At 46.3% G+C, this 139,156-nt stretch overlaps 9 protein-coding genes and 1 long non-coding RNA gene across 19 annotated transcripts; 7 read left to right on the top strand and 3 right to left on the bottom strand.

The window, feature by feature from the left end:
• The first annotated feature begins 598 nt into the window (after positions 1-598).
• On the top strand, positions 599-11,481 carry LOC136048523 (zinc finger matrin-type protein 1-like). Its single transcript, XM_065736173.1, has 8 exons — positions 599-732; positions 5,262-5,275; positions 7,069-7,184; positions 8,407-8,517; positions 8,604-8,775; positions 9,290-9,484; positions 9,724-9,838; positions 10,743-11,481. Exons 1-8 carry the CDS (start codon positions 599-601, stop codon positions 11,479-11,481), a joined length of 1,596 nt encoding a protein of 531 aa, XP_065592245.1.
• A 17,049-nt stretch (positions 11,482-28,530) lies between these two features.
• On the top strand, positions 28,531-32,575 carry CD8B (CD8 subunit beta). Its single transcript, XM_065735964.1, has 4 exons — positions 28,531-28,667; positions 30,248-30,598; positions 31,850-31,942; positions 32,321-32,575. The coding sequence occupies exons 1-4, from the start codon at positions 28,601-28,603 to the stop codon at positions 32,497-32,499; spliced, it is 690 nt and encodes a 229-aa protein (XP_065592036.1). The 5' UTR covers positions 28,531-28,600; the 3' UTR covers positions 32,500-32,575.
• Positions 32,576-38,040: 5,465 nt separating this feature from the next.
• On the top strand, positions 38,041-45,335 carry LOC136048331 (T-cell surface glycoprotein CD8 alpha chain-like). Its single transcript, XM_065735961.1, has 5 exons — positions 38,041-38,154; positions 38,473-38,841; positions 39,423-39,515; positions 44,884-44,999; positions 45,305-45,335. Exons 1-5 carry the CDS (start codon positions 38,109-38,111, stop codon positions 45,320-45,322), a joined length of 642 nt encoding a protein of 213 aa, XP_065592033.1. The 5' UTR covers positions 38,041-38,108; the 3' UTR covers positions 45,323-45,335.
• LOC136048380 (uncharacterized) lies at positions 42,730-43,789 on the top strand. The gene is made up of 2 exons (XM_065736031.1): positions 42,730-42,859; positions 43,182-43,789. The coding sequence occupies exons 1-2, from the start codon at positions 42,814-42,816 to the stop codon at positions 43,787-43,789; spliced, it is 654 nt and encodes a 217-aa protein (XP_065592103.1). The 5' UTR covers positions 42,730-42,813.
• A 2,722-nt stretch (positions 45,336-48,057) lies between the features above and the next one.
• LOC136048329 (T-cell surface glycoprotein CD8 alpha chain-like) lies at positions 48,058-52,339 on the top strand. The gene is made up of 5 exons (XM_065735958.1): positions 48,058-48,492; positions 49,066-49,434; positions 50,016-50,111; positions 50,269-50,384; positions 51,823-52,339. Exons 1-5 carry the CDS (start codon positions 48,447-48,449, stop codon positions 51,910-51,912), a joined length of 717 nt encoding a protein of 238 aa, XP_065592030.1. The 5' UTR covers positions 48,058-48,446; the 3' UTR covers positions 51,913-52,339.
• Positions 52,340-53,010: 671 nt separating this feature from the next.
• Positions 53,011-54,069, bottom strand: LOC136048336 (uncharacterized). Its single transcript, XR_010622166.1, has 3 exons — positions 53,994-54,069; positions 53,329-53,416; positions 53,011-53,210 (listed from the first exon to the last, which is right to left on the bottom strand). It is a non-coding gene; the product is annotated as an uncharacterized LOC136048336 (long non-coding RNA).
• Positions 54,070-54,113: 44 nt separating this feature from the next.
• LOC136048330 (T-cell surface glycoprotein CD8 alpha chain-like) lies at positions 54,114-58,771 on the top strand. Of its 2 annotated transcripts, none has more exons than XM_065735959.1 (6): positions 54,114-54,169; positions 54,626-54,994; positions 55,460-55,552; positions 56,217-56,333; positions 57,067-57,097; positions 58,060-58,771. In XM_065735959.1, exons 1-6 carry the CDS (start codon positions 54,124-54,126, stop codon positions 58,112-58,114), a joined length of 711 nt encoding a protein of 236 aa, XP_065592031.1. In that variant the 5' UTR covers positions 54,114-54,123; the 3' UTR covers positions 58,115-58,771. The 2 variants fall into 2 exon arrangements, with proteins under 2 accessions (XP_065592031.1, XP_065592032.1); XM_065735960.1 differs by having other exon boundaries at positions 54,118-54,169; positions 54,520-54,994.
• A 4,389-nt stretch (positions 58,772-63,160) lies between these two features.
• Positions 63,161-84,860, bottom strand: RMND5A (required for meiotic nuclear division 5 homolog A). The gene is made up of 9 exons (XM_065735933.1): positions 84,655-84,860; positions 80,503-80,645; positions 74,083-74,217; positions 73,817-73,917; positions 70,453-70,619; positions 69,995-70,160; positions 66,835-66,937; positions 65,378-65,532; positions 63,161-63,994 (listed from the first exon to the last, which is right to left on the bottom strand). The coding sequence occupies exons 1-9, from the start codon at positions 84,794-84,796 to the stop codon at positions 63,931-63,933; spliced, it is 1,176 nt and encodes a 391-aa protein (XP_065592005.1). The 5' UTR covers positions 84,797-84,860; the 3' UTR covers positions 63,161-63,930.
• A 4,542-nt stretch (positions 84,861-89,402) lies between these two features.
• Positions 89,403-107,034, top strand: LOC136048323 (charged multivesicular body protein 3). 8 transcript variants are annotated; one of them, XM_065735950.1, is made up of 7 exons: positions 89,409-89,673; positions 91,443-91,582; positions 104,659-104,719; positions 105,244-105,423; positions 105,996-106,117; positions 106,526-106,640; positions 106,845-107,034. In XM_065735950.1, exons 1-7 carry the CDS (start codon positions 89,448-89,450, stop codon positions 106,976-106,978), a joined length of 978 nt encoding a protein of 325 aa, XP_065592022.1. In that variant the 5' UTR covers positions 89,409-89,447; the 3' UTR covers positions 106,979-107,034. The 8 variants fall into 8 exon arrangements, 6 of the variants coding, with proteins under 6 accessions (XP_065592018.1, XP_065592017.1, XP_065592022.1 ...); XM_065735949.1 differs by lacking the exons at positions 89,409-89,673; positions 91,443-91,582 and adding an exon at positions 104,396-104,476; XM_065735946.1 differs by lacking the exons at positions 104,659-104,719; positions 105,244-105,423; positions 105,996-106,117; positions 106,526-106,640; positions 106,845-107,034 and adding exons at positions 100,379-100,494; positions 101,970-102,380; positions 102,672-103,735 and having other exon boundaries at positions 89,403-89,673.
• Positions 107,035-108,839: 1,805 nt separating this feature from the next.
• KDM3A (lysine demethylase 3A) lies at positions 108,840-135,854 on the bottom strand. 2 transcript variants are annotated; one of them, XM_065735938.1, is made up of 25 exons: positions 135,764-135,854; positions 135,241-135,433; positions 132,729-132,884; positions 130,533-130,643; positions 128,939-129,041; positions 127,942-128,066; positions 127,376-127,448; positions 127,204-127,292; positions 124,778-124,929; positions 123,143-123,705; positions 121,814-122,015; positions 120,034-120,248; positions 117,679-117,831; positions 117,473-117,568; positions 117,007-117,134; positions 115,116-115,302; positions 114,690-114,859; positions 113,784-114,020; positions 113,193-113,364; positions 112,228-112,318; positions 111,957-112,087; positions 111,353-111,472; positions 111,097-111,236; positions 109,730-110,119; positions 108,840-109,580 (listed from the first exon to the last, which is right to left on the bottom strand). In XM_065735938.1, exons 2-25 carry the CDS (start codon positions 135,409-135,411, stop codon positions 109,500-109,502), a joined length of 4,056 nt encoding a protein of 1,351 aa, XP_065592010.1. In that variant the 5' UTR covers positions 135,412-135,433; positions 135,764-135,854; the 3' UTR covers positions 108,840-109,499. The 2 variants fall into 2 exon arrangements, with proteins under 2 accessions (XP_065592010.1, XP_065592011.1); XM_065735939.1 differs by lacking the exons at positions 130,533-130,643; positions 135,764-135,854 and having other exon boundaries at positions 135,241-135,700.
• Between the last annotated feature and the right edge of the window lie 3,302 nt (positions 135,855-139,156).

The raw sequence follows: 139,156 nt of genomic DNA, 5'->3' as shown, positions 1-139,156 counted from the left end.
CTTCTGGCAATTTTCCTTTCCTGCAAATGAAGTACCACACTTCAGTTTAAACATCCTGCATTACAGTCTGAGCATGCCTAGCACAAACAACATCAATCCAGGACTTTATAAACTCAGAGTGATCCAGGTGTTCATGAGATTATTAGCAATGTCATAAAACCACACGATTCCAACTCCCACGGTGGCTGGCAAAGCTGGCAGCACAAAGCTCCTTGTATTTATTCTGTGCAGTGTATAAAAGTCAGTAGAAACTGGCTTGACACAGTTTGACTTTTAATTGCAATGGTGCCACAGATCTGCTGCTTCATACCCAGCTACGGGTCATAGCCGTACCAGATACAGTACCACCAGATACGGTGGTGAAACTGCAAAATAAAAAATCGCTGGGAAAGCGATTTTGGCGACTCCTGTTTCAACCCCTTGATAACAGGGACGTTTCAAAGACAGCACATTTCGGAGGGCTGAGGACAAGCGGAGCACTGAGTCTGAGGGCGGCCGAAGATGCGCGGGGATGCGGGAGCTCCGGGCGGGGCTGCGCGCCCTGAGGGGAGGGGGGAGGGCGGCGCGGGAACTGCGGAGGATTAACTGGCTCCTCAGGATGAAGCCGCGCTGGGCTGCTGCTCCCTGGGAGGACACTGCGGAGGTGTACTGGCCGCCAGGGCTCTGTCATAGTCAGCCCTGGCCCGTGAAAAGGCTCCGAGGGCGGCAGCCCCAACGGCGAGCTAAGCGGTGGTGGCGGGGTGAGCGCAAACGCGGTTCTCGAGCGGCAACGGAGGGTGAGGAGCTCTGTGTGGAAAGGGCGATGCCCGGCTCTGACCCGCATGGAGGTTCTCTCACGAGTTGGGGCATCTCTCGGTGTGTTACCCCTTAATTTCCAGCCTCTAATCTCTGCCCTGTATAAGGTAATTGGGCAAAACGTCGCTCTGTCGACCGCCTGCTGGAGGAGAAGTGGCTGTTTCGTGTCCTCCCTGTGTTAACAGGTGCACTGCCATTGTGGAAGTGGCAGGAATGGGATAGTGCTGTTCCCTCTGTGAAATAGTTTTGTGTGATGTAGCAAAAAGTAATGAGAATTTGAACCCAAAGCAGAAATTAATGAGCGAAGTGCAGGCAGACGCTTGTGTGCGTCCCAGGTGAGTAAGGAGCTGACAAGTCCAAAGTGACTCTGAGCTCTTAGAGGGCCTTACATTCAGCTCTTCAGAAAGCTTCTTTGAGTTTCATAAGCCAACGTCGTACTTCTGGGAGAGCAAGCTGTCCAACAAGTTTCTTTCATACACCTTGTCTGGGACACAAAGCTCTGAAAGTCAAGTGGGAAAGTTCCTATCACCTCTCACTTCCATGTCCTCTCCTTCTCAGATAATCTGTGGGATGTTGTCCTGCTGAAGATCTAGCAGTGGGGTGAAAACAGTGCTGAGCTTCCAGGAATGTCAAGTCATTCATAATGGGTGTTTTGTAAGGCTTTGGTTCAGGCTTTATAAGCACTGACTGTTCAGTTCACAGCATTATTTGAGTTGGGAAGGATTCTTTAAGTCATCTAGTTCAACTCCCCTGCAGTGGACAGGGACACCTACAGCTAGATCACAGTGCTCAGACCCATCCAGCCTGACCTTGAGGATCTCCAAGCATCACCACCTATGCCAGTGCCTCACCACCCTTACAATAAAGAATATTTTCCTCATCTCCAATCTGAATCTCCACTCTTTTAGTATGAAACCGTTTCCCCTTGTTCTGCCACAACAGACCCTGCTAAAGATCTGTCCCCTTCTTTCTGATAGCACCCACCCCCCCCCACCACTTTAGATACTGAAAAAAAACAAGCCAGCCGCACATAACAACACATAAACGTGGCCTTTTGTGAAATATTTGAAACATCCATGTGCAGCAGATTTCCCCATTGTCAGTTAAATTTAGTAGTACTCTGTTGAACAGAAATAACTTCAGAGGAATTCATCACTCTTAGCTGTTAAAAACTGACAGCTATTTTAAGCAGTCGGCTTTTTGGGGAAGAAAAAACCCACCACAAGTATATATACTCAAAGGGACAAGTTATGAAGTTATGAACACACTCTTGTTAGATTTAAATTCATTTTTTCACTTACCCTTTCTGAACTTCAGAATGTCGTGAGCCAGCCACAGCAAGGATTGCTCGTTATGTGGATGTCACTTCATTGCTGGGCCAAACAGAGTGAAGGAGTGGACATCAGTGAAAATGTCTGGATAGACAGCTTGTTAGGAGAAGGAGGATGTATCTTTTTCTTAAATACAAAACTAGAAATCATTTTTGGCCTTGAAAGTGTTGCATGGCAAAAATTTTTCTTGCACACACATGATTTTAATACAGATACATATTTATTTTTTGGGGGGAGGGAATTGGTTTTATTTAAGGGATTTCTTTTGGTTCACTGACAAGAAGTTAAAAACACTTGATATCTTTAAGTGTGTAGTTAATCTGTATTTTGCAACCATGCTTTTACAAGACTAGATACATAGCACATGCGCCTACTACAAACTAAGTTTCCTGTCTCCCTCCTTTTGTATTCTGCAAATCTTCATTCTCCACATACAAGAGGGGAGAAAGGGAATTAGGTACCAATTCACATCATGTTTCTCAGCCAGCAGTCCACAGACTGCAATACCTCTGTCAGAAGAGAATCTGGCTGCAGGGCAAGGAACTTTTCTGAACCTGCCTTTTCTGAGCCCCTACAAATGGGGAGCTGGGGGTGTATTTCTTAGGGGACCCGAGGAGCAAACAGGGAATTGGCTCTGTTATCTTGAGGAAATAAGTTCATGCCTGGCAAGGAAGCTAACAGCTGATCCTGCAGTAGTTAATTAGCCTAATGCTTATGTTACTTTAAAAGAAACCAGCCTCTCCACATAGACTTCAATCAGCTTTCTGTTGTGCCCTACTAAGATTTTGACTGCCTTTCAACAAGTGCAGCTAGATTTAAGTACACCCATGGAAATTTTAAAAAATAATAGTAGCATTAATAAGTTTTCTGAAACCTCAAGGTGTTTTTGGTTTTGACACATCAGCTCACTTTTACTGCAGTAAGTTGCAGGCTAAAAGCAGAATGGCTGATTTCAGTCTGCTTCAGCTGTGCTGATCTGGCCCTGCTGGGTGTGCTGGGATGTAGGGAGCAGAAGTCTGTGGTGGTCTGCAGAGAGAGGGTGGTAGGAGTAGGAGGCTGTGGGTCAGCAGGGAGAAAAAGGAAGAGAAGCAAGAAACTGTTTTGCAGGAAGTGAGTGTTTTCAGTTTATTAGTAGGGTTGGATTTATTGCATTTCTATCCTAATGCTGTCAAACAGTTTCTGTTCCATCCACAACGCTACCTAAGGGAGCCAGTGAAGTGTCTTGTTCCAGTTCATCTTGGGCAAAAGGGTGAGTGCTGTGTTTTCCATCAATTGTAAGCTCCTCTTGCTGTGTGTCAGGGCAGGTCATGTGTCTCTCCAGCACTAAAAGGTGGGTAGCACCGTTCTGATTTTTGTTTTGCAGTGCTTGAGCAATGCTACATTTAACCCTTGTTTGGATGGTGTAGTTGTGTGCTCCAGAGGCCTGTGCTTGTGTGCAGGCTTAGGCACGTGTCCTAGTCAGAATGTGGCATTTGAAGATGCCTGTGAATGTTTTCAGGTTATCTTGTTATATTATTCTTTGGAAAAAAAAACCAAACTACTAGTTCTTGAAATGTGCTGGCAGTTGAGTTTTTTCAGTATTTGTTTTCAGAGAGCAGAGTCCAGTTTGGTATTCGTTTGTTTTATAAACACCTGAGCTTTGACAGGGGAAAAAATAATAATACAAATACAGCACAGTGCTACTATATAGTTTCATGCCTTTCACCCAGCTGCAGAAATGGAAATTCATCTGGTTCAGCCTCCTTTTCTCATCTGAAAGTTCAGTTCTGTGATACCACACTTCAGTGGGGTTGATGAGGGTTTTAAAGTCTGTTACATTTGTCTACCCTTTGCGAGCTGGATATCTGTGGATATCTGTTTCAGTGTATTTCCAAGGTTGCTTTCTTTGTTTCAGTGTATTCCCGAGGTTGCAGCATCTGCCTGCTGTACTGTGACCAAAAGGAACTGGATTGCAGCAATGCTGTCTGTTTCCAGTTTTGCTCAGCTGCTACTCTGAGTATTCAAGCTTTTGTTCCTCTTTCATACTGGCTATTTTGGAGTACGGTCACCTAATGACAAGCAGTAGAGTCTGCTGCTAAATAAAATTACTACTGGACAGCTGAGATGAGGAAATGGACTGTGTGCAGGTTCCTATCCTTCCTGATGAAGGATGGATGGTCTGGTATTCGTGGAGGTTCTGTGTGCATTAGGGAACCTTCTGGCTGTCTAGAGAAGAATCTAGACCTGGAGAACAGAGGTGGTGCTGCCAAGTGTTTTCTCACTATGATCATAATTTATAATGTTTCTATCAGACCTGTCTTAAACTGTGCTTGCATTATTACATGGAGTTCCTGTATTCTGTGACAGTATGCACTAAAAGTGGAATGTAGCCCTCTAGCCTTAGTCCTTCTGGTCTGCTACCTTTGTGTAAATGAGGCACGGCTCTGTGCCACCCTGGAAGACATCTACCAACCTGCCAGTTGACTTTAGCATGTAGCATGATGGTTTATATATGTATATATATCTTGTGTCTTATTTCTAAAGCATTCTTATCCTTTTTATTAAGGAGCAGTCCCTCTGTGACAAGCAGTAGCTGGTCTGCTTTGCAGTGAAAGCTGGGCTGAATAGTTGTGAATTGATGATAGCAGTAGCTTTATTTAAAAAAATGTTGAGGCGTAGAAATGACAGGGTCATAATGGCAGTCCTGCAATGCTTCTGCTTGAATGTGTGACAGGTTTCTGATGTGGCTGTGAACTGCAAGGTAAGCTGGTTTTTAAGTTTCCCTCAGTTGCCAGGAAAGATGTCTTGTGCATCTGAAAGCTGAAGACCTCAAGTTCAACTTTCTATTCATAGAAGTAGCTGTGCACAGACAGTAGTAGCATTTTTTTCATGTGTCACAATGGTCTTGAAGCACAGTGAAAAGGAAAAGGGGCAGACTTGTTCTTAACCCTTCCCTGGAAGTGTGATTTAGTGAAGGGGGCTGTTAGTGTGCGTTGGAAAAGGGACTGCAGTCACCCAGGTCGCGCTGAAGACCATCTACAACTTGGAGCTTGGTCAGGATTTAAGTGGGAGTTGCACTGTTTTAGCCTTTCAGTATCTAAAGGGGAGTCACAGGAAACAAGGGGATGGATTCTTTAGCAGGGTCTGTTGTGATAGGACGAGGGGAAATGGTTTCAAGCTTACAGAGGATAGATTTAGGTTGGATGTAAGGAAAAAGTGTTTTACAGTGGCTATGGTGAGGCACTGGGACAGGTTGCCCAGAGATGTGGTGGATGTCCTGTCCCTGGAGACATTCAAGCCCAGGCTGGATCAGGCCCTGGGCAACCTGATCTAGCTGTGGTGTCCCTGTTCATTGCAGGGGTGTTGAACTAGATGGCCTTTAAAGGTCCCTTCCAACTGTATGGATTCTGTGATGCTGTGCAGTTCATTGTAAGATTGAAGAGGAATACAGAATGAAGGACAAATATGTTTGCCTGGAAGTCAGCTACAGAGAATAATGACATACAGAGAGTATGTTTATATGTACTGGTTCTCGTATGGTTTGTGTCTGAAGTTATGAGATCATGGGTTTTATGGCAATTTGTGCATTTCAGGTGCAAGGTAAGCTTTCAGCTAATGCCAGGAACCAAGTAATTGAGTTTTCTTGTGTGGGTCAAATCTTGTTACTGTGTCCATCTTTTGCTCCTGTACTTGAAGGGGCTAAGCTATATAAATCAGTAACTGTAGAATATTGAATATGGCCGAATGACTCACACTACAGAAAACAGCTTTCAAGGAGTATATGTCTGGCCATTGTAACTCTCAAAAATGAAGTTTTTATTAGGAAATCCATTCTTATATCTAGGATCAATGGTAAACCGTGCCTAGACAGCAGCATTTCAGTACCCAGTCATTGCTGCAGTCTTAACCAAAAGCCTTATTGGATCCAAATTAATAGAGATGTGCATGTTAAGCAGCACAGGAGTGCTTCTTTGGGAAGGGGGAGGAAGATTGGCCATGCATGCAGTCTGAGAAAGACCTCCACATCTGCTATTCCTCAGGTTTTGTCAATGCCCATAGAGCTGCTCGTAGATTTTCCCCTGGATGCACATGTTAATGTTGCCTTGTCAAAGCAGTTCTGCATTCTTTGTTTCAGGCTGCTTCTGAATGCACAAGCAGCATCTCTTTCCAAAGGTGATGCTGACTCAGTTAAAACATCTTACAGCTTGTGCTTAAGCTCATGTTCAGTTTCTAAGAAGCTTTTTGCTTGTGCAGAGGTGGAAGGCATAAGTTGTCCATCACTAGCACTGCAGGCTGTATGGGCTCAGATCTTTCCTTGCCCTCCCAGACCAAATGTGTCCACACATTACAATTATTTGGGATTAGCTTCAAGTTTGGGCCAATTTTGATAAGTGAAGGGTGTACATGATCCGAGTTATGTTGGAGCAGAGGAAAGAAAATAAAAATGAGTTATTGGAACAGGTTTTTTTTCCATATAACTAGAATAAATTGGTATGTGGGACATGGGTACAACTGTTGCAAGCCTCTGGGACCCTTTGGCCTTTCTCATGCACTGAGCTGCTCTCCTGACATTCTTTACATCTCTATAAAACATGTTCCCATACTTGACTGTGCAACCTGATCTAACTAAAATGCCTCCTATATGTTAGGCCATTAGTCTAGTGTTTCTGATAGCATGACCAGAAACCCAATGAAGAAGCTCTATCCTCCTTGATTTGGAGGCACCTGAAGCCCACGTACACTTACAGTAATCTTTCAGTCCATGAAAGCAATACCTCTATATGCAGGAAGGTGAAGGTGGCTTTACAGCATTGCTCTGAAGCTACAAGGGATGGTGGATGAGCATTGGTTCCCTCATCTGCTGCATGTGAATGTTCAAGTGGTCAATGCTTTGTAAGCAAAGACTTGCACATGTATCTTGTCCTGTCTGCTGACTGGTTTTTGTTGTTTTGTTTTTTTCCAGGATGTTCAGATGACATATTAGATGAGGCAACAAGGCACCACCTGTTCACAGACACTTTCTGTAGGGTTTGCTGGGTGGTGCTGCCATTTGAATCCCAAAGGATGTCACACTATGAGGTAGACTGGAAGAGAGGATTTCTTCTAGCAAGCACCGGGGCTTTGGTTTGTTTGAGGTTTCTGTATGGTGTTAACAAAGGCCGATTAAGGACTTTAATAATGTCCCTAAACTTATGCTGGGCTTAGACATTAGCCAGACTTGAAGGTTATGAATGATGTAGGTTCAGTGGTAGTGAAGGACAACTGCTTATTGCAGAAAGGTTGTAGAAGGAGCTGGTCATGTTCAGGCCAAGCTGCATATGGGATGGAAGCGGATTAGCACCATGTGACACAGGATGCAAGCACAGCATGGGGCAATGCTAATGATAGAGGGTAGGGATCACACCCCCTGACAGTTTACCAAGCAATATACACGTGCTGCTACGTCTGCCAGTGTCTTCTTGAAGCAAGATATGTGAATCATGCTGAAGGCATTTCTTGGAACGAGTGTGTGCTGTGAGGCAGTGCTGTAGTCATAGGAAAGTGAGCTTTATTTTGAAGCTTGGTCTTGAGAGTTTGCAGGTGCAGACATTTCTTTTTCTTGACTGAGTTAAAATTTCAGTTGCTCTCAGGAGTCTTTTTTGCTATTCTCATTAATTAGTATTCAGATCTTGTAAGGTATAATACTTCCTTACTTTGGTTTATGGTTAAGCAGCACTTGTAACTGTCACAACTTCGGAGTTCAGACCCTCAGTTGGAATTTCTGCTTCTTGGTTCCAAATCCAGTTGAGGATAACAGATGCAATTGTAATGGTGAAATCAGGTAACTTCAGGTTCAATTGATAGGGAAATAAAAATGTCCTTTTTTTTTTTTTCAGTTTTGCTTGTGTTGTCCAGTCAAGTATGATAACATCTCTTTCTCTTAGGAAATCTTGACAGTATTACCAATGCTGCAGGCTCTTGGAAAGCATCAGGTTGTATTAGATGACAAGTCACTTGTTTGGCTTTGTGGGTTACCTGTGTGTAGTGTGATGTGGATAAGTACATTGTAAGTGCAAGAGATGGAAGGTTGTGTGTTGAGAGAGCATCTAAGAACTAAAACATAGTCACAGATGAAGGAGATATGCATAGCACTCGATTTTAGGTACTCGGTCTATTGAATCCTCAGGCCTTTGTCTGCTTTCAGTGAATACTGTGTGGCAATTGTTGAAAGCAGTTTTGGATGAATGAAATTCCCATTGCTGGAAATACCACTGCTTGGCCCCTTACTGGTGAAACAGGAATAATTCTAGTTTCTTCTCAGGGCAAAAGGCATGCTCGAAACGTTTATCTTTATGTCCAAATGCATGGTAGGATGGATGAGAGAATGAGGCACGACAAAAAGAAGGAGATAATGGATTGTGCCAATTTTCAGGTGACTATTCTTCATGGCTAGCTGAAGTGTTTTCTTGTCCTTCAGTGAATGCTTGTGTAACTGAGCTTGCCTTTGCTTAATTTCAGATGGATGGAACAAGAATAGTAGAGAACAACTACTGTAATCTCTGCAATATGATTTTAATTTCCCCAGTTGTTGCGTTGTCTCACCTCCAGGGGAAGATCCATGCTAAAAAGCTGAGGCAGTTAGCAGAAAAGAAAGCTCTGATGGAAGCACAGAGCATGCAGCCTGTTTCTGGTAAGAACTAGATTTGCATTGTGAGTATTTTCCTGTCACTCTCTGCAACAAATATAAAGAGGTGCTGACCTACACGTGCATGTCTGTGTGCCTCTCTGCTCTGCCAAAATCACAGAGCTGTCGTATGGTAACTCCTTAGGTGAATAAAAGATAGTACCCTGTACAGCTCTGAAGCCAAGGAAACTTGCCTTCAAATTCCTTACCTTTCTAACTGAAGGCAAATATTTCTGATTATTAATGAAAGTGTTTACTGTTGCTCTGAATGTTAACTGTGGTCCAAGCTCAGTTTGATAAATTAGCATATTTAATTAGAAGAAAAAAAAATAGTCCACAAGCAACAGCGAACTGGTGTTAGTGCTGTGCATGTTACTGAACTTTCTTTCAAGGTGGAGAATAGCAAATGTGTTCTGAATCACCCTCTGCAGGGTAGAGCTTTCTTTTTGCACCTTGGAATGACCAACAAACACGTGGATATTAATACAGGTATCTAATGGTGACTTTTCAGTTCCTTCAGAAACTGAGATGCCTTCGTCGTCTTTGACAGCAAGTTTGGATCTGAGCTACTGCAATCTCTGCTGTGTTCCCTTCAGTAATGTACTCTCGGCCCAGCAGCATTATGCTGGTAAGAAACACAGAAGAAATGTAGCACGGAAGAAGTTAATGGAGGAGCTGGGAGTCAAACCTGTCCCTAGAGAATCCAGAACAAGTGGTAAGCAGAACGTGAGCAAGTGAGGACAGTTTGAGTGTTCAAGGGGCTGCACTGATTTGTGCAGGGAGATGACAGCCTTCTCCTTTGTCACAGAGCAAGTTCACTTGTGTAAAATGCAGCAGAGACTTTGTATCTCTCACAGAGCCGGGTTTAGGAACATGATGTTAGGACTCCCGCATGGAGAGTGAATGTGTTATGCTTTAAATTTTGCCTTCAGCTGTAGTTTTCCTAACCTACAGGTTCCTTCTTCTCCGCAATTGGGTTTGGCCGTTACACGTGCCCTGTTTGCAATGTTGTACTTATAACTATAGACGAGTACCACTCCCACATGCAGGGAAAAAAGCACAAGATCAGGTAAGTCAGTGAGTCCTGTTACTCTGTAGCATACACTTTCAAGTTTCTGTGAAAGACTTTCCTTCTTCATTAGCCCTGCTGTGTGCTGTTAAAGGTATTTGGTCAGTTACTGTTTTTATCAATTTTTTCTTATTTGTTTCTATTTAGTTTTACTGTTTTTAAAAGTGACTGTTTAAATGTCCTATTTATGACTGATGTTCTGTCTTGGAGTCGCAGCAGTTGCATCTTCAATGGCCCACAGGGAAGATTCTGGAAGTCATGATTTTCCCACGTTTTGCTATCCCCAAATATTGGCTTCTTTGGAAACAGTAGCACCTATTTTGGCACAGCATCTTCTGTGCTTATTCAGTCTTTTAGGAAATGATCTGAACTTTGTTTCCTATTGACAGCAAGTAAGGCTCTAATCCTGAGTCTGCATAGGACGGTGACCTTAAGGGTTCATCAATATGAAACTTAGATTTGGTGTAAGATGTTGTTTGGGATAGATGATAGCTCTTCCTTTCCTTTTAACCAAAAAAAGGGGATTGTATCTTTTGTTAACTGTGGAATAGGTATTGTACAATCTTCATTACTCATCAGTTTTTGAGATTGCTCTTCAGTTAGGCCAAACATCAAAATGTCCTTCATGTTAGGTGTGGCTGAGAAGATGTATTTTATATGAAGGAGCAATAAAAACATGAGCACAGTAGTGTGACTGAATGTATTCATTAAATTCAGCTGATTTTTACAGATAAGATCTGTGTTAGAAATTTCATGTAGGTACACAAAACAGCATACTTGGAATGAGTTATTTCCTGTAGCTTTGGAAATAGTTTTATCATGCATGTCTTTCTGCCTTCTTGATTTTTAACTCAACAGATCCTAAGCAAATTGATCAATACTAATAACTGATTTTTCTATCCAGTTTATGCAGAGCAATGAAGATTCACAGAGTCACAAAGTGTTCAAAGAAAACTTACTACTCCCTTCAAGGTCATAAAGCTACATGTCTTGAGGAAAGAATGGATTTGAGAATTGCAGAAGAGTTCCAAGATAGAAATGTTGGTGAGGTTAAGCCTTCATCCTCTAAGTGTGAACAAAACCAGCATCCCATCCTTTTCTCAGAAAGCCAGGAACCTTCAAATACTGGGAAAAAGACATTGCCAAGTTGCTCATCAGCTCACGAGCGTGCACTAGAAAATACACCAAGCTGTCAGCATGACACAGCACGCTGTGTAGGAGAGCAAGCATCTGGGGGGGCTGCTGTCACAGATAAGAGCTTTGGTCTGTCAGCTGTAGAATCTAAAGAGTATTGCAAACTTGTGCTTGCTGAAACGTTTAGCATCTCCTACAGAGAAGAGCAGAGCCTTCAGATACAATATACCGAGGAGAAGAAGTACATTAGTGAAGAGTTTGAGTGTAAGAAAGAAGATTCAAAACTGAAAAGAAAGGCAGACAGTGAAGGTGCACATTTGGAGAATGAAAATGAGAAACAAAAGCGAATTAAACTTGATGATGCCTTAGTAGATGAGAGGAAATCGAGACGTTATAAAGGTAGAAGGCGTAAAAAAAGACCTGCTAAGAAACAGAAACAGAGCAGAAGGTGCACAAAGGAGAAAAAGATGCCCCAGATAAAGGTCAAAACAGAAAATGAACTACTTTAGGATGAATCTGTCCTTAGATGCTGATGAGGGTTTTACTTAGCTTCAAGAGCCTGATGCTATTTGCAGATTATCTTAACCATTTTGTGCCATACTATGGCTGTTGTATATTTTTGTTGGTGGTGGTTTATTTGTTGGAGTTTAAACAAAGCTTTGTTCCAATCTGGAAGTGAGAAAAAGTCTGTCTTCTGAAAGTGTTTGGTAGTATGCACCATCAGAGTTACATGTCCAGCAGTCATTGCAGTGGTGTACATTTGAAAGTCTGAAGGCTTTTCTGGAACATACCTCAAAGAAGGGTCAGTGGCTTACAGAACGCTCTTGGAAGTTCATCAGAATGCTTTATTTTCCTGATACGAATGGTGCCTACTGTGGAGGTTTTTTTTTCTTCTAAGAAGGTATGTAAGCTTATAAGATATGTAAGGGCACTGCAGTGTTGCCAGGCAAAGCTGTATGTATAACAGTTCCACTGACTGCTTTTACAGGAGAGCACAGAAGGCTTTTGACTCCAGAATAAAGCTAGATTTGTGACTTTGCTCTGAAGAAGCAGCAGTACTTTGCACTTGTTTGATCTGTGCCACCAGACCTCCCTTCGTAATATAGATTTGCATTACTGTGGCATGTGAACTGGTGTCCTACATATGTTCTCTGTATTTAAAAGCAAGGTCGCAAGGCACCATTTAGTAACACTCAGTGCCTTCAGGTTGCAGAAAAGCTTTTCCTTAGCATTGATGTGGGGTCTGAAAGCCATTATGTTTTCTGGTTGCACTGCTGGGTAGCCTGTTTGTAGAGGCAGCTGTGCTGAGCTGCTGCTTTCAGCAGCTCTGCCCAACTGAAACTTTTTGTTGTGGGTTGTTGTAGTGTGGGATGGAGCAGAGACCAAGGCCCTCAAGCCTTGAACTGTCTGGTTTGTTTTAGTTTTGCATTAAGAAGTTGTTTCAAAAGCCTTGAGGATAATGCAGTGTGGGCTCCTTGCATGTTGTTTATTTCTTAAGAATTTGTTTTGTGGTTGGTTGCAATCTTGGATTTTGGTTTCTGTTTTATAAAGTTATAGATCTGAACGGTCGAGTTAAGGCCATGATGTGGTATTTGTGATATGAAAAAGAAAAAGCTTTGTTGAAGGGAAGTAAGTGCCAGTTTACTTACTTTTCAAATAAGACTTGCAGTTTTGGAAGTCAGGAGATTGGTAACTCTGCATTTGAACTCCAGACCGTCCTGCCCTACCTGGAAGAAAGTACAGGCTACTTGTAGTACATGTACACAACCTTCTCTAAATGTAACTCTAAAACCTTCTGGCAACAAAGATGATGTTAAGATCCTGAAAGAAGTACTCTTGCTGTATTTTGATTCAACAGTGATTGATCTATGATGTAAACACCGCAGACAAGACAGCAGATTCTCATCTAGCAGAAGCATACAAGAACATCACTTCTCTAGGTTAGAGCTGTATTTATTTTTCTAAAATCATTTGGTTATTGTTCCCTCATTGTCTTGTTCTTAGCCTTTATCATTAGTGATGGCAGTTATTTCCAAGCCTAGACATTTTAAAACACTAGGCATACAGATTGATGGCTTTATTTGCTCTTTACTGTAAATGTCTTTTCTTTGTCCACTTCTTAGTAGCAAAGGAATCCACACTGTCTTGTAATGAAAACTAATTCTGTTCATCTGTCCTTGTCATTAAACTTACCTTTTCTGATTTGAGAAACAAACTGAGTTGTGGATCTTTGTCACACCTGAGCAGGGGCAGGGGCAGGTCTGCCTGGGGATCCCTTGGAGTTCTGAAACAGCTACAGAGGTTTCACCCCGAGAGCCCAACGTGCTCTTCTGAAATATGTCACTCCTTAATAATCTGTTTTCCCTTTTCTGACCTCCAGCACTACGTGAAAACATTTCTATTGAGTTCATAATGTGTTTAAAAAACACAACTCAACAGAACATCTTGTAAAGAAGTTGTTTTCACTTCTCATTTGAAGCCTTAAGATCAAAGGGAGGAGTGCTGAATTCATTTTACATGCCCCGAAGTGGGGCTGTGGTTTCAGGGGGGCACACTGAACGCTGGCACCTGGCAAGTTAACCCTACCCATGGCCTCTGAGACACAGCCTTACAATCCCAAACCTGCTGAATTGTGTGGGCATTCTCCTACAGAGATGAGAGACACAGGCTCTCTGTAATGCCCACCAGCTGCAGCAGGGCTGACTGCATGCTTAACCTGGTGAAAAATGTGGGTATTGCAAAAATGGGTCCTCAGAAATAGAGGGAATAAGACAAGTAGGTATGGTGCCATGAATCTCCGTGGGAAAGCTTCGGGGAAAAATGAAACCACCAGTATATCCCCACCTCCAAATAAACTGTCTTTTATGGCAGAGAATTCAATTTCCAGCTGGAAGCAGCGAAGTGCTATTTCAACAGTCATTCCTAGCAGAGCAGAGGCTTAGGCATTAACTTCTGCTTAACTTCCTGAAATAAGAAAACAGTTTCCTTGGAGCTGCAGAAAAACGCCCAGACAGGGTTGGTGCACGCTGGCACACCGTGCTGCTCAGCAAGAAGAATCCATTTCCAGTAGAGATGGGCATTTTGGGTTCCTGAGTCATTTTCCTCAAAGCTCAGTGCATTTCCAAACTCTTTATCTACTTTTACAGTTCCTTGGGCTGAACCATGGTCATTGTTAACGAATACTGTGAGAAACAGACTGAATATGAGACCTCCTGTTCAGAGCTAAGCTTTTTTCCAGAAGTATTTCTTCTCTAAGCCCAACTTTCAAGAGCAGGATGGAGAGGCTGTGGTGAATTTCCACAAGCTCGGTTCTTTCCTACCCTGCCTTCAGCCTTTTCCAAATCCATCTGTTGTGCTTAAAGAATCGTTCTGCCTTGCACTGCTTCCCCTCAGCAATGATCTGTCTCTTGCTTTGTGCTCCCCAAGTTGCTGCAGTACCAGGAGTCCAGTTCGGAGTGGCTGATGAAGTGAAGCAGAGTGGGACCACAGAGATGTCAGACTTCTCAGCACCTGGAAAGGTTTGGCTCCTCTTCACGGTTCTTAGAGGTCAGTGGAGGTGTTGCTGCAGCTCTGTGCCAGTCTAGACCTAAAGGCTCTGCCAAAGGCCTCCCTTCAAGGCCACAAGCCTTCCAGTTCTAGCTTGGCAGGGGAAGACCTCAGGCCGCACTCCCTGCATCCTGACCCAACCACGCAGTGAGGGTGTGGCCCCACCCAGCCCAGGCTGAGAGTCACACAGTGCTGAGCCTTTCATCCTCCCACCCTGCACTCAGTGTAGCAAAAAGCTCCAATGAGTGGGAGGGAGGAAGGTGAAGGCACACCCGAGAGCTGGTGTCCATCTCAGCCTCCACAGTGCAGGCCCTGTATCTGCATCATCTTTCGTTATGATTCAGTGTGATGGGGTTTTTTTGTTTGTTTTGTTCAATTTTAATTGTATTTTGTAAGGAAATATATTGCTGTTTAAGAAAACAGCAGCTAGTATGTGTCTTTGTAGTAATACTGCAACATTTGCTGACGATGTGGGATCCTGGGCTCTCTGATCCAGCGGATGGCAGCCTTGACTAAGGCATGGGGTTGGAACGCAATGCTCTTTAAGGTCCCTTCTGACCTAAGCCATTCTATGCTATAGCAATGGGAGCCCCCCAGCAGGTCTGACTCGTGCCTATGCTTCAGGAAGTGCTCATGTATTGCCATCAGCCAGGTCCTGGAAAAACCTTTATCTGTTTGAGGCATGGAAAGGGCAACACCATACCCAAGTGGCTGCAGCCGTGACGTGTGTCCCTGCTCTGCAGGTGGCCTTGCACGGAGCACTGCAGCATTTACAGGCGTGCAAGGGAACAGCCTTCATCTTCAACAGCCTTGTGCTTCTCTATTGAACAAAGCACTGCGTTATTTCTGGAGATGCTGGGTAGAAGGGGAGCCGTATTAGAAAGTTTAAGTGTTGGTTTATTTTTTTTTTCCTCCTCCTTTTTCTTCTAGCCTATGCCATTCAAAGTAATCTCCTGCCTTTCTGCTCTATTTCAGGGGAATCCCAGGGGTGATATTAGGAAAGAGTGGTGAGGCGCTGGCACTTTTTGGGGGGACTTTTTGTCTGTGTAATACACCCCAACCCCAGAGAGAGCAGCACATCTGAGATGAGGTTGGACACATGGGGCTGGAAATGAGGTGGTTGAATTACTTTTTGAAATTGGCAATGTTTTAAAGTTGTTTGAGACCCCCCACAAACATTTTAAGGCTCATTTCCATTTCAGAGATAGAGGTAAAATAGGGTGAAAGAGGCAGAATAAAGGGGGTACTATGCGTATGTGTGAACTGTAACATCAGCTCAGATCCCCCACCTTCAAGTCAGAAATCCCTGTGTTTCAGTGAACAAATAGCAAGGGAGTGAGTCTGGCCTGGAAAAGGGGAAAAAGAGCACACCTTTTGTTCAGAACTTCACCAGGATACCCAAAGCTATAAATGCGGGTTGTGAGCAGGAAAAGATGAAATAGACAGTCCATCCTCTAGCAGACAGATTTTATTGGTTGTATGCACAGCTAAGCAAAGCAAAGCAGTGATGTCCAGGGTCCAAGAACAAGATCTCACCAATCTGTTGGCCAGACATCTTGGGAGTCTTGGGAACCCCGAGAAGTTTGCTGCAAAGGTCCATGTGGATTCGGCTCCTTTAAGTCCAAGGTGAGATCAAACGATCTTCCATTCTGCTCTTCCATCAGCTTTCCAAGTCTCTGGCAGCACCTGTGCCCTCTTCAGCATCTGTTTTTCTGCACTCAGGCATTACATTCCCTCCTGTATCCTTCCAGAAGCACTGTCCATGGCTTTCCCTAACCTCTTCTCCTTTGCTTAAGGAGTCTTAAATCACACAAAAGCAGCTTTTTGTCAGTAGCATTTGGGAGTGGGATATTCAGAGAGAAGTCATTATCCTCCCAGTAAAAGAGTTGGCATAATCAAGCACTGGAACAGGTTGCCCAGAGAAGTTATGGAGTCTCTTGTAGGGACACAGTCCCAGATGATCTGCTCTAGGTGACCCTGCCTGAGCGGGCAGGTTAGACCCAATACCTCAAGAGGCCCCTTCCAACCTCAACCATTCTGTGATTCACACCACCTGCAGGCTGCACGGCCCGCCCTCTGCTCCTGGATGGCCCTCTTGTAACACAAGAGGTAACCCCCTCACATCAAGGTCTGGTATGGCTTGTGTCCCCACCGCTCAACGCCTACTGGGTTGCAGCCAACAGCGGAGCTAGAGGTTCTTCTTGGTGGCAAACACAGAGGCCAACCCAGTCTTGCCCTTGACTATGGCAGGAGGCGCTTGGCCAGCCCCAGTCCTTTCAAATGGCTCTCAATGCAGAGCCTCACCTGCCTTATCCAGTAACAAGTAGCAACCATGGCAAAGCACACACAGATTTGCATTAGCAGTATGATTACAACAGGATGCAGGAGCGCGTTGAAGATGCCGGTCGCTGTCGGGGACCAGCCGAAGAAAATTTCCCACCAGTGGTGCTCTCCCACCCTCTTAATCCGTTCCACTACCTGCTTTATAACCTTGCCATCATGATGTACAGTTATTAGGATCTTTTTAGCTTCTGCCTTAGCGTTTTCTAAAAGCTGTTGTAAAGTTGCATGCTCTAACATTTCTTTTACTAGCGACAAATCCATCCCGATCGGGGTCGGGGTTACACTACGATACAGGCTATAGTTTCTGATTAGCAATTGGCTAGTGAAAACTGGTGGCTTATACACGAAATCACAGCCTCTAATAATAGCTACATTGCAAGCACACATATTTGAATCGTTGAACACGGTCTGATTATAGATGTCATTAATTTGCACGTATTTACACATTGTTCTAAAGCACACGCACCCTTTCCCTACGTAAGCTAACACGGTTCTGTTATTGCTGCGTGGATTGATCTCAAAATGGCACATCCCCTCGCTGGTATCAAAGCAAACATCGCTCGCCTTAAGGGCATCATCTTCACATATGAATCCCAGCCCCTGTTCCAGAATGCAGGCTTCCAAATCTACAGACTGCCATTTTCTGTCTGACACCCTCGCCCACATCCTGTGGTCCAGGGGATAGACCACGGACCCGTTTGTGTTAATCCCCAGGGCCACAACGGGGTAGACCTTTTCGATGCGGGCTTCCACCACGGTGAGCACGTGGGCGATGACGGTGTTGAGGACCTGGTCGTGGGTGAAGTTCACCAGCCTCCACCAGGCTTGGAGCTGCCGCTCCTTCTCCGTGGCCGCATCCCACACGATCTTTCGGATCTCGGTGGGGAGGATGCCGTTGTCACCATCCCTCAGGATACCTGCAACGACACTCTGCACCCACATCTGGGCCTGGATGCAGCTAAGAGCAAGGGAGACATTATTTTGTTCGATTCCCAGCGCTCGCAACAGCACCTGGTGGTCTTTCTCACTTATGTGCTCCCAGGTGGGCAGCACCTCAGACACGAGCCACTGCCCCATCCCCAGGCTGGCCAGGGATGAATTCAGGGGGTTGAGGAGGCCCTGAACGCCTGAGGTGACAGCCTCCAACTTGTTGGCCAAGACCTCAACGTTCATGCTGTTGAGCACTCCCAGCCCAGCACCTCCTCCTCCCAGGGCTGTGGCCAGAAGGTCCCTCCTGGCCCGGGCCTCCTGCATGGAGCGGCTGTGAAGCCAGGCCAGCCAGCCGGTGTAGAGGGTGGACAGGAAGGGAGCACAGTGGGGTCTGATGGAGGAAATGTTAGCGGTGGACAGGGACAGCACCACCTTTTTCAGTGAGCGCACGGGGCTGGTCAACAGCTCTTGGACGTGATTTTGTTTAACTACATACGGGCCTATTTTGGAAACAAAGGGACGCAGGACAGCAATGATGGGGAACTCTTTTTGAAATCCTTCGGGGCCTCTTATCGACCACTTTCCTCCGAGCTCAGGGGACATTTCTACATTCAGCTCTCCTTGACACCACACCTGCAGTTTTTTGAGTGGATGTGAACAATACCCATAATCCTGGCTATACCATGATGTCTCTGCATTTAATTCAGATCCATGAAGCGTTTTGCTCTCGGGGGGGCAATTAACTGACACAACCCACTTACGGCTGTTAGGAGCAGTGAGAGTCACAGCGGTGCCATTAATTTGCCTTGCATCAGTTACACTTTCTTGAGAGTATCTAATTTCTAATTTCATTTGGTTCCCCACTTCAGCATATTGGGCTGCACGCCAGGCCAGAAAGTGGCACCTTAAGACCTTAAGGGTGGCAAGTGAATGCATCATGGTGACAATCTTGAATTTAAACGACAGCCCCACACTATTCTGGGCCCAGAGACAGACCACAAAGACTGGCTGGACTAAGGTAAAGTTGCACCAACAATCCAATTTTTCCAGGGCACAGTTTTTTTTCTGACTCTTCTTGGTTTTTATTTCAGTTACGGAGATTTGAGTTACCTGCTGATGACCGGAACCATTAATTACCCTGCATCCTACTTTAATTTCTTGCCCCACCTTCCCCAGCAGCTGTGGAAGCCTGCTTGTGCTATCCCAGCTCCATTCATTTTCCAAATACACTTCAGTCCCATGCATAACTACTGTTGACAAATTTAAGCCTCCGTTAGAATTTAATCCCATGCTACCTGTGTATTTTACAAGAGCTTGAGACCAGGGCCAATCTGAGCCCGTTCTTACATACCTCCTAACCCTGTGCTGGGCTGTGGCCCATTTGCTGGGGCGTGTGTCTGAGCTGGTACTGACTTTTTCTTGGAGGTGCTGGTGGGTTGGTTGGGCATGTTGCATGCTCAGCACTATGGACATACCAGAAATCAAAGCAAATCCTGCAACCACAAATTTGAAAGCATTTTCCCCGCAGCACACAGAGGGGATGTGGTGATGCCACGAAGTTCGCCTTTCCCGCTGGTCACAATCACCTTCCATTTTCCTTCATCTGCAAAACATAAGCAAAGCGGGCTCTCCAGCCCCGTTAATTTCCCTTCCATGCTTTTAACTGTGAAGAATGGAACCACTTTTCCTGTCTTTTCGCCCCCTTTCTGATTTCTACTTGGTACATGGAGCAGCTGGCCTTGTTCACAACCCTAACCGGTCCCATCCACTGGGGTCCCAGCTCCTGGTTCTTCTCTCTAACCTCCCGATACGTTACTAGGTCCCCTGTGTTCCACTCCATGGGGCGCAGCAGCACTCCTAGCTGCTTATCCATCTTGTGGATGTTGGCCTCCTGCACTGAGGCGAGCTGGTGGTACGTAGCTGACACCGTCCTCAGCATGTCCTGAACCCACCTGTCTGTCAGCACACGGGGCTGCAGTTCGTCCGGAGGTGCCCCTCTCTGACACCAGTGCTCCAGCATCTTTGGGTCTCTTGCAGGAGCCATTTTTGGGGGAGAATGTACCTGAGATGCCACAGCTCCCCGCAATGCCAGGAGGACAAGCGGGAGTTTCCGATCCCAATCCTTCCTTTGTTGGTTTATGATCTTCCTCAGTGCCACCTTCAGTGTTTGGTTGGGCCCCTCCATCAAGCCAGGCTTGTGGAAATGCCCCATGATATGAAGCTTTTGCTTAATGCCCAGTAACTGGCACACACCTTTTGAGACTTCCCCGACAAAACGTTGGCCGTGATCGGAGTCGACCTCCTTTGGGATGCCCCACCGTGAGAAGACATGCTCTACCAGGATCTTGGCCGTTGTGTTGGCTGTGTTGTTTCGAGCTGGAAATGCTTCCACCCACTTGGTGAAGTTATCACTGATCACCAGGCAGTACTTGTTCCCTTGGGCCGTCTGGGGCAAAGGACCGATAAACTCCATCTGTAGCTTGCTCCACGGCCCAGAAATCCTCTGGTGGCCCAGGAGGGCTTTCGCTGTTTTTGCATCAGGGTTGTTGGCTGCACAGGTGAGGCAGTTGCTGACATACCTCTCTACGTCCTCTCTCATCTCAGGCCACCAGCCAGCACCCTGTAGCCTTGCCAAAGTCTTATCTATCCCCAGATGCCCCTGCTCGTGAGCCAGAGCCACCAGTTCTGTCCGGACAAGTTCAGGCACCACCCAGACTGGGAAATCTGCCCCCTCTCTGCGTGCCAGGACCAGACCTGAGACATCCTTCCAGACCTTGCACCCTTTGTACTCCCTGCTCTGTGCTAGCTCCCGGACACTTGGGTCTTGTGCCTGCAAGCCCAGCAAGTCCACATTCACCCAGTTCCTGCCTGCAGCCACCAGCAAGGGACCGTTCTCTGAGGGCCTGCTGGCCTTCCACATCTGCCCTTCCTTAGCTCCTTGCTTGGCTTTGGCATCCGCCTCCTTGTTCCACTTAGCCTCCTCTGTTCCCTTCTTGTGGGCCCTGACCTTAATTATCTGGGCTGGGTGTGCCCTCTGCTCTGCCAGCTTGGCAAGGTACTGCAGCTTTTTGGCATAGGTGACAGGTTTGCCATCAGCTGAATGCATGTCCCTCTCCCTCCAGAGTGGCAGCCACTCCAATGCCACCCTCACCACCCAGCCCGAGTCTGAAAATATAGCCAGTGGCTGATCTGCTGGTGTGTTCTCAAGGGCAACTGTCACAGCCACCAGCTCGGCAGCCTGGATGGAGTGTGGCAGGCACTTCCCTTTGACCACCTCCCCAGTGTCCCGATTGATGGCAGCATAGCCTGTGTAGGGCACCCCATCCTCGTGGTAGTTGGAGCCATCTACAAACCATACCACATAGCCTCTGTCCTTGGCATCCACCAAGCTGATGCTGCTCTCAAACAGCGGTGCCCGCTGTGGCTTTGGCTCCCCCACCTCCTCCCCGTCCCTCTCACTGCTGATGACCACCCCATAGGTGCTGGGTGGGGGCTCTTGAGCCTCCCCGGGGGGGTCCTTGTGGGGCAGGGCCAGCACCCAGTTGGCCATCCTGGGGCAGCGCATGGGTCTGTTCTCTCCCTTCCCTGACAAGAGGTACCTCACTGGGGTACGGGATGTCCTTAGCAGCACTGGAGCAGACCCCACCAAGTACTCCCAGTGCTGCAGAGCCCAGATCAAGGCCAAAACCTCCTTCTCGTATGCAGTGAACTGCTGCTCAGTTGGCGTTAGGATTCGTGAGGCATGGGCAATGGGTTGGAGGACGGCACCATGGCGCTGGCTAAGGGTGGCCCGCAGCCCTGCCCCCATGGTGGCCAGTTGCAGCACGTAGGGTCTGTCCCCACGGGGCCACACCAGCATGGGGGCTCGGGCCACGCTCTCCTTTAAGTTTTTAACTGCCTCATCCTGCTCTGGACCCCACTCCCACAGAGCATCCTTTCTGAGGAGCTTGCAGAGTGGGGCGGCCTTCTCTGCAAAGCCCTCAATGAACTCTCGGGATAACTTCACAAGAGCCATAAAGGACCGCAGGGTGGTAACGTCGGCCGGCGCCGACAATTCCTGAATCAACTCAACCCGCTGCTTCTCCAGAGAGCGCCCTTCCTCCCCTATGGTCACCCCTAAATACGACACCTCCTTCCAGCACAGCTGGGCCCTCGTTGGGCTGATCCTGAACCCCATCTTCTGGATGGCCTCCAGCACCTCCGCCAGCACCTCCAGGTTCTCCTCCTTGGTCCGAGTGTGGATGAGGATGTCGCCAACACAGGATAACACGCTCTCTTTGTGGCTGAGCTTCTCCCACATCTTCAACACGTGCGTGTGGCAGATGGCGGGGGTGCTGTGAAAGCCCGGGGGGAGCCTGGTAAAGGTGAACTGCCGTCCCTGGACAGTGAAGGCAAATTTGTGCCAGGACTCAGGGTGCAGGGGAATGGCAAAGGACGCGCTGGTCAGGCTGAGCACTGAAAACCACTCTGATCCACGGGAGATGGCTTCCATGACATCGGGGTATTTGGCCACTGTGGATGCCTTCAGTGGGGTGACCTGGTTGAGGGTGCTGTAGTTGACCGTCAGCCTCCAGGTTTTCCTGTCAGCTTTCCGGAGGGGCCACACTAGAGCATTGCTGGAGCTCTGCTGCTCCACCAGCACCCCCTGGTCTAGCAGAGTTTTGACTGTATCCCACAAGCCCTCCTCAGCCTCAGCTGGGTACTGGGGCTGCTGCTGAGGAGGGGGGTCTGGCCCTTTTACCACAACTACAGCATTGATCCGCCCGCAGTCCAACTTGTTCCTTGCCCAGACCTGTGGGAACTGCTCCGTTACCCGTTTCACTCGGGGCTCCCATTGGGGGTGGATCAGGAGCTCAGGAGCTTTGATTGCCATGACTCTGTGGCTTGTTGGGATGACAGGCACATCACTTTGGGGGCAACGTAACAATGTTTGGTTTGCCAGGTCCACTACCACCCCCACCTTTGTAAGGGTGGAGATGGCCAGAATTCCTAGCTTTCCCTTCATTTCCATTTTCCCAAATTTTTCTGACCCCTTGGCAGCTCCAATTTCAAAGGGTATGGGCTCTGTAAATGGCACTGAGGATTTTTGGCCGTTTGGCCCAGTTACTTCGATAATTTCACGTGTTTGGAAGAGCCCAGTTTCACCAGGGGTCATGTTCAGAATTGAATAAGAGGCACCAGTATCAATTAACATCACTTGTCCAAGCACCCCTCCTCCAATAGTTACATCAACTATCAGGCGCCCCCACAAATCGGTCTTAATCGGTGCCACAAAAAGGGGCGATGCGGGTGCCTGGCAGCCCTATTGCTGAGCCTTAGACCCTGGGTCAATGGGGTTGGAGCTGCTGTGCTTCTTGGCCTCGTGGAGTGCCAGCTTTCGAAACAGCTCAGCATCTGGCAAGCCATCAATGTCCTCCTGCTTCTCATATTTAATCAAACGCTTCCTCAGCTCAGCCCGCCAAGGGTTGGACTTCTGAAACCTCAACCCTTGCTGGTTTTCCTTCCCCGAGCTGTTCTTGCCATCGGGATCTTTCCGGTTGTCCCCTTGCATTTTCCTCATCCCCGCATTTTGGAAGGACATGGCTGAGGGTTTCCCCTTCTTCCCCCCCAGCATGTACCCCGGGAACGCCTGCTTTTGTAGCTCGAAATTCTGGGTCAGGATCTGCTCTAGCTCTGAGAGCGGCTTCCTTGCCGCGTCCCCACCTGCAATTACCCGCAAAGGAGGGGTCAGCCCCACCACCAGTGGCTCCTTGAATTCGGGCCTATCAAAATCGAGGGGGGACTCCTTGGAACCGGGCAGCCCTGCCATCTGATAGAGCATCTTTTTACGGTTGACATAGGCATCTGGCCTCTCCTCAGGATTCTGCTTCTCCTGGTGGAAAAGCACCAAGGGGTTGACCTCTGGGAAGAACACCTTTAGCACGGCTGACTGGACGTCCCCAATATCCTGGACATTGCCCATTTGCACATCCCCTGGCAGGGCCGCAAAATCATCGGGTTTCATGCACTTCCTCACCACGTCTATCAGGTCACTGACCGCGCTGCCGCTCTGGCACCGGGGCAGCCTCTGTGCCCTGGACAGCCAGTTGACTGCTGTCTCTTTGGTCAGTGGCCCCAGCATCTTTCCCACTGTCTTGAGCTGCTCAGGGGTGAACCAGAGCACAGCCCGGTTGGTATCGATAGCCTGCAGTGGGCCGTGGCTGACCGGCTCATCGGGGGGACTTTTCTTGGTTTTAGCAACCTCCGCTTCGCTGCCCTGCAGCTGGGAAATCTCCTCCCGCAGGGGAGCATATGGGGACGGCCTGGTGGGGCCGTTGGCCCCCCACACATCGTCCTCATAGTCATAGTGGGGCTGGTGCGGATCGAGGCAGTCATCCCCCTCGCCATTCCCAAACCGGTTCCTCTTGCCCTGGATGGCAGCCACAATGCCCCGCGACACCCCCAGCTCAGCCTGCAGCTCCTGGATCTTGGCATGGCACACCTTGTGATCGGGGCCGGTGCCACGGTCCCGCTGGGCATCCTGCAGGACAGCCCGCACCGCGCTCTGCGCATCGTGCGTCTCCCCGATCCATTTGCCCACCTCCTTCTCCAACTCCTCCGTTTTCAACTTCTCATAGCCCAGCTTGCTCTCCAGCCGGGTTATCTCCACCGCGCTCCTCAGCGAGTCCCCGCACAGACCCTGCACCTCCGCCCGCAGGTTGTCCACCTGCATCTTGAGCTCGCCCTTGGCTTGCTCCAGCGTCTGCACACTCTCAAGAGCCTCCTTAAGCAACTTGGACAACTCCCTGCCCACCATCAGCAAACCCTGCAAGGCCGCTCTCTTTTTGCACTTGTTAGTGGGTTTGGGCTTTTTGTTCTCCTCAGACCAGCTCTCCCACTGCTGACACAACTGCTGGTACGCCTCGGGGCCCTGAAAGGCCCCAGGGGACCAAATTGGAGGGAGACACTTCTGGAGCACAAACTGCTCCAGCTTCCAGTTGCTAACGATATCGGACATCATAGTGAGAGCTGGGGCGAATGAGCTGAGAGACGGCCGCGTCTCACAGCACAACTACCATAACACAGGGACCCCACAGACCCACGAACCAACCCTCCGAAAAGCCCCACGACCTCCCCGGGACACCAAACCCAGCAGCAAGGGAAAGGGACAATGGGGACAAGGGGACAGAGGGGATGGGAGACCGAGGCCTAGCGGGCGGCCGCTGCGGCCCGCCGGCACCCGGGGAGCAGGCAAGGAAGAGGAAAGGAGGAGGACCCCGATAATAAGATCTCACCAATCCTTGTCCAGACGTGTCGGGAGTCGCAGGGACCTGGAGATGGACGCTGCAGAAGCCTGCTGGATTCAGCACCTTTAGGGTCAAGGTGCTGGTGGGGTCTCAGACCCGGCAGCTCTTTATAGCCATGGCACATCGTTGTTTGGGGATGATATCGCCTGTTTGCTTCCTCGGTGCTTTTCCCTCCCTCAGGTGGTGCATCTCTGCTGCTATCATCCCAAGGACAATTTGTTTGGCTTCTCTTATCCTCTCTGGCACTGATAACCGTGGAGCAGGTGCTCTGCTCATTATTTTTTTTTAGGGGGGCAGGATTAGTCACCGCTTCATCTCAAGAACCTCTGCTTGCAGCAAGTGCCCTCAAGAGGGAGATCTGGAGCAGCCACTGCCTCCTGGCCCTGAGCACCCGTACCCCGAGACTCTCCTCATGGCCCACTTGCTTTCTGCATCCCTCTGCTACCCCCTGATCTTGGGGGGCATCCCACGTGGGCCCCTGCACTATCTGAACCTGTAATACTCGTTGCCCCCTCAATTCACACAATGAATATTTCACATCCAATTTATCCCCTGGACTTCAGCAGCAGCATTTCTGCACTGGGAGCCATCCCACTGCACACCGGTGTGTAGCTGGGGGTGCAAACCTGCTCCCCCACAGCATGCTGGGGTGGCTAAGCCCTGCTGCTGCATCAGCTGAACTACAGCTGGAGGTCTGCACCTGCACAGACAAGCGAAGCCCTGGTTTCACCCCACAAACCACACCGCAGCTCGCAGCCCTGCACATCACTCGGCCCGCTCCGCTTCCCTCTGCCTTTACACAGAAAAGGGCATTATTCATTCCCCTGTCATTCTCAGAGCTGCTTTCCCCCCTTCCCCCTGCCAAGTACAGGAATTAACTCATTAAAAATAAGAAAAAGACAGCAAAAGTTCTGCCATGCAGCTACTTAAGCCCTGGGGATTACTCATTTGGGGCCCCACCACCCTATGATCCCCTATCTCCAGTAGCTCCATTCCTGGCTGTGCTTAACTGGGCTCGAGGCTGAGCAGCACTCCCCAACCCCCCAAATCAGCCCCTGTAACCCAGGAAGCACTGAAGATACAGCTTTGTCCTTGTTTTTATAGCAAATGCTTGTGTTTGAGGCTACTGAGGAGCTCTGAGGCAGCTCAGCCCCCTGGATCTGACCATCCCTGCTGGACAGTGCCCCTCTGCAGACCCTGTGTGCGCAGCCCAGCCTGGCCCATGGCTCTGCTGCAAAATGGGATTTCAGCAGAGCTGGGGCCCTGCTTCTTCACTGCAGACCTCTTCTTTCCCGATGCTCTGCCCCAGTTCCCAAAAGCAACGTGTTCTGTTGGAAAAAAAAAAGACATCATAGGGGGAAATAAAGAGTTGTTAATGTAACAAAGGCAGCAAAAGAGCAGGGAATTGGTGCAGGGAAGGTGAGGGGAAGGGCAAAGAGCAAATCTGGAAGGAGGCTGTGGAGATGGGGCAGGGATGTGGCTGGGCAGAGGATCAAGAAGGTCGACTTTCATTGTACATATTAAAGACTTAAATCCCACTAGGAACTGTGCAACCGAGTAGCACGAATACAGGAAAATTCAAAGACCCCCCTCCATCTTGCCCCAGCCACGAGCAAAGCTCGTCATTAGGGTCCCACGGGAGCCACTGTACCTCAGCAAGGTCACAAACACCTCTTGTTTGTGGGAACAGATGGGTTCAGCTCACCCCCCCTGTGTTCTTCCCAGACAGCAGCCCCAAACAAAGCAGGGATGTGATAAGCAGCACCTGGCTGCCTGCACGCTCCCACGGCACCGGGGCTGCTGTTGCCAGCCATGGGCTGCCAGAAACAGCCGTCCCACCTCCAGTGTGTTTACTGTGAGCAGCACCCAGCCCTGAGAGCCATCCTTTTAAACAAAAAGAGAAAAAGAAAGCCATGAAGCCGTTCCAGTGCTAAGCTTTGACATCGTTAGTATTCTTCTTTTCTTCCTACTGGACAAATGCAGGTCGAAGTGCTGCAGGGAAGCATCTCTAAAGCTGCTATAATCATAAAACCGTTTGAGTTGGAAGGGACACTTCGGGGCTATCTAGTTCAACCCCTCTGCCATGAACAGGGGCACCTACAGCTCCATCAGGTGCTCAGAGCCTGGGGAAACCTCAAAAGTCAAAGCATCTGCTTCAACAGGCTGCTGTCACCACACTTCTGGAAGCATTTGAAGCCCGCAGTAATGTGCCCTGTGCTGTAACATTGCTGAACACACCTGTGGGAGCACTCCGATCCTGGCCAGGAGGGCAGGAGATGGGCAGGGGTCGGTGAAGAATGAGGTGGGATAGGGGGGACCCAGCCATGGCAGCAGGCAGGGAGACTCACTTGCAGTGGCACTTCTTAAACAAAGGCCCTTGATAAAAAGAGGTATGGTTTACATACCCTCTATGGGTAGGTCTTCATGTGGGAGCGCTGGAAAGGAGAGATCTGAGCAGGTGCTAATGAGGGGGATCAGCCCCAGATGCTTAATGGAATGAAATGAGCTGGAAAGCACTGCAATGACCCCTGGGCTGCTTCTGCCAGGAAAGAGTTAAGGAACGATTCAGCCCACCCTACATTTTACCCTTCACCGCAAGGCTCTGGGTGGTTGTAGCAGGAAACTGTATTAAACAGAAGGGTGGGGGGGAAATGTGTCAGAGCAGCTTAAAAAGATCTGGTGAAAATGTGAACAAACTACACCAAATGAGACACAAAACCCTTTTTTCCATTCATCCACCAACTCACAGCTCCAGGGGACCCCTTACAGAGGGAGGGGGAACCCCAGGGCCACCCCAGAGGCCGTGTGAGGCACAAGCCAGGAGGGAACCCCAGCAAAGGAGAGAAGGCAACGACACCAAACAAGACATTTCTTCCCAAAGATGGAAATACCACGGGCTCGTGACCCCTGCTCCCCGTGCACTTTCACACCACACATTTCACCACTCAAATCCCAGTCCACTCGTGCTTCAAATCCTTCACCTATAACTTAAATACTTCTGCAAATGAGGCCCTCGGTGTCAAAGCTCAGGGCCAGGTGGGGAGCCCGAGCAGAATTTCCTTGCTTCTGCGGTTTTGTCAGCCACTAAATTTCTTTGAGGTTTCTTGCTGTCGTCTTCAAAGCGCTCTGTGATGCCTCTCTCGTGTGCTTCATGGAGAGCTCTCAGCATTTTCCAGGCCTGGGACAGAATGCCTCCTGCACAAGGACGCTTTGCTACGCGGTGAACCCCGGGGGCTGCAGCTGATTTTGCTGCCTTCTGCTGAAGCAAACGGCAGTGCGCCTGGAGTTGCATCTTCTCATTTAGAGCACAAATTGGTTTTGACAGAAAGCAGCCAAAGGGAGTTGTTTCATTTGTTCAGGCTGGCTTGCTGCTCTCTGATACCTAAAGGCCAGATTTGACAACGGGAGGAAACGCTAGATGGTGAAATAGGAGGAAATCATTAAAGCCCAGTCACCCCGACACCTGATTGTGAGAGCGGGAACTCCTCACCAGCCAACACCAGCAGCACCTGCACACAGTTGGATGATGTTGGACGTGGCCGCCATGGCCCGGCCATGGCTCTGGCTCTGGCTCTGCCTGCAGCTTCCAGGTAAGAGAGATATCTGTGGATGAGGGCAATTAAAATCACTAGTCCCAGGTAACAGCCTCGAGCTGTGCCAGGGGAGCCTCAGGTTTGGGTACTAGGGAGCATTTCTTCTCAGAAAAAGTGCTGAGGCATTGGCACGGGGAGGTGGTGAAGTCATTGTCCCTGGAGGTGTTCAAGAACCGTGGAGATGTGGCACGGAGGAACACAGACAGTGGGCATGGTGGTGGTAGGTGCTCGGTTGGACTCTCGTTCCTGAGCTGCTGCCCCATTCCCACCTGACCCCGTGCTCCCAGACGGACCCCACACCACAGCCAGGGCTGAGCGCTTGCTGCACGGCTGGGCTTGTGGGGCTGGGGCTGCACTGGGCTGTTTGCAACAGTGGCTATGGGGTTTTGAAGGAATATGCACATTTTAAGGCCAAAAAATAAAAAGGGGGGAAAAAGTGCTCTGCTCAGCTTTGTGCACGGCTCTAAATCTCGCCTGGGAAACAGGCAGGGGAAGAGAGAGCATCCTTATCTCCTGAGGCTGTTTTTCTCAAAGGCTGTGCAGCTGTACAGGATTATTTGCTGAACACAAAGCACTGCTCCAGCTTCTATTTTCCTTCCCCAAGGCCGTGCCAGCTCGCTCCTCTCACACACAATCTCTGCTCCTGTCTGCCCAGACCAAGTGCTGCTGAGATAATTTTTCTACCGTACCTGCGCAGCCCAAACAAGGTGATACAATGCAAAAACGAAGCTCTCAAATCCTTTTGCTGCCTTTGAGTCGTTCTCCTTCTCCAAATAGCAAAATTCTTATGAAAAAGAGCCACCCAAAAATAAATATAAAATAAAATGAAATAGAGATGCATCATAGGAAGGGACCAACACATACCCCACAGCAGCAGCTCAGGAGATGTTCATGTTTCTAGCTGCAAAACAACAGAGATAATCTAAAAGGTTTAGCGACTAAAATAAGGGAGAGAAGGGGCTGAAAAGGCTGTCTGGATTCCAATGCAAAAAAAAGAAATATAGCACTTTTACAATCATTCCTCCATCCCTCTCTCTGCCACTGAGCTCTGTCCCTAGATGAGTAGTTGCAGGGTGAAGTATGTTATTTTTTTCCCCCCAAAATAGCTGGGAACCCAAAAAGGCCTCTGAAGGAATATCACAGAACCATAGACCAGGCACTGAGCACCTGATGGAGCTGTAGCTGTCCCTGTTCACTGCAGGGAAGTTGGAACAGATGACCATTTAGGGTCCCTTCCAACTCAAGCGATTCTACGATAGATCATAGACTATCCCAAGTTGGAAGGGAGGATTACTGTGAAGGGAGGATAACCCATGAGGATTACTGTGTCCAGCTCCTAATACAGGCTGATGTTTCTGCTACTGGGGCTCTGATCTGATGCTAGTTACTGAGCATAGAAGGAAAAGTAAGGCTGGTATTTAAGAGACAAGTGGACGTGGCACTAAGGGACATGGGTCAGCGGTGGGACCCAGTAGGTCGGGCTGATCGTTGGACTTGGGGACCTTGAAGGTTTTCCCCAAACTATGATTCTAATGAAAGTAAAATACACAGCTCTGAGTTCCTGTCTCTACTTGTAGGTTTCTGTACAAATCTACTTACATCCCGGACTCCAGGGCATATTTTAGCCCAAACAAACGACAGCACAGAAATTGTCTGCCCGGTGAAGAGGGAGCACACAGGGGTCTACTGGTATCGCTGGAACCAGGGTGGGCAACACTTTGAGTTCCTGGTGTTTTCCAATCCACTGGGAAAAGCCACCTATGGCACAAACATCAGCAAGGAGAAGTTCAGCATCCGTGGGACGGGTTCCCACCACTCCTACAGCCTGCACATCAGCCGGCTGCGTGGCTCCGACAACGGCACCTACTACTGCAGCATCACCCAGTCCTCCCAGCTCATCCTGGGCACTGGCACCCAGCTTGGCGTGGGTGAGCATCGCTCCTGGGGCTCCAAATCATGCCAGCAGCGGGCTGGGCTGAGGGGGAGCACGTTGGTGTATAAGCTTTCCCAGTCTGGGGGTGTAAGGTTGGGGTTTTGGGGTCTATAAGATGGGATAAGACAGAAAGTGCAGCAAAGGTCTACGCTGCATCTCTTGGTGGGCTTTTGGGGAGACAAACAATGTACTGAACTTAGGCACAGCTGTAGGTACTGGCTCTAAAACACTCCGTCTTGCTTTTTGCATGCAAACCCCACATCTCACATTCATTGTGCTGTCTCAAAATTCCCATCGGGATCATTGCTGCTTCAAAGAGAAACTGATTTCAGATAAAGGAGAACTGTTTTTATCAACTATGCGCTTATCTATGTCCCAAAAGCAAGGCATGAAAAGCATGGCTGAAACTCAGCACGATCAAGGACACTCCAATTTAGAGCTGAGCCTCAGCAGGTGGCTGGAAAAGACTCAACTCTCAGGAACATCTTATTTTCCCTTCAGCAGCCAGGACAAAACAAATCATCTCTACCTTCCCTTGGATCTATCGCTTTATTAGAAAAACAAATCCAGTTTTGAGCAACAACTGCAGCAATGTGATAGACCCAGAGACCCCTGAAAGCCCTTTGTGCTGCTGCAATCCCTGTGCACAGGTCTGGAAAGCAATAGGCAGAGATGTAAAACCTTAAAATAAATGATGGGTGCTTATTTCTGGCTGCGGGGCAGTGCTGGTGAGGCTGTGCCTGACTGTAAGCACAGCTTGGGGATTTTTTTCCCCTTTTTTCTGCTTTAATCCTGCCTGTGTCTGCCCACTTAGCTTTTTATTAACACTATGGGACTTTCTGTGGCCACCGAGGGGCTCAGACCACTCCTGACACCCAACACTTGCTATCTCAAACGATCTCAAGATGGGGTTTTTTTTGTTTATTAAGAGATCCCAAGAGCTCTCAATTGTAACTAACACCAGCTTTTGCAATGACGAACGACCTGACACAAGCTGCCCAGAGAAGCAGTGGGTGCCCCATTTCTGGAGGTGCTCAAGGCTGGGTTGGATGGGGCTTCGGGCACCCTGGTCTGGTGAGAGGTGTCCTTGTCTGTGGCAGGGAGGTTGGAACCAGATGGGATTTCGGGTCCCTTCCACCCAAACTTCTCTGTGATGGGTGCAGCTTTAAAAGCTGCCATTTCCAGCCACCCCCTGCTTGCTGTGCTCAACGTGACATTAACTCTCTTCTATCTCTCTCCTGAACAGTTGATGTTTTGCCTCTGCCTTCAATGTCCACGCTGGCCCCGCTCAGCAAGAAACCCATGCAGTGCAAACCCCCAAAAAAAGCCATCAAGAAAGGTACAGGAACGCATGGGCTCAGGCTGCCTCGTGAGGGGCTTTGCTCTGGGAGAGATGCCCTGGGTTCAACATGGGTGTAGGGGCCAGGAAGGATTTCCTTTTAGCTCCAGTGCTCCCCAGAGGTGCAGCTCCCCTGGATGCAGCATAAGGTGGATCCCTGCACCAGCAAGAATGCCACAGAAATGCTATCAAAACCCAGAGCTGAGTTCCCTGTGACGCCTTTGGTTTAGTGCATCCTCAAGGGATACCCCGGGGTCATGCTCATGGCCTCATCCCTCCTGAGAACCATCCCTCCTCACCTAATGCTCCACCACCCAGGCAGGATGGTGGCAGAATGCTGAGCTGGGGGGCAGCTCCTCACCCTGTTCCCTGTTGCAGGTGCCTGCACCCCCCTGGTTTGGATCCCGCTGGCTGCTGGTGTCCTGCTCCTCCTGCTGGGTCTGATCCCCACTATCCAACGCTTCTATCGTAAGCACCGTACCCACAGCACAGCCCAGGATTGGGGTGGGGAGGTGAGGGACCCAAAACTGATCAGCACCATCTCCCCACAGGGCTGAGGAGGAGGCTGTGGCTTCGAGTCCACAGGAAGTAAATCTTGATGGGAAAAGCTATGGAGCATCGCCTGCGTGGGGCTGAGCCCTGCTGGGATGTGACCCAGCGAGGACACCACAGAAGCCTGGACCAGCTCCTGCCATGTGCTGAGCCTTTATCATGGAGTCTTTGGGGGCACAGCAGCTGGCTCTGCACTGGGACTGGGGTACCAAGTGGGTACAGCCGGGCTGGAAAGATGCTCTGGGCTCTGTGCTGGTTGATGATTTTTGTAAGGAACGCTTTGAGAGGTGACTGCACACCTTGTAAAGATGTTAGAAATGGTAAATATATCACTCAGCTCTGCAGCCTGGTGTCTTGCAGCCCTGATTTGAATCGGTTGGGTCAACAAGTGGCTGTGAGCACGGCGAGGAGCTGGGGAGTGAGCAGGGTTAAAGCATGCGAAAACCGTGGGGGGAACAGAGCGCTCGAGCTGCAGATAGACACAGCCTGTCCCAAGGCCAAGCAGCCAGGAGAGCTGGGTGCTGATTACAGGCAGAGGAGCCCGACAGCTGGGCACTAATCCAGACACAGGGATGTGCAGCTGGGGTGCTGAGCACAGGGCATCTTTCCTCCCCTCTAAACAGAGCAGCAAGCACACTTCACCAAAGGAAACTATGAACAAAATCTGATAATGCATCTACTCATCAGTGGGGGGGGGGGTTCAGGCAGTGACGCTCTGTCACCATCAGAGATCTGAGCAGGTAGTTTCACAAATGTGAGAGCTGGTGGAAAAAATCACTCCCCTCTCAGAGGTTCCTTCCAAACAGAGCCACTAATGAAAAGGAGCTTTCACATCTGAGAAAACGAGCCCCCAGCGTGTGCTTTCTTTCATTGTTCCTAACCCGAAAGAAGTTGAAAGCTCAACAACAGGCAAAGGTCAGGGGTGCTGCAGTGCAGGCGAGCAGGAAAGGGGTGTTTGTGGTGAGACCCCATGGAAAAACACGTGTGTGTGGCTGCTGAAGGCAGCGACCAGAAAGGTGCTGTGGTCACAGTGTCACCCAGCTGATGTCCTGCAAGTAGTGCTGCCCTATTTATATTCTTATGGCTCTCATGAAACTTTTGACAATGGATTAAAAAAGCAATAGTTCCACCTTTCCAGAATACCCCAATTGCTGATCTAATAATACAGGCAGAGCTCAGTTTGTCGTGATGTTGTTTCTCCTGTGCTAATGGCTCAGTGCGTGGTCACTGGCTGTTAGACCTCCCCTCACTGCAGGGAAGCAGGCTCACAGCAGCCAGAGCTACTGAATGTCCACGTTAATGCACACAGTTCTATAAATATTATTTCACAGATCTTGAAAGTTATATATATTTTGATGGATACTTACAGAAAAAGAAACCCACTCAGCTCCTGTATTGTGTTTCCCTGTAGCTCACTCTTTGCCCTCCAGTACTTCTGCCACAAGCAAATCCCAGGCACCACAACTGCAGACACAAATGGCACAGCTGCAGGAACACGAAATTTGCTTCCAGGCAGGAATTACTTCCCTGGGCTTTACATTTCATTCAGTACACCAGAAATGCTGAGGCTGCACAGAAATGAATCTGAACAGCAGTGGAAAAGCCATTCCATAAATACACAGCCTCTCTCCAGCCAGTTTGTTTTCAGTTGGCTCACTCACCCCGATGTACTAAGCATCACTGTGCTGTAATTTAGAAATGCCTCTCTTTGGGAATACACTCAGTTTTCCTGGGCAAACACCATGCCCTGCTGACACTCCAACATGAGCTGGCACTGTTGGGCCCCATCCAACCATATCTGTCACCCAGAGGAGACACTCTCCTGGTCCCCAACCCTGTGTCCCTCCTCTCCACCATTGCTGGGCTCATAAACCAAGGCAGTTTGCAATCCTCTATTGATTGGAAGAGGCAGTGAGCACTCAAGCCCCTTCCACACCCTCCTGCCAGTCACAACCTAGAGAGCTCTAGTGAATACTAATTTAGACCGTGTATTTTCAAGCTAACAAGTCTCAGCCTACTCCAAATCCATCTCAGATATCCAATACTCCTGAACATTTTCCTGACCCTACTACTTCTTCAAGTCCCCTCTTTGAAACACAGTGAGATCATCGCAGAGCATTCAGACATCTGCCTGGTGCCACAGGTTGGACCATTGGAGCATACAGTGATGTTGCTGGGTTCTTCATTTAATACCCAGTGCCTTTCATAGTATCATCACCAAGCTTGGGAAAGACCTCCAGCATCATCCAGTCCAGCCATCCACCTACCACCAATATTCCCACTAAACCACATCCCTCAGTAAAACATCTGAACAGATCCTGAACACCTCCATGGATGTTCTCAGCCACCTCCCTGGGCAGCCCGTTCCAGCTCCTGACCATCCTTTTGTAGAAGAAATTTTTCCTAACCTTTTCTTCCAACCCACATCTTCCCTGGAGCAACCTGCAGCCTTCCTACCTGCTAACATCTAATTTGCTTCTGATTTCCAAGTAAATTTGCTGCTGAGCCAACGTTGAGTTGATTTTACCAGCCTTAACCCAGATTTTCTATCCTGAGTGGTAATGTTTGGCTACTTGTCTTATGGCAAGGCCAGGACTGACTTTGCTTGTGTGTATCACTTTACATTTGCCTATTCTGAATTTCACCTGACCCTTTATTGCCCAGTCCCTGATAGATCCTTCTACACTTCTGTATTTACAAGGCATAAATGTAAGTACATTAATTTCATGGAAGTAACATTTGCAGGTCTTAAACATGAACTGTTACATGACAGTGGAGTCCAACACTCACCAGCACGGGGCAGCACTTGTAGGGGACCACGTATGGAAAACAGCAGTCAAACACTCCTCTTCACAGCAGCAGTGGGCACCGGGCTATTAAAAGTGAAACTTAGCACTGAATTCAGTTTGTTTTGTTGATGCCAAAGGGGTGCTTTAAGGCAGCCTCTCTTGAATAAGATGTCCTGTTTGAGGGTTATGGGTTTACAAGTTTCATTCTACAGCGGGTTTTTTGTTGTTCCAAGTAAATTCAAAATCTAGAGATAACAAGTTGTGCAAACCAGCCAACACCATCAAGTAGCACCACAAAATAGATGAAGCAAAGCCATAGGTTTCCTTATAGCCAACACTGCTGGCAGGAAGTGTGGACAATCAGAATTGAGTCCAATCCATTCTCTGAGCTGTAACCAACCACACAAATTAAAGTTCCCTCCTGAGATGCTACCCATGAGGATGCATAAGCAATACCCTGCCCTGGGAAAGTTGCCTTCTACTGCACAAATGGCCCCAGAAAGCCCCTGGGATATCTCCAGCTAGCTTTCCTTGTTATTTTCTTTGCTAATAGGGAGAACTGTGTGCTTCCCTGAGGCACACTGACAGGATGTGACAGGACTCTGAACTGACAGAGATGGCAGTAGGGCTGTGGGGATAGCAACAAGGCCATGAGAACCCAACCAAAACCTGACTGGGAATGGGGGCTACAACAGAAGATATGAACTGTAAGAGAGCCCAGTTCACTGATTAAAGACTGGAATTGCACTTCAGACAAAAACTGATGCACTGGAACAGTGTAGATCATCATTGTTTTGCTGAGGAAAGCCCTTAGGTGATGCTGGACGACATAAAGCCTTGAGATTCAGTCCGGAACTACAGAAAGACTGCAGTGTGCAGGAGAGCAGAGCTGCACAAAAGCACGCTGGCTGCAGCGAAACCACTCTGTGCTGTAGGAGTGAACTGTCACCGTTTCCCAAAAGGTGGCAGCATTAGTGCTGATTTACCAATGACTGCACTTCCAGCTGTGAAGCACGGAGAGAGACGGTGTAGGAAGCCTGCACAAAATACCCAGAGTGTGGTATTGGCTGCTGCACTGGGAACACGGAGTGGAAAGATGTGTGAGTGGTGTGTGTGACTGCTGCAACTTGAGATTTTCCAAACCCCTTCAGCACTGCAGCTCTGCCAAGAAAAGGGGGCAGCAGAATGCTCAGAAACCACAGCTTCACACCGGAAAAGTTGTATGTTTAAGTCTAATTGGTCTTGGAGCCCTCAATTTGAATCAAAAAGTTGTGATCTGAGACTACAGCTTGAAAACTTAATTACAGACTTCAATTCCTCCTTATTAATGAGATCAGATGTTGCCATGTTAGCAACAGGAAGAATCAGCAGTGCTGACACAAACACAGCCACGCAGCACACACGCCTACCACAGGCTTCCCCATAGAGCAATACTCACTGAGTCTCATGAGGCAGTCTCAGACGTACTCACCTCTTACAGAGGGAGGTATTTTGCTCCCCTAACCTCCAGCTACATGTTCAGGAATGTGAGAGCCACGAGAAGCCAATGAAGGCTGAGGCAAAGAACTGTCTGAGTGCCCACTGTGACTGTTGCATCCAGTTTTTCCATTCTCATTTGCCAGAGGGGGCATGCTTGGATTCTTGTAATGTTATTCAATCAGTTAAATCCATTTTCTCATAATTTTTCAACAAACTCTGCTCTATGCTGACAACACAAGGCTTAAAATCTCAAACGAAAGCCAAAGCTACCCCATTCCAGAAGGCTTCACACCGGCTTTCCTTACTCACCAAAGTGCTGTGAGGAGCAATCAAATGAGCCCGGGGATACCCAGACAATTTTTGCCCTTTCTCTCACAAAACAGCACGTTCATCACACAGTGTGCCTGGTTTCTGGCATCCAGGAACAGGGGGATTCTCTGCAAAACAGGAATGCAACTGCTCATCACAAATAACAGCAGAGCCAGGAAATAACAACAGAAGACACACATAACACCAGCCCTGTGAAACTGCCGCTGCTCTCTGTGCAGAGCTGCAGGAAGCCCAGCACTTACCAACGTGTGAGTGGTCACCCAGAGACAACATCAAAAGCCCTGAATGCAGAAGGTACTTGACAGGGTGGAGGTCCTGGAGACTGTATATTAACTGCAGAAATTCTGCTTTGAATAAAGAGCAAAAATCTGCGTGCCACTGGGACATGGGGGTTTAGTGAAGGGTTCCACACCACGGATCTCCTGCCTTGGACACAGTGGCTTTTGCGGAACAGTTGCAAATAAGGACAGAGCAGAAGTCAGCTACGTGTCAGCAATACATGGACGTGGAAATCCAAACTGCAGAGGAATATGTGCTGTAAAACATTCCCAAGTTTTGTTTGTACTATAAGAGAATGGCATGCTCTGACATCCACGCAGGAACACTAACGCACAAGCAAGTGAAGGCAGCAGAACCTTTGTCAAGAGATGCAGCTTGGAGCCAGAGTCCACACCATGGGACATGTCCCCATTTCATGCAGGTCTGGATGAAATGGGAGTGCCCCAAAAGGCTGAGAGACAGCAGTGTGCTATGCTTGATGTGATTTCTAGAAGGAGCATTGTCTGTCTGAATCTCAACTGAAGTCATAGCTGCAAAATCCATTAAAAACAACGCTACAACAAAACCAGCATGAGCACTGGATCTCTAATGGAGTTCTTCAGAAATCATTCTATACTGAACCCCAGCTCTTCTCAGAAGAGGGTCCTGATGACATCACATCCTCTCCTATAAGTTACGCTGCCTCCAAAGTTCAGTGACAAAGATCAGCCACGCTCCGCTGCAGCGCCCCGAGGACCATGGCCGGGTGTCCTGCACTGCTCCTCCTGCTCAGCCTGGGGCTCTGTGAGTATGGAAGTGGGATTAAGGAGGTAGGAGGAAGCAAGAGTAGAAGGACAGCAGCACAACACACCGCAGGAACAGAGCCTGCTCACACAGGGGTTGTGAAGGGGATGAGGAAGGGGACAGAGCAGGCATTGAGCAGTTGGTGATGTGGGGACTCCAGCACAGCACCCAAGCGTGCTGCACAGCAAGGTCTTCCACATTCACCCTCACAGCCCGGCTGTCTGCTGCCATGCACCAGCGGGGAACAGCTCTGCATAAATGCCCCAGGAACTCTTCCTGAGCAGGATGGGATGGGACATGGTCAATTTCTGCCCACAGGCTGCACTGGTGCTTACAGACAGAGGAACAGCATGATGGTCAAGTTCCTCAACAGGAATTTGAATCACCCCCAGGAGGGACAGCGGCTGGAGCTGGAGTGCCTGCATTATGACAGGGACAGCGGTGTCTCCTGGATCCGGCAGGACAGGGGTGGGACCCTTCACTTCATCGTCTACATATCCATATTATCCCGGACCACTTTCATAGGGAATGAGAGAACATCTTCACAGTTTGAGGGGTCAAAACAAGGCAACTCCTACCGACTGGTGGTGAAGAACTTCAGGGCACAGGACCAGGGGACCTATTTCTGTGTCAGCAACATCAACCAGGTGCTGCACTTCAGCTCTGGACAAGCCGCCTTCTTCCCAGGTCAGCAACAGCTTCACCCACCTCGCTTACACCCACCACCCCTGCCCGTGCCTTTCCAATCCATCCCATCTCCCACACTCCCCACGTCCCTGCTTCTTTGCCCAAGGCAGCTCATGACAGAGCCACTGCTCCTCCTCAGACATGCTCCCTGCCCACAAACTGCTTACAGTACCGGCCCTGCCCAAGGATACACTTGGTCAGTCAGCCCAGCAGCACCTCTGATGGATGAGTAGCAAAGTCCACAGCAACCCCGTCCTTCCTCACCTCACATTATTCCTCAATGACTTGACAGGAAACCAAGTGCTACAGCACCACAAAAAGAAACTCACAGGAGGTTTGACTGGAGAGAGCTAGGAATCTTTTCTTTCCCAAAAACTTGTTCTTAATAAGAAAGATCTCCCAGTGTGCTGAGAAAAGATTAGGAATCCTAATTCTTCTATTCTCGGGGTTGGGCAGTGTTTCGCCATTTCATTTCACAAAAGGGACCCTACAAAAATGCCCCAGAGTTGCCAGTGTTCTGGGAACTAAGGCAGAAGGAGGTTTTATTCTATTTTGCTGAATTCATCCATTTCTCCTTCCAGTTACAACAGCAGCAGCACCCACCACATCCACTGCCACCACCCAGAGCAGCCAGGTCACCACAAAGGACGTCTCCCCGCTGAGCCCACATCCAGGTAACACAGCTGTGGGGAGGCAGGGCTCTGCCAGCACTTCTACTTTAAGCTCTACAGAGCAAAACAGGGACAGTGCTGACTGATGTGGGGAGGGTGGAAGGCTTTGAATCTGCATCAGAGGGTTGCCAATAAAGGGATGAAACTAACTCCACATTGCACTGGGCTGCCCAGGAAAGTGACAGAGTGACCATCCGCAGAGATGTTTGACTTCTCTGAATGAGGCACTAAGGGACATGAGATATTAATGGGATTCAGAAGGACAGGCTGATGGTTGGCCACAAAGATCTTGAAGGTCATTTCAAAACCAAATGATCCCATGATTCCACTTTCCAAACAATATTTCATTCCACTTGTGCTGACCTAAGAGTCACAATCATGACAATCGATGGTCCCACCAGAAACAGGAATTGCATTTTGAGATAACTCTGGGTTTTGCTGCAGAAAGGGATGTGACAAGTCTCCTGGCTACATGCCCTCCCTCAGCTCCCCTGCACAATGCTGGCAGCAGAAGGCCATGCCTGGGGATGTCACCTGTGGACGTGCCTGGTCACCACCTGTCTCCCTGTGCCCTGTGGGACCCGTCTCCTCACCTGCACATACCACAGCCTCTCTCAGAGCCGCACAGCTCCCTTTGCTGCAGGACCTCCCAATGACTGCCACAGCTGGCAGTAACCCCGGACACAAGCTGGGACTTTCCTCTTTCCTCTCTCTCCTTCCTGCAGGAACACGTGAAGAGAACACACTCGGTTTCTGCTGTGATACAGTCATGTGGGTTAACCTGGCTTGTGCCTGCCTGCTGCTCCTCACTGCTGTAACCATCACCATCTCCCTCTGCAAAGTAAGTCTCACCCTGACACCCTGCAGGGGTTCCTGGAGCCTCAGAGCAAAGAGCACAGCCCGGTCCTGCAGGGGAGTGGGCTCTGCTTATTGCACTCACACAGCCACTGTGTATCCAGGACTCAGGGAACGTAAAAGAGCAGCTCTTAACATCCTTTGCCAAATATTCCTCATCTCCAGATTTAGCTGCAGAAATATTTACCATGTTCTGCATTGTCAGACAATAGAAAGCACAGAAATCTTATTCTACCAGACTGCATTGCCTCTGCCATCCTGAAACCCAAAGCACTGCGGAATCACAGGAGAAATATGTTTCACTATGGGTCTCACTAATCCAAATGCCAACATTCTCAACAGCAGCTTCAGCTGTAGACAAACTACCTCCTAAGTCACACACATTCACAGGCTGCTACTCTGAAAGCACAGAGGCTAAACTTCTGAGAAGGCATTTCATGTCTGAAATCTTTAATGTACCCTGAGAAAACAGACAGTGCAAAGCTATGTTTGAGTGCCAACACCTCTCTTTTCTCCCCTTCAAATGAAACAAAGCTTGTGATTTGAGAGTAAATTCTGAAACATTCGGTCAGTTCTTCCTTACCAAAGACACCAAGGGTTTGAAACGCACGAAAGAGAGGAATGATCGAAACCAACTACGCCTCACTCTCTGCTGCCACTTGCAGGGACCAAGCTCACCGTAAGCAGCAGCAGTACTCCTGAAGCAGCACCGGTACCATCAGCACACAGACAGCTGCCCTGATGGAGCACGGCCATTCTGTTGCTCCTCCTGTGCCTGCCCAAAACTCAGCTCTCAGACCCCAACCTCCCTCTCACGTCCAAGCTCTGCCCGAATAAACACTTGTCATTCTTAACGCCCTCACTGTGTTCTTTCCATTCACAGCTTTCCTGGGGGCAGAGGGACTGAACATGCAATAACCGACCCCAGCCATGTGTCAAGCAGTAACAACCCACTCCCAGCCATACTGAAATGTATTTGTCTGTCTGAGCAGGGATGCATGGTGGGAAATATCTCCCAGTATTTCCAAATGAAACCCCCTCAGCAAGCACCCAGATCATTCATCTCAATCTCACGTACTCCTGAGCCCTTCTGAAACCTGTCAGACCCCCTCTTCCCTGCAGGATTTTCTCTATGCTCTCTGCAGTCATATCATTGATCGATTGTTTGATGTAAATAAATTACATGCAGACCAATTTCACCACAGGCTCTACATTTATTACTTAAATACTTTTCTGATTCTAAGGAGAGGAAGAACCTCCATACCTGAAAGCTCACTTCTCTTTTCCACATCCCTCAGCTGCACTCTCAGTGCTGCTGGTGGTCACTGCTCAGCACCACTTCGTATGCGTGGGTCTGAAACATCACAGTTTCACCTTGACTGACCTTAGTTACCCCATTCCAGAAGGCTTCACACCGGCTTTCCTTACTCACCAAAATGCTGTGAGGAGCAATCAAATGAGCCCAGGGATGCCAAGATAATTTTTGCCCTTTCTCTCACAAAGCAGCACGTTTATCACACAGCGGTGCCTGGTTTCTGGCATCCAGGAACAGGGGGATTCTCTGCAAAACAGGAATGCAACTGCTCATCACAAATAACAGCAGAGCCAGGAAATAACAACAGAAGACACACATAACACCAGCCCTGTGAAACTGCCGCTGCTCTCTGTGCAGAGCTGCAGGAAGCCCAGCACTTACCAACGTGTGAGTGGTCACCCAGAGGCAGCAGCAAGGGCCCTGAATGTTGGAGCATCTGAGGGGTTTGGGGCAGGGTGGAAATCCCTATGGTTGCAGAACAAAACCACAAGAATTAAATGTAGAAACAATCAATCTGCGTGAGTCTGGGACATGGGGCTTCAGTGACAGCTACCACATCACAGGCCTCCTGCCGTGCACACAGCAGCTTCTGCACTGATATTATAAAGAAGAAATGTAGACAACAGCTGAGCTGAAGCACTCAGCTACACAGCAGCACTGCATGGACCTGAGATGGGAAGTGCACATGGATCTACCTGGGAATAGGACAGCACAGGACACACCAAAGTAGAATCTGCTGGATAAAATACAAGTTGCAGTCCATGCCAACAACACACGACTCGTCCTCGTTATCTGCAAACATGGACAAGGTGGGAGTGCAAAAAGTCACTGAGAGACAGCAGTTTGCAGTGGCTGATGTGATTTCAAACATCAACACTGTCAGTCTGCATCTCAACTGAAGACATTGCAGCAAAATCCAGGAGGAAACATTAAATAAACACCATAATAATAAAAGAGACCAAGTTCTGGGTCAGAACTGAGGTGCTGCAGAAATCTTCTCTCACTCTGTCTCACCTCAGAGGCTGAACACAAGAGGGTCCTGATGACATCACATCCTCTCCTATAAGTTACGCTGCCTCCAAAGTTCAGTGACAAAGATCAGCCACGCTCCGCTGCAGCGCCCCGAGGACCATGGCCGGGTGTCCTGCACTGCTCCTCCTGCTCAGCCTGGGGCTCTGTGAGTATGGAAGCGGGATTAAGGAGGTAGGAGGAAGCAAGAGTAGAAGGACAGCAGCGCAACACACCGCAGGAACAGAGCCTGCTCACACAGGGGTTGTGGAGGGGATGGGGAAGGGGACAGAGAGGGCATTCAGCAGTTGGTGATGTGGGGACTCCAGCACAGCACCCAAGCGTGCTGCACAGCGAGGCCTTCCCCCCGCATTCGCCCTCACAGCCCGGCTGCCTGCTGCCATGCACCAGCTGGGAACAGCTCTGCATAAATGCCCCAGGAGCTCTTCCTGAGCAGGATGGGATGGGACATAGATGTTTTCTGCCCTCAGGCTGTACTGGTGCTTATAGACAGTGGAACAGCATGGTGGTCAGATTTCCTGAGAAAAATATAAAGCACCTCCAGGAGGGAGAGCGGCTGGAGCTGCAGTGCCAGGCTTATAACAGTCATGAAGGTATCTTCTGGATCCGCCAGGACAAGGATGGGAAACTTCATTTCATTCTCTCCAGAATCTGTGATTACTGGGGCAACTTTTATGGTTATAAGAAATCATCTCCACATTTTGAGGGAAGATGGACAGGAAGCTCTCATCTGCTGGTGGTGAAGAACTTCAGGGCACAGGACCAGGGGACTTATTATTGCATCAATTACATCAACAGGGAGCTGCACTTCAGCTCTGGACAAGCCGCCTTCTTCCCAGGTCAGCAACAGCTTCACCCACCTCACTTACACCCACCACCCCTGCCCATGCCTTTCCAATCCATCCCATCTCCCACACTCCCCACGTCCCTGCTTCTTTACCCAAGGCAGCTCATGACAGAGCCACTGCTCCTCCTCATGGATGCTCCCTGCCCAGATCCACACGCAGTTCCAGCCCTGACCAAAGACAGAGGGAGTTGGGCAGCCCAGCATAACTTCCAACCCCATCAGCACTTCTGAGGGATGCGAGTAACAATGTCTTCAGCCTTCCCCTTATTCATACAGCATCTCAGAAGGAAAATCAAAAAATCCTGTGATCTCTCTGGATATCTTCCCTAGGACTGATCACAAAGAGCTCGTATATTCCATGGGCGCTGATAAGAGTTTTGGAATTCACTCCAGTGTTTCTGTGGGTGGAAAGTGTGTCAGGGCATCATCATTCAAAATGGGCTCCATAATGTCCCTCCAGTGCTGGCCGTCCCCTGCCAAGGCCAGGAGAGTGCTCTTCTGTTGTATCTCACTGTACTCATCACTTTTTGCATTCAGTCACAACAGCAGCACCCACCACACCCGCTGCCACCACCCAGAGCAGCCAGGTGACCAAGAGAGACCTCACCATGCCGAGCCTGGATCCAGGTAACCCAGCTGCGGGGCGGCAGGGGCACTGCTGGCACTGCTGCTGTCACCTGAAAAGGATAAATTGAAGTCTGTGCTGAGTACAGGCATTTCAGGATGTAGGGAGATGTCTGCAGCTCCAAGGATGAAACCAATTCCATGTTGCAATAGGTTACCCAGGGAACTGGTCAAGCCTGCCTTGGATAAGCTGTTAATTAAGTGTAGGCCAACACTAAAGGACATGTGTTAGTGATGGGACTCAGAAGGTCAGGCTGATGTTTTGCATTGGAGAATGTGAAGGTCTATCCCAAACACAATGATTCCATGATTCTAAGGCCACATTTCATCCCATTTGAGGTGTCCTAAAGCATGCCCAATGAAAGGGCACACCAAAAGAAGGAATTACATTATGATTTAACACTGATTTTAGCCTCAGCAGAGGATAGGATGAGTCCTCTAGCTACACGTCCTCCCTCAGTTCCCCAGCACAATGTCAACAGCAACAGCCCATGGCTGGGGATGTCACCTGCAGATATGCCCCATCCCCACTTCTCTCTCTGTGCCCTACGGAAGCCCAGTCCTCACCTACCCCTACCACCAGCCTCACCCAGAGCCACACAGCTCCCTTTGCTGCAGGACTTCCCAACAGCTCAGCCACAGCTGGCAGTAACCCCAGACACATGCTGGGCCTTTCGTCTTTCTCTCCTTTCTTCCTGCAGAAACAAACAAGGAGAACACACTGAATATCTGCTGTGATACAGTCATGTGGGTTAACCTGGCTTGTGCCTGCCTGCTGCTCCTCACTGCTGTAACCATCACCATCTCCCTCTGCAAAGTAAGTCTCACCCTGACACCCTGCAGGGGCTCCTGGAGCCTCAGAGCAAAGAGCACAGCCCGGTCCTGCAGGGGAGTGGGCTCTGCGTATTGCCCTCACGCAAACCTCAGCACCCAGGACACAGGGAAAGGAACCTCGCTTTAAAATTGATACCTTCTTATTGAAATCTTCATTAATATTTCTGCTTCTTCCTTGCTAAAGAGATCAGATTCTCTCACGTTAGCAACAGGGAGGAATCGGCAGCGCTGACACAGACACAGCCACGCGTCACACGCGCTCACCACACGCTTCCCCATCCCTTGCAGGGACCAAGCTCACCGTAAGCAGCAGTGCTGCTCGCTGCTCAGCACAAGGCGCACAGGCGTCCTCCTGCAGCACCGCACCGGTACCATCAGCACACAGACAGCTGCCCTGATGGAGCGCGGCCATTCTGCTGCTCCTCCTGTGCCTGCCCACCAGCACTGCACGCCTCCCGCGGCCTCACACGTGCTCCTGCCCCACACTGCTCTTACACACCCACACCGCGTGTCACAGTGCCCACCCCGAGAAGCCGGGCAGCTCCTGGACACCATGGAAAGTGGCCTTTCCACGATGCCTCCACGACATGATGAAGCATTCTGTCATGCCCACAGCTCAGCCCTAATGCCCCAACACGACACTTCCACTGATGTCTGTGTTCAATGCATGTATTTTTAACTCTCTCATTGTGTCGTTTCGTTTTATTCATTACTGACATAGGAGGCAGGGAGACTCATGTCGTCACATGCTATACCACTAACATTTACAAAAAGAAAACTGCACATTTAATACTGTGCTTTAAATAATACTGAAAGAAATGCGTGTCTCACCTGGGTCCATGGCAGAAACTCTCTCTTAGCTTGTCCAATTGAAATCTCAGCAGGCAGAGAGAAAATTAACCTGTGCTGCTGATCTAAATTAGTTCCACTGGTGAAGGTTTTACAGTAGATCTCTTACTGAAGGTCCTGCTTGCTTCTGGCATTTCTCATAATCAAGTATTTGCTAATGGGACACTCACAGCTGTTCTTAATTGTTACTGTCGAAAGGAGAAACAGCTCTGTGCTAAGAGATATATAAACACAGGACCAGGAAACAAAGATTCCTGCCACGGTTCATTTACTACATAGGAGACAAGAGATGGAAGCCCAGGAGCAGAGCGGCTTCATCTGATCACACACACATGTCTCCATCAGAGCTAGTCTTCCCCGGCTCCCTCTCTGGTCAATGGAGCATATCCCTGCTGGGAAGGGATGCATGACAGCCCCCTCACTGCTCTCTCTCTACTGACAACAAGCTGTCGTCTTTCCATAAAGACAGACATCCATCAGCAGATTATTAAAGGCAGCAGAAAGGAGCAATTCCCCCAGAAGCACCTCAGGTGACTCAGCAGTGTTGCCCACATTATGCATGGCACAATGGGACACATCAGAAGAGGCAGTAGTGGGGTGTGTCATTGGTGTAGGAGTGACTTGCAAAGATCTTCAACAAATAAAAATCTGAATATGAAGAGGAAAAGCAATCCTCTCAACAGTGACAGAGCACCCAGGTTCTGAACACATCACAGGAAGCAGTGGCCTCATGTGAGGAAAAACTCCATTGGTGAGCTACAGGAACACCGCTGTACTTAGGAGGCAAATATCTGAGTTCCTGTTTGGTATCTGAGAACAACCCATTTCAGGCTTCCAGAACAGCAAGAATGTTGGCAGAGGAGCCATACAGGCACGCCCACCCTGCACACTCCTCTGCCCCACACCATCGTGGCAGTGGTTGTGCTGCACCCACACACCCATCGCTCACACAGCCCAACAGCCATGCCCTATTAACAGGGTCTGCAGGGAAAGATGGGCACGGGGAGGGCACAGGGCAGTGCCGGCTCAAGGGATGGCAAATAACTCTTTGCATTTTGATCCACTGGCTGAACACGGTCTTGGGCACAGCTAAAAATGGGCAGCAGTGCTTTGCAGATTGATACAGGAATTTTTGATGTCAGGATGGCCAAAATCATCATCAACCTCACAACCACGCCTTATTCATAACATCAGTTTTCAGCACTACCTGAATTTGTTAGCAATTATTGTCACAGATGAAGTACAGGAGGAGTAAAGTTTCATCAAAATTCTCTGACAAAGCCTTTGAGACCTCACTGAGAACTGCTGGCACTGCCCCTGAACCAGATCAGAGCATTGGTGTCACAAAAACAAGGTCACAACCCACAAGATCTATGGGGTTTTTGCTCTTTTTTTTTTAATCATCTTGGTGCAGATGTTTTTGAGCATGGGTCACATGCTGTCATTCAGTGCTGGTAAAAGTGCATAGCTAATGGTGGTGACTAGGTTGAAAAACACTGTTTTGTAGCTGAGAATCAGCCCTACCCAATAGTGACACTGTGCTATTCAAATCTGCTCTCATCACCATGGAAATGAAATAGGTTCAATTACTTTTGGAGCAACCTATGGATATGCTGCCCAGCACTGCTCCTCATTGCTCAGTGCAGCTCAGGCAAGCCAAAGGCTGCACAACCATGCAGTAAGAGAAAAACACCTCACAAGTGAAAAATAACTAAAAAAATGAACAAACAGGATAGCCAGGAAATACCAAAAGAGGAAGCAAACAACACCAGGATAGCGATGGTCGCTAATTGATGTGCAAAGCTGCAGGAAGTCCAAACCACTACGAGTGTGCGAGTGGTCACCAAGAGGCAGCAGCAAAAACCATGAATGTTGAAGCACACAGGGGCTCTTCTGTCAGGGCGGAAGTCCTTGTGGTTGGAGAAGAAAGTCACAAGCTGTAAAAAAAAAATAAAAGTAAAAAACAAATCTGTATGCCACGGAGGAATGGGGCTTTCTTGATGGATAGCGTACCACAGAACTCCTACTCTGCACACAGCGATTTCTGCAGAGAAATTACAGAGTACAAAGGCAGAGAACAACTAAGATGCAGAACTCAGCTACATGTCCACAGTGTGTGGACTCACAGACGAAAAATGCAGATGGAACGATCTGTAAACAGAGTAGAACAAAATAAAAACTCCAACATAAAACACAGCCTGCAGTCCACAGCCATCGAAGGGCCTGGATTTCTGGAGATCTGGTTACAGCATGAATGCCCAAAATAACCAGGAGACAGCAGTAGGTGGTGGCTGACCAGACTTCAACAAGGACCATTGTCAGTCTGCATCTCAACTGAAGACACTGCAGCAAAATCCAGGAGGAAATATTAAATAAATACTATAACAATAAAAGAGACCAAGCTCTGGGTCAGAACTGAGGTGCTGCAGAAATCTTTTCTCACTCTGTCTCACCTCAGAGGCTGAACACGGACTCTTCACACGAGGGTCCTGATGACATCACATCCTCTCCTATAAGTTACTCTGCCTCCAAAGTTCAGTGACAAAGATCAGCCACGCTCCGCTGCAGCGCCCCGAGGACCATGGCCGGGTGTCCTGCACTGCTCCTCCTGCTCAGCCTGGGGCTCTGTGAGTATGGAAGCGGGATTACGGGGCACCACGGCCGGGAGGAACGAGGAACGTGGCTGAAGGCATTCCCCTTGCACCACGGCCAAGAAACTGGGCACAACGGAGCATGGGGAAAGAAAGGGCAAACCCAAAGGGCGGAATTCAGGGCTGCTCAGGGACTGCGGAGGGAAATGGGAGTGGTGGGACTGCAGTGTGATACGCAGCAGGAACAGAGCCTGCTCACACAGGGGTTGTGGAGGGGATGGGGAAGGGGACAGAGTGGGCATTCAGCAATTGGTGATGTGGGGAATCACTTGGCAGAAGCTGAATAATGTCACCAACCCCGAGAACGCAGCTGAGGGGCTGCTGTGAAGGGCAGCATCCATATCGACAGCACAGCACTCTCAACGCTAAGTCCCCAGCGTAACCAGTACAGCACCCATGTGTGCAGCACAGCAAGTCCCTTCCTCTGCATTCACTCTCACATCCCAGCTGACTGCCTGCCTCACGCTGGCGGGGAACAGCCCTGCACAAGGGCCCTGGGACCAGTAACTGAGCAGAATGGGAGAGGATATGACCAACTTCTTCCCACAGGCTGCACCAGTGCCCACGGACAGAGGGACACAGAGGTGGCCAGGTTTCTCAACAGGAATTTGAAGTACCCCAAGGAGCGACACCGGCTGGAGCTGGAGTGCTCAATACACAAAACCATCTGGGGAGGCTCATGGATCCGCCTGGACAAAGATGGCAACCTCCACTTCATCGTCTCCAGTAACTCTCAACAGAACACCATCTTTCATGGGAACGAGAGAACATCTTCGCGCTATGAGGTGTCATGGAGAGACAACTCCTACCAGCTGGTGGTGAAGAACTTCAGGGCACAGGACCAGGGGACCTATTTCTGTGTCAGCAACATCAACCAGGTGCTGCACTTCAGCTCTGGACAAGCCGCCTTCTTCCCAGGTCAGCAACAGCTTCACCCACCTCGCTTACACCCACCACCCCTGCCCGTGCCTTTCCAATCCATCCCATCTCCCACACTCCTCATGTCCCTGCTTCTTTGCCCAAGGCAGCTCATGACAGAGCCACTGCTCCTCATGATAGAGCTCCCTGCCCACCAGCTCCACTCGCATACCAGCCCTGCCTAAAGATAGAGGTGGTCAGGCAGACCAACAGCACCTCCCCATCCCAGCAGTGCCTCTGAGGGATGAGTTGAAGTCTGTGGCCACCCTCTCCTTCCTCATCTCACCTGGACCTCTACGATCCAACAGCCTCTGTATGCTTACAGCACCACAAAAAGAAACCCAGAAGGTCCCCATGAGTCTCAGGACAAGTTTTATGACAAAAACAATAAAGAGCTCACACATACTGTGGGGGCTAATAAGAAATTAGGAGCCCAGATCCCTTGGTTCCCAGGGCTGGGCAGCGTGTTGGGGCATCACTGTTCAAAGCAGTCTACAGAAGTTCCTGCTCCTCTGGCTGTGTCCTGGCACATGTGGGAGGAAGCTCACTGTTGTAACCCACCACTTATTTCTTCATTCCAGTCACAACAACAGTGGCACACACCACATCCACTGCCACCACCCAGAGCAGCCAGGTCACCGAGAAGAACAGCACACAACAGAGCCCAACTCCCACAGGTAACCCAGCACTGGGTAGGCAGGGGCTCTGCCAGCAGTGCTGCTTTGGTCAGAAGAGGCCAAATTGAAGCCTGTACTGACTACAGGCATTTTAGCATGCATGGACATGCGGGCAGCTGGATCTTTCCTCTTTCTGCTCTCTTCTTTCTTCCTGCAGGAACATATGAAGGGAACACACTGAGTTTCTGCTGTGATACAGTCATGTGGGTGAACCTGGCTTGTGCCTGCCTGCTGCTCCTCACTGCTGTAACCATCACCATCTCCCTCTGCAAAGTAAGTCTCACCCTGACACCCTGCAGGGGCTCCTGGAGCCTCAGAGCAAAGAGCACAGCCCGGTCCTGCAGGGGAGTGGGCTCTGCGTATTGCCCTCACGCAAACCTCAGCACCCAGGACACAGGGAAAGGAACCTCGCTTTAAAATTGATACCTTCTTATTGAAATCTTCATTAATATTTCTGCTTCTTCCTTGCTAAAGAGATCAGATTCTCTCACGTTAGCAACAGGGAGGCATCGGCAGCGCTGACACAGACACAGCCACGCGTCACACGCGCTCACCACACGCTTCCCCATCCCTTGCAGGGACCAAGCTCACCGTAAGCAGCAGTGCTGCTCGCTGCTCAGCACAAGGCGCACAGGCGTCCTCCTGCAGCACCGCACCGGTACCATCAGCACACAGACAGCTGCCCTGATGGAGCGCGGCCATTCTGCTGCTCCTCCTGTGCCTGCCCACCAGCACTGCACGCCTCCCGCGGCCTCACACGTGCTCCTGCCCCACGCTGCTCTTACACACCCACACCGCGTGTCACAGTGCAGACCCCCCCTTGCCACCATGGAAAGGCAGCACTGTGCTGGGCAACGGAGCCTTCCACCAGATGGCCAATAAACCAATCGTATCCCCTACTCAGCTCCAAAGCCCCAGCCTGTTTTGCAATATTTTCCCTGCTAAACAGGTATAATTTTATCTCTTTCTGTGAGTTGTCTGATTCAACTGACCATTTCCACGAGAGCAGGGAGATTCAACACGCTACTGCCCACCCCAGTAATGTTTCAAACAAAATAACCCATGGAAAAGGCCACTTCAAACTGTGTTGAAATAATTTTGTGTCTGAACAGTGTCCATGAAAAGATTTCCCTATTCCCTTTCCCAGCCAACATCTCCTCGGCAGGCATAATTAATTCTTAACCCACTTCTTTCTGGGCCACATTCCTCAATTTGTCTATCCGTGTATTCCCTTCCTCTCTGCACACGTCTCCTTGCTTAATTGTTTGACATCAAGAAATCGACATCTCTACAGACTCCATATACATCAACCCATGTTGCTTGTGTATTTAAAGGCAGGGAGGACTGGCAGAGCTGAGAGTTCATCTCTATGCATTTGGAAATGTCAAGAATTATTTGCCATAAACGTGAACATCCCATAATTTGTTTCCTTTTGAACACTGCTATGGTTTGAAACATAGCACAGTTAAGTTGGTTTACATCTTGAAGACATATGTTTAACTTGTTTAAATGAATGGTCACATCCACCAGAAGCATTAGATCTGCGACACGTTTTCAGCCTCATGTTCTGACACAAATGTTCCTTCTGATTCCAGAAATGAATTGATTTCATTTTGCAAATCCCAAAACTTCTTCACGTTTTACCACGACTTACACACCTTACTTTAAAAAAGTAAATGATGTCTCCATGATTGGCATCTGTACTTTTAAGGATCGCCTGGAACTGGTGATGGTCCAATCCCTTGGACATGATGGAAGTTGTACCTTTGATGACAGTTGGGATGACAGCATCCATTCTTAAAGCTTTTCCACCTGTTTCCCCAGTGTACAATGCAGCGATGGTTCATCCAACATGAGTTGCTGGCTGCAATTCCATTGTCTCCTATGAATTCTATAAGCCCCTCTTTTTTACCAACCACTGCCATCTGTAGCTCTACCAGATGTGTCAACAAAGGTTAAATAAAATCCCTCCAAAGCCATTTTTACTTCTTTGTCCACATCAGAAGATTTCTTTGTGTCTTTTAATGGCACCAAGGAGGCCATTTCTTCAGCAACATTCTGTTTTTTAACAATACCTTTAACAAAACAGTAAGTTGAGCCTTATCTGAAGCACCAGTAATTTCATCTGTCTCCAAAGGATAACTGTTGCAATTATCAGCTTTACTCTCTGACTTTCTTGTGACAGATTTGGCCATTTCTTCAGTCCAAGTGGTAATAGTTGAGTGACACCGACTTCACAAAAATCCGTGTTTTAATCAGGGCAGACTACAGATCTGATGCTGTCCATGCATTGCTCAATAAACTCACCACCAGTCGATGTTTTTCATTCTTCTGCCACCAGATTTGCTACCACATAACTGCCCTTCATAGCTGAGTCCATCTGAGGGGTAACTCAACAGCGGTGACTCAGTTTTATCTCAACAAATAAGATCCCATCCGTCTACTTTTCATGGAACAGTTTTCCTTCAACCACAATTTTTCTTCTTCTGGGGGTCCTGGAGAAGAGGTTGGGAAGGCTGAACTATTACTACGGGTCATTACTGCATCTCAGTCACGCAGTGCCACACACAGGTAGCACACACACACTCAGTCAAACCAAAAGCTGCGTGTGGTGGGCGTGAGAGGTGGAGATAATGCAGCACTGCGCCCTGCCCATGTCCTGGCTTAGCTGATGCAGTGCCAATTGCACACTGCTGTTTGGCTGTGCACAGGATGGGTGTGCATACAGGGCAGGGCAGCTGCCATAATGCCACGGGGTAGGGTAGCTGCAGGACAGGCTGCGCTGGGCAGCATGAGGCCTGCAGGTTGGGCACACCTAAACTAGAGAACTAAATGCATTCCGTAAGCAGGCTGAAATCAAAGGGATTCCTTATGCAACCTCATGAACCAATTTATCACTCCGTTTCAGAGCTGGCCATCAGTGTACAGCCTAGGTTCACTTGCTGCTGCAGTGAGGCTGCTTGTCCAAACTCACTGTCTTTTTACATTCTTCATTTTCCAGCTCCTTTTCTCGTGAAACAGCAGTTTCATCACTCAGCAGTGCCAATTTTGGACAGCCAGGAACAGGGGAATGCTTCATAAAGGAGCAATGGAACAACACTAAAATAAAGAAAAAGCAGGAAAGACAGGAAAAAAAATTAGATATATATAAACAAATAGCAGCCAAGCAAAGCTGTTGAGACAATAAGTGCAAAGCTGCAGGAAGTCAAAACCTTACCAGGGTGTGTGTGGTCACCTAGAGATAGCAGGCCGGCCTCTGAATGCTGAAGTATGTATGGAGTGGTTTTTTGGCATGGCGGAAGTACCTGCGGTTGGAGAAGAAAAACATGGGGTGACTTTTTTTTCCTCTAGATCTGAATGCCACTGGGGCACGGAGTGTTCTTGGTGGGTGTCACATCACACACCGACCGCCCTGCACACAGCGGCTTCTGCAGAGAAATGACAAAGAGCAATTGCAGACAACAACAGAGCTGAAGCACTCAGATACATATCAGCAAAGCACGGGCTCGGAGATGAAAAGTGCAGGTGGAGAGATGCTGTAAAACATTCCCAGGTCGTCTTCAATCTGTAAAAAGAATTAAATAATACGTAAAATAAAATATCTTCCAAGAACTAGAACTTGTGGTACTTGTCTGCTACTCAGGACTTAGCTCTGTATTCTGCAGATCTGGACACAATGCGAGTGCCCGAAATGGCTGGGAGATGGCAGCCTGTGGTGGCTGACCAGACTTCAACAAGGACCACTGTCAGTCTGCATCTCAACTGAAGACATTGCAGCAAAATCTCGGAAGCTCCAATAAAAGCAGCACTGTAATGATAAACGCATCCAAGCTCTGGATCAGAACTGAGGTGCTGCAGAAATCTTTTCTCACTCTGTCTCACCTCAGAGGCTGAACACGGACTCTTCACACAAGAGGGTCCTGATGACATCACATCCTCTCCTATAAGTTACGCTGCCTCCAAAGTTCAGTGACAAAGATCAGCCACGCTCCGCTGCAGCGCCTCGAGGACCATGGCCGGGTGTCCTGCACTGCTCCTCCTGCTCAGCCTGGGGCTCTGTGAGTATGGAAGCGGGATTACGGGGCACCACGGCCGGGAGGAACGAGGAACGTGGCTGAAGGCATTCCCCTTGCACCACGGCCAAGAAACTGGGCACAACGGAGCATGGGGAAAGAAAGGGCAAACCCAAAGGGCGGAATTCAGGGCTGCTCAGGGACTGCGGAGGGAAATGGGAGCGGTGGGACTGCAGTGTGATACGCAGCAGGAACAGAGCCTGCTCACACAGGGGTTGTGGAGGGGATGGGGAAGGGGACAGAGCAGGCATTGAGCAGTTGGTGATGTGGGGACTCCAGCACAGCACCCAAGCCTGCTGCACAGTGAGGCCTTCCCCCCGTATTCGCCCTCACAGCCCGGCTGCCTGCTGCCATGCACCAGTGGGGAACAGCTCTGCATAAATGCCCCAGGAACTCTTCCTGAGCAGGATGGGATGGGACATGGTCGATTTCTGCCCACAGGCTGCACTGGTGCTTACGGACAGAGGAACAGCATGATGGCCAAGTTCCTCAACAGGAATTTGAATCACCCCCAGGAGGGACAGCGGCTGGAGCTGGAGTGCCTGCATTATGACAGGGACAGCGGTGTCTCCTGGATCCGACAGGACAGGGGTGGGACCCTTCACTTCATCGTCTACATATCCACGTTATCCCGGACCACTTTCATAGGGAATGAGAGAACATCTTCACAGTTTGAGGGGTCAAAACAAGGCAACTCCTACCGACTGGTGGTGAAGAACTTCAGGGCACAGGACCAGGGGACCTATTTCTGTGTCAGCAACATCAACCAGGTGCTGCACTTCAGCTCTGGACAAGCCGCCTTCTTCCCAGGTCAGCAACAGCTTCACCCACCTCGCTTACACCCACCACCCCTGCCCGTGCCTTTCCAATCCATCCCATCTCCCACACTCCCCACATCCCTGCTTCTTTGCCCAAGGCAGCTCATGTCAGAGCCACTGCTCCTCTTCATAAGGGCTCAGGGCACTGTTAGTACTTAGGAGACCACAGCACTCAATGGCTTGGTGGCCATGGTGGTGATTCTTGAACTAGATTATCTTAGTGGTCTTTTTAAACCTCGATGATTTCATGATTCTAAACTCACATTTCATCCCCCTTGGGGTGACTTAAAAGGCACAAGAACTCTGAGCAACCAGAAAACAACGAAAGAAGGGAAGGCACTTGGCAGTATGTTGGGGCATCACTGTTGAAAATGCCTCTCGTGGTGGTCGTGTCCCAGCTTGGGTGAGGGAAAGCTCTTGTTTTCTATCTTATAGTATTCTTCTAATTTATTTTTAGTCACAACAACAGCAGCACCCACCACACCCAGTGCTACCACCCAAAGCAGCCACATCACCAAGAAGGACATCTGCCCGCAGAGCCTGGATCCAGGTAACCCAGCTGTGGGGAGATGAAATAAAGTCTTATGCTGACTGCAGGCATTCTGGCATGCAGGGAGAGGGGAAATATCTTGAGTTCCAGCAGTGAGCTGCTGATGAGGGGATTAAACTAAGGCTATTTTGGCATGGTCTGTCCGGGGAAGTGTCCCGGGAAGGTGCTCCAGAAATAAGTACACATGGCACTGAGGAGCGTGGCTTGGTGGCCATGGTGGTGATTCTTGAACTAGATTATCTTAGTGGTCTTTTTAAACCTCGATGATTTCATGATTCTAAACTCACATTTCATCCCCCTTGGGGTGACTTAAAAGGCACAAGAACTCTGAGCGACCAGAAAACAACGAAAGAAGGGAAGGTGTTATGAGCTAACATTGGTTTTAGCATCAGAAGGGGACATGAGAAGACTCCTGGCTACACGTCCTCCCTCAGCTCTGCAGCACAATGCCAACAGCAGCAGCCCACGGCTGGGGATGTCACCTGCAGACATGTCAGGTCCCCACCCCTCCCTCTATGTCTCGTGGAAGCCCCCTCCTCACCTACACATACCACCAGCCTCTCTCAGAGCCACACAGCTCCCTTTGCTGCAGGACCCCCAGACAGCCCTGCCACAGCCAGCCACAAGCTGGGCCTTTCCTTGCTCCTCTCCTTTCTTCCTCCAGGAACAAGCATAGAGAACATGCTGAGTTTCTACTGTGAGATTTTCATCTGGGCTCCCCTTGCTGGCGTCTGCCTGCTGCTCCTTGTAGCTCTGATCATCACCATCACGCTCTGCCAAAGTAAGTCTCACCCTGACACCCTGCAGAGGTTCCTGGAGCCTCAGAGCAAAGAGCACAGCCCGGTCCTGCAGGGGAGTGGGCTCTGCTTATTGCACTCACACAGCCACTGTGTATCCACAACACAGGGAATGCAGAAGGACCTTTTAAAATCCTTTTCCATATTTTTCCCATCTACACGTTTAGCTTCAGAAATAAATATTTATCACATCCTCCTACCAGACATTAAATTATAGAGAAGGAAATGTTACTCTACCAACCGCATTGGCTCCTCCTTAGATCTTCAGAGCAGGCTCAGTGCCTTTAAAAGGCACCTCTCTGCATCTCTCTGCACCCCATTGTACGTGTGTGGCAGCAGTGAGTAAAACCACAGCCCGTGACATCCTCCTGGTGTGTGAAGACAGACGGCAGCCACCTGGATGCAGAGCCGGTCCCACGCCGGCTGGGAGCCGTGCCATCCGCCTGCTGTAGCAATAACCGCTGCCAATGGATTACCAGCAGCATGCCAAAGTCACCGGAGACAGCAGAAAATGCCCCAGGCTGACCCTGCTACCAGAGCCAGAGGGAATGGAGCTGCAGCAGCACCCAGTGCATGGCTTTCCCCACACAGCAGCTCGGTTGGGATGCTGTCAGCCTGACAGAAGGCAGCGAGGCGCTAGGGAATGGCAGCCCTAACACTGCAACTGCGCTGTGACTTTGTATCTCTGAACTGACAAGTTTGCTTTTTTCATTTCAGAGACCAGAAGACGACGATGCAGGTGTAAGAGGTCAGTATGTGACGATGGGGATGCTCGTCTTGAAGTCTGTAGCATTAGCACCGGGCTGTAAGGCAAGCAGGTGGCAGAGCACGCACCAGCACACACCTGGACTTTCTTCTACCACTGTACAGTAGTTAGGAGGGGACTGTATAATGGTTGAGGGGAGGGGGAGGAAAGAGATAAAGAGCCTCACATCATTCAAAGCACTGACAGCACTGCACACACAGCTGGGAGACAGGAGCAGAAACCTAAACCCTCCGCACACCACCCAGTGCTCATCCCTCCCCATCTCCCTCATCACCCCAAGCCACCTGGAACACGCCATCAACACCACCACAGGCAGCAGCTTACCCCCTTTGAACACGAACTGCTATTGCCCCCCTGCAGCACGCACCTTGCCTCTGCAGCTTGACCTCCCTGCAGCTGGTCTCAGCCAGCCTGCTCTGCACAAAACCACTGGTGCACTTTGCAAGGCCGGTGCTGAGCACACTGCGGGGTGCAAGCACAGAGCAGCACTCGAGCGTGGAAATCCCCAGCTGCAGCAGCACCGGGCAGCACCGCAAAAGCTGCACTGCAGGAGAGGCTGCAACTGCAGTTTCACACCTCTGCAAACAGAGCACCTTGCAGCTGACCAGTTCAGCCTGCTGGTCGCACGCCTGTGAGTTTCATAATCAAGAAAGAGGCATGTTTTGTAATACAATTGAATCGCTCAGTGCTACAAATAGGGAAAACCTCCCTGCTTGCATTTACCAAGAAGGGGTTCCTACATTTATCTTGCAGCCACTGGGGCTCTTGTTTGGAGGGGAACCTTCTAGTGCCACTGGAAGCCTACTTCTTGTCATTACTTCATCTATTGCCTTGCAGCACGCAGATGCAGCACGAGCTTGCAGCTGGCTGCACAGTGCAATGAGAACTACCTCCTTGCTCTCTGCACAGCCACATCAATCCTTTCCCTTTCTCTCTCTCTCTAGGCCTCCAAACGGGAAGCCTGGCACAAAACCCACCATGCCAACCCGACATGTGTGAGCAGCTGCAGCTGCTTGGCATCTGGGAGCCACCTCCCACATCCCCCTCACAGCTACTACTCTGTGCACGCTATTCTGACAAATCCAACAAGGCAGCGAAGGAGCAGAGTCACACGGAGCCACAGCACCTCCCTGAAGCACAGCCCTCACCAGAAGCAGAGCTTCCCCACTGGATCCCTACGGCCCAAGGCCACCTTCAGCCCTGTGGTTCCAGCAGAAGGAAGCGGTCGGTCCCGATGCCAACACCCACTGGAGAGAAGTGGATGAGAAATACGGATTCTTTGCCCCTCTTCCTTGTGCCATGCACCCACCTCAAAGCTTCATAGAGTCACAGAATGGCTTTGGACAGAAGGGACAACCCTGGCCATGCCATGAGCTGGGTGCCCCCACCGGGTCAGGCTGCCAGGACCCCACCCAACCCGGCCTGGAGCAAGGTCTCATCCCATACAACACAGGGCTGCACTGGAAAAGTGAATACAGACATAAGGGCTGTACTTCTGGGGGATCTACGCTCCTGCAGGCTGAAGATTCCTATTTCCCCTTTGCTCCCCTTATCCTGCTGCTACAGCCCACGTCCACCACGCTCAGCACATCCACCTGGGCACAGAGTGGGACTTTTCTTCTTCCTGGAATAAACAGTTGAGTATTCATTAATTAATAGCCTTTGCCACTTGTTTTGGCCAAGCAGGACCTCCAGCGTACTTGGGGCACTTTGAGTGGAAGGAGAGTTCAGTTCATTTTTTCAGCTCTGTGCCTGATGTAAATTTCCACATCAACATCTGAGACAAAACAAAGCAACGTTTCCAGCCAGATTCACTAAGGCTGCTTTCCTTCTTGGCTTTCCAGCCCCAGAGAAGCCAAAACCCCATGTGCAAATATAAGTGAGGCTTTGAGGCAGTCACGGGTGAGGGCATCAGAAGCTGCAGTTTAGGTTCTAACTTAGTGCAGCCTTGAGACAATCTCTGCACTGATTTTCTCAGTGGACAGGTGCAGAAGCACTCCCCAGCACCAGCAAGGGGGAGGAGGTAATGATTTCGGTGCTGTCTCCAAGGGGCTGATAAAGGCCTGGGGAAAAATAAAGAACATGAAGCTATTAGCAGAGGGGGGGATGGCAGAACAGCTGGGGATGAGAGAAACAGAGAGGAGCAGCTCTTCAGCTTAGTTCCCATCACACTAACCTGAGAAAAGAGAGTTAATGAGCGCATCTAAAGCTGTGCAGCAGCATCACTGCTTCACTGGTAACGTCCTCTACAGCTGTTTCCTCCTTGTTCTCAGTCACTGTTACTGCAGCTTTGGGCAGCCCCACTCCTGTAACCTATCAGGCAGTGCTCCATTAATGTTACCCAAAAATCCCCTCCCAGCAGGTCGCATGGTTCCCATACCAAGCACAACCCGAGTGCAGGAATAACCCCCGTGCTTCCTTTGGCACACGGGTACTGAGATGGAAGTTAGCAATGCTAACTGACATCCCCAGCCCTCTGCAAGCAGAAAACCAGGCGTGCTATTGAACTCAACTGTGAAGGACTTCAGAAAAGAAAGAGCAGGCAGCTCATGCAGATGAAAGACGAAGCTGTACAGCTGGCACATCTCCTGCAGCTCCTCACACCGACATTATCCCCTCAGCTGCACACACCTGGCTGTGTGCACAACACGGTACGTGACACACACTGAGATAAAGGCACTAGTGCTGAACAGAGAACCTGGCAGGAGCAGTGCTCTGTGTTCTTGCCCCTGTATGCTCTGCTGCTCTTCAGAACAAAACAATCCACGCGTGCAGTATTTAGTGTGAGCTTTGCTGCTATGAGAGCCCACAGAGGTCAATCCTGTAGAGGAAAGCAGGAAAAGCACAGGAAAGCAATACCCTGAGTAGTGTGAAATATGCATATTTGGACATTAGCAACTCCTGATGTTACACAGATGCTCCACTGCGCAGGGCTGAACCACAATCCTGGTCCTGCAGGGAGACTGACACAACCAACACCGTCCCAGTGCTGCAGATGGGAGCTGTGAAGGACGTGGAAGCAGTGTACACCCCAAGGAGTATTAACTTGCACAAGAAATCAACATCTTGGGGGGAAAAACTACAATGCTGCCTGGTGCAATGCATGCAGAATAAAATCCACTGCTCAGGGGGAGCCCAGAGTCCTGGGACCAAAGCTGTGGCACAGGATGTGTACCCTGCGGAAGCCATAGCACGCTGCTGCTTCAGCATCCCGGACAGAAAAAGCAGCAGGTAAAATAGTGACAGAGATCTGAGAGAGACAGCAGAACCATGACCCTCCTGTAAAGAGGTTTCCTCCTTCCGATTCACCCTAAACAAAACCTACTCCACTACAGGGTCAGCATGAGCCATCCATCCCTGAATCTGTTCCAGTCTGCACTGACACTGCATTGCTTCCAAATAACCCTCTGGGTTGTGGAAAGAAACACATCAGCTGGAAGGCAGAACACAAAGCAGGCTGCACTACCGGGGCTTTTCTACGTGGAACGTGCAGATACAGCTGTGCTCCCCCACAAATCGATTGGTATGGTGACCCAAACGCACACCACGAAGGCAGGGCTAAGCACAGCCAGCCCTAGCACAGGCGTGGAAGAAGCAAGGTGTTATCCTCTAAGTTAACGTTGCAAATCACAGAGCAAAAAGCAGAAGTTTAACTTTCAAAGGCTGCTGGCAAGGAACGGCGGTGTTATCTCACACATCTTGTTAAACCACACTTGTCTTGTGCACAAATACTGAGGCTTGCATTCAGTTTCAAGTAGTAATCCAACACCGCAGTACAGCTTTGCTGATTATGGATCACCTCTGCCCCTCTCTCATCTTCTCAAAAGCACTTTTCCCTATACTGCATTCCCCTGATCACAAAAGAGCATATGAATGGGGGTGGTTTTTAGGGCATAATTTTTCCAGAGAGAAATCAATCTCTGCAGGGAAAAGCAAAGAGAATACGACAGTATTTTGCAGTAAGCAAACAAATCTTGCAAGGAAAACCTAACCTAGACTTAGTGCTGTTAAATCTGCTGGGATGGCTCTAAGCAGCCATAAATAACTTGAAGGCTGAAGTTTAGCAGCAGCCATGGTGTAAAACGTGATAAAGAAAGAATGAAAGCAACAGGAGGAGTGAGATCTAAGCTAGAAGGGATCAGATGCTGTAACTCGTTACTTCTAATGTACAGCTTTCTGCTGCAGCTGCTATGCAAGCTAATTAACCTGACCTATGGACAGAAGACTCAAATCAATGGTATTTCAGCAGAGAAACTGATTCTTAGCAGGCACGGCTGAAGTACCAGCACACAGCTGCAGGAAAAGATTTTCCTTATTCAAAAATACTTAACAGAGCAGCCACAGACGGGGCTGGGGGAACTAAAGAAGGCAGGCTTTGTTACAATGCCACAATGTCACAGCAGCAGGAACACATTCAGCAGCTTTTAACTAGCACCTGAAGTTGCAGGTTATGTACTAGTTTCATTCCAGTGCCAAGCCCAGGGCAGCAGGCAGAAGTTACAGTGATCTGGATACATACAGAACCGTGCTGGGTGGGAAACTTTCCTCCTGCAGCAGTCTCATTAAAAGGCATTGCAGTGTGAGGAGGTTATAGAAGGGTTATGAAGGCTTCAGAACTCGGTATGGAAGCTCAGAGACAACTGTGATACTTTAAAGTGCTTTAAAAGTATTAAGCAGAAGTATTTGTTTTTAAAAGCACTGTGGACTTTTCCAAACTGAAGTAAAGGGACAAGTTGGCTGCTGAGGAGATTTGAAAGAAGAAAGCCACCTATTACTATTCACTCTCTGGGCAGCAGAGACAACTCAGGTAGCAGCAGTGGATCACAACAGAGCACCGCATCCCTCTGCTCCACGCGAAGCGCTCCGTATCGGACCGCCAGCATCACCTGCTGGCGGAGCTTCAACACTGCAGGCAGCCACGGAGCAAGCACAGACGCACGGGAACTGCAGCCCGCTGCTGCTGGCAGCCAGCTTTGTCAATTAGCTGCGTGAGCAACGCGACAGCAGAGCTGTCTGTTCCTCGGGGAGGAGGGAATGCTTTGTGCTCAGTCCGTGCTCTTCTCATCCACGTCATCCGCACGTCATTGCGTTTCAATTCAAAGCATAAGCTCCCCTGCAGAGAGAAGATGAAAAGCAATTTCACCAAGACCAGGAAACCTCCGTGGAAAACAATCTCCTCACCTGTTTATTGTTGGTTTTACCACTCGGTAACCTGGTCGGTTGGAACTCAATGTGAATACAACAGAGGTTTTGCAGGAAGTCACACACCTGTGCTGTTCACACGCACCAAACACACCTCAGGCTCCAAACGTGGGCACCTCCACTTGCTGCTCAGAGTCCCTTTCAGAGAGTCCACTGCCACTGATCCCAGAGTCCAACTCAGTCTCTCAAGTCAGGTGGCTGATTCAGAAGGTGGAGATTTCTCACAGACTGTCTTCTTCGTAGTGCTCTGTGCTAGTGCATTCAACCAGTGTGTCAGTATTCAGCCACGTGAGCTTGGGGTTTGGTTGTTTGTTTTTTTTAACTACACAATACAGAAATATAATTTCACACGTAGCTTCGCATGCCTCGTGTCTGCTTGCCCTACTATAGGACACTGCAATAAATACAAATATATGCACACTAGAAAAAGATTGAGCTGCCATGACCTACGCCTCGTTCATGAGTACAAATTCATGTAGTCAACAGTATGACAAATTTAGCAGAAAACGTGGCAATGGCAGTAACAGCCTACTACAAAAACAAGGCTAGAAGCAAAGTGTTCTCAAGCTACAGAAAATTTGCTACCTCCTAACACGTGACATAGGGCCCAATTCTGCCAAGTGCAGCATCATGAGCAGAAGTCTGCATCAGAACATGCTTTTCCCCCCGTGTAACAATGAATACTTATACAATTTATTTGGTTTTGATAACTGTTTATAAATAGCACACTAGAATGACTATTAAACTATACAGCAACATGACATTTATAGCCTAATCCTGAATACAAAGTTCAAAGAACATGACCACGAAGGCCAGAGAGCAAACGGCATCGACTAAAAGCACTTCCACTTCAGAATGTTGTTTTATTGAGTATTCTTTTACACAGACATCTCTTGGTTGTGAACCCTAGGGAACAGGATTTCCTATCCCCTCTGTTCCAGCAGTAATCTAGCCACGCATCACCCTTATAAATTAGTGATGGATTTTAACAGGTAGCCCCTCAGGGCTATATATTTATATATTTTATATATATGCACATTTACTTTGAATTCTATGTAAAAGTTGAAAAAATGTTTGAAAGAAAAACTCAGAATATATCACAGCTCTTTCAGCGAAAAAAATACAAATTAGTTTTATAACCACTATTCAATTTATCAAACCTTTTTTTTTTTTCCTGAAGTATTTACCTTAAATTATGTACACATGACAGGAAATAAAACTTTTTCCACAAACATTCCCTAAGGTGACAGTTACTGATAGAATGACAGCAGGAAGAGTATTAAACAAATGGGGGTGATCCATTTCTGCTTTTAAAAAGTCAAAAGTCACCATATAATTGAGTACAAAATCCTGCATTGAATGACAACTGCTGGTGTAGTAACTTGATCAGGTATGGAGACCAAGAGTATAGTAAAGCCCTATGGTAATAATATTTCTGTAGCATTTCCACTTGGTGTGTATATACTAAATGTTGGCAAAGTTTCTGTAGCATTAGCTTATACAAACAGGAGTCCTCAGTTTGCTGCATAAAATGGAACAGGTGTGTTTTAATTCTCCTGAAATGCACCTGAACTGCAGAGTGTCACTTACAAACCGCATAAGGAAGCTTTTCTTCAGAAAAATATCTGTTTGGCATCTCCAGGACTCTGCTCCATCGGACAATAGGGGCATTTTAACCTGGGGACAAAGACAGCATGTTTAGAATCGTGGTAATGCAGGCCCAGTAGCAGTGTGCTTTCTGAAGACTTAGCACTGCTGAAGCACAGCTAAGCACTAAGCTTTTTCCTCCACCACAAAGGCATCAGATTTGCAGGGACAGTCCTTCCTCTTTTCCACAGCAGCACGCAACAAAAATACTTGCAGGCTCTGGTAGAAGTTGCCTTTCACAGAGAGAAGCCTGATCCCACTTTTTTCCCCCCTCCATTTTCTCACCTTTTACCCACTCTCTGCTCAATTATTAAATAGCAGGAAATTATTCTTCACAGTTAATCTATTATTTAAGCTTTGGGGTTAGTTTGTTGCATTTCAGCCCTCTGAAACAGGCTGGCAGCTTTCAGTGCTACTTCATTAACATCCAGCCAGTTTTACTCTCCAGTTCCCAAACTGTCATTTCTCCATCCTCACAGATCAGCTCCTGCAGGCTATGGCTAAATAGGTCAACCTGGCCTCCCTGCTGAGGTCTCCACCAGCACAACTCCATCTGCTCACAGCACTTCTTCAAGCACTGATGCATTTTTCTCCATCCCTAAGTTTGCACCTTTCGTTTCCCAAAGCTAATTTTGTCAGAGCTGTTCTGTCACTAAAGCAGATGAATAGAAGGATCAGGAATGAGTGACCAGAGTCAGGAATAGCATAGCAGTAAGCTTATCTGCTCAAAAAGGATGAAGTTACCCAAAAAGTATACATTATAGGGGTTTGTTTGTTTTTTTCCTGCTTTTTTTTTTTTTTTTATAACAGAATAAAGAATGCAAACATTACTCAATGTTTTCAATCACAGTTATTTTCACACTGGATATAATTTTTTTTCCACACTGGATGTCACACAACAAGAGCTCTAAATGAAGCTGACAGCCTTAACAGGAGCTGCATGCATTCAATCCACATTACTTCCTTCCTGAAGGAAATCTGTACAGCTCTCCCCTCACTCTTCCTCCTTTCCAAAAGCCTGAAGGCATCCCACTGACAGCAACCAGGGCACGATCATTTAACTACCCACTCAATTACTAAGTCACATCTCCCCAGAGGTTTGCTTCCCCTGCCCAATTTAAAGGGAGTTTCCAGCATTACTAGTTAGCTCCCAGTGAAGTCTCTCTTTGAATTTGGTACAACAGGATGGTATTTGCAGCTTGGAAAATTACATTCCTTCGTGTAATCACTTTCTACAACATCAGAGGGTTTCTTATGCTATTCTCCAGCACATTAGCTCAGCCACCTGACTTCAAAGTCATACTCCAAGACTTACAAGCTTCCACCAGTTCTGGAAATGCAGACCCAGCTTTCATCAAATGCCATACTCTACATTCTCTATACTTTTCTTGGAATGCAAAAAATGGTACTTACTTGCTGCCATTAAACATTTTATTCAAAGCATCTCTTGATATAATATGACCACAGACTAATTTCATAGGTGGATTATTATCTGTTGTTTGCTGACGGAGAATGGGACAGGCAAATATTGAATGGTACCAGCACTTTTTACCAAGGTCCACTTCAATCTGTGAAAGAAACAAAGATAATTCATCTTGGGAAACAATATTTCCAGACAATCATTCCTTTATGTCACAGCTTTTATTTAAGGGATTTTGTAACTCAGCATTGAAGGCAGCAAAATCCATCGTGTTGATGCCTCACAACTCCCCAGTCCAAAATACTTCATGGTGATCTTCAAATGGTAATTTACATTGCTCCTCCCCCCCAACTACCTGAGAAAGCAGAGCATTCTGACAAAAAACAGGTGTCTATTTTAGTGCAGATCTGGCAGGAAAACTGAGCTGATAGCCCAACAAGGCATTCTGTATTTTGTAGCCAGTGATTTCTACTGCTTCCTAAAACACACCCCCTCACCTAGAAATCCCATCAATATTAAAAGCGTACCAGAATCATTTTCTCTTCAGTGCTAATACAGAAAAGACTAGTGCAAAAATACTCTTTCCATCAGGACTAAATGGTTTCAGAAAGGAACACCTCAAATAGAAAAGAAAACCTTAAGGAAACTGCAGGGCCCAAAAGTGTCACACCTGAGGGTTCCACTTTCATTGTTACAAAAAAACAGCTGAGAAAAAAACTTAACGCACACACTGATGCTATATATGAATCTCTTCTAGCTACAACCAGTAAGGCTAACTCAGTGTGTGCCCAGTATGCACTAAACAGGATTTATTTCCACATCAGGAGCAGGTCACTGGAGAGCTGCACATGCCACAGGGGGAAAACAGGATTTCCTAACAACTGAGCTTCATTTTAACTCAGGAGTTGTTCCGGAAGTATAATGCACTGGATCCCAATGCATCTCCAGTACACAGTCGTAGTACTACTTCTTTTACCTCATATCTGCATGGTCAAGCATCAATGCAAAGCAGTCTATGAACAGATCTCAAGCCTTGCTAGAGGAAGTTAAAGTTTGAATCTCACTAAGAAACACCATCAGCCACAGAAGAGGAAGAGGACTCCACTGCTAATGTTTGTGTTTTATGTACATGGGTGCTGCTGAAGGCAGTGCCTTGTGTGTGGTAGCCTGCACAGCTGGTCATACCAGTGGCCCTTGTGTAAGTGTGCATGGATGGTGATTCATGCTCAACTTCACTATGGGCTGAGCCTACAAACAGAAAAGCAGCAGCCAGGTTCAACAACCTGGGGCAGAGACCCTCAGGTCTCTGTCTAAGAAACCTCAGACCCTGGAGCTGCTGGAGGTGGCAGTTTTGCATGACATCCCTTATCATTCAGCACACAAGCAGCCTGAAACGTGCATTTCCCCATTAGAGAACTGTCTGACCTGTAACAGCTCAGCATTAACTCACCGGTAGCTCATCCTTCTGGTTCCAAACACCTGTGCACTGCCTTTGTTCTATAACTGCCTTGATATTAATTAGGGCTGGTAACGCTACACAACCTGCTGAAAAACTGCAGGAAAAAAACAAGAAACATTAACATAAATGTGAGTTTTAGGAAAGAATTATTTATTGTATTTCTATTTTAAAGAACTTTTAGATACAGTGTCGTACTACTTCAGTCAATTTGTGTCCATGCTTCTGAGCACCCTTCTAGTATAAAAAGCAAGAGGTTCTTTGGTTAGGACCCAAAGGTACTACACTCTGTACTGAGAATAACAGCAAATACTAGCTTAGATTACAAGATCCTCAGCTATCTGTTTTGGTCTGAGCTGCAGAGGAGAGAAACATCATACTGGTTTCTGCAGTAGCTGCTCTACAGCACTACAGAAGACAACATGCAAAATAGAGGTTCTGTGCAACCCACACACGTGCACACAACCCATCATCCTTTAATAACGTGTAATTAACACATAAGGAAACAAGCATTTCCATCTTCATCCTGAATCAAGAAAACAAATGTAGGAAAACACTGGAAGGAAAGAGAAGGAAGGAAAGCACAACACACAGTGACAAGAAGAAAAGCAGCAGTGCACAGCTGACTGTGGCAGTGCCCTAACATTCTGCTCTCAGAGTTACCCACTTCCACAACTTCCCAATTATTTTAGGGAAATACTTCAGAGCGTAACAATGATTTCTGACAATTTAACAGACATTTTGATGGGCAATAATTTAAGTCCAAACACAGTGGTATGGGCTGGGAAGCCAGCAGCAACAGACTTCACCAGCCTGCCCTGCTGCCACTGCTGTCATTTTGCTAATTGTGCAAGTCTTATTATCTACAGAGGTCACAACCTTCCCCCTCCTCTGCTCCTCCAGATACTTATTTTTAAAAATAAGGTTTCTACAGCAACATTCCGGGTTGTGCTTGAAGCCTAGCAGCCTGATGCAGCTATTTTGGAGAAAAATGAAACAAAGTACCTCTCCAAATGTCTGGCCATTTTATTCCTTGCACTGCTGGCATCAGCACTGAGTGTAACTTGTATTAACCCTTTATCATAAAGGCACTACTGCTCTGTACAATCACATCTATAGACGAGTCCAATGGGCATCCAACAATTCACATTTACTATTCAATAAATAGTAAATGTGAATAACAACTGGGCAACCTGCTGTCCTTCAAGACCCCGAACAATGACTTCCTCAGTGCACGAAGTTTGCCTACTGACTCCACACAGTAATTCAGACCATGAGACCTGAATTAGATACATATTGAAGTAACCAAGCAGTCTTAAAAACAAAACACTACAAGTGACCACCACCGATGTTACAGAAGGCAATACTGAATCACAGAATTTTAAGGGCTGGAAGAAACCTCTAAAGATCAATGAGTTCAACCCCCCTGCCAAAGCAGCTCCCCAGACCAGGTTGCACAGGTAGGTGTCCAGGCAGGTCCTGAACATCTCCAGAGAAGGAGACTCCACAACCATGCAGTTATTCCCTCCCTAGATGCAAAACTCTACACTTGTTCTTCTTAAACCCCATCCGGATCCTTTCTGCCCAACTCTCCAGCCTGTCCAGGTCTCACTGAATGGCAGCACAGCCTTCTAGAGCGTCAGCCATTCCTCCCAGCTTTGTATCATCAGCAAACTTGCTGAGGGTGGACTATGTCCCCTCATCAAGGTCACTGATGAAGATGCTGAACAGGACTGGACCCAGCATCTGAGGAACACCGCTAAGTACAGGCCTCCAACTGGACTCTGGGACCAATCCCAAGCCTCTGAGCTCTGCCAGTCAGCCAGTTCTCAACCCACCTCACCATCCACTCATCTATTCCACACTTTCTCAGCCTATGTTATAAGGATATTGTGGGAGACCCTGTCAAATACCTTGCTGAAATCAAGGCAGACTACATCCACTGCTCTTCCCCCATCCACCCAGCCAGTAACGACATCACAGAAGGCCACCAGCTTGGTCGAGCAGGACCTCCCCATGGTGAACCCATGCTGACTACCTCCTGGTAACTCTCTTCTCTTCCAACTGCCTGGAGATGGCATCCAGAAGAAACAATTCCATCCCATTTCCAGGGATGGAGGTGAGGCTGAGTGGCCTGCAGTTCCCCAGATCCTCCTTCTTGCCCTTTTTGAAGACCAGAATAAGATTGGCTGTCCTCCAGTCTTCAGGCACCTCTCCCATTCTCCAGGACCTCTCAAAGATGATAGGGGAGGTTCAGCAACCACCTCTGCCAACTCCCTCAGCACATGTGGATACATTTGATAACAGGGATTTCAATTCAAGCAAGTTTAATTTTTATAGGATTTGCAGCACCAAAGGTCGCTAGTTTCAAACAGCCTTGTTTATGACAGGAAAATTGACACCACCTATGCAGTAAACACATTTCAGCACAAGCCATTTCACAGGGACCAAACTAAGAGACCAAGAAACCCAAACATGAGAAGTAATGTTTGAAATAGAAATTAGAACATCAGGCAATAAGCAGCCAGAGGTTAAATAGCAGCCAATCTGGACTATCTTCTGAAAAGCAAGAAGGAGATTCAACTGCTTTTTCTTCACATTTCTGCCACCCTACTATTGATATGCATTTTGTCAGATCAGCTGCTGGGCTTCAAAGTGCCTTTCTTCTTGGCAAATGAGGACCAACAAACAGTTTGGAAATGTTAGCAGCTAAAATCACAACTTAATTCAAACACTGTTGTAAGGAGAAGACAGGTGAGATAACGTGTGGATTAAACAGAAATGCTCAAATGCTGACAGAATCATGACTGGAGCTTTAGTGCTTTGTGGTTACACAGCAGGAACAGTTTTCACACACTTGTGGCAATAAACAGCTGACGGCCATCCTCATCCTTCTGTCTAAGGTACAGAAGCCAAATCCATCCACAAATGCTTCCTCTTGAGCTGAACAGATGCTGGGCTGAGAAAGCCCAGCACACCAGCACCTCTCATTATTCACATCTTTACAGATCTCATTGGAGCTACCTGTAACCACTCTCTTTACTTCGTGCAAGCTAAGCGAGACTCCTTATCAATATTTATTTTGTCCTCCATTAGATAACAGAAGCCAAAACTCAACGTGCTAGGTCTTCAAAGGAAGCAGAAAGCAGCATACCTAACGCTGAGCGGGGATTCCACGGACAGACCCAGGAGAGCACAGGCATCTCTTGTGAAGATGTCACAGATGTCTGCCCACTGATTTGCATCTAAGAGATGAACGTACGGCGAGTTCTCTATCCCTTGCCTCAGGTACACCAGGCTGCCCATCAAAACCTGAATATCTGCGAGGGACCAGGAACAGTTAGTTGTTTCATGCTAGAAATAAAAGCTGGTGCCTTCAGGTTTAGGCTGTACGATGGAAACGAGCAGGAGTGGAACATGTATCAAAACAACACATACCCTCAGCTCTACTGCCTACAATCAGACATTTCAATCACTGTCACCTATGAGAGCTCCAACGGGCTATGAAAATAAATGAAAATGACCCAAAACACACTTGGAACATGATCTGTATTTAAGTACCACGTGCCACTTCCAAGTGCTTCCATCACAACGGGGGGAATAAAACCTTACCTTTCTGATGGTTTAGGGCAAACGGCTGGAAGTTCTTTGCGTACTGAAGTGCCTCTCTTTGATTTGCTGTTCCACCCATCAATAAACTAATGAAGTATAATCTGTGCAGTTTGAACTCCAGTGAACTATTTTGTGCCATGAGCATTTCTCTGTTGGATACCGCCCACCTGGAAGAAACGAGGAGGTACAAAGGGACGTGACACAGGAGCAATTAAATGTCAGCCCACACGATATGAAATCATTACAATTATCAAACATCTATTTTGAGAAGGTGACTGTTCCCTGAACTTCTATTAGCCTACATGGAGTGCAGAAAAGAGTAAGATCCTTTACAAGAAGGAAGTCATGCTGCATGCACAATGTGTACAAGGTACTTCTAGAGCTGCATAGGTTAGCCACTGCCTTCTAACACAGCAACTGGAAGGCAAGACTGATTTAGGCTCAACAGAAGCAGCTGAAATTAATTTCTGTATTTGGATTTCTATCACTGAATCTTAACAATTACAGTCTTCTGCTGAATGTTATACAGGTTTGACCAACATTTTCAACATATTTTCCAACTTCCTCGCTCCCCAAACATCTTTGTAAGCCACTGCGTTTATGTGTATGTTGCCCTGGAGAGGAGACATTCGTCTATGGAAGCACTGAATCAGAACTGTAGGGGTTGGAAGCGATCTCTAGAGATCATTGAGACCAACCCCCTGCCAAAGCAGCTCCCCAGACCAGGTTGCACCAGGTAGGCATCCAGGTGGGTCTTGGAAGGACAAGTCCATGCACTGCAGGTACAAGGGGAAGATAAATCCGTTTGAATATGGTTCTTGGCTCTGCTAAAAATGTGACCTGTGTTATTTCCAACTGATGCTTCATTTGCTGCAACAGTGCCTGTTTTCCCAAACTAGCTTTTAGGCAAGCTTTTTTTCTTCTCTGGTTCTCTTGAGTGGCAACACTGATTTGGATGAGAAGAAAGCAGACACAGAAGCAAGGCCTGAGGTGTTTGGACTAGCATGTTCCATTCCTATTCAAAGGATTTGTAATAGAAAAAGCAGCAGAAAATTCAACTCAGATATTCCCACAGTTCAAAATCATCAGTAATCACAACATCTGTCTTCCCAACACTTCTCAAAGCGATACTTTCAGGGTGTTTCCAATTCTGTGACTCAAATCTATCCATAATTGTTGAAGTATACTCTACAGTATGCTAACCATACTTCCCCTCCAGCTCCTGCATGGAATTCAGTTAAATTTAGTTACGGTGTATCTCACAAACCTGACAAAGAAAGTCAGGTTAAAGCATGTCCCAAAGATCACCATGAATACTGAGACCTTACTGCTTCACAGACATACAGGGTGACAATGCCTATTCCCTGGGAGGCTCCTCTACAAACAGGGAAGCTTTCTTTGTTTAAGAAGTTATTCATCTGACAGTTGGATGGCAGTGACCAGGAGCACCAAACTTCTGTTCAGCTTCCAATGCTGAGTTAACCCAGCATCAACTGCAGAGAGAACTGGCACTGCAGAGAGCCAGAGATTGGTTTTATCTCAGCCTTCTGTACTCTTGTACGGATAAACCCCACTACACTCCCCCTTCCATGTTCACGATATTTAATTAATCATCCTCATATAACACCAGCTTTCTGCCTCAAACACACCATCCTTCCAAGCCCCACCCATGCAGGGGCTTTCCCTCTAGAGCTGACCATGTGGTTTCTCCTTTGGAACTTAGAGGCTTTTTCCAATCTTAATGGATTCTATGTTCCTCCTGAATGTCGCTGAGAAACACTGGAAACTAAATCACCAGCACCAGCAATTCTGAGGAATAACTGCATCTTGAGACACTGCTTAGTTCTTAAGCTGGATACAGCTTTGTCATGTTCTGACTGCCCTCACTAACAGCTACACTGTTTACATAAGCATTTGTGCCCAGCACCAGGCAAACACAGAGGCAGATAGTTTTTGCCCTGAAAAGTCAACTATAAGCAGAAATGAGGCAGGGTGGGGGAGGAAAACCAGCATACAAATGTGCTAACAATACACTCTATTCTCTAATTCAGCTGTCTAGGGAATAAGGCTTCCTTTGAAGAAGGACCATGCCTTCTCCTTTGTCTGAAAACTATTTAACAAATTGCAGGAATGACAAGATGTGGCTAAGCTGCCATGAATAAGACACAGGGCCTGGGTTACAGGAGCTAAAACAAACTCAGTGACTTGAGGTGGATGGACATACCAACACTTCACTGTTCCCCAGCGAGAGAGCATCCTTTACAACAGTTATGTTACTATTTGAACAACAGGAAATGTGTGGCGTGGCTGACATTAAATCCTGCTTCAATCCTATCACAAAGCATTGCAGTGCTGCTTCCCTTCATTTACCCAACACAATGGCAATAAATCAGCCAAGCTTTTCACCTGTGCAACTATATTCAAAGATTATTTGGGTCAAACTTTGTATGTGTCAGAGCTGAACTCCAGGATTTTACTTTAGGTTTGAATATCAGAGCACCCTGCATTGGGTTTAGATGCCAATGACCTCTGAATTGACATACACCTGAGCTGGTTCACGTTAAAAGTGGAAAAATGTATTTAAATACATTTCAGTTAAGCATTCAGTTAGCCAAATAATGCAAAAAAAAAAAAAAAAGTATTTTAAGTGTCCAATTTAAGATGTAGAATGAAATAATTTTCAACGTTTTGTTCCATTGTTTCTATTCTTAAAAGGTTGCTAAAAAGCTATTTTATTTTTTCTTGCTTTTGAGTAAGCTTACCAAAGCCATAAAAACAGGCTGAGGGTTGGTTTGGTATTTTGTTGTTTTTAAAATAAAACCTGTTCTGATTTGTACAGCACAGACATGCATCCACTTCTGGAAACTACAGAACAATAGCCCATGAGATATTTCATCATCTTTCCCTTATGGCACCATCTTAAGTGTTGTTCTCTAGTGGCTGTAAAGTCTATTAAGGTGATGAAAATATCTTAGTCTAAGGCTGACTGGTGACATCTCAGAGTCTCTCGGACTTCAGGTGATGCTGAATGCTCAGAAAGAACCTCCACCTCCTGGACTCATTGAGTTACCTTGTTTGATCCCACTTTCAGTCCAGGCTCCCAACTGCAGCTCACACACCAGCTTTCTAAGTTAACTTTTCCTCCCAGATCCATAAACTAACCCTTAATATAAGCAAGAGACCCTTAGTTAAGCATTGGCCATTGGGAAGAACAACAAGGGAACAACTGGAAAAGGCTTGCTCAAGAATCTGATGTCACAAAGAACGAACGAGGACACATGAAAACAAAGATAATATTAAGTGAAAAACCATGGATTTATTGAAATAATTTTTAAAAAGGAGGAAAAAAACTGAGCAGACTCACTCTAATGCAGGTCTCAGAACTCTAACTTTTAATGCTTCCAATATTCGATTTAATTCCACAAACGGTTCTTTCTGACTTTGATCTATTGATAGACCAGATTCCTGCAAAACAAAGTCACGCTTCAGGTTAAAGCCTAAAAAAAGGTGCAATTAAACAGCTGTATTTCTGACAGTTGAAACATTCACCTGGAAAATGAACATTCAGATTAAGGACGCCATCGCAGAGCACGACGTTCCATCACATTCAACATCCACACTCATCATTACCTGACACAGCTCCTCGGCCACATCCAGCATCCCCTGCCTGAAGAAGTGCTCTACCATCACCTCGTTGAGGATCCGCTGGCTGTCAGCCTGCCAGCACCCATCTATCCCCACGCTGCTGATGTCAGAGTCAAAATTCTGAAAGGTACAAATTAACATTTAATGGCTTGGAACAAAGAACCCCATGTAATTTCTCTCGAGTTACGCAGGACACCTATGTCTCCACTCCTGTGCTTGCTGCCTATTACTCAGCGTGCCCTTAATTACCTCCTGTTCAAAGTGAAATGCATCTGTCAGCTGCTTCATTATCTCCTGTGTACAGAAGACATCCTTTGGCTCGCTCATCTCACGTCTGAATATCATCCACTATAAGGAGCTACACTGACAAATTACAAGTTAGCTAGCAAATTAGAAACTGAGCTAACTAATGAAGAGACTTCCACACTGCAATATGCTTCTGGAGAAACTATCTGCAGAAAAGAGTTTCTCCATACGTGAGAACTGAAAAGCATAAAGAACAGAAGACAAAAATCGCCCACGTTACAATCAAAATAGAATTATCAATGCAGCACTGTCACTACAGGACACCAAATTAGAAGTAAAAGTTTTAACTCAAGAATTTTTTGACATAACTGGGGGGGGGGGGGGCAGACAATGCTGAAAAAGGAAAATGTCACTTCTCCCCCAGGCTCCCAATGACAACCAAATCCAAATCTCTGAAGATCTCGATGTACCAGCAACTGAACTTTGAAGATCCGAGAGTGTTTTTTCAGGTCTAACCCTGACGACCCCACTGCAGTGTATTTTTAGGTCAGTGGCCTACGGACATATTCCAGGAATAAGTCAAAATGTTGTCACAGTGATTCTTTAGTAACACTTGGCACAGTGCCTCTTGGCAACGGCAGAGCGATGCTTATTCTAAACCCAGGATGCAAAGCAGGATTTTAACTGCTAACACATTCAATGCTGGGGGCAAGCAAGATCATTTGCATAAAAATCCACACCCACTGCCCAGAATAAAGGTTTTGCAAAAGAACCACGGCTGCCTGCTAACTACTGCTGCTTTCTAGGAAGTAACTTCAGAAACCTGAAGTTTGGTGAAAAGAGTAGTGCTTCAGCTTTGGCTCTGTGATGGTAACAGCTCCACAGCACATTCACCTCTGCCACAGCAGCCAGAGCAAACCCCACTGAGCTTGTGCAAACACCACTGGTTCTGTCAGTCTGCTAATACAGGAGCAGCAGTTTAGCCAAAACCCAACCTGGGCTACAGGCTGCTGGTACAGAGCTGGATAGTCAGCTTCAGCACAAATGAGAGACATCAGCATGGGTTTTCATTAGATCAGCACTTCGTATTCCAGGGCTGCAACACCTCTGACCTTCAGAAAGAGCCCAACAAGTCAGATGATGTTTTGTGACAACACACACCAGGCAACAGACGTTTGCAGAGCAATGCTGTCAAAAGCACTCAGGAGCCTCCTATCCAGCTCTAGAAGTGAGATCAAGTTTGAAGAAGTTTCTTGAAAAAAGAAAAAACACCAACACAGTAAACAGCATCATCCTTGCAGTTCTCCCCTTGTGAATCCCAGGTTTACGTCAGCTGAATCAAGAAGTCAAAGTTCCTCTAAGGTCCATGCAAAGAAATGTGCAGAGGGAAGCCTAGCAGATCAGACAGTGCTGAGCTCTCCATTCAGGGAGCATGACAGCACCCACAGAGTTCTGTATCTGAGCTCCCCCAGACCTAACCCAAACACCAAACCTCTTGACAAAGGGCTTGGCTTTGCATCACACACCTCCCTCCCAATGCCCACATGGCTATGCCTCAATGCTCCTTCTTTAACAGGTAGCAAATACCAATTCACCCTTACGATGGCAGCCTACAGGGCTGAAACTGCTTTGATGCTGCTCTGCATCATCATCAGAAAGAAGCAGCCTCCTCAGCCCCACATAAGCAGCTTCAAAGCCACCACTCCCTTCAGACTCCTTGTAAAGCCTCAGTGTAACACTCACCTTAGGCTAGCAAATTCTCTTCCATTTTTTGGAGATGGCGAAGCAAGACAAGCACCAAAATCACTGTCACTGAGCCAAGTCTCAGAGCTAACATCTCCACACAGATGTCTCGGCTTCCAAGTTCCCTGGCACGCTGCTTATCTTTAAACTTTGAAAAGCATAAGAATTTTGAAGTTTAAATATAGTGTTCTCATCTGTGCCAGTCCTTTGAAGCCTTTACAGTTCAATACCATCGCTGATTCTGGTATCTCTTTACAGACACCCCTAGCAGGTAACAAATCCATAGAGAAGGTATTAAACAAATAACAGAAGCAGCACTGAGAACACAAACTCTTTTTTCATTACTTTCATTTCTGGGGTAGAAGAAAAAAAAAAGATGAATTATCAATTAGTTATTCTTTGTTTCATTTCAACTTCTAACACATGTATAATGTATATATTGTTCTGAAACAAACCTATGAGCCTCGAAAAAACTTCTCAAAACCCCACTGCAAATGAGATGTTTTAATCCTATAAAAGATGGTGACAGTGACTCACACCAACTTAGAAGCTGGTGAATCTTCAAGCCATGTGATACAACCCAGGGACCTCAGGAAATAATCTTTTTCCTCCCCCTCATCTGTTCTTTGGTGAATCCATTTTTTATCAGGCCTTCATTTCAATTACTTTTTTTTTTAATTAATATATCTGGGGTCTTTATTGCACGTGGGATTTTACAGCTCTGCTTCCAGTGGGTCCTGAGCAGTTTCAAGAGCTATGCACAGCACAGCAAGTGGCTGTCACATGTCAGAACAAATTACTGCTCACCTTTTGCTTACTTATTTCATAACTGTCATGCAAGCATTATATGCTCGTGACTACACATCTCCTAGTTTTGTTTTCTAAATGCTAACAGCGAGCTAACTGATGGCATGTGGAATTTCACAGCATTTCAGAAGGTAAGTGAATTCTTTAAGATAAAAACTCCAAAATGTTTATTTTACACTTTCAATTTTAAGCCTAGAAGTGTGTCAGTTCTTATGCCAGAGCAGCAGCCACTCTTTAAGGAGCCTAACTAACAAGCCTAAGGCAAAAGTATTACACAATTTACCAATAATACGAAGAAAAGTATACTACAGATAAATGTTGAAATATGAGATTCAAGACACTCACACGATGAACCATCTCAACTAGCACGCAACCTTCCCCGTTAATAACATGGTGTGAAGAAGGATGATGACTAAAGACAGTCAGGGCCACAAAAATGACAGAGGGCCTGAAGCACCTCTCTCATGAGGAAAGGCTGAGAGACCTGGGGCTGTTCAGCCTTGAAAAAAGAAGACTCAGAGGGGATGTGATCCACATCTATAAATATCTAAGGAGTGGGAGGCAAGGGGATGAGGCTGGACTCTTCTCAGCGGTGTGTGGTGATAGGACAAAGGGAAATGGCCACAAACTGAAGCATAGGAAGTTCTGCACCAATGTGTGTGGGAACTTCTTCACAGTGCAGTGACGGAGCTCTGGCACAGCTGCACAGAGAGGTGGTGGGGTCTCCTTCTCTGGAGACATTCCTACCTGTGCAAACTGGGCTGGGGAGCTGCTTTGGCAGAGGGCAGGACTCAATCTCTGGAGGTCCCTTCCAACCCCTACAGTTCTGTGATTCTGTAACAGTTTTACTCATCAGTTTTCCAGCATGCTTAACAAGGAGGTGATGCATTCTGGAAGCAGGGCAGATGCTGGTACAGCATAGATGCAACTGGATGCAAACATTCATTTTCAAAGAAGAAAACGCTCCTCAGAAGAAAGGGTAAGCACATGACCCATTAGGTTCCATCCAAGTTAGTAAGTAATGACTAAACCAACATACACACAGACCAGGCTAAAACTGACATACAGATGGCATCCCCTCCTCAACACTGGGAAAAGAAAGAAATGTAACCTCTGTTTGCCACAAGAAGGATATACAGCAAATTCGTTCAGAATCCAAGCTCTAGTAGGATTGTTGGTTCTGTATGTAACAACAGCTGTCATCTGGATGTGTCACATTAAAATGGCACCAGCATTAGCATGTTTCCCAACCTCAAACCATGGAACAAAATCATGAGTTATATTTATCTGTGCCTGAGCAAACACAGTTACAACAACCAGAACTGGTGCTCCAGAGATGTTAATCCAGCCATAAAATAAATGAGAAAACGTTGGATGAGGATTCAGACACAGCAAACGGAGCTCAAATCTCATGAATCAAAGCAAGGGCCAATTCAGGCAAGTATTTTATTTAGGAAGCAGTAATATTTTGTCTAGAATGTGTCAAGAATCAATTTGCAACATCAATTACAGTTAATTACTTCTACTGGTTTCAGCTTAAGTATATTATAAGGGAGCAATGTGGAAAAAGCAGTTTCAATAGTTTTTGAGCATGTTTTCCAGCAGCATGGAGAAAATGCAAACACAACACATATGGAAGATTCCCTTCAGGTGTTACTGTCCTGGGTTTAAATGTCAAACGTTCATTTGATAAACATGCTGAGACTTCAAGATGTACTTTCAGGTAGCAAAGATCTTAGAACCAATGGAAGTGATAAAACCAAACTACTTGCATGCTGAACAGCTCCTGTCTAAGGAGATAATCCTCACTGCACAGAAACGTGTCCGTCACTCCCAGCAGGACTGGGGACTGGCACAGTTTCCACTGGAAGCCCTTTGCTGAAAGCACTACAGGAGCAGGAGTGAGACTCCAGAAGAACAAGCAGGTCACAAAGTACAAGTCGAGCTCATTCTGGAACACCCCTCTGAAACAGCTTTTCTGACACTGTACAGACACAGAGAGGATCTCTGTATCCCCTTCTGCTCTTTTAGAAAACCAAGCATTTCAAATTTAACAAATGCTTTCATTGTCAGCTACTCTTTCACAAATGAAACCAGTAGATAGAATGCTGAGACACCAACAACACGGTAAGAACAATGCACGTGACAAAGAAGCAGCAATTTGAATGTCAGACTCAAGTCTCAATTTTATTAAGCTCGTATGCATTGTCTCCTTCAGCCTCTAAGATACACTGCCACCAATTTCCATGGTAGATTTACACCCTTTACACAAGACCTAGGGCTGCTCTAGCTCAGGCTATTTAAATGAAAAGGAACACCCAAATCTGAAAGCCTTTCATATGAAGTCCACTTGATAAGACAGAATAGGAAAGTTTCAAACGCAGGACAAGATTACATAGATTTATTTCAGGCTTCACACCAGTAATAAGGATGGAATCTTACTCTAGTTAATAGGTTTAGATACAGCAGCAAGGATTAGAGGCAGATGCATCCTTAAGCTTTGGATAACAGTGATGCTTGGATTAAAGCTATTAGTATAAAGTTTTGAGCTCTCCATGATGGTCAATCATAAGCAAAACAATCCTAACAGCTGCACAGACATTCTGCCCCACAATGCAGCACTGTGCACTTCGTCAGTTGGCTGTTACTTTTAAATTGTGCTTTAATAGCTTACCATCACTAACAAAGGTGAAAAGAGATATGCAAATGATGAATCAGTTCTGTAATGATACAAGTGTTTTTGTCCAGGTGAAAAGATTCATTTACTAGCATTTTCCTCTGTAAGATCATAAACTGCAACCCAAACTGATTCAGACCCTATCAATATAAACATGTGCTGATATGAAAGCATTACACAAAAATGTCCAAAAAAACCCAAGCAAGCAAAAGGAGTTCTGTATGCAGAAGAGCAAACAGACAGAAAAACATGACCTGAAAGTATACACAGAGCACTGCTTATCCAAAAACAACCAAAAAACACCAAAAGAACACTAGCATCATTTCACATAACTGTTAAAAAGACATATGAGAACCCCAGTTACTCTTGAACCCAAAATTCACATAAGAATGTCTCATGTGGGAAGCATCAAAGCTGTACTACCTTATGGCACAGAAGCAGATATTATGAGAAGATGTTTTTAATGAAAGTCAATTCCATCTAAATCTCGTGAAATGAAGCCCAAAGAACCAACAACACATCTGATATACCTAAGAATGCCAGTCTCATCCTCTCTCTGCTTCTCAGCTGCCTTCTAGAACAGAATACCACTTCCTGGTCATCCACTACCAACAGTTAACCAGAAATTAAACACATGTCTATAAATAATACTCCTTACTGAGACTGATATTGGAGCAAACATTTTGCTATGCAGATATAATGCATTCTGTTATCAGGTCTATTAGTACCTCTATGGCACATTCACTTGGAAACTACAGATTTGAGCTGCACCAAAAGGGAATACTCCGTATAGGAGATCTGAAGTGTTGTACACCACACGGTCTGCAGTTAAAAGGAAGACTTGAGATGAACTGTAGCACAAACCCTGATTTTGTGAAGAGTCCACATCATAGAATATGTGCAATGACATAATCAAACCACGATATACATACCTTATCAATGGCTTTTCCAACTCGGGATACACTGCTGTGAATGTCTTTGTGATCGGAGGCCAGTTTTTGAACTGTGTCCTTTATTCTTTTACAGCACTGTGTCATAACAAGTGAAATTGTCCCTGACAAGTCTCCATCTTGATCTAAACAGAAAAGAGAAGAAAATACCAACTGTTACAGAGAAATGATAACTTAAATCTCTCAACATGCAATGCCAGGTAAAGACAACAAGTGGTACTGAAAGAAAGAAATACAATTAGAAAGTGTTGGCAAAGCAAGTGCAGCTTAAATTCAGTAGAACACACAGGACGTGGCCCAGCCCACTAGGAAACCAGTCTGGTACAAAAATAACACTGAATAAGTGCAGCACTTTAAAAAGTAACGTAAATATCTAATGCACTCTACTTGAGTTCAGCAGATTAATAAACAGGTCTCCAAGAAACACCCCCATCCACAAATCTCACAGAGCATAACAGGAAGCAGCCTCTAACCTACTGCAGGATCAGTTTTCTTCTAGACTGCTCCCTCAAGACACATCAGAGCATGATGCTTAAATTCAACAACGTGATAGCAAAGCCTGGATAAACGAGGCCCCGATTCACTCTCACCCCCAAGCTATTTCCTTACACTGTAAGGTACAAGCCTACATTTCAGCTGTGTGAAACTTCTGCTTTCTGAGCAGTGGGAGTAGCTCCAAATAGTACCACCAGCCTCAAACCCCTTCTTGAGGGATGAGGAATAGCCCACAAGGGCAAACAGCAGTGTTACAACAAGAAAGAGTGGATGGTCAGATAAGATTTATCTCTGCAAGTATGATACTGCTAAGCTATTGCCCAACCAACAAGTTCAATGGGGTATGATCCACGCTGAGGGCAATATAAATACACGATGTTTACAAAGCCCTCACCATCTCCTCTCACCTGATTCACACCCCTTGTGCCACAGCCAAGGACAAAGGCACCAAGAGCACCTTTCTGTGCTTTACTTCAGCCCTGTTTCTGACTTCTGAACAGGAGGGGACTATTTGCCAGCCTTACCCCTGCAGGTCTTTCCTCCCCCTAAGTTCATTCCTTCAGGTGCACAGACTGAAGGCTACCTGAAGTAGGAGACCAGCCCAGAAATGCTTTCCTAACATGCCAGATGCAAACAATGTGAAAAAAATAAAAACCCAGAACGTTTCCCTAAAGGAAAGATTTGAGAAAAAGCAATCACTAAAGTTTGTTCCTTTCTCATTCTGTACTTGAGCACGTTAAGAGTTCAGTTCCAGTGCTGGCAAGCTGAGAACAATAGAAACAAACAGTAACTATTACAACGCACACTTACCAGTGTGAGTGAGCAAAGGAAACCCAGCCTCACAAAGAGCAAGGCTGCAGTCAGAGGGGGAGGGAACCACTCACCAGGGCAGCCTACTCTTAACATCTTCTCTTACACACCCCAACTTTCAATGCTGCTGTTGACATCAACAACAAAAACAAGCTTAGTTGCTACACACTACAATATAGTGTGCCCTAGGAGGGTAAATAGCTCGTGCTCACCTCCACGAGCCCTCTCTATGGAAGATTTTATTGCATTTTTGCAATAAACAAAGCTTTTAAGGCTGAAAAAAAGAAAGCATCAAGATTTTTTCTCTGGTTCTATTAAGATAATGTTAAGCTCCAGTGAAAAAAGCCAACAGAGCTCTGTATTTTTTCCTACTGAGGAGGGAAACAGTCTCTGTTTCCATCAATAATCTCAACTGATGACAGTGGACAGTCACCAATGTGACTACACATCCTAAAGAAGAAATGTCACTCGCCCTGAAGTCAGTCTCCTACCATCATTTCAACAGTAATGTTGTTTTTGTTACTGCTTGCTTCTTGTGATAGACATTTAAAAATTACATAAAGGATTAAGTAACTTTCTGGTGACTTCTCCCAAGCCAAAACACTCAGTTCATACAACAACCAAAACGGAAGCACTCACTCCCCAAACCAGCACTGCCCAACAGGCAGGGAAGATAAAATACATTAATAGGCTTTTTTTTTTTTTCCTAGGAAAGCCATAAAGCTAAAACCCAAACAACTCATACACACACTGGTACTTCTACCCCAAGCAATTAAGTGAATTATTGTCCTTTTACACATACTACAGCAGAAAAGCCATCAAATGTATAAGAGAAAAGATTTCTCCCCCTACGCACATCTCTTTCTGCTTTAATTAAACTCATGATTACGTGCAATAAATCAGCAGAATAAAGCCAGCAGACAGACCCCTCTCAGCATTCAGTGCTTGCAGAACACCACGGACTGACAGCTTCACTGCACTGGGTATACAGAGCCACAGTTTAAAAGGAAATACTTCAGCAATCAGACACCAGGCACTGAGCAGAGTTCAAAGCCAAGTTCAGTCAGCCAGACACTGACCAGACATTGCCACCACCATCCAAGAAGAATAAGCAACCCTGCCTTGGCTGTTCTAGGAGATGAGATGTACTGAAGGAAAGGAAAAGCAAACTCGTTCTTCCCATCCACAGAGCTCAACGCAGGGCTGCTCAGTGCTTTGGCTTTAACATGAAAAACAGCTCAAGAAACGTTAAGAGTAGAAACAAAGAGCACAAGATAGAAGCTGCTACAGCCTCTAATAGTTTCTCTCTTCTCCACCCATTTCTTTTTGACAGCCACTGCCTATTTAAGGCCTTTTCATACATCTCTGCTTTTAAACTCCATCCAACAACACAAACTTTTTTCTGTTACTTCTGGATGTTTTGCTGTTTTGTCCTCATTTCTATTTCCTTTCCCTTTTAAACTGCAAATACAGAGGGATATTTCTGCAGTTCACACACCCAAATTGCAGAGCTCCATGTTAGGATGTCTGGCTGCTTCCACATCCACCAGCACTCAAAAAAAAATCATTCAGGTCACAGCACACACAAGCTGCAAGTATCTGGTCTTACTAGAAATGTATGTGAAACCTATGAAAGCTGCCTACCCAAACACATCAAAATTTAATAGAGCCCTGAGATATTTGAGTATGCACTGACAACACATTAGCTTCATTCTAGAGCGATGAATAAAAGAAGAGCCAGTTTGGGATGCACTCTGCTGGGACAGCATCACCAGTTGGTCAGTGCTGAGAACAGATCTGGGTTTTATAATACCATCTCAAAACACTTGCAAGTGGAGCCTGAAGGGAGAACCCCGGGGTTTTCATTTTACTACAGAGAAAGTAAGAACTCTGGATGCAGAATTGGATCTTCACAAACCTTTACAACCCCACAGTATCAACACAAGCCTAAGGGTCATGCCACAGAACTTTCCAAGCAAGGTCAGCATCTGCTTGTGAGGATGTGCATTAAAGTCAGTCAATAAAACATACAAGCTCAAACTCTTCTGAAAGCCACTGAGTGCATTTCTTGAGACGCACTTCCAAAATAACACTAAAAAGACAGCACATTACTTCATCCCAAACAGCTGCCTCAGAACTGCATTTCCATATCTGCTCTCTATGCAAACTGCTCCACACACACAGCAGCTCTAGCACACTTCTGTTAGACGTGACTCTGCTGTCGAGTCTGGGCAGAGGAGCCGGGCAGCTCCCACTCCTAATCCCTGAGCCACCACTCACTTCCTGCAGGGCGATGGGTGAAGTCTCCTCAGCTGTCTCAGCACCCCACCCACACCGTCCACAAACACGGCGCTGCCTCCGATTTTGCAAGCTGCGTGTCTCATGTTTACAGCGCGCTTCGGAGGCTTCAGCTGCAAAACAGAAACTCAACTCATGAGGCCGTGTCTGCTTCCAGCTGAAGAGCGGCTTCGCCCTCCGCACTGCCAAATACTGCCGACAGCGGAGGTAAACAAGCGAGAAAAAGAGAAAACGAAGAAAAAGGCGAAATAAACGGCGGGTTTGCTGCTTTACTCTAAGTCTGCCCTTCCTCCCTTGTTCCTCCCCGGGCAGCAGGATGTGTGCACAGCACAGGGATGAGCTCTCTGAGTGGGGTCACACGGAGCTGAGGCGCACAGCCCCCGGCTCAGGGCGGCCTCGCGTGTCACACTGACGGATTTTAAGACCTTTTCGTTTTGCCCCGGCTGAGGGCGAAGGAGGGCGGCGGGCTGGCAAGGGACGGGGATAGGGAAGGCAAGCGGGGCGTGTGTGGGGGAGGGGTTCCTCACGTACTCTCGGTCTGGAGGATCTCCCGCCGCAGCCCTCCCGCGTACTGGATGAGCTCCTCCAGGCTCCGCTCGCAGAGCTGCCCGTAGCCCGAGAACTTCTGCAGCACCTTCTCCAGCTCCCGCTCCACCGTCACGCACTGGTCCATAGCGGCCGGCACCGGGCCGCCCTCTTCTTCGTCCTCGCCTCCCCCCACCCCCGGGCTCCGCGGCTCTGCCCCGGCCGCCGTTCGCCAGCCCCGGCCCGGCGCCCAACTTCCCGGTCTGCCCCCAGCCGTGCGCAGGCAGCGCCGCGGGCAGGCGGGGTCCTTCGGCTGCGGGGGAGCAGGCAGCGCTGCAGGCAGCCCAGGGCCTTCGGGGAGAGAGGGCGGGGCAGCCATTATTGCTCAGGCGGCGCGGAGGGCAGCCCTGGCCTATTAGTGTGAGGGATCAGGCAGCGAGGCGGGCAGCTAAGCGCGGGGTCCTGAGGCTGCGCTGTTGCCATGGTGACGGGCGGGTGGGGGTGGGGCGTGGGGCGTGGGGTGGGAGGAGGCTGCGCTGCGTGTTTACGCCCCTCGGGTGGGACGTACGGAGCGTGGGGATAATGGGGCGGTTGGTGTTGTCCTGCTGGGGGCTCAGGGCTGAGGAAGCTAACAAAAAGCCCAGTGGAAATAAATATTTTTGCTTGAACGCTCCCCTTGCCGCTTCAGTACTCGGATGTGGCGGCCCCAGGCAGCTGTCACCCCGTGTTTCTGTCCCGCTAGGCAAAATCAATTTTGAGAAAACTGTGTTTGGTCCGAGTCTGGAGAGTAATATAATATAGACAAGTATAGTCAAACATGTATGTCATCGTTGAACGGAATCAGTCTTCTCAGGGGCAGTGAAAGGTTTCTTCCTGTGACACTAAAGAAAAATACCAACTCACACCTAGGAAATACCAACACGCAGGAGAGGAAAAAGGCAGTCCTTTATTTCAAGGTTGAATTAATGCATTCTGCTCCTCTATGCTGCTTTGGCCTCGATTCATGTACCTTTCTGCGCTGTTAACTGCTGTGTGCTTACAGGCAATTATCACAGGAGAGGAAAGATTGTCTATCAGATCGAGGAGTAAAACTGCAGCCTGCATGAAGCCCGGGGCAACCTGCATGGTCTGATGTCCCAGCTGTCCCTGCTTCCAGCAGGAGATTGTGACCTCTGGAGATCTGGTCCCACCAGAACTGCCATGTGATTCACTGCTGGATCATGTCAGGTTGCCTCACCTAAATAACCAGCACTTAGCTGAGGTGTCAGATATTGGCTGATGGTACTGCAGAGTAACACCTGCATATTCAATCTCCTTCCTTCTGGCCACTTACAGGGAATATTTTTGAATTCAAAATCCCTCTAGGTCAAATAGTGCCGTCTGGCTGCTGCCATTTTGATTCGACACTCTCATAGTTGGTTTATCTCATTAACATCAGCTAATTAATATTTCACATCACACATAAACATTTGTTGAGATAAACCCATGTTGTTTAAGATGTAATTCAAGAAGACTACGTGCTACTGAACCCCTGGCAGTTTTATTTACAGAGTAGGCTGAGCTGTGGTAATGCTGGGTTTCTAGTAGCTTAAAAGTTGAGTGATCTTGGTTTGTGGCGATATTGAGACTGTCCAAAAAGAAGGGGGTGATAATATTTTAACATGGTAAGGAATGGAATTAAGATATTCACTCTTCAGCTGTATTGACTTCAAAAATGACGACTTTATTTTTAGTTTATTTTTTACTTTATGTTCCCAATAGATAGCCATCTATTGTCTAGAAATAGTCTAGAAAGTGGACTATTGTCTGTGTTCCCAGGGTGCAGAGTCAGCAGCTGCTCACAGGAAAGGATGGAGGAGGACAGGGAATCCTTCCCATTTATCAATGGGCAGCAAAGTCATCAGAATTGGCTGTCTGACAAGAAAAGATGTGTGTCCCAGTTCTCAGGATTTGGTCTCACTCGCTCAGAAGTCCAAGTAAAATATTCTTGCAGCCAAGATGGTGTAGAAGCAGATCCCTGCTTTGGGTTTTTGTTTAAAGGTAGAATTTATAACTTCATTCTCATTACATCTGTAATATTTGCTCAATGAGCACAGAACTGTCTGTCTGATGACTGTTTAATATTGTTAATTACATAGAGTTAACCCAGAGGTCTTTAAAATGTCAGCATGTGTCTTGTTTGTCTTCACCCCAAATGAATTTTTAATTCACCACTATGGTATTCAAATTTTCCAGCTAATTATAACTCTCTGAAAAGTTGGTTGCAGGTGACTTGTCAAAGACATTGTGAATTACAACTAGAAACCAACAAATGTCACCTGTACGTAGAAAATGTTGCATCAAGTTTGTAAGCTAAAGATGTAAAGACCATTCATTCAGCAAGTCCTTCTCAGCGTATTAAACATGAATTGCAGGGAGAAAAAAAACAACATTCTGTGATTATGCAAATGCTCCTCGGGTTTGTACAAGTGCAGCCCTCATTGCTGCTCAGAATAAATCTTTGCAGAACCAGTATTTGAGCACAGAGGCCCTAGGCCTGCTGCTCAGCTTCCTAGCATTACCCGTTTTGTCCCCCAGGCCTTTGGCTGACCCATCACCTGTGGTTCCTGGCCAGACCCATCCCTGCCCTGCTGTTCACTTGCGTTTTTCCCCCTCCCTCTCACCTCTGTTGTCTTTGTACTGCTCACGGTTGCTTTGCTTTGGATTGTTTGGGGTGTGTATGTGTTGGATAGTGGTTTGAAACAATAGTTCCACTGTCTTGAAATTACTCCAGGGTTTTGAGTTTTGGCAGATGATTAGCTTAGTATCTGCAGGGGACTCATCATCAGTTACCACTGGGGAATGTTAAGAATTGATTTAACTCAGCCCATGAGCAGTAGGAAATAACATACTGGTGACAGCCTCCCCAGCAGTTGGTGTTGCAAATAGTTGAGCTGTGAGCATAGCCTTAATTAATGCTAGGTGCTTTCCAGCTGGAGGAAGCAGGGCATCCCTCAACTCAGCACACAGCCAAAAGATACAGGGAGAGCAGGGAAATGGGGCAGTTTCTTGTGTGTGACAAAGCTAAAGGGCCTTTGTGAATCTTCTGAAAAAGAAACGGGTCTTGCAGTGTGTTCTCAGCTCTGCAGGAGAGCATGCTCTGCTCATACCAACAGGTGACATTACACGTGCTTTTTATTGAAAATCCCCTGGCTCTGCCAACTGCAATAACAAAGCCACTCACGGTTTTTTGTTTTTTTTTGCCAAAGGGAAAGGATTAATCTTACTGATGCTGTGCCACAGACACTTTCTCATCAGGGAGATGGGACCTTGAAGGGGGATTTTAAAGAGCAGCAGTGACTGCAAAGGAGAGGTCTGCAGCCTGTCCTCCCACGTGCTCTGCCACTTGATCCTCCAATACCTCCTGTGCAACTGAGCTGCTGAGAGCCCTTCATATTCATTCAGCTGAGCAGCAGTAGCAGCTCTGGTGCAGTCCACCCTTTCCTCCTCTAATCTTTACTGTACCATGGTGTAATTAGGAAGAATAAAGGGTCGTAAGGCTCCCAGTATACAGTGCAGCATATTTAGAAGCCTGTTTGTGAGCAGCTATTTCTGCAGTCTCTCTCTTCCCCTTTCCAGAAACGAAATGAGCCAACACTGCGGAAGAAAACAATCGTGGCCATTCTTGAAGAGGCCATTGTGGCTGTGTGCTAACCTGCAAAGCTGAAGGGGGCATAACAGGCTGAGCCTGCATCCAGGATGCCCAGACTGGATAGGATAAGGTGGGGAAAGGTGGAGCAGAAAAGCAGCATTCTTATTTCTTTTCTACAATGGTTGGCATGGTTGGAATGGTTGGTGTTTTTTCGTTATCAACGTGTGGAGAACCCTTTGTTTCTTCACAGCAATGAAGAGTGTGTCCATTTAGATGCTTTCTACAGGTCAATGTTTATGTTAAAATTTGCTTTTGTGCCTTAGTATGGAATTACTTAACTGTGGGGTTGTCAGTACTCTTTAAATGAAGCTGTGCTATTTCTGTGTTTGCATATGAGGTGGCAATTTTAATGCAAACTGTGGTTTCTTAAAATAACTGAACCTACAGAGGCAACGCTGAGTTTTCCTTCAGAGGAGAGCCTTCATCTCGAAGCCCAAGTGTGATTTTGAAGCAGGCTACATCATGTCTCTACATTACAGCCTTTCCCATGCTTCTTGTGCAGAGCCCCATGAAAGTGGTCCTGTTACGCTCACGCAGAATCAGATGCTGTCAGAATACTGTTTGTGGAGGTGTTTGGGATGCCGGAGATGTGGCACTGATGGGCACAGCGGGGATGGTGATCTCAGAGGTCTTTTCCGACCTTAAGGAGTCCACCGTCCTGTGGGCTGTCCAAGCGCTCTTGTCCAAGCTGCGGTTATATCTTCCTCCAAGTGAAAAACGTCAATCAGTTTGCCCGATTTTTCCTTCTGTACTGTATTTTCCATCAACAACAGCAATCCCTCCCGAAGCCGCCGCCTGGGGCAAGCGCAACCTCCTTCGTTTCCCCCACAACCGCTCTCCTTAATCCGGAGCCGCACAGGGGGGAACCTCCAGCACCGCGAGCAGCGGGCGGAGCGGAGGCCGAGCAGCTCTCCGCCGGTCCCCGCCCGCCCGCACACGTCACTTGTTATGTCTCCGCCGGCGGCCGCGGCTCCGCCGGGGCGGGGACAGCGGCGGGAGGGAGGCGGGGGGCGCGCAGCCCCGCCGCGCTGACAGACCCCCCGAGCCCCCCGTCCCCCCCCTCCGTGCCCGGTTTCCTGCAGGCCGTCCCTTCAGCCCGCCGGGAAAGATGTGGCTGAAGCTGTGCTTCTTGCTGCTGTATTTCCTGGTGCTCTTCGTCCTGGCCAGGGTGTTCGAGGCCGTGGTGTGGTACGAGACCGGCTTCTTCGCCACGCAGCTCGTGGACCCGGTGGCGTTGAGCTTCAGGAAGCTGCGCACCATCCTGGAGTGCCGCGGGCTGGGCCACTCGGGGCTGCCCGAGAAGAAGGATGTCCGGGAGCTGGTGGAGAAGTCAGGTAGGGCCGCTTCCCTCCTCCCGGCCCTCCCCTCGGGCCTAAGGCGGCGGCTCCGGGCCAAGGGCATCGCTGCGGGAGCCCCGGGCAGCGGACGGACGGTTCGCGGCGCTCCGCGCTGCGTCAGCGCGCCCGGCGTGAGCCCTGCCCGCCCCGAGTGCCGACATGGGGCTGCGGGAGGAGAAACGCTTTCCCTTCGGGGAAAGGGTTATTTCTCCGTCGGAGCTCCCTTTGCCCGGCTGCTGTGAAATACATAAAAGCAAAAAAACAAACCACGAAAGAATGCAGATAGGCGCGGGCCGGTGGGATGCTGCGTGCGGCTGGGCCGGGTTGTGCCCCCGCCGTTCGCGTGTTCCCGTTGGGATGGGGATGGAGGGGAGCAGCGCTGCGGGAGGTGAGGAGCGGGGCAGTGCTGCAGAAGTTGGGACAGACGGGAAAGGGATGGGGGCTGCATCGCTGAGGGCGGGCAGAGCTGCGGGGCTGCGTGGAAAGTGGCCCGAAGGGGAACGCTTCGAGATGGGGCTGATGTAATCAGCGCAGTGGCAGCAGAAAGCGGGACGTTGTCGCTTGTAAATCGCAGGGCAAAGGGCCGCCGTTAGGGAGGGAGAAATCCCCGTGCTCAGGAAAGGGGACTCAGGAATCCGGACTGAAAAGAGCAGGGTTTGGGTGAACGCAGGGAGGGTCGCAGCCATGAGATCCCAACTCGCTTTAATAATCGATGTTAAAGCTGGACGTCTAAATCTAATTTGCTCGTATTGCTCGTTGTTTATTTGTGTTGTTTATTCACTTTGCTGCTGCACCAGGAGGCAATTTCGGTTTTGTTTCCAATCACTTTCGCTCCTTGGCTGTCACGTACTTTCATGATGTCATTATGTTTGGGCTGCAAATGCTGCAGGGAAGTGTTTAACGCCAAACACACTGTATTAACTGACTTCTTAAAATGTCATGGAAACAACTCCGGCGCCAATAGGCTTTGCAGAATATTCCTCTAATATTTAAGTTTGAATTCCGTGAATACTCTTTGAAAGCTCTCTGTGCTTCCACTGTAACGCAGCACTTCTTTCCCCCCTTCGTTTTGTAGGAAACGGCCTCACTGGGCAGGACTTAGTTTCTGCAAGTCCAGTACAAGTTAGTTGCAAAAATGCCAGCTGTCATAAAGTGTGTGCGTAATGACAGCGAAACAAAACATGGGAAGGAAATGAGGTTATGGAGGAAACATGGCAGGATTTCACCGTGAGCCCCTTAGGTTGCTAGGATGGAGCTGACAGGGACTGATTTGCAAACAGAACCCAACTGCTGAATTGTTCTGTGTCGGATTTGTGCTTCCAGTGGGACAGGCAACGCGTTTCTTGGGTACAAAATGACCGAGGGAAACGCTGCTTGAATTATCAGTGCTAAGGATTCGTTTGCTGCAGAATTACTATCCTGTGAAATGCAAGCCAGGATGTGTGAATTAAAATTGCTGCCTGCCACAGGGACGCTGTTATTTTCAGATAGAGAGGCTCAGGAGATTTTCATTTACTCTCCTATGTGGTTCGTCTGTGTAATCAGAAGTGCTGTCACATTGTTCACAGTCGAGTCACTGTGGATGGAACGAAAATAGCTTTGTCTCTGTTGCCTTCCTGCTGATAAGGGTTTTGAGCACCCATTTGAAACCTGTCTCGTGAAACTGCTGCTTTCTGGAATAGATCTCCATTACTGACAGAACGTGCTGCTGTGAGGTAATCTGAGTGACGTTTCAGATGAGTTTCTCCAATTGTTTCTTTTTGCAGGTGACCTTATGGAAGGAGAACTTTATTCCGCCCTCAAGGAGGAAGAGGCCTCTGAGTCAGTTTCAAGTACAAACTTTAGTGGTGAAATGCATTTCTACGAGCTTGTGGAAGACACAAAAGATGGGATCTGGCTGGTACAGGTATGGATATTTGATCGTGTCTTTTATATATTGATCACATTTTGTGTTAAGTTCTGAAGGAGGAATCTGTGAGGGCAGTTAACTAGTAGGAAAAGTGTGCAACAGGGAGATGGTGGCAGAGATAAACCACATTAGGGAGATCACAAGGAGCAAACGTGTTTTAAAACCAAGCAAGACTGGAACTGACAGATTTCTTGTACAGAGAGGCAGAAGAAAACCTGTTAGGCAGTGGATTGCTTTTTGACAACAGATATTTGCAGCCAGCAGACAGGCAGAGTAGCACACGCTATAGCACACAGACTGTGCAAGTTTTTGGCCCTGGTACCGTGCAAGTTTGTGTACTGTGTGAAGTAGTGCATTAGGTATATGTGCTCCCAGCTGGCACAGGAGCAGTGCCTCTGGTCTTGCTCTTCTTTTATTACATGCTCAGTCCCAGTTGGTTTAAGTGTCTCTTTATCTAAGGGGCTCAGAGCACTTTAACAGTCTCTCTTACCTCTTCTCACATGAGGGACGTGCTACTTCCCAGGCCAGCAGCCTGTTTGCCTAAAGTTTGCCTTTCCCCAAACCTTGTGGGCCTGCTGATTTACAGCGTGCATCCTCAGGGTTGCATGAGAATGGGAAAACATTCAGGCTCTGCAGATGGAGCTCTGGAACAATATACCATCACTCCTGAGAGAGTAAGATAAGTTCATCTAGATTAAAAATGAGAAAAAATACTTCTCTTAGTCAACTTCTCTGTTGATAAGAGACCTTTTTAGGCCAAAGTTCCCTGCTGCCAGCCACGTTGGGCAATCAGACTTTTCCTCTACTTCTTACTTCATTGTTTTGTTGGCAGCTCTCCTTCCTGCATTAAACAGTTTGTCTGGTCTCCTCCCTTCATGTTTTCTATTTAACTAGATTATCAGGGTTTAGTGGCTTTCTGTTACTAGAGCTACACTATCAGCACATCTAAAATAGGCAGCGAGCTGACGGATTACCTTTGTAGTCAAAACAGCACTGGCATTTTGGAAACCATCACTGAGTCCAAATTTCAGGTTTAAATAATTCAGAAGGGGTTCCTCCAAGCAGAGGGAGGGCTGTTGGGCGGAGCTGTGCTTACTGTCTCTCAGCTAGATGACAAATTCATACATGAGTATGGTGTGAAAAAACTGCCCTCACAGAATACAGTTCAGAAGAGTAAAATGTGGCAGTTCTCTGTTGTCAGTTGTTTGCCGAATTTTAATGGTAGTATCTTTTCAGCTAGCTTCATAATAGCCAGTCAGTCAGGCTGTGTTTTGATATGTCAGATGTGATGAATGTTGTCATCGTCTTGGAAATATTTGAACAGCTATTCAGTTGGTCACAATAGCTGTGGAAAGAAAACTGATTGGAATTTACTGAATAATTTACTTGCTGAATGCTGTTGGTCTCTTTCTCCACAATGAAAACCACTCAAGATATCAAATTTCTTTTTTTCATTTTTGCCTTCCTTCAAGTTCTCATCGCTGTGTTTTCATTTGTTTCCCTCACCACAGTTACTTTGCTCCTGCGTTGGAATCTTTCTGTCCCTTCACAGGTTTTTCCATGCTCTTTTCACGTGCCTCTTGCCCCACACCTCTTTGTCATCACCTTCCAGTTCTACCTCCTGGATGCTCTCCGTTACCTGTTGTCCTTTACCATTAGGCATACTGTGCAAACTGAGCTGCTCAGCTCAGTGCTTAGGCAGGGGACAGGGCGAGAGCCAGGCTGCTTTATGCAGTGGTTCAGTGAGCACAGGGAAGGGGGAGCATACCTGCTCTGTTGTTGCTGCTGGCTGGGAAGCAGAAAGGAGCTCCAGTTTCTTTGCTGACCCTGAATCTGTTCCATGTGCGCTCTGGGAAAGCAGCAGAGAGAGAGGAGGGGTTCTGGCTCAGCTAGCACAGTGCGTGTTGGTTGAGTTGGCTTTGGAGGCTTCATGGTGATGTGTCAGAAGATGAAGACCCAGAAGACAATTTTAATTTTCTAGTACATGTAAATGAGATTTCTGGGGTAGCACAAGCTGGTAATGTGCTGTCTGCAGAGAGTGAAAGTAAAAGGGGGAAACTGATTATTTCTTGATGTGTCTGATACATTCAGAGGTGAATTAATCATTTAGAGGCAGCGAGATGAATCTCTTGAAGAAAAGTCAGAGACCATATGCAAGGAAACCACATGCCTTGTGGCTGTGTTTCAATTTCTGGAAATCTGCATGCAAAGAATTGAGATGCAGTGGTGCAGCAGTGGTTTATTTATTTGTTAGCAAGTGTCCTGTGTTCCTGCGTGGACCCTCCACAGAGCCTCAGACAGCAGCATGTTCTCTCTCTTATTAGCTCATGATCTCATCACCTTTCCTTTTATGTTTTTCTTCTTGCTTGCCAGCTGCTGTTATGCATTTCTCTGGCTGGCAGGAAGGATGAGTGGTAGTTCCTGGAGCAGAGGCTGGTGCTGTTTGGCAGAGGGGCAACACAACACAGCACAACATTCTTGCTTTTCCAGGCTCTGCTATGGCTTAACACTCTCTGGTTAGCTCTAGAAGCCTATCACATCCAACAGTGTCATTAAGACTTTTTAAAGACATGTAATAAAGGATCTAAAGGATAAAAAATCTCTTTGAATGAAGTTAAAATCTAAAATTATGCCTTTTTTTTTGTTTGTTTGTTTAGAAAAAGTCCTTTTGTGACATGGTGTTAGAAAGAGCAAAGAGAGCTTTATTCTTGGCATTGAGGCAGCAGGACAAACATATCCACCAGCCAGCATGTCTGGGAGAGATGCAAAAGATGTGACTGTGGGCGTGAAATAATAGCACCATCTCAGTTGGAAGAGATCTTCAAGATCACCAGTCCAGCCAGCAGCCTGTCCTACCACGGGGCAGTGCTTAGCCACGTCCCGTAGTGTCCACGTCCAAACGCTACTTACCCACCAACCATTCTGCATCTGAGCTTCGTGTTCAGTGTCTCTTGTTTCTTCTGTTTTGATATGCTTTTCCTTGCATGCAGAGTAATTTTCCTATTTGCCGTTTCAAATTTGCCAGGTGACTGCTTGTTCTCATTACAAGGAAATTAGGTGTAAGCTCTTAGGTCATTTAAAATGCGTTGTCCAGTGTTTGTGCTGTTTTTTCCAGTAGCCCTTCAGGATCGTTTGCCATAGGATACCCCATTTGAGCTTCCAGTATCCTTCTGGAGAGCCTTCTTATCCAGCCAAGGGTGTAGAATACCATCAGCTGAAATGTTATAGTTGTCACGTTGCCTGCATATCTTAATTTGTTACAGCACCTCATTCATTTTCCTCCTCTGCATGTGGAGGGGACTCAGCTGAGCTGTTGAGATTGGTGGATAGAACAGCTTGCCTTCCTTAAAAATCTCCGTGTGATTTCCAGGTAGTTAATTGTTGTGTGCTATGATGAGTGCAGTCTTCTGTCTTTGCCTATTTTAACCAAATTTCTCATCGTTTCTTTCTCAGAAAAGACAGATTTAAAAAAATAAAATAAAATCAGATATCTTTAGTCCATAGGGATGGAACCTGAACCAGTTGTGAGTCCCTGGGACAGAGTGACTGTGGAAATTTGGTTATATCAGCGCAGTGCAGAATAATAAACAGTGTGTGAGGTGTCTTGGAGTGAGTAAAGGTGCAGACATGCTTGTAGAAGCAATTGATGTTACCTTAAGCAGCATAGATAGGCATTCTCCCATGCTTCTAGTAGATAACACACCAGATCAGTTTTAATTAGATATATTTCTGTCAATTGTCCCAGTATCTCTGCTGTTTTATCTGTGGAAGGATAGTAACATGACAGTTAATTAACAAAATAAAACTGTATAAAACACGCAGGAAGCTTAATTAATAGACTGAAGTTTTTCAGCCTTTCTATCTTGCTGGATAAAGGATCTTCCACGGAGTGTAAGGGCTGAGTGCAGAGCTGTGAGGCTTCCTTTGCTCATTTACCCACTGCAGGTGCATGGATGCAGATCCCAGACCTCCGTGAGGCTGGATGTGTCAGGCTAGAAACTGCTGAACCGTACTGACAGCTCTCACACACGTATGACCTTACTGGTTCCTTAAATAAGTTAGGAATGGGTTTTATTTTTGCTGTTGGCAAAATCACACAGGTCTTTCCAGCTCGGCTGTCTGTGCAGAGATTGCCTTGCTGAGGCTGGGTGAGGGCTGACTGCTCCTGGGAGGGCTGCCTGTACGTGTTTGTGTGCAGCAGGTTCCCAGGTTTTGTTCTTCCTTACGATTTAATCTGTGTTACAGCTCCCCAGTGCCCAGTCTTGATGGGTACTTGGAGCCGTCTTTGTGGCCAGGCTGTAAAACCGAGTTTTGACTATTTGTGTGTATTCAGAACATCGTGTGCTTGGTATGAGCAGGTGTGCCTGACACCTGGTACCTTGGCTACATGCCAGCTGGGATAACGTTTGGAGCTTCCCTCGGTGCTTTCATTTGGATAGTTTTCTCCCCCTCTAATGGCGCGTGCTCATATCCCATAATGGCTCAGAGATGCTGCCAACACGAATATTTTTCCATCACAAAAAAAAAAAAAAACCAACAAATGAATGTAACTAACACATGTGCATCGCTTCGCCCCGAGCTTCTGCTGTGTGGTGGCAATCTCAGTTCTGATCTTCGGTTTTGTTCCCTCTTTTTTTTTTTTTCAGTGTTCCCATCCCTGGTGCAATGTAACAAACACAAGTAGAAGGGCTCTTAATCAAACCAGCGAAGCACAAGGGTTGTTGAGCAGCAAAGTAAATAATCTGTCAGGGTGTTTTTCTCTGTAGTGCTGCTGAGGTTACCTCAGGTTTCTGAGGCCAGTGGAATGGGTAATAGCTAGTTTTAAGGAGTGATTTTTACAATGCCCTCCTCGCAGAGCTGCCTGTCCAGGGTTTGTATCCTGAGGTACGTGGTTTGCTTCAAGTAAGCTCTGTCTCGTGATGGTTTTTACACATCAGGTGGTAGTACGTTTCTTTTCTGTTTAACTACCAGAGAAGGAAGTGAAAATAACTGAAGGAGCTATAATTGGTTAAACAATGAGAGCCGAAGCACCACAATGCGTTATTTGTTCTTCGTTTTTCAATGGCTGACTTTGCTTCTCGTGCCCTGTGATGTTTGAACAGTCTCCGTGGTGGGTGAGCTTCCAAACTCACTGAGACCAGTTCTTGTTAGAGAGGCCTGTTGTGATGATTGAGTCCAGTGAGGGCCAAACCTTCTCTCCAGTTTCTTCTTCCACACGAGTTGATCCTCTCATGCAAACTGATATTGATATGAAGAGGAAAAACAGTAGTTCAGATCCGACACTGTGGCCTGAGATGGGTGTACAGTGGGTAGCAGATCTGTTCCGTGCTGTAGGGTTGTCAGATGGCAGGGCAGCTTTGATCCCATTGGATTCTCTTAGCCCATTAAGATGATTAATGGATTAATAGGATTATCTTCTTTGTATTATTTGTCACTCTTGACGGGTGATATTTTGCAGAACGTGAACACAGCTAATAACAAGAAAAGCTTGAAGGGCTTGTGTTCCTGTAAATGTCATAGATGCTTCCCAGCAGTGCTAGTTGATCTCATAAATGATACCTGGTTTTATTCCTACGAGCCTTGTCTGGATTTCTCCAGTTTGAGATGGAACATATGGCCAAGAGGGACCTTCTTGTTTAGTGAGTTCACTCTGCTGGGCTGTGTTTATGGAATACCTTGCTCCCCCTTTAATATAGGTGTCTGTGTGTAGTACTCCTGTTGTCTGTTCCACTCCTCTTGGAACTGTGCCTCAACTTGAGGCCTAAGGGTATTCATGGCTAATTTGTTCTTATTGTGCTTGAACTGACACTGCCCTTCAGTTCCATGACTCCAGATGCCTACCCTGCTACTCCCAGTGTGTGGAATCAATCAAACAGTTGGTTGTTTTTTTTTTGCCAGGTCTGATATTTCCTAGCACTTGCTTATCTCACAGCCAGTTAATACTGGTGCCATACAGCTGACAGAGCCACGCTTCGCTTCCCGCTGTGCTTCCTACCTGATGAACTCCGAGTGTCCTGTTTGCTATTGATTTCAATTTCGTTTCTGACACTCTGCTTTATGAGGTTTGTGCAGCTCTTCCTGTATGGCATTGCAATCCCCTTGTGTCCGTGGACGTGCTCCTGGGCTGTGTCAGCGATGAATGGCTTCGGGAGACTCCAGCTTTCTGCAGGAGCGACAGTAACAGGAGCATATACCAAACTGATCTCTGAGAGAAATCCATTACAAACTCTGTTGATACTTTTCTGGCATTTAGATAATTTTTTGCCTCAGACGATTTCTGATTTACTTTCTGATTCCATTTCACCTGCAAGCTTTCCATGCAGCACAGAACTGATGCTCTACTAAGGTGTGAAAAGATGACAGTCTTTGCTTTGCCTCGAAACCCAGTTTGTTTTCCCCAGGAGAGGATTGATTTCTGAACTCTCAGATTTAAGCAGGAAGGATACGACGTCAGTAATCCCAACCTGAGCAACTCTTTGTGTGCTTCCATGCTGAAGGGGATGGGAAATTCAGTCATCTCTTTGCCTTTAAAATGTGCTCTGCAGCCTGTTGAGATCAAAGTAGTGGGATGATTTTTTCATTAGCTCTTAGAAGCAGTCTCTGTCTCTCCTGTCAGAGCACAGATCACCATGATGGTGGTTTTATAAGAAATATTTGCAGGTGGGTCTGGAATTTTGTGTGCTCATTGTATTACAGTCCTGCTCAGTCTGATTTGAAGAGCATTATGTTATTTGAGTTTTGTTTCCATCTGCAGGTGCCATAAACATGCTAACCCACCCCCAGCCATCTCTTCTTCATCTCACAACAGAGCCAGAGCACTAGGTTCATTTCTGTAGACAACTTTCCCCCTTGCTTATAATGCAACATTCAGGTAGCTTCGATCTCTCAAAGTTGTACTCAGTGATCTTTCAGGGTTTTTCCAACCTTTAGGATCCCATGATTGCTTTCCAAAGTGCCCCATTGTGGTGAAGTGCCAGTGCTGTTAGTGGGTGTTGTCTGCAGGGAAGAGCTACAACACAGTCATGTTTCGTTGTGTTGTTTTTTTGGTAACAGTGACATAAAAAGCCAGCATGAGCCCAAAGCATTTTGCAAAGTGTGCACAGCCATAGTAAAGTTCTCTCTATCTGATTACAGAACCAAACTTGCCAATTCTAACCTTGTCTTCCAAAGTAACTTTCTCCTCGAGCACGGGCTTCTTGATAGGACAGGAATCACACAATCATAGAATCCTTGGAGTTGGAAGGGACCTCTGTGGGCCGTGTATTCCAACTGCTGTGCAGTGAGCAGTGTAAAAGTTGTCCAGTACAAACAGTAAGGCACAGTGAGACATGTGGAGACCTGTCTGCAACACCTCCCGGTGTCTGGACACTGGGATTGAGTACTGTAGTGTCAGACAAAAGGATCTGTGAGTGGTTGGCCCAAAGAGTAATACACTTTCCAGCATTTTATTTCAATGCTTCTTAGTAAAGTGTAATGACTCCTTAACTATGCCAAGTACCTTTACTGTGCTGTAGTAGCTTTGGGGATATATTGGTACAAACATCTGAAGTTGTCTTTAGGTCTCTTGGTCTTAAAGTATTCAGGAGGAAGTAGCAGATACCCAGTGTGTGATGTGAAGAAGCCTCAGTTACACAGCAGTTTCCCCAGCTGTTTGTGTGCCTGAAGGTCACACTTAGCAGGCACGCTGTGTGACACGGGTGCTCTGAGAACACCTGGAAGGATTCCCTGTATTTAAATGTGTTGGGCAGGTGATCTGTAGCTTCAGTTTAGCTTTGTGTCTCTTTGCAGGACATCCTGTGCAGTGAATCTGTTTGTTTTCAGTTTCTCAGCAGATGCTGCTTGGCACAAAGCAGATACATTTTTGAGTCTCAAAGGCCAGGCGTGCTTTCCAGCCCAGTGCCTCAGCCTGCACACACAGAGCTCTTCGTCACACTGACAGCCTGACTTAGGGAGGAGAGCTGACATTTCAGGTTATGAAGCCCAGAAACAATTGGGAGAAGTTTAATGGTTGGTAAACAAATACCTAACAAATGGAAGGCTGAAAACTTGATTTAAAAACATGTTTCAAGTGGTTGCCAGTCAGCTTGCATAAGCATGGGAGGTGTTTCTAAAATAGAAACTGTGACAGCTCATGGAATAACGCATGATGGAGCATGTCATTCAGCATTACCTGCCAGCAGCAGGCAGCCATGTTCTCCTTTTTATCCTCTTCTCTCTACAGTTATAACTCGATCCTTATCCTTTGTCATTTGCACCTGTAGAAGCTTATGTGTAGCTCACCAGAAGTACTTCTTTGATATAATGGGTTATAGCAGATTAGGCCTTAGGATCTATCGCAGTGAATTACCACAATGAAATTGCAGCTGGGACACAGGGGTTGGTGGGACAGTCACATAACCTCATGGAGTGAGTCACTGGCAGAAGGTTTTTGGGCATTATCTGGGAGTTTCTTCATTACTTTCCACTGCTCAGAGGTGGTGGATGGCAGACTAAACTGATACCAGGTACAGACACTATACCTGTGTGCATTTTACCTGCACTGAGATGGTGTTTCTTTGGCATGCTGTAACGTAAAGTGACAGTGTACTTTTTTGCCTCTCTGCAGAGTGTGTTTCTGTCCTAGAACGTCACTCACCAAAGACACTTAGTTTATTATCTATGTTTCTACTGTATGGTCCAGGGGAAGGGAAAGATGATATCAAGAGTGACCAGCTCTCTATTTTCATGACATTTGCTTTTATTTTGGAAAGCAAACTTACCGTGGTACTGAATTATTATCTTTTTTGGCCATAGGTCATAGCAAACGACAGAAGTCCACTGGTGGGTAAAGTCCACTGGGAGAAAATGGTGAAGAAGGTATCGAGATTCGGCATACGTACTGGCACTTTTAACTGTTCCAGTGACCCCAGGTATATTCTCAAAGGATTATCTAAGTCCCCAGAATATCTTAAGGCTGAGCTGTGTTCCTGAGCAGTGCTTCCTGTGTCGTAAAAGTAGCTGTGATAGAAGGTGCTTTTATTTGTGTCTCTATCTCTGCTGAAGTCGCTTCATAATTCTCTGCTGCATTATTTATCAGAGTCATAAACACAGGTCTGCAGCTTCCTAAAGCATCGAGGGGAAAAACACAGTTAGACTGTGTAGAGCATCATACAGCAGTGGTAGAGAATGAATAGAAGAATCTGGCCTTAAGGCATGCAGGGACAGGAGCTGTGCTTGCTTAGAATGAAGCTGAATGTAGCCCATAAGAGAGCTGTGGGTGGCAGAGTTGCTCCGTTGCCATCTGGAAAGGAGAAACACAGGTGAGCACGAACCTTCAGAGCAGTGCCTGCTTCTCAGGGTTACTGACATCCTCCTGTTCCATGGCAAACAGGTGCATGCCCACGTATAAACGTGAACACACCTTTGTCAGCAGACAGCGTGCTGTGCAAGGTTCTCTGTTGTTTATGTCTGATTTCAAATGAGGAAGAAAAGCAGAGTCAAAGAAGCTGTTAATAATCCTGCACTGCTGAAAACGCAGTTGTTTTATAGCATTTTGCTGGAAGTTTGCTTCACATGACAGGAAAACTTGTCTAGAATTTTGGTCTGGAGAGTGTGCACGCATCAAAACGTATCTCAAATCCTGAATGTTTACATCTAAAAACTTTGGGTACATTTCAATTTGCACAGCTCCTAACTAGTCTCAATCGTATCGCGGAATCATAGAATCCTCCTGAGTTCATCCCATCTCAGCCCCCGCTGGTTTTGTGGGGAGCTCTCCCCACACCTGTCAGCCTGCCTGCCTAAATGGCCCCAGGAACACGGAGCAGTGGCACAGCTGCACACAGAGGTGGTGGGGTCTCCTTCTCCAGAGACATTCCAGACCCACCTGGACGCCTACCTGTGCAACCTGGGCTGGGAGCTGCTTTGGCAGGGGGTTGGACTTGGTGATATCTGGAGGTCCCTTCCAACCCCTGCATTTCTGTGATCTTGTGAAGAAGGATCCCCTTCCCACATCGTTAAAGCAGCTGTGAACATGCCAGAGTCTTGTTAAGTTCACCCCGCTGCTGAGTGGCAAAATGAGGTTGGAAGGAAGCACTGGAAAAAGTTATCTGAAAGCTGCAGGACATTGATTTGCATTGTAAGGGTTATTTTTTTGGCCAGAGTGCCATGAGGAATAGCTTCTACTAGCAAAGCACCATGGTGAAGAGCAAAAAAAAGGTAACAGAAGTGTTGTAGGAATAAGTGCTCTCTGTCAGAGGCTGTTGGGTGCCTGTATTTCATGCTGTTGTCCGTAAGAACTCCCAGGTGCTCACCGTGTCTGATTTTGGGGCTCATTAAAGAAACGTAAGGACTGCAGCTGCAGGAGTGTGCAGCTCCACAGTGTAACTTGCCGTTTTCTTTGCAGATACTGCAGGAGGAGGGGCTGGCTGAAATCCACCCTCATTATGTCAGTTCCACAAACCAGCACCTCCAAGGGAAAAGTAATGCTTAAAGAATACAGCGGGCGCAAGATTGAAGTGGAGCACATTTTCAAATGGATCACGGCCCACGCTGCTTCTCGGATCAAAACCATCTACAACTCTGAGCATTTGAGAGAAGAGTGGAACAAAAGCGACCAGTACCGTGTGAAAATATACCTGTTTGCCAGCCTGGACCAGCCCCCAGCCTTCTTCTCTGCGCTAAGTGTAAAGTTTACCGGGAGGGTAGAGTTTATTTTTGTCAATGTGGAGAACTGGGACAATAAAAGTTACATGGAGGAAATCGGTATCTCCAAGACACCGTCCTACATACTTAGGACTCCTGAAGGGATTTACAGGTATGGAAGTAACGCTGGTGAGTTCATATCACTGCGTGCCATGGATTCCTTTTTGCGCTCATTACAACCGGAAGTGAACGATTTATTTGTTTTAAGCTTGGTGTTGGTTAATCTGATGGCTTGGATGGACCTGTTCATCACGCAGGGCGCCACTATAAAGCGTTTTGTGGTTCTTATAAGCACTTTAGGGACGTATAATTCGCTACTAATTATTTCCTGGCTGCCCGTGTTGGGTTTTTTGCAGCTACCTTACTTAGACAGCTTTTATGAGTACAGTTTAAAACTCTTCAGGTACTCCAACACGACGACGTTGGCTTCTTGGGTCAGAGCCGACTGGATGTTCTACTCTTCACACCCAGCGCTCTTCCTCAGCACGTACCTTGGTCATGGTTTACTGATTGATTACTTTGAGAAAAAGAGAAGACGCAATAACAACAACGATGAAGTAAACGCTAATAACCTGGAGTGGCTCTCGAGCCTGTGGGACTGGTACACCAGCTACTTGTTTCATCCTATTGCTTCCTTTCAGCACTTTCCTTTCGACTCGGACTGGGATGAAGACCCGGACCTGTTCCTGGAGCGCCTGGCCTTCCCTGATCTCTGGCTTCACCCTCTGATCCCAACGGACTATATAAAAAACTTACCAATGTGGAGGTTTAAATGCCTCGGCGTCCATTCCGATGAGGAAACGCTGGAAACCCTTCAAGACAGCGAAAGTGACTCTGACAGTGAGAACAAAGAGGTGTTCAGCAGTGAAAAAGACATCTCGGAGGACGATGAGCCAAATACATTTCAGAGGCCCAGGGAAGGGGAGCCTCGCTGCCGTGCCGATGCCGACGCCTTTCCGTGTGCCACTAAATGCTGTCCCAAGGAGCAGTGTGAACGGAAAGCGAGGTCGTACGGGTCGTACAGCACCGCAGAGGAGCCAGATTGGTCAGCGTGGCCCCCTGAGATGTTGCACTGTACGGAATGCGTCGTGTGTCTAGAACATTTCGAAAGGGGCTGCCTGCTCATGGGGCTGCCCTGCGGCCACGTGTTCCACCAGAATTGCATTGTGATGTGGCTGGCGGGCGGGCGGCACTGCTGCCCCGTCTGCAGGTGGGCTTCCTACAAGAAGAAGCAGCCATACACGCATCCACAGCCTTTGTCCAGTGATAGCCCGTCTTAGCTGTGTGTCGGTGTCCTTTTGTCAGCTTTCAGGATATTACTGCTTGCCTTTTAAATGTTAGTCACTTACAAGATTACGTGGTTTGAGGTTTTAGTTTCAATGTTAGTGCAGTGAACTAAAATATACACTCGATGCTAACGTTAACGACAGAATCCCTTGGTTGCCTTGTACGTCGGACTGAATGCGTTCTCACAGTAACTTCTTCCTTTTCAACATCTGGAAGCTCCACGCTGTTTTCCTAAGCACAAACCTCCAACAGAAGCGTATTCCAGCAAACGTTTACAGTTACGATGTGGGGGAGATCCAAATTCTAATCAGAGACGATGGCTTAATTTAAGTGTTTCTTCTTTCCGAGTCCGTTCAGCACATCTCTGTTGAATGATGTACGTTGTAAGACAGTACCGTTTAAAAAAGAAATACGTGAAATAAATTATTTTACAAGGAGATTTGTAATGTTAATTGTTTTGATAAATATTTTGTGTGTATAGTTACAGATGTCTTGCTGGTCTGATTTATCTGTGAAGACAATAAAAATGTAACACAGCTTTTGTGACTAATACATCATCTCCTCGGGGTGCTGGAGTCCGTTTCTGTGCTGTGGAGCTGGCTGTGCCCTTAGTGTTAGTGCTCACAAAGCCTCTCGACACTGCTTTGTCCGTGCAGGGGACGGGTGAAGAGTCACCAAACGTGGCTGTGTGTCTGTGGGGGGGAGCCGTGCCGCGATGGGGGCGGGAAAGGGCGCGCCCAAGCGATTCCTCCCCGCCCGCACGGAGACGCTTAGGGCGGAGGCGTGCGCATGCGCAGCGGCGCCGGGCGGTGGCCGGCAGCGCATGCGCAGAGGGCGCTGCGCCGCGAGGCCCCATCAGCGGGCGGGGCGGCCGCTATGGGGCTGTTCGGGAAGACCCCCGAGAAGCCGCCCAAGGAGCTGGTGAGGGCACGGCGGGAGCGGGTGGGGGTCCGGCGCCGAGCCCGGCTCCTCGGCGGGGGAGAGCTCGCGGGCGGCGGCCGCTCCCCGAGCGCTTCCCGTCCCGTCCCCGCCGCGCCGCGCCGCGCTTCCGTTGCGCGGACGGCTGAGCTGCGGTAACGCTCGCGCTGTCTCTCTTTGTTGAGGTCAACGAATGGTCCCTGAAGATAAGGAAGGAGATGAGGGTTATCGACAGGCAGATCAGAGGTTTGTGCTCCTGGCTCTCGCTTCGGGTCTCGAGTGGATGACGCGGGGTTCGTTGTCCCGTCCGCACTGGGGGAGGGACGCGGTCCTGCGGCAGAGGAAACCCCTCCTTCCCTCAGTGGGTGCTTTGCTTTCGTGTTCAGACGCTTTTGGGGTCGTCCTGTAAAGCAGACGAACTGCTGTTGTTACCCTGTGCTGCTTTCTGCTTGTCTTGCTTTTCGGTTCGCCTTCTCGCAGCTCTGGGGCCGGATTCCGTTTTCCCCTTCTTGTCTTTCAGCCTGCCCTCGGGATTACCCGTAAATGTTCTGCCAGCACCAGGCTATGAGGCACACGGAGCAAGTGGGCAGGCCCTGCTCTCTCCCACCGGTACATTTGCACGAGGTGCTGGAGGGAGGTGCTCGTGCACCTTTGTTCCCATCTGTACGATGTCTTCTGAGGTCACTGCCTCCAGGAAATGACTGTTTTCTTTTCTTCCAACTCCACAGCAGCCTGTAACTATTGACCGTGCTTCTTTTTCTGTACTCCAGATATTCAGAGAGAAGAGGAAAAGGTGAAACGGTCGATAAAGGATGCTGCCAAAAAGGGGCAGAAGGATGTGTGTGTGATCCTGGCCAAGGAACTCATCCGCTCTAGGAAGGCTGTAAGCAAACTCTATGCCTCCAAAGCTCACATGAACTCCGTCCTCATGGGGATGAAGAACCAGCTCGGTAAGAAACCCCGGTGCAATGACTCCCTAGAGTTGAGCAATGAGCTCCAGCAGGTCAGCTATAGGATGAGTTGGGAGAGATGGAATTTGGCAGCAAACTGCTCTTGTTAATGGGAGCTGATGCTGGGGGGGGGGGCAGGAGCTGGGGAAATTCCTCCTGTATGTGGCCCACAGGTACGCGGCTGCTGCAGTTCTGAGCCTCCACATCCTGGGCACTCCTCCCTGTAGGCAGCCACGCTTGCACAACAGTGCATTTACCAGCACACTGTGACTCCCCATATGCCTCATCCAGCAGAAAGGCCAGAGCTATTCCTGCAGATTGGGATTTCCTTTGAAAGGAAAAATGCACAGCAGCCTCCTGTTCCTGCTGCCAGTGTCTTCATCGTACTACAGATGTTTTGACATTCTGACCAAGCAGCGAGAAGGAACCTTGATTCAGTCTGGAGTTTATACTGCAGGCTGTACATGTCTCTTAAAATCAGGTTGCCTAAATCCATGTAAGGGAGGATGGAATTTCCTTCTTCTTGGTGACGTGGGGGATCGTTCACGTTATTCAATGCCTCTCCTTCACAGCTGTCCTCAGAGTAGCAGGTTCGTTGCAGAAGAGCACAGAAGTCATGAAAGCTATGCAAAGCTTAGTGAAAATCCCTGAAATCCAGGCGACCATGAGAGAATTGTCCAAAGAGATGATGAAGGTGAGATCCGTAACGCCAGTCAGGTGAGGGGGTGGCTTCCAGTGAGCCGAAGCACTGTGCAACTTCTGAAGTATGTGAAGTATGGCTGTGAGTGTAAGCTTGCATTAACCAGGGTTATTGATGTTTCAGCCTACAACAGAAATGAGTAACAGCTGCAGGGTGTGAATGTGAGAACATGCAGCTTTAATCCTTGTTTCCTACTGCTTTTCCTGTGCACCAGCTGTACAGGTACAGGCTCAGAATATGGGTGGATATGTTGGCCAACCCTCATGCAAGCAGGCAGTCTTACTTGGAAAAGCTTGAGCGGTGGTTGGATGGGCTGGATGAGCACAGACTGATACTCAGAGTGAAAACTGACTGCTGTCCTGTTCCCAAAGGCATCACCTGCTGTCTTGTTGTTCCTGCTAGGCCGGTATCATAGAGGAGATGCTCGAGGACACCTTGGAAAGCATGGAGGATGAGGAGGAAATGGAGGAGGAAGCAGAGATGGAAATTGACAAGATTCTCTTTGAAATTACAGCTGGTGAGTCTTTGTGGGTTTGGGGAGCACGGAGCTTTGTTCCAGCTCTGTTAATTAACGAAGCACTACAACTTAAACCCTCATTCATTCTGATGTGTGGTCATTCAGCCACCTGTAAGGTCAGACAGCTGTGTGTTAACTAACATTGGCTGGCAGAATTATTTAAGCACTAGTACCCACAGAGGGCTCTTTCTGTGTTGTTCACAGGGGCCTTGGGTAAAGCACCAAGTAAAGTCACAGATGCTCTTCCGGAGCCAGAGCCCATGGGAGCGGCGGCTGCTGCTGATGAGGAGGAAGACATTGAAGCAATGCAGTCACGATTAGCCACCCTGCGGAGCTGAGGAGGAAGGGAATGTGTACAGTTTGCCTTTCTTTCTGCAGTGGGATCTTCTGTCTTCAATATTTTATGTAATATATGTTGGTTTTTTTCTGCCTGAGTCCTGTACTCTCCAAGAAACTACTGTAATATACACTTCTTCTTGGGGACTGCAGTCTCAAGAGATTTATTTTCCCCTTTTCATTGAGCCTGTCTCAGCTGGGAGATTATGGTCATGTAATGTTATGTTTTTAGATACCAAGCCTTGAAGTATGTTCTTAGGGAAAGATGCTTCTTGAAGCTAAACAGCACTTTGGCTTAATCAGCTACCAAAAACCTTGGGGGGGGTGTGGATGGTCCATGTTTTTCTGACTCACTCCATGTTTTATTAAAGCTGTTCTTAAACCTCTGCACAGACACAGCACATTTGCAACTCTTCAGTTTTCACAAGCAGTCTCTGCCTTTACCATCTCCCTTTTGGGTTTATGAGGAAGGAGGAGTGCTGATAAATGGTCAGAGCACCGTTCTGTACTTGGTATCTTAATGCTGAAAGGTGAGGTCGCTGCAGCTGTCTGCACAGCATTGTACCCACCCCAGGTCCTGCTGTGTCACCATTTGTGAGAAGTCAGCTGTTGTTTTAGTGATGCATTGTTGGGGTTTGAGTCCACAGCACAAGATGCATCTCCTCCCCAAGGAAGATTTCAGGCAAAACTCTGAGAGTGACTTAGTTTACTTCAGTAAGACTGTGACTACTCAGGTAAGTGCTGTCCAGCAGCTTCCAGTCTCAGCCCTTGAAGCGAGGAGGAGCCAAGCATTGTTCATTTTCATGCTGGAGGGAGGCAAACAGGCACAGCCCACAGCAGTCCTAATGCTTATGGGAACAAAACTCAAGTGCTCCCTTTCTGTTGCAAAGCCAAGAGCTGAGTAACGGGAGTTGTTGTTTCTTAGAGTCTTTACAACTTGGAAAGGAAAAACAGATGGAAATTCACTGAGTTGCAGTAGTTGAAAGCTAGGGTAAAAGCAGGTTGTGTAACAGCAGTGTGACTCACTGCACTCCCCTTAGCATGCCAGCTCCCACACATCCTCCAACCAGATCCAAGGAGAGCAATTAAGCTGCCTTATTGCTTTTACTTGAAACTTGCAATAGCAAGAATGAGCATTTGTCTGAAATGCAGCCTCGTCTTGAAGGGTTCTTCACTGGTTCAAAAAAGGGCCAAATGGATATTTGTTTTTCCTTGCAGAGCCACAAGGAGTGGTTCTTAGATGGCTCATCTATTTTCTGCCACCTGGAGACCACAGCAAGTAAAGAGGGGGGGGAAGTTCTCACTGAACACACACAGTTGTTCAGCAGACTGCAAGGAAGCAAAGGAGCTAAGTGAATGGGAACAGCTCTGTGCAGCCCAGCAATGTCACAGTGCTGCACTGACTCACAGCTGCCTCACGTCCTGCACACAAAGCAAGGAGTTGTTCTTCCAGATGCCAAAGCTCCCCTCATGCCTGGCTCAGCCCAACAGCTGTCCTGCGTGTTTCAGTGCTGAAAGGGGCACTGAGGAATAGTTGATTTTATTTCAGCTTATCTTGTTTGTTGGGTGACAGAAGCATTTCTCCTCTGCTTTTTTTTTTTTTTACAGTTTAAGATGGTTTTGGTCTCCAAGTAATTTCAGAGCAATGTGCTTTCTAAGACAAGCTGCAGAACTCATTAGCGTGGCCACCAAATGGCTCCACACAGATCACTGAATTAAGTACATCAGATACTTCAAAAAAACACAACAAGCCACCTCTATGAACAACATGATACACAGTTAGCTTTTGCATTTCAAAGCACTGCATCCAATTAACTGCTTTTTCAAAGAGTCAACTGAAGAAGCTGGGCAAGGAACAGTATCTGAAATAGAAGAATTTTATGTAGACCATTCAGTGTTAAAAACCAGAGAATCAAACATAAGTTCAAATTAAAGAGCAGTTTCAAACAGAAGACATCTGATTAAAAGTTTCTTTTAACATTTAGAAATTTAAATACATTTACCTAAAGATGGTTAATCTCCATCTCTATGTTACTATACAATAGCTTAAAGCTACTTTTAAATGCTAGTTCTATGTTAATGTGAAGTTACAGAACCGCATTCTTGCTTTACATCGATTGGTTATTAGTTGGGTGACTCCGTACTTCCTCCCACCCTGAAATAAGTTTTAAAAACTGGAGCTTTACAACATCCCAAATAACATTTTTCAAATGAGCAGTTTGGAATAGTTCCCGACAGTTCTAGAGGAGGTATTTTGTACAGTTTGGAGAGCGACTCCATATAAAGTTCTATTGCAACTGAGCATTCACAGTATGCCACAGTCCATACATATTACTACATATACATATCAGGTTTGTAAACATTGGAAGAATACACAGAACATAGTACCACGATCCTCTGGTACTGCTGAAAGGAAGATGAGGTAACATTCATATAATCTCAAAGTCCACAGAGGTCCTGACTGAGTAGTTAAAACAGCTGCCAGCGCTTCTGTTTAATAGTGTGTGGTTAAGGCTTTCTACTTTATGATCTGCTAAGGCTGGATTCGTTAGCTCTCAATATCCCAACTGCATCTTTAACAGCGTGGTATATGACATTCTTCACCTGGGAAAAGAAAAGCTATTTTTAGTTATACAACTAAGCAGCATGGGTAGGGCAGTTGGAAGCCCTGGCACACAGGAAGCAGCTGCACAGCTTCCCATTTTCTCTGCACCTTTCCAGCACAAGTGTCCATCACTGACTCGTGAACGTACCTGCAGTTTATCTTCGTGGTTTGTATGCGTATGTGACAGATATCTAAATTCCTGAGTGAGCCAGAAGCAATGCTTGACGTGCTCTGGGGATACAAAGTCTTCTGCAACTTTAATACAACTGTACAAATTATGAACCTGGAGAGAACAAACAAGCATTAGCATTGTGCAGAGCTGCCCGAGCGTCAGGCTGCAAACAGTGCCACTGCGCCTTGCCTGGTGAGGAGCTCCTGCTGGAATGAAAACTACATCTCCTAGAAACTGTACAATAGCCCAGCCTTGAACTCCATACTCCTGGTGAAGGCGTTTTCTTAGAGATCGGTCCAAGTACCAACTCTGATCATGAATGGGATCGTGGTCTACAGGATTTTCTTGACCTTGCTCTTCAGCAACCTGAAAAGTCAGGGAAAGCCTTGTTACAACACAGCAGCCCCACAGGATAACCAACGTGTACACGTGTGTTGGGTATGCATGCATCGCACCACGTGATCAGATCTAAGAGCTACGTGCAAGGAAAGGTTTGCATTCTTCATTCAGTTCTTGTTTGTCAAGGCTGCATCGTTTCTCATTTCCACTTCCACAAGAAACATGGCCAGGTGACTTGGTTCACGGTGGGTACCTCTCTCAGCTGCAATTCTCTTATGCTGCTCCAGCATGTAACTGGAGAAAGCATCCTGAGTGCCAAATGCAGTGGGTGCCTGCCCCGAGGCCTGTGCTGTCAGTGTGCCTGCTGACCACAATAGCCTGCCAGCAAGTTCACAAGTTACCAGGCAGGCATGGAGGCACGAGGACTTCAGAAGGGAAATCTGAGGGGATGTGGAGACCGTGTGTCTGAGTTGGAATTATGAGTTCATTTGGCAGATGAGCATCTTGGTTCTACCCTGAGAGAAGCTGCCCTACAGCTACTACATACACCACGAGACTAAGAGCCAGATCAGCACTGCTTATAAAATTCACTAGCAAGTTCTATCAGATACACTATTAACAGAGAACAAATCTTAACCAAATTGGCTGTAGCCTCTCCAAGCTGTTGTCTTAGAGACAGCAGTCAGAGTGACAAGGCCACCTGTTGTCCAGACCATCCCATTTATCCTTTAATGCATTGCATTCAAAGTGAACATTGCAAAGAAGTTCCAGAATTGAGACTACCAGGAATTCCTGGCCTGTTGTAAATAGCAAGAAGGGAGACCTCATGCCAGTCACACGTGGTGTATTTCCAAAGACCATCTCATGCACATTTTTAAGGGTTTAGTTTAAGACTAAACTGTGTTTTTGCTGATACTGGGACAGGAAGAAAAAAATAAAAGCCCAAGGATTTGTATTTAGAAATCTATACAGACAGTGAGAGTGCTGAGGATGGAATGGCCAACCTTCTTAAGGAACTCCCGGATCTTCTCTGTATCCTTAGCAGCATAGATGTGCCACAGAGCTCCAGGCTTTTCCCGACTTTCAGTAAAACGCTTGATGGTCAGTTCATCAGAATCACCATCTTGTATGGTTTTAAGTACTTCTGTTAAGAGTCAACACAAGCAGTTACTCTACAAAGACCTTTCCTCCACCCACATACGGATCACAGTTTTTTTGGAGGGAAATAGTTCCTCCAGAACAAGAGAAAAAAAACGTCACCTTCTTCTTGGTCAGCCTGACCCTTGGGGATCCCCACATACACCATCACATTAGCTGCATCAGACACATCTAAGTGGAGATTTGTTGTGCCGTATTTTCTATCTTCTGGTGTTATTAAGCCTGAAAAAGAAGCACCCATGATATTACAGTGGTAAGTGAGATAAGAAAAATCATCTGCTACTCCAAGCAGAGCTAACTGAAAAGCCTAGACAGCTTTCACTTTCATCAGCACATTCCTTCAGGCAGCAATTGCCTTTTTTCATCATGCAACATCTCCTTTCTGTCTTCCTAACTGTTAAGTTTACAGTCTAACAAGCACCTATACCCAGAATATATAACACACAGATACCACATCACTGTTACCAGAGGGTTTCTGCAGCACTTCTGAATAAAGAATTCTCAACAACAGTTTCTCCTTCATTGGACAGCAGCTGCTACAGTATTTGCAAGCCAGGATCTCTTCACTGGTCATGATCAGGCTTGAAGTTTGAAGTGTCTTCTGAGTGACAACTTACCACAGGGAGGATGTATTTTATTTTTTATTTTAGAGTGAGCTTTGATTCAAATACAAGGACAGGAAGATCCACTGTGACAAATTCCTTACCGTAGGCATTGTACATCTTAGGGCCCAAATCTGGTCGTACAAAGTAGTTGGGCAGTCGAGAGGCAAGGTTGAGCTTTCCACCTCTCCTGGTGTACTCTGGCAGTGGAATATTTTTCATCAAATCATCAAACCTAAAGGCACACAGCACAATTCAGTGTTAGGTCATGTGACCGAGGGCTTTTGATAAAGCAGGTGTCAAAATGTAACAGTATTTCTACATTTTATTATTTGGTGAGCACAGCATGCAAATGGTTTCTTTGTTAACTCGTACCGAGAAGGCATCATATCTCTGAAATCTTCTCCTGGAGGCCAATCTTTAAGCTTCAACACCATTGGCTCTCCTTCCTCTGTTCTCAGGCGACCTAAGGACAAATATGAACAAGTCTTAGTTTATAAGAGCTTGTACAACTCATAATGCAAATAATCATGAAATCCTGATCTTATTTCATAGCTATGTTCCTCCTGTTATTCACGCAGAACCGAAGTCATGCAGTTCACTTGGCACTGCAGTCAAGTAGGCATTACTGCTGTGATAAACGTGCTGTGGCAGCATAGATATTTTTAGATGAGGTACAGTGTGGACTTCAGCAGTTCCCCTCCCCAGGCTCAGACAACTGTTCTGCATTTGAGGCCTGCTGATGATAAAACCACATTATTCAAAGCTGAAGTAACACAAATGAGAGGTGTGAGCAAGCCTTCCAGCTCACACTCCTCTTGCCTCAAGTACCAAACCCCTAAAATTTGCATCATGCAGATGAGGCAGGATCCCCACCTGCCTGGCAAAAGTGTTTCTGGAAGCAAAACAATGTCAAACATCATGCTCACCTCCCCCAGACCTTAGGAAGGCCTACAGGTTCAAACAGCAAAATCTGATTACCTTCTGAACATCAGCCCCACGCAAGCTCTTTAGTTTCACTCAGGTGGGTTAAAGCTTACAGGTGAACCTACTCACCAGAAAGATCCCCAGCTTTTTCAGCATGCTTTCCCAAAAGACAAAAAGCAGCCAAACATACTCCCCAGAGAGAGTCCTCAACACAGCTGACAAAAATTCCACTAACTCCATCATCCCTTGAGCACACAGCAAGAACACAGGGCAGGCACTGCCCACAAAGACAGGGCCTGGAGCATCTTTTATTCTGTTCCAGGCTGCTGAAGCATCCTTCAGCCAGTTCATGCTACAGTAAGATTATTGTTGCTTAACATTTTACCCTCTGTAAAGAAATTCGCACTGCTTACTTGAAATATCTTCAAACCCATCCCAGAAATCCCCTACAGTAGCACCAGTGATGATTTCATTGGTCCTGCAGTTGACCAGATCTACTTCCTGTTGGCCGAACTCCTTTCTGAAGGATTCTGGTCTCCAGAGGTCTGCATTTAATTTGTGATGTACTCCTGACACCATGACAGGCTGTAAGGAAGAAGATACCCCAATGGATTATTAAACACCAAAAATTCTAATTCCCACCATCTATGAAACATACCAAGCATTTAAACACAGGCACCTTCCAATATTGTATTTTGTAAGATGAAAGCTCTGCCTGACACACAGGAATTGCACCATGCATTTGATCATTCATTATTTCAAGCTACAAAGCAGCCTTTCTTTTTATTTTATTTTTTTAATAGAGAGCCATAAGCTCAGCACTGTGTTTAGAAACTGATTTTAAATAAAATATACATGTATCCCTGCACCTAAGGGCTGCGTAGTGTTTAAGTATTACACCTTATGGACTCAGTGCTGCTTATCATTGCAGTAAGTTCACATCTGCCTTTCAAGTAAGAGAACAAAGCACACGACTGAAAATGGCAAGAGGAGATGTTAACTACCTGTCCCTGCTTCCAGCACTCTCTGAAGACATTCCAATTACTTTCATTGTTGGGATCTTGAAGACACAGTAAGCGGTTATCACATAACCAGTAATGAGGAGTATCAAAGCCCATTATTGTAGGCTTTATAGTCAGTCCTTGTGGCTTCTTAGGCATGTCTGTAACGGATCTGTTTTGCACCAGGGAAGCAAAAATGTCATCGAGGATTTTGGGTGTACTCTTGAGTCCATTGTCTGTCTGATTAATTTAAAAACAAAAGAGAAAGAACAAAAAAGTTGAGTGTGTTTTTCTGTTACTGTCCTCCATAATTCAAAATTGACAATAGTTCATATTGATGAATTGATGTATTTGCCACTTCCAAAGTTTCCACTTCAGCACACAACCGTGCAGAGAAACACAAGTCTGCAGAACTTCTGCAGCATAGAAATTCACTGTCATGAAATACCAGCATCATTTGTGACAACGTCCATAGCATTTCAGCAGTATGTCGTCGTGCTCTGATTTCAGCAGTGCTGCAGAAATCCACAAAATGCTGCACAGAGGAGTGCTCGATATCAAAGAACAGAAATGCAGTTTCATCCAAGAACCCTTAAGGACAATTTTGTACCCCTCTAATCTGGGGTGATATCTTCAAAAACAAATTAAAGCCCAGGAACATCTGAAATGAAGCGGTGTGCAAGCCAGGTGTAAGTCAGTCAGTCACCCAGCACAGGAGGAGCTTCCAGATTCATCTGCAAGTTCCCTGATGGTTCCTTAAGAGACTACTTAGAGGGGATGCCACTTAATGCATCTCCCAGGCCAAATACTGGCTACTGTGACAAATGTCTGTGGTAGCTGATCACAGCTACAGAATAGCAGTCTAAGCCTGGTACCAACTCAAGCCAGTGAAACAGAAGTGTCACATACCTTTCCTCCAGAAGAATTCAGGAGATTCCGCAAGAAACCTGTGTTGTTGTTGCTCACAGGCGATAGTATTGCACTGTTGAATGTTTGCAGGGCTGCAGCAGGCTTAGCTAAGCTAGGGAGTGTCTGAAGAGGTTTGTTTTCATTCTTGGAAATGGGTACGAGGAGTTTCTCTGCAATGAAGAAAAACATTTCAAGAAATAAAGTGAGATTCATCTGAAGCGCAACAAATATCCTTAAGATAAAATCCAAAGCATGTGAGATACATACATATTGCACATACATATACATATGTGTATGCTCTGCAATATCATCACTGAAGTGCATTTCAGTAGACACAGTGTCATTGTCAGAGCAAAACATTGCTGGGTCATGTTTTTCTAACCAGCAGCCACAACAGGGTTGGCTTTTCACTGGTTTTACACGTACCTTTGTTTTCTTTATTCACATTTCCACTTGTTAGATTTGACAGCCAGCTTAACGAAGGAGAAGTATTTACTGAAGCAGTTTGTTTACTTCCAGCTGTTGGTTTTACAGGAGGATCATGCGTAGGGACTTGTGGGCTCAGGACTAAGCTGTTTTGCTGAAGGCTGGTCCTCTCTGCAGGCACCAAATTCTGAAAAACACAAAGTGAGAACCTGGTGAAATATAACCACGCTTTTCAAGAAGGGAGACAAACAAGAATGAGCAATGCTCTATAGAAAAAAATGTGTGGCCCTCCTTTAAGTAACCTCATCTCCACAAGAGGTCAGCACTGCACCTTAGCGCTGAAGAGAGGGAGAAACCATGACTTCCCAACCTCAAGAGCTTACAGAGCCCAGCCCTCTTCCATTATAAGAAAACTGAGTTTCCCAGACACATTTCCAAGGCTCACTTTGGAAACCAACTACAATTTTAATAGCTTCTCTCTTGCTATTCCAGCAATAAATTACATTCAGGGCTAGGCTGGAGGTCCAGATTGCTAGTTTAAAACATGTAGGCAGAGCATCTAAATCTTTATCTTAAAGTGGCAAAAATCTACCAGCTCTAAAATACAACTGCATGTGAGTGCAGCTCTGGCCTGCCCAGCAGAAGCCTGGCACAGAACCCATGGCACATCACCAAGCAGCTAAGTTATCTGCTCGGAGCTGCTAGGTTAGCAGGCTAACCAGAACTGCTGCTTTGGCCTGGAACTCCTGCATGGCTGGCTACATTTCTCCTTCCTGCTCAAAGCTGATCCAAACAAGAAATTCTTATACGTATTTATTACTGCTACATTCTTTATTTCACATCTTCATGACTACTGATGTTCAGTAAAGATTCTGAACTCAAACTTTATTTAATAAAGCTATCCTCACTGTGTCACAATATAAAACAAAAGTTTCTCATTTTACAGAAAAGAAGTACAGAGCAATTTCAGTGCAGCTGATCGTTCAGAGCCACATAGGACGTTCTGAGAAACAGAAGACCCAAGCTAGGTCAGTCACATGCTAACTTTCTAACTCCATAACCATCTTTCTTGCTCTTAATACTTCCCCATATTCCACACCTCTTATATGGATTTCCAGCCAAAAGTCAAGTTCAGCCTGTTTCTTGGACTCAAAATGTATTTATTCTCAAAAGAAGTTTATGAATAAGCATATATAAAGACTCTTTTCTTGTAATGCTGCAAAACTAGGCCATTAGCATGTGTATATTTTGAAAGTAAAAAGTACTACACCAATTTACAAATCACCACCCACAAAATGAGACCCTTCTTACTCTTTTTGCAGCAATTGAGATTAGTTAATGGGATAAGTTACTAAGATAACCCAAACTTGGTGTTTTTCTGCTTGTTCATTAATAAAATGAGCAACAAATTTCTTCCGAGGTCCCCAGAGAAAGTAGTGCTCCTCCATGCTGCTCTACTCCTTGCCACTTTATCCATATTTAGCTCTTTTATGTATTCGTTTTATACATTATGCACTTACTTAGGTGCTGCATGTATTATATCTCCAGGACACTCCAAGCTAGCCTGCACTCCCAACCATTACCCCATCTCTATTGTTAAGACTTTCTCAAATTCTCTCAGTCTAATCCCATGCTTTTACTGAAAAAAAAAAAAACAACCAACAAGGGTGAACAACCAAAAGACCCAGAACCAAACTCACCAACATCTTCCAAGAACAGGTTGTCAAAAAGACCAACAAGACTTCCCCCAAAAGTGAATACCAAACAAAAAGCCAGTAGTGGTCAGGACTGGCATGCTTATGTCAGTTGCTACTGGCTTCAAATATGGGCAGACTGAGGCAAACCTTTGGGTATCTCAGCTACACAGCAGTGAGAAACAACATAGCAATACCTGTTTTGAATCCTCCTTTAGAGTTGGCTTTGACAGTGCCTTGAACTGTTTATTTGCACAGGGACAGTTTGCCTTTATTCCCCATTTTGTTCTTACAGAGTGAACAATATCACCAACATCATAGAGTGCTGAAAGAAGAGAGTAATTAATGTGCTTACTTAATTAGAGCATTTAGCATGTTTAAAGTTGTGTATGCTACTCAGTTAAACAGTAGTAAAGTAACAGTGCATCTTTAAACACTACATTCTGCTACTTCTTTGTAAAGGTCAAGATAATGAAACAGGAGCAAGCATATACAGGCTGCTCCCGTTCATAAACTCAAACCAAGGTTTGACAATAAACCAAGCTTTGGCTAAACTTAAAATTTAAAAACAAGAAAAGCTACTTGGTACAATATAAATAATATAGAAAAGACAGCAAAAGGCTACAACTTTTCTTCCTTCTCTCAATCAAATATTTGAAATACCTCTTCCAGGAATTATTTGGGTGGGCATCAGATTCTCTGGTTCATGCTCTTGCCCCTTCACGCATTTAAACCAGGAGAAGGTATCCGAGTCATCATCTATAAAACACAATCATTGCACAGTTTTTGTAAGTTGGAAGCTGCAGTGTAAACAAAGCACAGGTTCTTCCCGCTCTTGCTTTGTTTGAAGCAGCAACACGCACTCTCACCTTCGTGAATGCCTTTCTTCCTCATCCTGTAGCAATCCACGCACACACCAAAGCCACACTTGGAGCAGACCCAGTGAAGGTTGAAGATTGTGGTGTCACACACATCACACATCTCTCGAACTCCACGGACTGCACGCTTCCAGGCTACTTGTCCTGTGGCAGTTGGCAGAACAGGCCAAGGGTTAGTTTTAATTAAGAAATTAAATGCTTAATACTCTGACACAAGAAAGGCTCAGTCTTGTTCTCTACCAGAACTCCACAATCAAGCTTCTGCAGTCATAGATTCAGAAGAAGCACATCCAGAACTGACTACACTTATTACTCCTGATAAGCAATTGACCATGTTAACACGCATGCTGTTGACATTCCCTGCAGTGGAAGTTCCACAGCTGTCTTAAAAAATCCTTAAGTTGCTATTAGCAAGCTCAACTTATCATTTATCACGCTACACTCAGCTTGGATTTGTCCCCTACTCTTCCTTTTTATGTTTTTTCTTCCTTCTCCATATGTTACAGGAGTGCATCAGACCTTCTCGGAACAGTTACCTGCTCAGTTGTTCTTATTTGTGCAACTGACCATTACTGTTTAGGTAATCACATACCCATAATATTTCACCTTCTCACTCTCCAAGTCACTCTCCCAAATCATTTTCTCCCTTACAGTTGTCCCTCTTCAGGCTCTACTTAACAGTCTCACTCAAAGGACTTCTTTGGCACTAGTTCCTCTATTGCTAGACAAGAGCAAATTCCTTCTTCACAGTCACTCTTGCTGCACTCTTAACACGGGGGGGTCACCAAGATACACTACAGAGTGCAAAACCATTCAAACACTGTTCCCCAACCAAAGAAACTTACATTTTGGCAGAGGTCAGTTTGTCAGAGCCAGAGTTTTTAGGAGAAGGTCTAATCTGAATTGAACTCTGCCAAGAAAAGTTTACCATAGCTTCAACTCTAGGTGGTAGCTTTTTCCTGTGCCAACTCAGTGAGCACTCTTTCACTGAACTGTTCAAAGGAAAAAGAGTATCTAGACTCCAAAATATTGCCTTCCTACCCAGGGCACTAAAACCATTTCCATTTTCATGAAATCACATTCCCTTACTTCCAGCAGCCAGGGTTATAAACAAGCAGAGAGGGAATTCAATACATTTAGCTCCTTGGAAATCTAACCCAGAACTGACATGCTGACACATGGGCTTTACAGGCTCACTAACAAATGTTCTCCCTGCTATTAAAAAAAAAAGCAACCCAAAAAACCACATTCTTAGTCTCATGAATTCCCCTCTAAAATGTCAACCTTCTGCAGCTGTTTTGATATTCCAGCCTCTAGCTCTCAATACTTCGGCTCCACAGGTCTGAATACATTTCAGTTTAAGTGAATGTATACAGAGTTTTGCAGATTTCAAGTAGTTCAGGGCAGGACCTCACAGCAAGCATTTCTGAAATATTTAATAAGTCCTCCCTTCTGCTTTTGAAAGGTAGTCAGCCCAATTAAGCTTTCCTCCTTCTATTCAAAACCTTGCAGTGACTGGTAAACCAATATGATCTTCATATAAAGTCAACAGTACCCAGACTGCAGAAGACGTGTAGACACTTCTCTAAGCTGCACTGCTTCTTTCATGCAGTTACAATCCAAAACAAAACCACTGTTACTTTAAAGAGGCATTTTATTTTGAGAAGTGATTATGCAAGTTCACAATGCCTCCCATTGAGTTGCTCACATTCAGTTGTGGCCAAAAAACCCATGTTCTACGATGCAAGCTTTGCCCTGTTGGCACTGATGGGGCTCTGCAGTCAGCTACCCCATCAGTAACACCTCTCTGGCCAAACCCCAGTAGGGTTGTGTGCACAGCTTCCTGAAACAGGCCTACTGGAAACAGATCCTATGCTTTTGATGGGGGGAAAAAAACCCAACACATTTCTTCACTGACTTTACAGGTTGTTTTGTTTTGCCAGACCCAATGCAAGAGCAAAACAATCTACCAAAATCAAGAGGAAAGCATGATTTTACTTGCATATTAAAAACAGATTGCTGTCAGCTGCCTGTTACTCCAGCTTTTTTCTTCTTTTAAGATACCTCTTTTCAGAGCAGAACTACACTTTCCCTTCAGCAGGAAATATAACTGTAAACTGAGAATTATTCTGACAGACATGAAAGAATTACATTCCCCTCCATAAGCAAAGAGCAGGTAAAACTAGTTCATGCTAGATCTTAACCTTCCTCTGAGAACAGAGGGCAACTCTGAAGACTTCAATGACATTTCCAAACCCTTACAACTTATTTCCACACAGATCAAAAGCTTAAAAGTTTCACATGGAGCTATTAAGGTAGGGGTGATTTAATACAAACTGATCTTACTGTGTGGTTCAATTGTAGACATAACTTCCTTTTCAGATATTACCAGCTGACAAAAGTGGTCTCCTATGTTGGCTAGGATATACTTTGCTGTGTCAAGATCCAGGCCTACAACGTTCTTTGATAAAGGCAGCCACAAGCTAATAGCCTCGGGGTCATACTTATTGGGAGTTAAGAAGCCCTCCTCACGCAGTATCCCATGCTTGTTGAACTGCAACCTGTGAAACAAGGAGGGAAGAAAGAAAGAGCCATCACCTCAAATGGTATTTTGAGTCAAGGTAGTAAGGTAGATCTCCTGAAGATTTTCTTATTCGTGCAAAAATTATCAGGTCAACATCATCTGAAAATTGACTATCGAGGATCACATGCAGAGGAAGTGACAATAAAAGCTTTGTTCATCTAGAACAAACTACAGCTCACAAAAGAAATCAGAACATCAACATTAATAAAGAATGCAACGTGTTTAAGTAACTAGTAATTTGGAAGCAGCTGCCAACAAGATTTTAAAGAACCAATCCATTTTCTATAGCAAAGCATGAATAAGAAACTCTAAAGAGTTTCTGGTAGTCAAGAGGAGATGTATACATACTGTCAGTTGCTTATTAAGCAAGAAAATCCAGAGTTACATTCACATTTTCAGGAGCCTTTTTACTAAGCACCAAAGAGAGAAGTTGACACATGATGACAATACATGCTCACAACACTGCTATGAGTGACAAGAAAACACAATGGCAACCACTATCACAAAGAGAATAGCAGTTTTCAGACTGAGTATTTCACACTCAAACGTGGATAGCTCCACTGGCTTTGACTTCTAAACTGAGGGATTCAGGCATTTTGATGCTTGTTTCAACTAATGTCACACTGCAGTGTTTGACAGCATCCACCCTGGGCATTCAGACACTTTTCAGAACCATTTTTTGAAATGGTTCTTTATTTGTCTTAAGAAGTAGAGAGAAAACATCCAGGGATCTTGACTGTTCAGCTCAAGAATCGGGCTCATAGGGTCACAGGGGATCTGAAGCTGCACATCAGGTGTGGAACATGCCAACAAAAATGCCAACAGCACTTTGCAGTCACTGGGTTTTTTTTCAGTCACTCTGCTTGCCCTCTCTGTCTGGTCTGTCACTAAGCACAACAACTAAAAAAAATGGTGCAACACCCAAGTATAAGGTAAGATAAAAAGATGACAACTCAAGCAACTCAATCTGCTGCTTTGCCCGCTGCTGTTTTAGCTCTCTGGACTGAAAGCCTCTGGTCACTTGTTCTAATTCCTTCATAACTGTAGAGTATGTCTAACATTTCACACTTCCAACTGCTAAATGCTGGGCGACATGGAGTCTAACCTCCCAATACTATCAAGCTGAAGCGTTCAAACTGCACTCAAGTTATCCCACTGGCATTCAGCCCAGAACAGCAAAATAAACAGCTCAAAGTTCTGCCAAAATATTTTCGATTTCAATGAAGTAGTTATAACATTTTTAAGTGCTAGAAAAACACAGAGAACTTCTCATTGGTTAGGAATACTAGGCTTACTGCTTGAGAGCTACACACTGACATCCAGCAGTTTTAAACCAGAGAGCTACGTAAGTCTGTGCTGAGCAAAAAGCTGTTTTTTATCTGGCCTGGAAAAAGAAGATAAATGTTACAGCTAACAGGGAGAATTCAACAGCACTCTTTCCAGAAAAAGAAGAAAAGAGGTCAGATGCCCAATTCTAAGAAGCAACTTGTTATTCACATTTACAGAATACCAAGCTCTATACGCACTCAGTATTGCTCTTACCTTCTGAAGTGAAAGAATCGACAAAAGACAGTGGAATCTTTCTGGTCTTTGTTCTTCCGGTAGCTGTCCAAGCGGCACTCCCTGCATTTATGCAAGTGAGGTGCAATATTATTGCAGGACCCATCCTGTACAAATGCTTCTCCACTTTGCTGCAGCTTCTTCACTTTAGAAGCATCTGCTAAAATTGACTTGCGGACTATAACTGTAGGGAAGAGCAGTGAGGATTACACGAGCTGTACTAATCAGTTTGTTAGACACGTATGCAAGCAAATGTCTTCAAGTGAGAAGCAACCTGTCCACTTTTCTTACATGTTTCATTTTACATTAAAATAAAGTAATTGTAAAACATTTGCAGTCAGCAGGAACTTTCTCAAGTCGCTGTCTCAGTGGATGCATAGTCCAGGGACACAAATTTAGCAGATGCATTCACCTTTACACAGCAAACTTTTGAAGGAGTGCCTGCTTTCACTTCAACTGTCAGGACCTGAGAACTATGGAACTGACCAGGGCATGAAACAAAAGTAATGAAGATGCAAGTACAACTGGGCTCTTTCTTAGCCTGCTTCTCCCATTCTAAGTGCAACAGATTACAGCACCTTACTGTAACAGACAGCAAGCAACTCTCTTCCTCCCACACTGCACGTGAAACTAGCAGGGCTCAGTGACTGCCTGGCTGGCTGTTTAACCATGCTAGTTATGGATCAGCATATGGTAATGCAAGATCAAGTAACATGAGTTTAGAAAGAAAGAGATGGGTGTGTAGGGAGTCTCCTAGAACCCAGAACGATCAGCTACACTCTCCAATGCAGAGTACAGGACACACCATCAGGAGCCCAGCCCCTTAAATAACCACAGCCTTTCCCATTCTGCCTCACGTAGAAAACTGAAAGAGCTCAGCAAGTGGAACTGGACCACAGATAACATAGAAGCAAGGCAGCTTTTTAAATTTGTTTGAGAACAGTTATTGAATTAAAGCCCTTCTTGATTAAAGCTCGGTCAAGAACAACGTCCATCTCTCATAATGCATTTTTAGCAGCAGTCCTCAGTTTTGTAAAGCAGTCTCATTAGACCACCAGCATCTGCCTTCCAAACAGAACCTTGCTCACGTAACCTGTTTTGCCATTCTGTTCTTGCATGCTGTGAAACAGTTTTGTCTGTTCTTCCCATCTAGCAGGAAAAACATTTTTCTCTATTTTACCCATAAATTTCGTTAGTGAGTGATCTGGAATTTAAGTTACTATTTTTGTCTACATTACAAAGAATATACTTGCACTACATTACACAGAAATGAGGATACCTTCCATGGCAGGAAGTTTAAAAAATACCTACCATTATCCTGGATCTTGGTACTCCCACTCCAAAAGCTTTCATTTTCATTTCTCTCATAAAAAGCCTCATTTGAATTTCTCCTAATAAAAAAATCCACATCTGCATGTTCCTCCACCTTGTTTCCTTTCTGGCTGTTAAAACCACTGTGTGATTTAACTCCAGACTCAGTAAAAGGGAGAAGGTGAGCATCTGATGTTGAGGGCCTACAATCTAAAGTCCTCTGGAGTTCAACAGTGCTATTGGCTCTTGGTATTGCTACAGAAGAGTTCAGATGTTGCAACGGTTTTGCAGAAATGCACTCTTTTGGAAAGTTTGTTGAGGGCTTCAGAAGAGGTTCATTTATATTTTTCAGGCTGGTTTCTTTTCCATTAGTTGAATCACTCAAAGATGAAGGTCTTGAAGTTGCCAGAGAGGTATAATTACCGTTTTGATCGTTACTATTCTGTGTTTGTTCTTTAGTTATGTATGTCACTTTAGGAAAGACTGTCAGATTTTCCTTCAATGGTTTTATTCCAGCATTAAGACAAGAGGGATGGACTTCCGGTAAGCTTCGTCTACATGAGCTGAAAGATAACACGAAATACTTAAGACAAAGGTGTCAAGCAAAACAAGGTATCAGTTTCTCAATACTAGTCACATTTAAATCCTGAAATAAATTTAATCATGTATTTATATTCAAATTTCTAAAACGTTCTGTGTGAAACAGGTGTGAATTCGATTTTCCCTGTTACTATTATGCTAAGTGCTGTAACCAAATGCCCAAGCTCTACCTACCTGCAGATCCACTCCAGTTTAGCTACAGAAGCTACTCCACTGCTTTTTTCACAGCTAAAGATACTTTATCATTTTCAGCATGTAACAGCTGTGTAACCAAGTGCATTCACTTGCCAGTCTGGGTTAGGCTATCCTAAAGCTCAAGGAACTCCAGCAGGGGCAGTGGTTCTGGTTGGCACGGTAGAACCATTCCCACACAAAAAGACCAGAGGAAAAGTCATGCTTTCTGCAAACCAATGCTGCTTCTTGCAAAGCTAATGTGCAAAACTTACAGTAGAAACAGTGTGGTAGGAAAAATATATGTTAATCTTTGTGACAGAACTGTAGGCACAGGTACAGTATTCTAGATTGCTAGACTGCTAGATTAGAAAACTGCAGTTTATGCTCAGAAAAAAAGGTAACGCTACGGTACAGTTCTCACACTTGCTGCAGTTGGAAAACTGAATAAAGCAATTTGTATTTGAGACATTCATCTGGTTGAAAAATGCTTTGACTGTATGATTCCTAGAGCTAGTTCTACAATGGAAATGCAGGATCAGCTCAAACTTGTTCAAGGAACATTCGGAGTGGTGAGCTCAGTACTGGAAGATTTTAAGCCCAGTGGGACACCTTCCAGGCTTCTACAAGTAACAAACAAGTTTAAGGCCAAGATAAATTGGTATTAAACAGAAATATAACCGAGGCCCCATACTTAATCTGCAAGCAGCTAACCTGCAGGACGCCTGTCTGAAGCTGTTCCAATGTTGCAAAAGGTTTGAGTTACTGCGCTTCCTTAAAAAACAAACTATGCTTATTCTGCTACAAACTTGAGCTACATTTGAAGGGGAAAAAAAAGTCCATGAGTAGGAACAGATTTCTTACCCCTGAGGAGTTTCTGCACCAAGATTGGGAGGAGAGTTAGCTGGCAGGGGCAAGCCTTGATGCCTTTGGTCTTTATTAGCAGGAGTACAACCCAGCAATGCTTCACCAAACACTGTTGGAACTGAGTGCACGTGTCCCTGACTCTGAGAAACCTGCAAGGGAGATTTTAACAGTTATGAACGCTCAGAACATCACCACCAAAATGAATACTGCATTACAAGGCTAAGCTTAAAAAGTAAGAAGTACATTAACATTCTTCCCAGCATGCTTAAAAGCTTGAAGGCCTTTTCTCACTCAGTCTATTAGACAGAAATAACTCCGAGTGTCCTTTTAAATCTCAGAGGTTCAGTGAAACACTGCTCCTGATAATTCATTCCCCCATCCTCATCCCTTCAACTACCATCACAGACTTCAAGGGTAGGGAGTGGGTGCAACATTAAAGCAAAAGGACAGAAAGCTCTGCTCTTCTTCAGAACCAGCACTGCAATCATCTTTCAAAGTTAGCAGCAGTAACCAGAATTCAGAAACAGCTTCTAGAGTTCACCTGTAAACCTCAGGGAAAATGAAAACTGTGAAGTTAGTCTGACAACATTATCAAAAATATGTATGTGAATTTCCCTGCAGTGGAAAAAAAAAATTTTTGCACCAGGATTCCAGAAAGTATTAAGTGAAAAAAACTTTGTGCTGATGAAGTAACCAGCCTTACACATCTACAGTTCTCTTAGAAATATGTCAGGGATACCAAATCAGCAAATCTTTAAAAACAGTTGTTTTTATTGTTTTATTTTATTTTATTGTTTATATTGTTTTTACACGGGGCTCCCCCCCAGCTCTGAGATCCATATTCCACTCCCACGTACTCAGCTTACTGCTGTAAACTGTACTACAGACTCATTACCATCTAAAGTAGTTCCCTTCTGCTTTGGTATAACACAGCTGTCAGACACATAAACAAGTTCACAGAAAACCCCTGGAATGCATTAACTCTACAATAGAAATCACATACTAAGTTGTTGCTGCTTTCTTTTTAAATATAAAAAAAGCCATAACTTCAGCTTATGAACCCCAATCACATCCTATGCTCTGAAGACCAAGAATCAGCTTTTCTTCCCTATTAGAGAGAGTACACTCACTTGCCACCACTTTGAGAAAGTAGTTGCAAGACATTTCCCGAAGAGTACAAAGGTCAGAAAGGATCCAACCCTTGGAAGGCAGACTACAAAATGAGAACTAAGTAAATAACCATGCTGCCTTAAGAAAAAAAAGCAAGCCATGAATTCAGATCATGGTAATTTTCCTGCAGTATGTTTGGAATATGAAATAAAGACCAACTTTATGTGTGCTGAGCAAGCTGCTCAATGACTGAAGGTGCAGAAAGCCAAAAAATGGCAAACTGAGTGCCTTAAAGACACTAAGGGAACTCAAGCATGAGCTTTGTAGTAGAGTATGATTGTAGTGCATGAGCTACTTCACACTGCTTTGCTGCATACTCTTCCTCATCAGTAAATACAGGATGGATCACTTTTCATTGAGGAATCTGATCTTGTACTTGTTACCTCCTGCTGCTTCCTCATGAAGCTGTTAAAGATTTCTATTAATGATATCCAGACATCAACCAAACTTAGATAGCTGACTCAGCACAAGACTGAGCACACAGAAGCTAAGATCCAAAATTATAAGAAACTTAACAGACAAACAAATCAAAGAACACCACCCCCTACCATCATGACTCAAGAGACTCCACAAGCTCCTCCATAGCCCTGGCTAAAATACAGTCTTGGTCTGAAACACTCAGGCAAAATTACAGGTTAAGTTAGAAGTTGTGGCCAAGGCATTACTTTTCATTTATATTTCTATACTCAAGTTACCCAGATCTTCTTTTGGCCCATCCAGAGCTTTTTTTAGAACTTCCAGATCACTCACAGAAGAAATAAACGTAGACATACAAGTACTAGAAGGGTGGCCACATTCCCTCTTGGTACCGAAGCAACATTATTCCAGAGTGCTGCTTGTGTACCTGGAATCCTCAGAGCATGCAAGTGTAGCCACAGGTTTTGTGTTTAAGAATAAAGCAGTTAATGAATGAACATGAAAAACAAAAGTTATGTGCCTGAGAACTGCCTTGTGTTTAATCACACCACAGAATACACGACTAGGCAGGCTAACACTTCAGCACAAGGAAGGGGCAAAAAAAAAAAAAAAAACAGCTGAAGAAAACCCAAACTTGAAGGCTTAGTAACTTCTCTGATTACCATAAGGAAAGATACCTCACCCATGCCTAGACAAGTTTCAATAAACTCAACACATCCTCCAAGGGATTATGTTTATTATTTAACTTTTCTGCTTAATCCTTATTTAAGGCTGTTCTGAGAAATTACGTGACTGCGTTATGTAACACAGCTGTACAAAACATAGTAAGACATTACCTCAGGAGAAGACTTTGTGTGTTTGGCATCAACACTTGCACCGTTTTCTGATGACTTCCTTTTCACACCCCCAATTCTTTTGGATTTATCTGGAACAGAGGTAATCACCATTAGACTATTTCAGCACAAGCATGCTACTTGCCTCTGCAGTACAAACAATAACAGCTCTTACCACATTTTCCATTATTGTCATATATTATTTCCACATGAATTAACTCTGGATCAAGAGTTTTTAAAGCTGGAATCTTGAAAAGGAACAAAAAAAATACACAGCTGGTTAGAGATGGAAGCTATACTTTGATTGTGTTTATTTTAAACATTGTTGTATAGATAAAGCTTAAAACCTTGACTTTTGGATTCCATGAATGTCAAGCTAAATATAACAGCATACGATGATGACAGTGCTTCTGCTTGAAAGCACACATGTAAACTGGTGCTTCAGAGCACTGTTGTCACAGCAAAGGAAAAAAGATCAGATGTTTGTTTTGCTCTTCATGTAAGACTTCCAGGTCTCCTTTCTTTTGTGTAAATAGCCACTTATTTGACAGCTGTGCCAGCAGCATGAAGTAACACAGAAACACTATGGAGTAATAAAACCCACTGCACTACAGTGACTTCCACTTCATCTTAGCTTCACGAATCAAGGACCGAACTTAAAATGGTACTGATGGCTGTATAAACAAAAGATTGCACCCTTTACCCATCTCTGTTTCTAAACCCACATCAACTGGTTCTTACCTCCTGACAGTTGACTTCTAGAGTTCTTGTAGCAGGATTACCATTTACAACAACTGCTGTGAACCACTGGGTAGATGGATCCAGGCTGTAAATTCTAATTTTTGAACCAATGATATTTTTCCCACCTTAGAAATCAGAGAGGAAAAACAAAAAAATGAAAACATCCAATATATCTAAGAACAAAGGTATATGAAAATCATCACATTATCCAGGTTGCAACACAAACTAAACAACAGTACTGCATGCTAGATGTAAGTAAAACAAACTGAGAACTTAAGAGACAACTTCCACATTACAGAGGGGGGAAAAGACCATAATAAATGGTTCTAAATATCTGCTGCCTTTGGATAGGTCAGTTAAGCTTTGTGGCTCTTCAGACATGCAGTCGAAGCCAAGTCTGACCTCCAAATATCAAATAGACAAGGAAATTAAAATTAATTTATTGGATTTTGTGGAACTTTCTTCTCTTCAAAGCACTGCAAGTGAGGACTCTAAACTGTAATATTTTCCTTGTCATAAAAGCATTTGCAAGAAATGCCTTGCAAGTAGATGACTAAAAAGAAACTTGCATGAGAATCAGTAAGAACAAGGCCAGCAAAATTAAAACCAACAATTTAAACTTGACTCAAAGAGCAGTCTCTGTGCAAAGCTTCTGAAGTAAAATAATAAATCAAGCCACTTGAAAACAGCAAGCAATGGTCAGTAAATCACCTCATCAGGAACTGCTGCACATTCTGATACCTCTTTCACAAGAGTCAGGTCGCCCACCCACCTCTAAATTCCACACTTGCTCTTACAATGGAAATACCAATTGTGACATTTGCATCCTGTTTTACATTCATTATTAAGTTCATTATCAATCTAAAGTGCAGTCTTTTTAATTTTAAAGTTTCCATCCCTAAAACAGATGACTATCATTTATACCATCAGAGCAAAGATCTCCCTTTTGTCTTCATTATTTGCCACTAAGTCTTCCTGCTACAGAGCACGCTCATACCTTGCACCAAGCGTGTTTCATCTAGGTGTTTCTTAACTAAAGCTTGAATTTCCTCATTGACAGTTTGATCATCCTTAAGTGGAAGCCTGGAACTCTCCACATCCTATTTAGAAGCAAAATATTTAAGTTAGCATCAAGGATAATGTTTTTGCCTACTAAGAAGTCGTGAGTATTTAGGTACAAGGTACCACCCATTCATATAGACCCAACAAGTTTCTCATGCCTGCATGTTCTTTCAGTTCCCAGCACACTGTGCTCACAGAAGCAGACATTGTTACTTCCTTATGAAAACCTGGAACTGCCATCAGCAAGCCAGCCCAGAGGGAGCTCTCCAGATCCACTTTAATGCTGCTCTAGAAATAATCAGGTCTTGTTTTACTATCTTGCTGAGAAGCACTAAGTTTAGTTAAACTATTTTTTAAGTTCTTAGAAGTAGCAAATGTATGTTTTCTAAATAGTCCTGAACAAAGGCAAATATTTCAAGTTCTCTGTTTCAACTTGTGTCACGATAGCACCAAGATCCAGTGCATCCCAAGACATCACTATAAAAGTCCATAAGAATGAAAACAGAAGCAGCTATGCCTGAACTGTTCAGAATTCTTTAACAGCTCATATTTATTTTTAATGTATTTTTTTACTTTTATTTTTCAATCTAAACTCTTTGACATCATCCTGTGATTTAGAACTTACACCAAAAACAGAAGTGGAGAGCAAGCTTATAACAACTCAGAGCACCAATACAGAAGGATTACATTTTTTTGTCCAATGCACTTTTGTGGTGTTTGTAAGCAGCAGAAGTCTCAGGAGCAGTAGTCAAAGAACTGTTATTTAAGATGCCAAAAAAGCAGCTTTCCCCACTGCAGCACTGAGATGAGGCTTCCATGTAATGAAATCTCTACTTGCTTTTTGAGCCCACCCAGGCAAGATGACAACCTCTCACTCACGTTTAGCTTAAAGTGATTGCCATGCTAGTTTCTCAGGATACAGCCTACTTGCTGACTGACTGTCAGTAGGGCCAAACAGTTGAACATTAACAACGGCACTATCAGCAGTCTCAGTGTAGGACATCTAGCATTCATTTCATTCATAATGTGGATAGATCTTAAGAGCAGTTTTCTAGAACAGGATAAATCCTTTATCAGCAGCAGATATTATTCCTCAAAATGCCTTCCCAGCCAGTCATGTAGGGCAATTGTTTCAACCTGTCTCTGCCTAATTTCCACTAACAAGTTCTCCTCTGGGTGCTCAATAAAGGTATTACAATTCAACCATGCCATTTACATCCTGCCTGCCTCCACAGTTGTTTAGGATTAGAAGTCATGTGCTTCCATTAAGCAGTAAGATTTATTCCAGACATGTCTGCAATTCCTTTCACAGCTATAGCAGTCACATCCACAAGACAAAAGGAAATATTCCACATTAACCCTCTATCACCAACATGATGCAAGAGCTGTCACCTGAGCTGAATGACTGCCCTAGCACACTCCCTCAATCCAGCTGCCTTAAATGCCCGTGTCCTGGACATGCAAATTACATTCAAAACTGATATTTAACAAGATTTATATTCTGTTTCTGTAATGCCATACAAAGTTACCTGGATGGGTGTCAAAAGGTCTTTAGAAAGAAAAACACATTTCTCTTCACCAAGGTAGCGTATGGAAACCATTGGTCCCAAACCGGCTTTGTCCACTAAGGATTTGTAAGTCTACAAAAATAAGCATTTTCTTAGAAGCAGAGTAAGGTCTCATTTCTCATATTCATTTTAATTAAATTTAGTTCTGTATCTGTTTTCCCTATTAAGGTCTCACAACTGCATGCAACTCTTGAAACAAAGCAAGTTTCTCCCATCAATCTAATAAAGAAGCTCCAGATTATATTTGAAATTCATTGTGTTTATCAGAAAGAGCAGAGGATTCAGTCCAGGTAGCTGCCACTAGCAATCATTAACCATTCATCTTAGCACGAAGACTTCCAACAGAGTACATGTTCATGAAAACCCTCCTCATGGTAGAGCAGGAGAATAACTAGCAGATCAGTGAGAGCTTCTGCAGAGCTCACATTTAAATTCTCAAAACTCACAACACTGACAGTGTACTGAAGTCTTAATGGGACAGCTTAGATAGCCTCATGGTCATTATACTGCTCCAGTACAACGATGTCCTCAGGCACAACAAAGGCTTTGAAAGTATCCACAAAACAACCATCTCCCTCAAAAAGCTTCTGAACTTTTCCTAAAGTGTGCAAGGTTAAGTTCTGTGCAGCCTTCAGTTGGCAGCTCTGAGTGGGAACACATCAGGAGCACTAGAGGCAGCAAGAGACCAACTCTTCACTGTGCAGGAGGTACATTTACACACCATTTAAGAGGAAAAAAAATAAGAGAAATAAAATCATTCTGATAAAGTACACATGGAGTTTCTAAACCAATCACGCAAAGAAAAATTTTCTTCACTGTTACTGCCTTCAATTCAATTAAGATAGCACTGAAAAAGGGACAGCATCTTCATAAGTGGAAGAGGAGTCGTTCCAGGAGCTACTGGGCAGTACAGGAGTTCTCCGAGCTACTCCATTCTCAGTAAGACAGTCTACCATGTATTTGATTAAATTGCTGCTATCAAGTTTTATTCAAATAAATCCCCTTCTTGCGACTCTTGTGACTCTTCCTTGTTTAGTGAGAAAGGATTGAAAAAAAAAACCTTTGCCAAGGAAAGCTCCAATACTGTGCCTTACTTTATCCTACATGGCTCCTACAACGAGCTCCTAACATGTACATGGCATGAACTGACCCTATAAACACATCAGTGAAGGAAACCACACATGTAGAACAAAGGTGAGTATCCAGTCAGAACAGTTTAGATACATGGAAAGAAGCAGGTCTTCAGAATACCACACCAGCAAATCTTTTAGTAGAAATACTAATACTGCAAGGCAAAGAGAAGAACATCAAGGAGTCATCTTTCCACTTCCTCTCTCACTCTTTTTAGCTCTACTTCCAACTAACGTCTGCTCAGATTAGCTCTGCAAGACAAACCTCAGCTAAAACAGCAACACAAATGACACTACATACCTCATACCTAGCAAAGTTATAAGTATTAGATAATGGACTACAAGTTGAGCAGAACTACTTTTATGAGTAGCAACATCCAAAGCAGTCAATTAAAACTACACTGGCGGAATACATTAACCAAGAAAAATTCTTTTCACCTATGCTGGTTGATCTGCATAACCAGCGATGCATGGCAGCTGCACGAAGCTTAGATTTCTGGCTTGGACAGTGTAGCTCTGGTTTTTATGCATATAAAACCTGATCTCACAAGTGATCTGTGGCAGACAGCCATTATATAAGAGTTATTCAAATTACTTTTGTCTCAGATCAGAAAGTACTGAAGAATTAACAGTACTTGACACAAAGTAAAGCCATGATTTAAGATAAAAATATAGGCTATCCTTATACATCTGTTCTTTGTGGTTAAGAACAGAGTAAAAAAAGGGCAATTTCATGAAACATGAAGCCAGTGGGAGCAGGAATTCACTCTCTACAGAACAGTAGTTGGGGAGGGAAGCAAATTCTTACAAATCTGTCCATGTACCCTTAGACAAAACAAACCAATTTAAACACTTAAGAGCTCTGCCTGGCTCCATACAAAGAGCTTCAGTCTCCCTGCATTTTACTCGTAAGGCTTTACAACAAAAGTGACACTGTACTTGAGAAATTCACACTTGCACCAAGCACAACTATCCTTAAAAGACGAAAGAGAAGAACCAAAGAGAAAAAGATCAACTGTATACTTGCCATTGCAGGCCACTGGACAGGTGACACAGAACCACCATGAGATCTTCTTTCTGCCAGTACCAGCTTTTGCTCCACGAGGAATACCTTCATTTTTGGACTGTAGACTTCTATCCATCTTCTTTTTTCCCATGACTCATCATCAAATTCTACACAAATCTACAGAAAGGAAGTGAAGCAAAAAGAGTGACTAAACTCCTTAATATTCAAACGTATACAAGATAGAAATTATAAACCACTTTTTTTTTAAAGAATCATATAAATGAAAGCATGAACGTTGTCTTTCTGTCAGACAATTAAGCAATCACTAAAGCATCCTTAGTCTTTTGAAAGTGTAGTTAACGTTAACTGGTTTGTCATCATTACTGTCACATCATGCATTAATATTCCTATTAACTCTACAGCCTTCCCATCTCAAACAGTCCTCTGCTGATCAAGGACAGTTAACTGTGTTAGCTCTGCCACCCGTCTTTACAGTCAGAGGGGGAAAAAAGCAACAAACAAACAAGGACTACATCCTACAGTGGCACGTGTGTTTTCTCCAAACTTCAGAGTGCTCAAAGACAACCTGTTTTTCCAAAAGCAAGTCCCAAAGAATACCTTCAGCAACTTTACTGAAAGCACAAGTAAGAGCATGCCAGCGAAGGACATCAATAACATAGCGTGAAGAAGGTCATTTCCTGCCTGCTTTTAATTGCAGTTTACCTCTACAAATCTCTGAAGCATATATATGAACTGCTCAAGAGGAAAGCAGCTGTCACTACACAGCAAAAAAACATGGAGAGTGAAGAATGGCATTACTCTCCCTTCATAACAACATGTGGAGATGAATCAAAAGATTGATGAGAAAAAACTCAGAGATTAAACTCTCACCTGACTAAAGGAATTTAGAGAACAATACCTTCAGAAGTAGTGCCCCTGCTTCCTCCAAGCATCACTACCTTAAATATAGCATTTAAGTGGTCTACTCTTAAAGTATAACTGAGTAACTCCTGGAGACTTCCCCTTTTGCCTCTTCCCTTACAAGGAAGCTAAGCAAGTAGAAGCATGCACACAAAATGGCATTATCACGCCCAGGAGTTGTAGGACTAATGGGCTCAGAAATGAAATTACTCATTTCCAAGTTCACAGAAACAGTGAAAGAGATAAGCAAACAGCACAACTCCCAGAACCAGAATGGCTTGTTTTGTGTGCAGAATGAACACTGCACAAACAGGAAAATAGGAAAGAGTTGAGAAAATGCTTTCAGAAGTAATTAACCATCCTCCATTTCTGTAGCTATACTTTCTAATGCTATACAAAAAGATCTGAAATATTATCTCCTTCCATTCCTTTAGATACTTTTTTGCAATCTGTCACTACTGTGGGTCTTCCCATACAGTCCTCTACCAGAGCTGTGATTGAAGAAAGGAGACAGTATTTTTGGTACCAAAAGTTCTTCATGGCTCCATCAGCTTCTTCAGTACCATTACTGAATAGCACACGAAGTTAATCACTGCTGGCAGAACCACCACTAACTCCAGGGCACACAGTAAAGCATTAGCAACCCCAGCAGCACCTGCCTCATCTACACGACACAGAGAGGGTCCCTAAGAACTTTCTGCAGTAAGTTCTCCTCCTCACCCCAGTCAGAGGACAGCCATCCACGGGGAAAGCCCCACTGCAGAAACATGACAGAGGCTCAGCCACCAACAACCCGGAGCTCTCCATAGCACAGCCCAAAGTTCGGGCATTCAAGAGTTAGAAACACAAAGGTTGTGCTCTTCTTCTTAAGAAAAGTGCAGGTGCTTCCTGCCTCAGTGCCTTGTAACAAATAAGAGTAACACAAGATTCTTGTACTGTAATGGAGTCTGGTCCCTAGCAAACAGTTTGTATCCTCATTCAGACACGGTTGGATAGTTTTCCTGGCTACAGTTGACAAAGAGCCTCTTGAGAGCTTCAAGTTGTCAAAGTCTCCTGGTTTCCACCCTGAACATGCCGTTAATGAGTTACCGGAAGCCTGCAATAACCAACGGTGCATACAAAAATCCCATCAGCAACCCTTAATAAGCAGCAGCCACCATCCAAGAAGAGCACGAGGAACCTCCAAGGCCACATATGGATGTCATACATCTACAGTGCTGCTGGGAGAAAAGTTGTTCATCGAACAACAGCCTCGAGGGAAACAAAATCGCTTACAGCTGACGAGGTCTTAAATCACGGTTGGGAAAGGGACAGAAATAAAGCTCAAGCACACCACGTGCACTGGAGAAGCTGTCACCACACCAGTGGAAGGCAGCTACCATGAGTTGGAGATAACTTCCGGCAACAGCATGAGCACGGCAGGGCCTTCAGCCGGCGCTGCACGTGTTTCCAAGCAGGACAGCTCGTCGAGAAGGGCTCACCAAGACGTGCGGTCTATGTATATACGCACACATATGTATATATAGATATACAAATATATATATACGTATGCATGCGAGGTACAGAGTGCATACACACACCGACAACTGAAGCCCTCGGAGAGCCCCGTTACCTTCAGGTCCGGTTTGGAGATGTCAGTGTGAGAGACCGCCCGGATCCTGCCCGCCTGCCACGGCCATTCCGCCACGCGCTCCGTGTCCCAGGGCCCGTCGTCCTCCCCGGCCAGGCTGAGGAAGCGCTTCCCGACCAGCAGCGACCAGCTCCCCTCGAGCCTCAGCACCATTTTACCTCATCGGGAGGCCTCCCTCGGGGCGGCAGGAAGAAGAACGCGGTCGTTAAGGCGCTGCGCGGGGCTCTCCGCCCGCCCGCCTTCTCCTCGCTCGCGGAGCCCTTCGGGGCCGTTAACGATCGCCTCAGCGGGACGAGGGCAGAAATCCCGGCAGCCGTCCCCGCCGCGGCCTGCCCCCGCCGCCCCTTTGTTCCCAGCAGCCGGAGCGGGGGGCGGCAGCCGAAGGAGGCGGCCGTGCCGAGCGCCTTCCGGGTGCCTCTCCCCAACACCTCCCCCCACCCAACACAAACAACACCGGCCTCCTCCTCCTCCTTCCCCTCCTCCTGCTTTACCCTCCCGCTCTCACCTGCTGCCCCCCGCCCTCAGCCCGGCCCCCCCACCGCCTCCACACGGCGCCCGGGTCCCGAGAACGCGCCGCTTCCCCTCCGCCCCCGGCAACAGCCGCTGCGCGCAGCGCCGCTCCGCGCTCGCTCACACACCCCTCAGCCAGCCCCCGCCGCTCCCTCTCTCGCTCTCATTGGTCCTTCCCTCTCGGAGAGGCGGAGCTAACGGCAAGCCTCCCGCTGTGATTGGCCCAAAGAGGCGGTGTCCGCTCTGTTGGCCCCGCCTCGAAACGTTCGTTCAGCTTATGGCGGTTAAATAAAGGAATATCCTTCCGCCGAGCGTCGAGGGAAAGAGTTCTCTGGGACGCTCACGTTCACGGATAGCCCGAAGATGAGGTTAAACGGGAAAAGAAGCATTTCTGAGGCCGTGACGCGCCGTGACGTTTCTACTGCTGTCTCAGCGAGCCGAGCCATGAGCGTTAAGTGCTGTCTACGGGGACGGCGGAAGGATCCGCGGGCGTCAGAAGGAGTGAAGCGCCCGCTTATACGTGCGATTCGCGGCGTACTCAGATATAGCACAGGGGGAGGGGGCACCTGTAGGGCGCTCCTGCGCGTGCGCACAACAACAAGGTGCACCTGCGGGGGCGCTGCGGACCCCTTCTGCGCATGCGCACTCAGCGCGCGGCCTGCCACCTGCTCGGCGGGCGCTTCTGCGCATGCGCACGAACGTCGGCCATGCTGAGGGAGCCGTGGCCACCATCTTGTTTATCAGCCTAGGGGCAGGGGGAGCGAGAAAGAGCCGACTCCTGTGCGGCAAGGAGAGGGACGTTGGGGGAAATAATATGACCTAGAGATTCCTCGACGGTTTGGAAAGATTTTGAGGTGTTTTAGCTGTATTTAGGGTGGTTTATGGTGGTGTCTACAGGCAAATGGCTTCTGCCACCTCAGATCCTTCATTTCTGTCACAGCAGATCTGCGTGCTCTCATTAAAGGCTGTGATCAAGGTCATAAAGCCAAGTAGTTAAACTGAGAAAATGGTAAAGAGCAAGCTGAGGATCTTTCACAATGACCCAGTGAGGCACACTGCTCATCTTCCACTGCAGGACTTTCCTACTTAATGATGGGAGAAAATGACCAACCATGAAGGAAAACCATTTGCTGTGAGACTCTTCTTTCTTTACTGCTGCATTTAAATACATTCAATCTCCAAAACCAAGAGGGATTAAGAATTGCATGCTCACCACGATGAGGCGAGTTCCCATCCTTGGCATAACAGAAATCAGGCAGCACAAATACATCAGTAGCTCTAAGACCTTTCTTCAGTGGTTCCTGGTGAGGATTGTTTAGGATGGAAAAGACCACAGTGATCACTTAGTTCAGCTATCTAGGAAATGAACCTAACATTATATAGCATTTTCAGCAGGAAAAACAAAAGTGGGTAATAGAAATTGAGTCTAATTGATAAATGACTATATGTAGCCTGGAGGAATGCTCATTAACAGTCATCAAAATGAAAAACCTGAAAAGCAAACTTGCTTGTTCAACAGCAGATTCAGATATTTAGCATATGGACCAGCCCTACAAAATGCGTGTTATGGTGCTGTGTGAAGTAAAATACATTTTAAACTACCAAGTTACTTGTTATTGTAACAGTAGCTGTACAATGCCTTATATATCATACAGGGTGTGTTTTGTACCTTCATTATTTAAAACCTGTAGTTTTTGTGCATGGAAAATGCTACCTCAGAGGTTGGCTGATTAATACATACAGGTAGAGCAGAGGTAGGCACTAAAGATGCAACAATATTAGTTGGTACAATAGATTTAACTGTTGGTAGCTTAACAGTTGACCAGTCATAACATTTTATGTAGGCTCCATAATGACAAAAAAACTTTAAGGAGGGATCTGAAAGACAACAGTGTTGGTTTTGTGAATGGCCTACTCCCACTTGCAAAGAATAATGTGAATGTTTCTCAAAGGTAGTTGTTCAAACAAGGACATGTAATTGCTTTGGTAGGACACCAGCCTAGAGGACCTAGGGTAAAAGCAAAAGGACTGGGTAATAGCTGTGGTGAGTTAGTCCATGAAAGACCTTTGAAGTTAAACTATGCTTATTTTTGAAGTCACAGATGAGTCAATAGCAGGATGCTACAAGAAGAATCATATAGTCTGGAGAAGAATCATTTAGTCTGGAGAAGAGGAGGCTCAGAGGAGACCTTATTGCACTCTACCACTTCCTGAAGGGGGGTTGTGGTGAGGAGGGGGTGGGCCTCTTCTCCCTGATAAATAACAACAGGACGAGAGGGAATGGCCACAAGTTGCGCCGGGGAAGATTTAGATTAGACCTGAGGAAGCATTTCTTTTCTGAAAGAGTGGTCAGGCACTGGAATGGCCTGCCTAGGGAGGTGGTTGAGGCACCATCCCTAGCGCTGTTCAAGAAGCGTTTAGATGAGGTGCTAAAGGATTTAATTTAGTAGTTGGGTAGAGATAGTGATAGGAGGATGGTTGGACTAGATGATCTTATAGGTCCTTTCCAACCTTATGAACTTATGAACTTATATCATCAAAAATGCATCATTCTGAAACATATATAAAGTAAAACCAATCATAAAAGACTAGAAGAGAAGATGGTAAAGCAGACAGAGTACAAATAAATAAACAAAAATCAAACATTCAAGATGCAAACAATAGTAGTGGTATCTGAAAAACAGGCTAGAAGCTGAACTCAGTAAACTCATACATATTTAAGTAAATCTTTTGCTGCACATTTCACTTACCTAGGATTCTTTATCCTAGGTAGAAGTTAGATCAGGGCCAAAGAGGTTTTTAAAGTTATCCAGCTCCTTTAGAAGGTTTATATTTGGGATAATCAGTGAAATCCTATATCAAGAATGCAAAGATGTAGAACGTTAAGTTGTGGCTGCAGACATCTGGGAATATGTTCTAGAACTATGGGACAAACATCTCAATCTGCATGGCCAGAATTTTAACTATACAATACAGAAAAATAAATACTGTGATTTTTTTAACATGGTTATTTTATCAGAACAATATTCCACACAAAAACTTAATATTTACTTAAAAAAAAAGAGGTTTCTACACATATCCTCAATTCCCACAGTATTCCTATTTGAAATATCAAAATATCTAGAAATCACTTATACAGACATCACAGTGATAATGGCACAGATGCAGTTATCTCACTGGATTATGTGCATCTCAAGAACAAAATGCTATTTGATGTACCTGCAAAGGAAACTATTGCTGTAAATATGCAGAGCAGATTAAACTGCAGAGCAGTAAATTTAAACCTGTTCTGCTGCCTGCAAGGAGTACCAAACATTCTTTTTCTTTTACAGCCAGCTCTGCCTACTGGGTTGAGATGCTAATAAGTAAGCCTTTAGCTCCTATTTGA

This window comes from Cyrtonyx montezumae, unplaced genomic scaffold (assembly GCF_038088225.1).
Source record: "Cyrtonyx montezumae isolate F1298 unplaced genomic scaffold, pur_monq_1.0 scaffold_2, whole genome shotgun sequence".
In the NCBI taxonomy this organism is placed as follows: domain Eukaryota; kingdom Metazoa; phylum Chordata; class Aves; order Galliformes; family Odontophoridae; genus Cyrtonyx; species Cyrtonyx montezumae.
The sequence above is the reverse complement of the archived record's forward strand: the minus strand, read 5'-3'. Positions and strand labels throughout refer to the sequence as shown.

Excerpts from the sequence above, each read along its gene's own strand:
- LOC136048523 (XM_065736173.1), top strand. The coding sequence starts at position 599 with ATGAAGCCGCGCTGGGCTGCTGCTCCCTGGGAGGACACTGCGGAGGTG. Across the intron at positions 8,518-8,603 it reads TGGATTGTGCCAATTTTCAG|ATGGATGGAACAAGAATAGT; the intron begins GTGACTATTCTT and ends GCTTAATTTCAG. Across the intron at positions 8,776-9,289 it reads GAGCATGCAGCCTGTTTCTG|AAACTGAGATGCCTTCGTCG; the intron begins GTAAGAACTAGA and ends CAGTTCCTTCAG.
- CD8B (XM_065735964.1), top strand. The coding sequence starts at position 28,601 with ATGATGTTGGACGTGGCCGCCATGGCCCGGCCATGGCTCTGGCTCTGG. Across the intron at positions 28,668-30,247 it reads GCTCTGCCTGCAGCTTCCAG|GTTTCTGTACAAATCTACTT; the intron begins GTAAGAGAGATA and ends CTCTACTTGTAG. Across the intron at positions 31,943-32,320 it reads AAAAAAAGCCATCAAGAAAG|GTGCCTGCACCCCCCTGGTT; the intron begins GTACAGGAACGC and ends TCCCTGTTGCAG.
- LOC136048331 (XM_065735961.1), top strand. The coding sequence starts at position 38,109 with ATGGCCGGGTGTCCTGCACTGCTCCTCCTGCTCAGCCTGGGGCTCT. Across the intron at positions 38,155-38,472 it reads CCTGCTCAGCCTGGGGCTCT|GCTGCACTGGTGCTTACAGA; the intron begins GTGAGTATGGAA and ends TTCTGCCCACAG. Across the intron at positions 38,842-39,422 it reads ACAAGCCGCCTTCTTCCCAG|TTACAACAGCAGCAGCACCC; the intron begins GTCAGCAACAGC and ends TTCTCCTTCCAG.
- LOC136048380 (XM_065736031.1), top strand. The coding sequence starts at position 42,814 with ATGGCCGGGTGTCCTGCACTGCTCCTCCTGCTCAGCCTGGGGCTCT. Across the intron at positions 42,860-43,181 it reads CCTGCTCAGCCTGGGGCTCT|GCTGTACTGGTGCTTATAGA; the intron begins GTGAGTATGGAA and ends TTCTGCCCTCAG.
- LOC136048329 (XM_065735958.1), top strand. The coding sequence starts at position 48,447 with ATGGCCGGGTGTCCTGCACTGCTCCTCCTGCTCAGCCTGGGGCTCT. Across the intron at positions 49,435-50,015 it reads ACAAGCCGCCTTCTTCCCAG|TCACAACAACAGTGGCACAC; the intron begins GTCAGCAACAGC and ends TCTTCATTCCAG. Across the intron at positions 50,385-51,822 it reads TCACCATCTCCCTCTGCAAA|GATCGCCTGGAACTGGTGAT; the intron begins GTAAGTCTCACC and ends TGTACTTTTAAG.
- LOC136048330 (XM_065735959.1), top strand. The coding sequence starts at position 54,124 with ATGGCCGGGTGTCCTGCACTGCTCCTCCTGCTCAGCCTGGGGCTCT. Across the intron at positions 54,995-55,459 it reads ACAAGCCGCCTTCTTCCCAG|TCACAACAACAGCAGCACCC; the intron begins GTCAGCAACAGC and ends ATTTATTTTTAG. Across the intron at positions 56,334-57,066 it reads CACCATCACGCTCTGCCAAA|AGACCAGAAGACGACGATGC; the intron begins GTAAGTCTCACC and ends TTTTCATTTCAG.
- RMND5A (XM_065735933.1), bottom strand. The coding sequence starts at position 84,796 with ATGGACCAGTGCGTGACGGTGGAGCGGGAGCTGGAGAAGGTGCTGCAG. Across the intron at positions 80,646-84,654 it reads GGAGATCCTCCAGACCGAGA|ATCAAGATGGAGACTTGTCA; the intron begins GTACGTGAGGAA and ends TTTTCTGTTTAG. Across the intron at positions 73,918-74,082 it reads TGGCCGAGGAGCTGTGTCAG|GAATCTGGTCTATCAATAGA; the intron begins GTAATGATGAGT and ends TTTGTTTTGCAG.
- LOC136048323 (XM_065735945.1), top strand. The coding sequence starts at position 89,448 with ATGTGGCTGAAGCTGTGCTTCTTGCTGCTGTATTTCCTGGTGCTCTTC. Across the intron at positions 91,583-100,378 it reads ATGGGATCTGGCTGGTACAG|GTCATAGCAAACGACAGAAG; the intron begins GTATGGATATTT and ends TTTTGGCCATAG. Across the intron at positions 100,495-101,969 it reads AACTGTTCCAGTGACCCCAG|ATACTGCAGGAGGAGGGGCT; the intron begins GTATATTCTCAA and ends TTTTCTTTGCAG.
- KDM3A (XM_065735938.1), bottom strand. The coding sequence starts at position 135,411 with ATGGTGCTGAGGCTCGAGGGGAGCTGGTCGCTGCTGGTCGGGAAGCGC. Across the intron at positions 114,021-114,689 it reads TGAATTCTTCTGGAGGAAAG|ACAGACAATGGACTCAAGAG; the intron begins GTATGTGACACT and ends TAAATTAATCAG. Across the intron at positions 112,088-112,227 it reads AGAGATATGATGCCTTCTCG|GTTTGATGATTTGATGAAAA; the intron begins GTACGAGTTAAC and ends GTGTGCCTTTAG.